Source organism: Leucoraja erinacea, chromosome 7 (assembly GCF_028641065.1).
Source record: "Leucoraja erinacea ecotype New England chromosome 7, Leri_hhj_1, whole genome shotgun sequence".
Taxonomy (NCBI): Eukaryota; Metazoa; Chordata; class Chondrichthyes; order Rajiformes; family Rajidae; genus Leucoraja; species Leucoraja erinaceus.
This window is the reverse complement of record NC_073383.1, coordinates 10064307-10208485: the sequence shown is the minus strand read 5'-3', so window position 1 is coordinate 10208485 and position 144179 is coordinate 10064307. Positions and strand designations below refer to the sequence as shown.

At 42.9% G+C, this 144179-nt stretch overlaps 3 protein-coding genes across 3 annotated transcripts in view; 1 reads left to right on the top strand and 2 right to left on the bottom strand.

The window, feature by feature from the left end:
- LOC129698641 (nuclear envelope integral membrane protein 1a-like) overlaps nucleotides 1-2404 on the top strand; it is a 35203-nt gene extending 32799 nt beyond the window's left edge. The window contains exon 9 of the mRNA XM_055637770.1: nucleotides 91-2404. Coding sequence (XP_055493745.1) covers nucleotides 91-286 — 196 coding nt within the window. The 3' untranslated portion in view covers nucleotides 287-2404. The remainder of the gene's footprint in view (nucleotides 1-90) is intronic.
- A 1902-nt stretch (nucleotides 2405-4306) lies between these two features.
- mfsd6b (major facilitator superfamily domain containing 6b) lies at nucleotides 4307-67544 on the bottom strand. The gene is made up of 7 exons (XM_055637769.1): nucleotides 66906-67544; nucleotides 43605-45154; nucleotides 27574-27671; nucleotides 25196-25357; nucleotides 18369-18467; nucleotides 14112-14392; nucleotides 4307-7521 (listed from the first exon to the last, which is right to left on the bottom strand). Exons 2-7 carry the CDS (start codon nucleotides 45116-45118, stop codon nucleotides 7246-7248), a joined length of 2430 nt encoding a protein of 809 aa, XP_055493744.1. The 5' UTR covers nucleotides 45119-45154; nucleotides 66906-67544; the 3' UTR covers nucleotides 4307-7245.
- Nucleotides 67545-88690: 21146 nt separating this feature from the next.
- On the bottom strand, nucleotides 88691-121916 carry LOC129698639 (inositol polyphosphate 1-phosphatase-like). The gene is made up of 5 exons (XM_055637768.1): nucleotides 121674-121916; nucleotides 115369-115429; nucleotides 111321-111521; nucleotides 95311-95485; nucleotides 88691-89381 (listed from the first exon to the last, which is right to left on the bottom strand). Exons 1-5 carry the CDS (start codon nucleotides 121875-121877, stop codon nucleotides 88832-88834), a joined length of 1191 nt encoding a protein of 396 aa, XP_055493743.1. The 5' UTR covers nucleotides 121878-121916; the 3' UTR covers nucleotides 88691-88831.
- Between the last annotated feature and the right edge of the window lie 22263 nt (nucleotides 121917-144179).

The following is a 144179-nucleotide window of genomic DNA, read 5'->3' as shown; positions in this document are numbered from 1 at the left end:
CTGGCCCACTGGTCGGGGAATTCTCTTTCCCTGGATCCACTGGGGCTGGTGCGGACTTCTCTTCATTTTCTCCTTTATTCTAATTTCTAGACTAGCAGACTTTATCCTGGGAGCATCACATCTCACACACGAGGAGGTGTGGATGCATGACCAACATTATGGAATTGGGGGCTCTTTCTTGGAAGCCCAACTGTTTGCAGCAGAAGAGGAGAACGGCTCAGTCGTGCAGAACGGTGAGGTGATGGCTGTAGGCGATGGTCACGAAGTGGATGAGATTGCATATTAATTCTTGCTTCACTTGCTTCTGAATGGATTTTCTGAGTCATTCCAAACAGAGATTGACTAATGCACCAAATAAGTCCACATGGAATTATCTGGTCTGGTTATTTCTTACACGCGGATGCACAAAAATAGACTGAGACTACGGAGATGAGATGATCAGTGAATCTGTACGTGGTATATGGGTTTGAGTTTTCTTTTTGGAAAAATAATTTGCACTAATGCATGTGGTTCTGGTTAGCGCTGACCCTATTATTGAAGTAGCATTTTCTTTTTGTCAACCAGTGATTTAAGGGGAAAAAAAAATCCCAGCCCTTAGCCAGGTTGCAGACATTAATTTGTATGCTCAGGTGCCTCTCATATTTCTTCTTATTACGGTATGATTTGTGAATGTGTAATTCACCCAGTGGATTTCTCTTCTGTCCTATTGAAAGATAACTGGTTTGTCGCAAGTATCTAATCGAATTCTGAGGTCTTGAAGGCCCTGATTCTGGTCGCCACAGATGATGCTTCTGTGTCCATTACTTGTAGTGAAGATTAGCACTTCCAAAAGATTTCTGGTTGAAGGAAGAGCAATGTAAACGTGGCAGTCAGCAAGTCCCAGTGCTTATAGTCGCTCCCATTACAACACCCATCAGGGCAGTGGCTCTGCTTTGTTGCAGCGAGAGCCTCTGCTTTGAGCACAGACTTTGACAAAACAAGACCAGTGTTCTGCTACTCCTTTCACCAGCCTCCAGCTAGTTAATTGTAGGGCAGCCTTAATCGATTGGGTGCTATCAGCATTTCCATCAACCCTGCCCTGAGTTGGTGGGATAAATGGATTCTTGTCATAAATAATGTGATTGATATGTGCAAGCCATTTCAGCAATCATGAAATATGATCCAAGGACAACATATAATTGCATTATGAATATTGTTTCCTTCTCTGATCTCCTTAATTTTTTAAAGAAGAGATTAGAATTTGCAGGTTCCTTTTGGTATTTAAACATGAGGATTAGTCATGTATTTGTGCAGATATCTCAGATGCCCAAGATTACGTGAAGCACATTGTATTCCTGCTCTTTTAGTTCAGGGTAAATCAAAAGAATTTCCCCTCGAGAGAGAGAGAGAGAGAGAGAGTTGCCGGTACTTAGTCTGAATGGATTGAATTTTAAACCTAACTTGGAGTATTAAATTTGAATATTTGATTAATATCTGTTCAAGAAATTTCCAGATGTTCACAATTTTAAGATTCATTTCATTTGGACACCATTTTTATCTTGCGTTCCATTCAGATAACAATTTTTTGTCTTATTTTTATTATTTTAATAACAATACAATCAGGGTTAGATCAAGTTCTAAATCCCAGTGATTAAAGCTGTGCTAAAAAGGAATTTATTAGATGAAATTAATTTTCGACTAAATTATTAGAAAATTAAGTAAAGATTATGTTGTTTAAAGGTATTTTTGAATCTAGAACGGAATCAGAATAAGTGGTCAGCCATTTCGGACTGAGTTGAGAAATGTCTTAATACATAGGTAGGACAATGAAAAATTGGTGGTCAGCCTGATCGAGTTTTATCTTTATTTTAGAATCAAAATGTGTGCATAAAATGAAGTGGAATATCATCTGAAAATGTCTTGCACAATTATAATTCGAAAATTCAAAGTTAAATTCAAATTCCAGTTTGAAATGGCAGTCATTTATGTGCCTTGCTGCCATTTTACCCTCTTACTCTCAGAGAAATTATTTTGCACACAACATTGCGAAGTAAATGAACAGGAATACAATGTGCATTACATAATCTTTGGATTTGAGACATATTTTGAAAATCCAACATACACAATAAATTAAAATGCTTTGTTATTTAGCTTCACTCATAGGCAAGGACATAAGAATTAGGAATGGTCTCTATCTGGCTCTGCAAGCTGGCTCCACCATTCATCAAAACCATGGGTGAACATCTATTTCAGTTCCATTTTTCTGCAGTCCCATATCCCCATATCTTCAGAAATCTACCATTCTCTGATTGAATTCAATAACTGATAACTTCAGGGGTTGATATCCAAAGATTTGCCAACCTCCGTGTGAAGTAAGTCATCGTCCCTGTCCTAATCCCTGATTCCAGAATCTTCCAATGGGGGGGGGGGGGGGGGGGGGGGGGGAGTCTTTCTCCCTGTATCCAACCTGTTGAACAATGCAAGAACTGTCCTTTAAGTTTTAATGAGATTCTCTCTCATATTTTCGGCAGTATAGAATACAGGCTCCTATCTCCTCATATGGCAAATCTGCCAGCCAAGGAACTAATCTGGTGAATCTTCCTTGTGTTCCCTCTCTGCCATTCATATACATTTTAAGCTTAGGGACCAACACTATAGATGATACCTTGAAACTGTTTAATTTCAGTAAGACAAATTTACTTAAATACTCAAATCCTCTTGGTAATGAAGGCCAACAAACGATTTGCTTTTCCAATTGCTTGCTGTATCTGCATGTGTTCTCTCAATTGCCTGTGTTCCCATATCCCCTCGTACATTTCTCAATATTACCATTTCGAAATATTCTGTTCTTTTGTGCACTGATGTTAAAGCCCTGTTTTCCACACTGTATTTTGTAGCCAAGATATTGCCAACTCATTTAGTTTGTCCATATATTCTTCTCCAAACTCGCAATCACAACTAGTTTTATAATATCAGGAATTTTGGAAATATTACTTTTGATCCCCTCAGTCAAGTTGTTGATATAAATTGTGAACAGCTGGGGTCCAGGCACATGTACATATTTATTCACACTGTGCTTTTTGTCCTTGAGTGATGGTTTTGAAACAGGCCTTTTGGCCCAACTCGCCCACATCGGCCAACATGTCCCAGCTACACTAGTCCCACCTGCCCGCATTTGGTCCATATCCCTCCGTACCTGTCCTATCCATGTACCTGTCTAACTGTTTCTTAAACGTTGGGATAGTCCCAGCCACAACTACTTCCTCTGGCAGCTTGTTCCATACACCCACCACCCTTTGTGTGAAACAGTTACCCCTCAGATTCCTATTCAATCTTTTCCCCATCACCTTAAACCTCTGTCCTCTAGTCCTCAGTTCCCCTACTCTGGGAGAGGGACTCTGCATCTACCTGATGTATTCCCCTCATGATTTTATACATCTCTGTAAGATCAATTGTCAAACCAATTCTCAGTCCAAACTAGCATCTTACCCCCCATTCCACCTGCTGTATTGTTATTGACTGAACCCCTTGTACAGGTTCTTGTGGAAAGCCTGCTGAAAGTTTAAATACGCCACATCACATAAAGTGAGTTTAGACCATGTTCTTTCTCCTTCAGCTAGCTTTAGTGAAATTCAACTAAAAATCTCAAATAGCAGACTACATTTAATACAAACACCAGATTACTTGTTTTAAACATTTTGTTTTATGCCAAAAATAAAGTTGTGAATTATTTGTTCATGAATCTAAAACCACTCTCATTTTTGAAAATGTATTGTTAATTATGTTATTCTTCATATGGATCTGACTTTCATGAAAGTTATGATTATTAATGTTTAATATGTAAGACCATTGGAGACTAATGAAGAATTGAGAATTATGTTTTTTTTTAAATGGCATTGTTAACATCAGCTGTTTCCATAGATAAAATCTATTATTCATGAGTCAAAATATGATCCATTAAGCTTGTGAAGATTTCTTTGCTGAATAATGAGGTGAAGTGGTTGTCTTGTCAGGATTCTTGTATTTAACTGGATCATCTTCCTACCTTTGGGAAGAGCACACATTTGTGTGAAACATTTGAGATGACAGCTCCCTCCAGTGGGTGGACTAAAAATTACTGTTACCAATACAGCATTGCTCGTTGATCGTAATGGCCTAAAGCTTACCAACTCAAGGAATTTTTTTAAAGTTACTTCCCAATGTAATCATCAAATAAATGTTAAGATCAATGCCCCATGATTTCAAAGCTTGTCTTGATACCAACACAAAGTGCTGGAGTAACTCAGCGAGTCAGACTTCACCCTTTGGCTGGATCCCGACCAGAAACGCCACCTATTCATGTCCCCTGGAGATGCTGCCTGACTCGCTAAGTTGCTGCAGCATTGTCTGTTCTACGCAAGATTACAGCATCTGCAGTTCTACACAGGATTACAGCATCTGCAGCTCCTTATGTCCACATCTTGCCTTAATATAACTCTGCAATTTTAGCTTGTTTCATCCAGATTACATGATTGGATTGGGTTTTCATTTAGGGTTTGTCTCAAAAACAATATTAACAAAACTTTTCATCATCAATGTTTTTCAGTTTTGTTAGAAATGGCAAATTAACTAATTTTTTAAATAAAACGCAATCTCATAATTTTATACAGCATTTTATTAATAAAATTATCAATTTAACAATTTTATTTTCTCAGCACTAACACAATTGCTGTACAATTTAATAAGTTTATAATTCTACAGAAACAATCACAAAATATCAACACGCAAAAAGCCACTACAAAATCAATTCGTTATTTTTTACATACTGTGTTAATTAAATAGACAGAAGGCACTAACTATTTTACAAATTGTACAAATGCAATACCCTATCTATATCTGTGCAATAATGAGTCAATCCACATTACTGCCCATTCAAACATTCAGATTGCAATTCGCTATGATTTGAAGCCCATTTATTGAAAGGAAGGAGGTTTCAAACCATGAGCATGAAATTGTTCAGTTTTTTAAAAATCCTTCTGGCGTAAAACATTCTTCAGATAGCCCTTGCATTAATTTCCTAGATGTGCGTGACTACCAGCTATCAATTATTACATTTGAGTTCCTTTGTCATCTAAGTCCCTCTCTTACATTCAAGTTGCCTTCATATTGAATCTCCCTGCAGCCCTCCCCACCACCAAGACTATACTGTTTGTATTTTGACTCATTGTTCCTTTTAAGAGTTATTTTCAAACTCAAATCTACTTCCCTTTAGCAATATGCAGAAAATACTGCTGAGATTTTATGATAAAGTTGTATTCCAAGATATTTGCCTATGAAATTTCCAATTCCTTTTAGGTAACATAAACAAAGAGATGCAAACTTTAGAAACGGAATCTTTGTGTTATGGAGTAACCTGTGCATAATTTGCAACTCAATGTTAATGGCCTAAATTTTGTGGCACGATTCAATTTGCCTTGCTTTGGAAAACTGACAGTGAAAAGATATGCGTGTCTGAATATTGTTAATGTAAAAATCACTAAATTTGTGTCATATTTCACTCCAGGTGCTGTGTAATCAAGCAAATTAACTGAATTGATGAAAGTTTTAAGTATTTAAAATTTAAAATGAGATCTTGCAGTAAAATAATCAAAAACTAGCCTGCATTGTTGCATGAGGTCTCATGGTCAGTAAGAGAACATTAAACCTCAGTTACTGCTTAGTGAACCCATCCATACAATATCTGATTTTGTAGATTATTTGTAATTGTAATTCTCTCATCAATATCATAAATAATTTTTATTTTATTTTTTCAATAAAGTTTATTTATGACATTTTAATGTCTGCCTCTTATGATGTTTCATTATTTAGTACTGTAAAATGTTAAATATTTCCTTTTTGTTCGTGAGAATTATTGTAATGTGATTGGGCTAGTCAGCCACTGGATTTCAAGGATCCCTTTTCTGAAGGCAACTAATGTCTGAAAAGTGTACAGCATATCTTTGTGGACAAATTCTCTCAATATCAGCAATGAGTCCTAGGTCTGAATGCTGTCAACTTCAAAATCCAGGCCGCTATTTTTTTTTCTTCTTTCTTTGCCTCAGAGATAAATGGATCTTTTGAAATGGTTAACTTGTAATTTAAGGTCATAAGGAATAGGAGTAGAATTAGGCCATTTGGCCCGTCAAGTCTACTCCGCCATTCAATCATGGTTGATCCATCTCTCCCTCCTAACCCCATTCTCCTGCCTCTCCCCATAACCTCTGACACTCGTACTAATCACAAATCTATCTATCTCCGTTAAAAATATCCACTGACTTGGCCTCCACAGCCTTCTGTGGCAAAGAATTCCACAATTTACTTTGTGTCCGAGTGTGAGAGAAGCAGGTGGCGTAGCCTGCTTTAGTTTTGGCAAACTTTTAAATTGAAATATCTAGCTTACACCTATTGTTGATTCTTCATTAAATACCAGAGAAAATTCTAAACCTAAGCTTGCCACTGAAACTGGAAGATGACTTTCCTCAGAACATTTAAACAGCAAATTGGATTCAGAGCACCCAGAACCGTACACTGGAAATTTTGAAATGATACATTAAATATTTTAAGTGAAAAACGGCACAGGTGTATTCCTAATCCATATTACCATCGTTCAGGTTGAAATATAAATATTACCTAGCTCGTTAAAAGGTGGCAGCTTCCTTTGATCAGCATCTCGGGCACATACTTAAGGGATAACCAAAATCATTTTGACAGATATACTCTGAACACCAAGCAGCATCCCTGCTCCAAAATGGCAAGACATTCACATAGGCTCCAGTTTGTTTTTTTTACATTTTCATTCAGAGCTGAATGAGATGTTTAAATAAAAACTTTCAGTGTGACAGTTTGTTTCCTGGTTGCACAGTTTTGTCTATTGTAATGACATCTTGGTTTGTAAGTGCAATGCTTGTTTCATCCTGAATTAATATATTGTGAGAGCTCAACACAGGTTTTTTTTTAAATTGAGGCAAACATTGAGCATTTTGGATAGACTTTCATATGTCCTTTGTATATGAACAGGCACTTGCGTCTGCTATTAATATTCCAAAAACATAAATAAATCATGGTAGTACCTTGTCATTTCTGAAATATACGTTATTAGCCATTAGTGGCGTATCGATAATGAGGGCATACTGTGAAAACAATGCATTCTTGAACATTTTTCCTCTGCCTTGTTTTCGTTTTAAAGTCCACCAGAGAAGGCCGAATACATTGCTGTTAAATGAAGTGCTTTGTGATCCTTAAGCTTAATCAAGAAACGTCTTTCTGACTTGGTTGGGCACTTGTTTGGTGAGGGGAAGTTGGGCTAATATTTGGGTTTCCATTTCCTGGTAAGGGGATAAAGTTCCTGGGCACCTCTGGCTGGATGACCCCTTTCTCTTGGTTTGTGCTGTCCATGTCATCCAGATTAGAGGTAGCGACGGGGACTTGTGTCTCTGTTTGCTTGCTGCCAGCAGATGACGTTTCAGACTGTGCTGAGACTCCTAATGGCCAAGGGTCCGGAGATACTGGGGTGTCGTTAGCCTCCTGCAATGAAAATATAAACATAAATTTATATTGTAGCTGGCAATTTCAAATTGCAGATAAACGGATAGATATATATTTACCAAGGTTCTCTCCCATTGAGTTAATATGTTTAGCTATTATAGTTTATGAAATGTTGACATGACTGGTACTTAAAGTAGTTAGATGAATCATAATTTCAATCGCAACCTCATGCAATATGAATGTACGGTTATTATATTTGAACAGCTTTCTTGTTAAATCTCCTACTGCCTACCAAACAGCAGATTTTAGAAGCTATGAACCAGTGCACCCACTGCATTGCCCTCTGCTGTGGGATTGAAGCTTTTACAGTGGTTATTTCGTCACAATGACTGAGTGCACATCCATTCTAATTCTCCTCTAAGGCTCTGCAAGGGAGTCACAAGTAAATTGCTTTTCTTGTTGGCTCTGTAATTAAATTTGAATTGTTCTGACTACTCCCATAAAATTATATCAACAAATCCATTTTGAGAGGAATTCTTAAAGGCACTCCCATTACATCTCAAAACAAAATTATATCAGTGTAAAAATCCCCACATTGTTTGTCAGGGCCCTCTTTTATTTTGCTTTCATTCACCAAAACATACAATAAAAAGGTTTGTAGATATGTTAGAACATTTAATGCATTTTCTCTGATGACCATTCATTATCATAGTTGATTAGTATGGAGAGAAGGCAGGAGAATGGGGTTGAGAGGGACTGATGGATCAGCCATGATTGAATGGCAGAGTAGACGATGGGCTGAATGGCCTAATTCTGCTCCTATCTGTTATGAACCTACCCATTGTTTCTGCAGACCAATATATTTTCTGCTAGAAATTTGTAGTGAGAACTCGAAATGAGCAAAATTTAAAGCTACATCCCCACAGGTGTGAAAAATGGTTTGGACATTGACAAATCTGGTCATTACGTATTATTGTATAAAAGTTGGTGGAGTTCTTCAATGAACTCCAGGCCACAGTGAAGTATTGTACATAATCCGCTGTGTAGCATCCTTCAACCAGTGACAGGAGCTGCTCTGCCTGATTGGCTTACCAAGAGGACAAGATGATTGTGACAGCACAATCCAGGAATGGGATGCCAAACCGCCGGGTGGGTTTTGTGCTGTTCTTTGTTCAAGTTATTCAGGAAGGGGAATTGAAACCTGCGAAGATAGCCTTGTAGGTAGAGCAGCCGTCGCGCCCTCAGCCGACTACCCGCGTGGTAAGTGGAACCTTGTCCCTTCTGCGTAAGCCCTGGGTGGCACAGTCACACAGCCAGTGAAGTTGCTACATTCTCTCCAGCAACCAGGATTGAAACCTGATCTCCGAGTGTGGTTCGTACTTTCTCCCTGCAGCTGCATAGGTTTGCGTGTGTTTCGATGACCTCCCACGTCTAAAAGTCATGCAGTTCTGGCCAGGTTAATTGGTCAATCAATTGCTGCTGGAGGGTAAATGAGTAGACAAAACCTGGGGGAGTTGATGGCAATGTGTGGGGTGAATTGATTACAGAAATAAATAGTGCGGGAGTGGGTGTTTTCTCTGTGAGCTGGCTTAGATCAAATGTGTGAAATGGCTATGTCGTAAAGTAACGTGAAAACAATGGTTGCCAATGATCTGGAAGTTGCCTTTATGTGAGGCATCCAGTTGCCTACTGACCACTCAGCAGATGTAGCAAAGTTTTTCCACTTCCCTCCCGTGTCACATTGTGAAGCAATGGCATCTCTTAGATAGGGTTGCTGTCAGTTTTCAATCAGATTTACAGCTGAACAACTCGAGGCTTGCCAAATAGAGAAGCAGCAGTACCAACATCTCCAACAAGGCTAAACTTTGCGATTTTAAACAACTCTATATTTTCAAAGTTAGTTTATTGTCACAGGCACCAATTAAGGTACAGTGAAATTCAAATATGTTGCCTCCGAGCCTTTAGGTTCTCTCCCAGGCTTAGGCAAGTCCTCTACTTTGTGCATTATGTTGTTGCTATAAAGCAGCTACCATACCTTCAGCTGACCAAAACAACTGCTGAAATACGGCAAGGAGATGTACATAGGGAGGGTCAGGCTGGGTTATTTCCCAGCACGTAATTCAGACCTATCAAAGTTGTGAAAGTTGTAGGTTAATTGGCCTCTGTAAATTACCTGGAGTGTGAAAGTGGGGTAATGTAGAACGCATGTGAATGGGTGATGGATTATGTCCGACTGTGACCCTGTGGGTCTAGGGGCCTGTTTTCATACTGTCTCTTTCAAACCATTCAATCAAATCTATTAGTGGCTAGGGTGTATGGCTGTATGAGAGAGCCGGGGTGGAATGATAAGGAACTGCACCATTCAGCTTCAGGATGAATTATTAAAACTTGTACTTGGAGTCATACAGCGTGGAAACAGCGTTTCAGACCAAACTGACCATCCTGTCCGATCTACACGAGTCCCATCTGCCTGTGTTTGGTTCATACAGTGCCCCCCCCCCCCCCCCCCCCCCATAATGTTTTGGGACAAAGACCCATCATTTATTTATTTGCCTCTGTACTCGACAATTTGAGATTTGTAATAGAAAAAAATTGGTTAAAGTGCACAATGTCATATTTTAATAAAGGCCAGTTTTATACATTTTGGTTTTCCCATGTAGAAATTACAGCAGTGTTTAAACATAGTCCCTCTCATTTCAGGGCACCGCAATGTTTCGGACACAACAATGCCATTTGAATGAAAGTAGTCATGTTTATTTATTTTTTTGCATATCCTTTGCTTGCAATGTCTGAAGTCTGCGATTCATGGACATCACCAGTTGCTGTGTGTCTTCTCTGGTGATGCTCTGCCAGGCCTGTATTGCGGGCATCTTTAGCTAATGCTTGTTTTGGGGGCTAGTCCCCACAGTTTACTATTCAGCATATAAAAGGCATGCTCAATTGGGTTCAGATCGGGTCACTCAAGAATTGACCATTTTTTAGCTTTGAAAAATTCCTTTGTTGCTTTAGCAGTATATTTGGGATCATTGTCTTGCTGTATTCTAAGCCTTATTACTAATCCCACATGGTCTCAAACTTTCCTCCTTCTATAATTTGCTCCAACCCTATAATATTTTTTAGTTATCTTCCTTTTCTGACCATTTGATTGCTGTTAAATTTAAGAATCGTTGAAATTTAAGAATCCATGCCTCAGGTCAAGGAATTCCCTTCCCAAATCTCTTTTTCATCTTATGACACATTGCTCAACGCCTCCTTCCTCAAATATACCTTTGATCATATGTGTTAGTAACCTTGCATTCATATGTGTCAGTAACTCTGCATTCATAATTGTTGAATAATGCATCCACAAGGCCCAGCAGGATATTTTGCAATTTTAAGACTGGAAAATATTTTGAAATTGTTAATAAATACAAAATGACAGATTATATTTTGAAGTTAAGATGTGACCTGCAGGGCAACTTACTCAGCTAAAAATCGGCTGCAGTTTATTTCCAGTGGAAGCACAAAGACTGCAAATGCGAGAGTCCATAGCAAAAATAAATGCTGGAGGACTCGGGCAAGCATCTGTGAAGGGATGTTTTGGGTCAAGTCCCTTCCTATGGATTGAAAGAGTGGAGGGGAGATAGCCAATATAAAGAGGTGATGGGGCGAAATTTGACACAAGAAGTGGATCCAGTTGAAGAAGGGTGGGTTTGTGGATGGAATCAGGCGGGGAAGGGATGGGTAGAGATAACAACAGAGGCGGGACATAATAGGTGTTGGAGGATCTGGGTGGACAAAGGGAATGAGGTTGCAGTTCAAGCAGGCAGCAATTTATTTCCCTTCCCAATCTGTAGGAGCATCATTATCAAGTACACCTTCAAATGCCTTTGCCATGTAGATATGGGCGAACTATGTTGAGAGTAAGCACCTGGTTCAGCTTATGACACCTGGCAGTTTCCAGCATTTTATTTTTTGTGTAGGCAATCACAGTTAACATATTACTTGCTGCTCAACAATAAATTAACAAGCACAATATTTTAGTCTTGGTAAAGGAAATTTGCATACGACTGTTCCCGATGTTGGCAGAGTCCAGAACCAGGGGCCGTAGATTACGAATAAGGGGTAAGCCATTTTGAACAGAGATGAGGAAAAATGTTTTCACCCAGAGAGTTGTGAATCTGTGGAATTCTCTGCTTCTGAAGGCGGTGGAGGCCAATTCTCTGGAGGCTTTCAAGAGAGAGTTTGATAGATCTCTTAAAGATAGAGGGGTGAAGGGATATGGGGAGAAGGTAGGAATGGGATACTGATTGTGGATCAGCCATGATCACAGTGAATGGCGGTGCTGGCTCAAAGGGCCGAATGGCCTACTCTTGCACCTATTGTCTATTATCTATTGCCTAAGTTCATTAATTGTTTTGAATCAAAATTAAGCAAAATGTAAACAATCCTACTGTTCGCCATGAAAGAACATTAGAAATGACGAAGGTCCAACAGACCCTGCAATCTTCTCCACTCAATAAAACCTCTGATGATATTCTACTTCAAATCGATTTTTCTTCACTGATCTCAGATACCCCTTGTGTTCGAAAACCTATCGACCTACATTTATGTATATTCAGTAACAGCAACGGCATGGAATACCAAGGTTGCACACATTTCTACTGAAGAAACTTCTTGTCTCATTTTGAGATGCCTAATCCCGTAATGCATGTGACATTGTAGAGTCACCACATGGGAGAAATCTATTTGAGCATTCAGCCTGTCAAGCTCCTTCAGAAGTGTTTAATACTTCAATTAGATCATCGTGCTTTCCTTAAAATTCAGGGGAATACAAGCCTAATTAAAGGCTTTGCAGAACTCCAAGTGCAGATCTACCTATTCTCCCATAACAAGCTTCTGGTACAACCTCCAATAACTCCCACAGATTTGCCAAATGATTTCCTATCATCATTAATCAGTGTAGATTCTATCAAATGGATTTTCTAAATGCAATGTTATCATGCCCCAATACCAACCTAGCCTCACTGCACACCACACCCCCTAAAAATACAGCTCCATTAAACAACCCTGGAAAATGAAGGCCATTTTCATATCTTAATAGTCATCACTCAAATAGAGGAAGACATAATGATGATAGGTTTACCTTCAGCTCCAGTGTAGCAACAGAGCCATTGACCGTCTGGGGAAAACATGGAAACATGGATGCAGGAGTAGGCCATTCGGCCCTTCGAGCCAGCACTGCCATTCAATATGCTCATGGCTGATCATCCATAATCAGTATCCCGTTCCTGCTTTTTTCCCCATATCCCTTGATTCCGTTAGCCCTAAGAGCTACATCTAACTCTATCTTGAAAATAACCAGTGAATTGGCCTCTACTGCCAACTGCGGCAGAGAATTCCACAGACTCACAACTCTCTGGGTGAAAAAGTTCTTCCTCATCTCGGTCCTAAATGGCCTACCCCTTATTCTGTTATAAACTGTTGCCCCTGGTTCTCGACTCCCCCAACATGGGGACCATTTTTCCTGCTTCTAACATGTCCAATCCCTTAAGCATTTCATAAATATGAAAAATATTATATATGTAAAGAGTGTTCGAAGATCACCCCTCAATCCCTGTCCAATGAGGCAATGGGAATCCCGGCCATCTTGTTTGATTCAGAGTCATGGACTACCTACAGCAGTCAGTGGAAACACATCATCAACCCTCTGCAAAATGCACCAAATCCACAGGCATGGTGTGAATCAATTAGTTTCCTCTCTTTGACTAACATACGCCAGCATCGAGGTGGCTCTGATGGGTGGCCAGTGTCATTTTCATATCCCATAGTTAAATCTCAAAACAGACACTGAACTCTGAGATCCATCACCAGGAGATCAGGAAAATTAAAAATTAAAAATAAAATAAAGGATGTTCCCATAGTCTTGAACGCTGCGGTGGTGCGCGGCTGCGACCCGACTCCGGTAGATGGTGACACCGGGAGCTCGCGGGTCCCCGGTGGGAGACCGCTTTGCGGGGCACCGACAATGGCTACTTCACCCGCCCGAATTGCGGGGTTGAAAGTGACCTGGAGCAGGGCCTTACATCGCCCCGGCGCGGCTTAAACAGCCGCGGGACTTGCTAGCGCCCGCCGGAGGCTCCAACATCAAGACCCGGAGTAGGGCCTCACATCGCCCGGCGCGGCTTTAAATGGCCGCGGACTTGCTAGCGCCCTCCGGGGACTTTGACATCGGGAGAAGAATGGAGAGCAGGGGAGAAACAAGACTTTGCCTTCCATCACAATGAGGATGAGATTCATGTGATGGATGTTTGTGTAAATTGTGTTGGTGTGTGTCTTGGTTCTTTTCTTGTATGACTGCAGAAACCAAATTTCGTTTGAACCTCATGTGAGGTTCAAATGACAAATAAATGGTATTGTATTATTGTATTGTAAATGTAACATTCTCACAAAACATGGAAATTATTGGCCTGTGACAGCTCAAAATGGTGATGGAGCATCCACAGAACAGGCTGAGAGAAGTTTGAGCTTTCTTAACAGGAGCATGTGGAAGCCAAGCTTCACTAGTGGGAGGAATACACTACCTCCCGACCTCCCCGGCTCCCCAGACCCACACCTCCCCGGCCCCCCACCTCCCTGGCAAAATTCACCTGTAGAATATGATGCTGAATAGCTGAATTTGACTTTGCGATCTTTGCCATCTCCACAACCTGATAAAGGGCGAAGACGACAGTGACCCAAGGTGATGAACTGATGGCCCAGGCTGGTTTTGTAACATCTTCCTGCTCCTCTTGGTACTTGGTCTTTTTTAGAGGGAGTTTAGTTTCAAGGTGGGGCATAATGCTATCCGAGTGGTGTTGTACGAGATCGATGGTCGCTATGGGAACAGGGCTAGATGGAACTGGAATCCGTTCTGCCAGCATCTTCTTTTCTATAAAAGTCAAAAAGAGACAAGATGAAAAGCCATCACAGACACACCCATTTTATGAATTACAACATTTAACATTCTGCAGCAGAAATCATTTGGCGGGTTGAACTAAATTGGCTCAATAGAAGCAGATAACTTCTACCATGTTACATGTTTAAGGGGCTGTCTCACTGAGGTGACCTAATTAGCGAGTTTAGGAGAGTTTGAAAAAGTGTCATGTTGAAGACCTCTTTCGACTATGTTGAAGACTAGCTTCGACTAGCTTCGGGAAAATTGGACACCGAATAGTGGAGAGTGAAGACGACCTCCTTCGACCTCCCTTTGACTATGTTGAAGACTATACGATTACCTTCGATTACCTATGAATAACATGCTGACCCACTACGACCTACTTTGTCTAAACCTACGAGTAAAAAAATATCGTTTTTTTTCCATGGGACCTTTTTTTAGTCGCGGGCATTTTTTCAGCATGTTGAAAAATACGTCGCGACCTAGCTGAGGCCTCGTTACGCTGGGACTACTCCCGAGCATGGAGGAAAGTTACAAAGACCTCCTAGGACCTTGTGTCGATCATGCTGCTAGTACGAGTCCAAGGCAAACTCTTCTAAATTCGCCAATTAGGTCGCCGCAGTGGGACAGCCCCTTTAGCACAAGAATCCCATGGCAAACCTCGGCCCCTTTATCAATTTATCAAGCACAATAAGGTGCAGGAAAAAAAAATCAAAAAATCTGCAGGTGAATCTCATATGGATAGGGTGGTAAAGAAAGCTTTTGGTATGCTAGCCTTTATAAACCAGAGCATTGAGTATAGAAGCTGGGATGTAATGTTAAAATTGTACAAGGCATTGGTGAGACCAAATCTGAAGTATGGTGTACAATTTTGGTCGCCCAATTATGGGAAGGATGTCAACAAAATAGAGAGAGTACAGAGGAGATTTACTAGAATGTTGCCTGGGTTTCAACAACTAAGTTACAGAGATAGGTTGAATAAGTTAGGTCTTTATTCTCTGGAGCGCAGAAGGTTAAGGGGGGACTTGATAGAGGTCTTTAAAATTATGAGAGGGATAGACAGAGTTGATGTGGACAAGATTTTCCCTTTGAGAATAGGGACGATTCAAACAAGAGGACATGACTTCAGAATTAAGGGACAGAAGTTTAGGGGTAATATGAGGGGGAACTTCTTTACTCAGAGAGTGGCGGCGGTGTGGAATGAGCTTCCAGTGGAAGTGGTGGAGGCAGGTTCATTGGTGTCATTTAAAAATAAATTGTATAGGCATATGGATGAGAAGGGAATGGAGGGTTATGGTATGAGTGCAGGCAGGTGGGACTAAGGGGAAAAAAAGTTGTTCGGCACGGACTTGTAGGGCCGAGATGGCCTGTTTCCGTGCTGTAATTGTTATATGGTTATATGGTTAGAAATCTGCATGATTACAGGAGAAAATGTTTAAAAAAAAACACTCAGCCTGACAGGTAGCATCTGTGGAAGGATAAACTTGTTTTTTGGGGTATGGGACCCTTCTCCAAAACTGGGAACTCTCATTGCCAGACTGAGCAAACATTGTTTTTATTTCTGAACAACATGGTATAGGAACATGTGGTTTAGGAAAATAATGAAATGTAATACAATTATCGTTTGTCATAAGACAGCAACCGGCAAATCAAATAAAGAGGTCAGGAGCGATTTCTTTAGAGCTAATTAGAGCTAGTAATGGCACAGTGACGCAGCTGGTAGATCTCCAGTCTCACAGCACCAGAGACCCAGATTTGATCCTGACCTCAGGTGCTGTCAGTTGGGAATTTGCATGTTCTCCCTGTGATTGCATGGGTTTCATCCGAGTCCTCTGGTTTCCTCCCACATCCCAAAGACGTGCAGGTTTGCAGAGAAATAGGCTTTGTAAATTCCCCCTAGTGTGTAGGGAAAAGCTGCGAAAGTGAGATAACATATAACCCGTATGGACGGGTAGTCGGTGCGGACTCGATGGGCCAAAAGGCCTGTTTTAATACTACATCTTTCAATCAATAAATCAATTTTTGCTGCCACTTGATAACCGTTTAGTCTGATGCAATGTTCCTCTGGGAACTCCAGGTAGCAGCTAGGACCAGTCCAGCAACATGAGAAATCAGCTGCATTGACAGGAGAGGATGTTTCCACTAGTGAGAGAGTCTAGGACTAGAGGTCATAGACTCGGAATTAAAGGGCGTTCTTTTAGGAAGGAGATGAGGATGAATTTCTTTAGTCAGAGGGTGGTGAATCTGTGGAATTCATTGCCGCAGAAGGCTGTGGAGACCAAGTCAATGGAAATATTTAAGGCAGAGATAGATAGATTCTTAATTAGTATGGGTGTCAGAGGTTATGAGGAGCAGGCAGGAGAATGAGGTTAGGAGTGAGAGAATGATCAGCCATGATAGAACGGCTGAATGATGGGCCAAATGTGGTAATTCTACACCTATCACTTATGATCTTGGGAAAACCAGCCTCACTGACGTCCTGTTCCCACTTTCACTTTGGTCGAATGAAAAAACAAAGGGACGGAATAACTGGTTCCTCCATTTTAAGATTCTATACAATGAACTTTCTGCCAGAGACCAGCTGAAAAGTTGGATGGAGAAGGGGCAGATGGATTTTAATCCTGCCAAATGTTAAATGATACATTTTGGGAAGGCAAATAAAGGAAGGAACTTAGTGTGTGAGGGAGGGGTCCTTGGGAGCATTGAGGAATCTGTCAGCATAAGTGGCAGTACAGGTGTTTAAGATGGTGAACAAGACAGTTAAGATGCTTGCCTTCACTGACTGTATGTAAAGGCTGGGATGTCACCTTACGGCTTTATAAAACATTGGTTAGGCTGCACCTGGATTTAGGAGTATTGCATGGAGTGAGTGGGGCAGGGTGGAAAGAGGTTGAGCAATTCAAATGCTCATTTAGAGAGGTGTGGGAGCAGGAGGAGGGCTGGATGTGGGAGAGGAATGAGGAATGGGAGAGGCGGGCGAGTGGGAGGGTTGTGGAATGACAGGAATCTAAGAGCTGAGGCGAGGAGTGTGGGAGCAGGAATCAACTCAAGCCATGTCAGGTTTATTGTCATAAGGTCATAAGCGATAGGAGCAGAATTAGGCCATTCGGCCCATCGTCTACTCCGCCATTCAATCATGGCTGATTTATCTCTTCCTCCTGACCCCATTCTCCTGCCTTATTCCCATAACCCCCAACACCCGTACTAACCAGGAATCTATCTCTGCCTTAAAGATATCCATTGACGGCCTCCACAGCCTTCTGTGGCAAGAACTCACCACCCACTGGCAAAATAAATTCTTTCTCAACCCCTTCCTAAAGGAACATCCTTTAATTCCGAGGCTATGACCTCTGGTCCTAGACTCTCCCACAAGTGGAAACATCCTCTCCACATCCACTCTATCCAGGCCTTTCACTATTTGTGTACGATGATGAGCAGGTACAATTAAAATGTGGCTTGCAGCAGCATCGTAGGCACGTGGACTCAAACAAGACATAAAAACACAACTTACACAAATTCTGTAAGGCAGGAAGAGAAAAACTGCAAGGAAATCAAGTCAGTGGTGTGAACCATAATTTAAAAAAAACAAGTCGATGGCAGTGAAATAGTTGACTCCGTTGCCAAGATAGGATTCAGATTATGGTGTCAGGTCGGTTCAAGAACCTGGTTGTAGGAAAGCAGCTGTTCCTTTAACCTGGTGGTGCAGGATTCAGGCTTCTATACCTCCTGCCCAATGACAGGAATGAGCAGGGGGCATGGCCTGTAAAGGCAAGACAGTGAGAGAGTGCAGAGGGGTAGAGAAAGAGATAAAAAGAAGGGGGAGATGGATGGATAGGACAAGAGCAACATATTTGTCGGACCTGGAACAATTGATTGAGGTGACACAGGAAAGCAATGGATAATACTGAATTGCAATTCTAACTCATTGAGCTTGTGATCTTACTAATAAAAGTGTGATATTGATAAGTACCTTCATCTTCATCAGGCACTGCCAGCCACTGAATTAAGGCAAAAAGTAGGAGAATCACCAAGGAGGCCATTCCAATGCCACGGAATGTTTGTTGAGCACCTGAAACCCAGAATCACACAATGTCATATCTACTTCACTCATCAATCCTAATACACAGGAGAAACACCCGGTAATGAGCATGGAAGTAAAATGTGGTAATCCTCCAGATCAAATCACACTGCACTGAACCCTTTGAATTCAATTGGTATTTTAGATTAGTTCATTATTTGCTGCCGCAATAAGAAATAATTAAATTGTATAACTTTTTACAGCACTTCTCAGATTGCTTTACATTGACATAAACTACATGTGTCGGTACTGAGAAATGCAACAAATAATCTGCATTTAAATCCACCATTTTGTACACCTCTGCAAACAGCGACATCATGACAACCATGATGGATAAATGATGATCAGAACATTAGATAGCTCTGAAGAATGGTCACGACCCGAAACGTCACCCATTCCTTCTCTCCGGAAATGCTGCCTGTCCCGCCGAGATACTCCAGCATTTTGTGTCTACCTACCATTAGATGGTTCCACTGTTCTAATTCAAAGTAGCAATAAAGGGTCTGAGAGAACTGCCAGGACTATGGTTTTATGCTTCATAATAAAAGCAGCATTCTTCCAATTGGAGTATCAGCCCTGGTCTCTGCATTTGTTAGCAAGAAGGGACTTGAACTGATAATAGAGTAATTGTGGTACTGAATGGAAACCGGTCCTTCGAACCAACTTGCCCACGCCGCCATGAAGCTCCATCTATACTAGTTCCATCTGCCTGCAGTTTGCACATGTACCTCTAAACCTTTTCTATCCATGTACATCTTCTAAATATCGTGATAGAACCTCCCTCAATTACGTCCTCTGGTAGCTTGCCTCATATACCCATCACCTTTTGTGTGGTTAAAGGTGCCCCTCAGGTTCATATTAAATCATTCCCCTCTCACTACCGTATGTCCTCTGGTTCTTGATTCACCTACTCTGTGCAAACATCCAACCGATTCCCCTTAATCTGAATAACTGGCAAGAACCCGGCCAAACAGCCCATGGCTGACCAAACACTATCCTGGCTATCAATTATAAAGATGGGCGGGGATAGTGCACGAGGATAGGGGCGGATGAGTCAGGGGTGGGGGAGATGTGTCAGTGCTGGAAGGGGAGAGAGAGCGATAGGAGGTGAGATAGAGAGGAGATGGCACAAAGCTGGGTGGCAGTGTGAACTGTGCGGAGGATGCTACGAGGATGAAGGGTGACTTGGACAGGTTGGGTGAGTGGGCAGATGCAGTTTAATGTGGATAAATGTGAGGTTATCCACTTTGGTGGCAAAAACAGGAAGACTGATGTGGATTAACATATATTTACTTCCATCCTGATCGCGGGCTGTGAACGGAGATGCTGGCGGTGGGTTCCACTGCCCAACAGGTGCAACGCCTCCTCAGTTACACCTCCTCAGCGGTGGTCCCTGTCCCTTTCTGTCCCGCCTTAGACAATCCCAGGGCAATCCCTCCGCTTGCGTCTACATTCAGGCCGGTTTAATGTCTAACTGACCCCTCCCTCAAGAGATTAGTTGGAAGTGGCCAGGACACTGAACACTGAACACTTGCAGGCAAATAACATTCATTCCCCGGGACGGCAGCACGTGCAGTGGGAAACACTTTGACCCAGGAAGTGCCGGAGATAAAATGGCTGCGAAAGTAATTTTCGAGAGTACCTACATCAGCTGATCTGGAACCAAATATCTATCCATTCCCGTCCATTTTGAGTTTCTTTCTGTTCATCTCTCCAGTTTAATTATTCTATTCCTGACAAAAACAACGCGCACTCTCTCTTTGCTACTGGAAATTTTGCGTTGTAATATTCTACTCCCTTGCAAGGAATTGCCCAAACGTTACTTGTCATCTCCCTGTGGTGAAGCCAAACGCCGGGAACTTCACATAAAGCAGCGAAACAATAACAAAAGTAAACGGAAATCAAACAAAATTGTAGGTGCTGTAAGTGCAAAAGAAGAGCAGAAAATGCTGGGACCACTCAGTGGCATCTGCTGAAGGGGAAAGACAGATAATATTTCCGGTCTGAGAACCTGCGTGAGAACCACTGGAAGAGGCGAGGTAGTTTTGAAAGCTATCTTCTATGCCACAAACCCCCTCCTTTTCTTGTTGATTTTTCCAAATGGAACCAATGATGAGGAAGTAGAATACTGCTCCCACGTGTCTATTTCGTTAATTAACCATATCTAAGCAAGCACCTTTGAGAAAGCATGGAAACGGAGGGCACAGAGTGGTATTGTAGGCAACAAAAAAGTGAGAGTCCGTGTTGGAGAATGCTTTGCAAAATCTACCTGGTGCTAATGTGCCATGATGTATTAATTATTTATAACCTACTTGCATCCAATGCACGAATTCCTGGTGCGACCTTCACAAAGCCATCAGCGATGCCGAGATACAATTACAGACCAAGCTAGAGATCCAGACTAACCGCACAGACACTGTTGATTGTGGCTACAAAGTGAAACCGAGTAGACTCACTGGCAACAATACCTCCCTCTCCGATGAGCTCAGTCCATTCTGTGCTTACTTGGCTCAGAAGGCAGTGAAATGATGTGAGCCGCTCTGACAGCCCGTACACTGCAGCAGTCACTGTTGTGGAGGTCAGATCCGCTTTTCCCGAGGGTGAAAAGCCATTGCGAAAAGCCATGTGCAAAGCCATTGGTCTGGATGGAGTCCCCAGCTGCATCCTTAGTACCTGCATGCAGCAGCTGGCAGGAGTATTCGTGGACATCTCTACCCTCTCACAATACAAGATTCCCACCTGCTTTAAGAAGGCAACCGTCATTGCAGTACCAAAGAAAATCAAAGTAGCGTGCCGTAATGACTACTGTCGGGTGGCTCTGACATCTACTGTTATGAAGTGCTTTGTGGTTTATTATGGCACACCTCCAACCACTATAGACAGATTCTTGATTAGTAGGGGTGTCAGAGATTATGAAAAGAATTAATGATAATTCTCTCATCATGCGGAGAAAAAGGTTAAGAGGGAAAGGTTAAGAGGCAAAGATTGATCAGCCATGATTGAATTGGACCGCAGTAGACATGACCGGCCAAATGGCCTAATTCTGCTCCGATCATTAAGAACTTATGAAGGCAAATTTGATTAATTGCAATTTGCCTACCGCCACAAATGGTTCATGACAGACGCCACTTCATTGACACTACACTCATTTCTGGAAAATCTGGATAATAAGGGCATCTACATCCTACTTATTGCCTATAAGCTCTGCCTTCAATACCATAATTCCAACCACACTCATATCCAAACTCCTGGACCTAGGACACGACATCACCTTCAGCAGCAGCTGGATCCTCGGCTTTCTGAGCTATAAATTGCAATCGGTCAGGACAGGTAACAGAATATCTGCAATAATTCTTAACACTGCTTCCTCGCAAAGCTTCAATCTCAGCCTCTTGCTACACCCCCTATACACTCATAGCTGTCTGGCCCTGTTCTGTTCCAACTCCATTTGCAAATGATATCACTGTGGCAGGCCTGATCTCAAACAATGGCGAGGCAGACCACTTTTAGATGCTGAGCAACATGTTAACAAGACAACAACCTCTTCCTCAATGTCAGCAAAATGAAGGGGCTGGTTATGGGCTTCTGGAAGCTGGGTAGAATGCATGCCCTGGCCTGAATTAATAGTACTGAAGTGGGGATGGCGGAGGGCTAGTGTCAACAACAATTGGTCCATTCAAAGGTACACAAAAAAGCTGGAGAAACTCAGCGGGTGCAGCAGCATCTATGGAGCGAAGGAAATAGGCGACGTTTCGGGCCGAAACCCTTCTTCAGACTACTTTCTCAGAAGACTAAGGAAGTTTGGCATGTCTCCCACAACTATTGTTAATATCTACAGGCACACCATAGAAAGCATCCTATCTAGACACATCACAGCTTGGTATGGACACTGGTCTGCTCAAGACCATATGAAATGGCATTGATTTGTGAAAGCAGTCCCATCTATCACACAAACCTTTACATCTCAACCTTTACATAAAGGTGCACCTGCCATCACCTGGTTATTTTAATCTCCCTGTCCACAACTATTTGATAGTAGAAAGATGAAAGTCCATTGTGAACCCAAATAATGCGCAAATAGATATAATTCCTTTAATCCTGAACTCTCAAATTTCTAAATGCACTACAAGTCAAAGAGGAAGGATTTGAATTCTTCGTAGAGGTTGCTTCACATTTTACTTCATCCCTGCAGTATTTATCAAAGCTACCTCTACAATAAATGCACATCTTAAATATTTTGGATTGCCTCATCGCCATAATACAATTGTTGAAATATTAAGAACATTGTGTATATTTTCATCTGAAATGCCATGACGTGCCTGGTTTTAGATTATGCAGAAACACACATTGCATTACACAGCGATCCCAAAATACTATTCAAAGTCTGAAAATCCTAGATTACATAAAATAATTCACAAACTAATCACGTTGCCCTTGGTTATAGATAACCACTCAGTGCTGTTTATTATCAACATTTAGTTTTGCATTGACAGCCTTTCTTCCAGCTCCTTTGTTAATTTAAGTAGTTTGTGGCTCTCTCAGCAATATGGAAATCTTAAACAAAACTTCACTTTGGCTTTAATGCTGAAGGTGCTCTGCAGACAATGACCGCACACCAGATGCATAAGCATGTCTTTTACAGACCTTGTAGAAGTGACTCGAGTCAAGAACCCAGGTCAAACTCATCTTGGTCAAGTCCCACTGAACTGTTTAAAAAACACTTTCCTTGGCCCACCAGGTTGTTCTTATCATCTTGTGCAGATTAGATTATTTCACAGATATGGAAATGTAAAATGGGGAAGGATGACATCATTTGTTATTGCAGCGTAATAAGTTGCAAAGGAGGACCTCAAATTGAATTAACTGGAACAGTTTTAATAGGAGAGAAAAAAACCCACAAATTATTCTGTTTAACTCTTATTAGTTTTTTTGTTGCCTGCCATTTCACAAGTCTTTCACCAAGATTTCAATGTTCACCTGGTATCATTCCTCAGTAAGCATTTCTAATGGGCAAGACTTGAAAGTAATTGCTAGACTCTGTGATTAGACTTTGCAGGGCTGCAGACTACAGACACAGCTGAGGGTGATGTCATTTTTGCTTGCGATTCCCCTGTACATGTATTCCTATAGGAATTGTGTAAGAAGGAACCGCAGATGCTGGATTAAACCGAAGATAGACACAAAAAGCTGGAGTAACTCAGCGGAACAGGCAGCATCTCTGGAAAGGGTAACGTTTCAGGTTGAAATCTTTTTCAACTCCAGCATTTTGTGTCCTTCTTCCTATAGGGATCGTTAGATAACGATCTGCAATGTAATTCCAATATGAAAACTTCCAAGAGAAAATTGGATGTATATTTTAAAAAGGTCAAGTTTGCGAGGGAAGGCAATCCTTAAGGGTGGAGATAAAGGGATAGTTTTACCAAAGGACTGCTACAGGCACAATAGAGTCAATGACTCAATGAACCCATATCTCACAGTCCAGCCTCTCCTCACAACCGTCTTGGATAGATCAACTAAATGAGCAGGAACTGACCAGTGACTTGGGGATTTTCCTAGTCAATCTGGCCCAGTAATGGCTTTGGCAACGCACTTACTTAGTGAACATGGTCATTTTAAGTTGATAAAAAATGTAATAAAAATGAACTGCAGATACTGGTTTTTACCAAAGATGGGCACAAAATGCTGGAGTAATTCAGTGGGTCAGGCAGCATCTGTGGGAAAAATGGATATGTGATGTTTTGGGTTGGGATCCTTTTTCAGACCGATTGTAAGGGGGGGAGCTAAAAAGCACAGGACAACTTCGGGCCAGCAATAGATGACATCAGACAGGGTGGTTCTGGTAGGTCGAATGTAGGCCAGGGATGGTGTGATCCCAAGAGGGATACATCGTTGTGAATGGTGGAGCCAACTCCCCTTTCCCCATCCCTCCATTAACAGTCAGTTAACCAGTTCCATAGCCCATAGTCAAAGTAATATTGGAATATTATATGAGCATTTACTCCTGCATTTTGTGTCCATCACTTTAAGTTGATATTTTGAAATAGATTGTCATCAGGCATCCATTAGTGATCTATTCTAAGAAACTCCTATTTCTATCATTATTCTAATTCAAAATTTTATTTTAACATTTGGAATATTATTGTACAATATTACCCTTTAATATTTCCAAACGCACCATATGTATATATTTTTTTTAAGAAGCATCAGAAAAGTTAATTTAGCAGAGGCAAGATGTCAATTAACAGCATGTAAAATAGAAAGATGTTTAATGTCAACAACACTCTGAATGTTAAATTAAGTAAATTCCCCAGTTGTGAGAGAATGTATCTGTACAAATTTATTACAGTACAAATGACACTCCAATTCCCAAATTAGTTGAAGCATGTCAATTTGATGAATATTTGAAGCTGCTTCACCAAATAAATAATGAAGAACTCTCCCAGCTATTGTGGCACAGCGATAGAATTGCTGCCTTACTGCACCAGATACCCAGGTTCGATCCTGACTACGGGTGTGGTCTGTACGGAGTTTGTACCTTCTCCCCATGTGACTTGCATGGGTACTCCCCGGGTGCTCCGGTTTCCTCCCACATCCCAAAGAGGTACAGATTTATAGGTTAATTGGCTTAATTGTAAATTATCCCTAGTGTGTGTAGGATAGTGTTAGTAGATCTATAAAAACTAAATATGTCTGTACGAGTTACACATGCTATGACTTACCAAAGGCGTTCACCATTACTCCTCCCATCATAGCACCACAGCCTCGGCCCAAACCCAAATGGAGCCCTTGTAGAATTCCTTGAGTAGATGTTCTTAACGCAGGAGGAACAGCTGCACTCAGATAGGAGATGCATGCAGCCCACACTGCTGCATGGGTAACACCTGCAAACAAACGCATCTTGTCAACATTTAACAGTTTCTAATTAGATGCTGTGGTGATTGCAGAAAATCATTCATGGTTCAGTTAATCAGACATGCAATACTTTGCACATTTCAAACAAAGAGGCATCAGAAACTCAAGTCACCGAGTCATTCAGAATGGAAACAGGCCCTTTGGCCCAACTGGCCCATGCTGACAAAGATACCCAACTACACTAGTCCAACACCTGCCTGTGTTTGGCCAATATCCTCTAAATCTTTCCTATCCACATACCTGTCCAATTTTTTTATGTCAAAGGATGTGATTCATAGAAATTGGATTTCACCCTTTGCTGTTGCGTGCACATCTCTAATTGGATTCTACATTTTTTTTTTTTTAAATCACAAAATAGACCAAATGTACATAATGCTACAATGGGTCAATCCTAGATTCTGTTTCAAAAGGAAATCTGCCGGCCTTTCACAGTCTGTCTATACTTGAAAACCCACCAATGTAGCTTCCCCTCAAATGCCTCTCCAGTTTAGATCAATAACGGATGGACAATAAATATTGGCAATGCCAAAGATGTCCAACCTCCATGAATAACTAATAAAACAAAAGGCCAGTGTAATTTGAAGGATTGAGGCTCAACTGGGTGCAGATTGCAAACCTTTGCTGCATAACTATCAGGCTGCGTGTAACTCCCAATACTCAAGATGCCACCTCATTGCGAGTGAAATTAAAGTTTGTGAACTCATCCCGGCTCCTCTGATGCTACTGTGCGCAGTAGACTGGGATGCATGCGGAAATCTGTCGCAGCTGCTTGTAAAGTTCCCATGGTGTGGAAGCTGAGAGAAACGTGACTTTGATCTCCATAGGGAGAGAGATCCAGTCACAAGAGACGGGCCAAGTGCCTTTCCATAATTTGGAATATTTCTGAGATGATACCATTGAAAAATCAGAAGGCTGCAAGTAATTGCTCATCACAGGTCCAGGTAGGATATGGTGTCTCTAAATACTCATCTCAATGTAACCACTTCATAGGTAGCAGGTATTTATTTCCTGCCTGGAGGTCCTTGAGCCACCCTATGTTGTAGCCACATCTTCAGCAATGAATTGTTACCAGTCTGTCACCATGGGTTGAGTATCTCAGCAGCTAAAAGCCAAGTAGCACTTATCAAAGTGCTGGAGTAACTCAGTGGTCAGACAGCATCTATGGAGGGAATGGATAGGCAAAGTTTCGGGTTAAGGGCTTTCTTCAGACTGGAGTCTCGTCCCAAAACATCACCTGTCCTCTCCCTCCAGAGATGCTGTCCGACCTACTGAATTACTCCACCACTTTGTGCTTATCTCAAGATTTGAGAATCTTGTGCTTCCTAAGCACAAAGTAGCACTAGTGTTGGTTTAAACACACTCTTGTAAACTTTGGAATGTAACCACGGAGCCTGCAGTCAATTTGGAAGCTGCCCTGTAACGTATCCTGATAAAATCCGTGTTGTTTTGATTGGACAAATGCAACAAAACAGCATGATGTACTGAGGGCATTGAATGAATGTTGGAAGTTGCACTCAAACGCTTCACTTTATCTCTGCAAGGGAGGAATTGTGCAGAACTAGTGATGTCGTTAGGACTAATATCGGAAAAACGTCACCGCACTATCTCAACTCAAGAAGTCTGGACCAGTGCGTGCTTGAAATGGTCACTAGAGTTAGATTGTTTTGAAGTGCAAGCTTTGCACAAAAATACAGGACTAATGAATCCAATTTCTATGCTTATGGCTTACTCCCATTTTTCTAATGCTAAAAGTTGATTCAAACTTTTGATTTTATACAGAGGATCATAATGACACCACAGGAAGCTGTTCAGTCAGCTGTGCCAATGGTAGCTCTTTCAAAGAGTTATCCAGTTAGTCCCATTCCCTGCTCTACCCCTGTGACCATATTAATATTTCTCCTGAACGGTTTATCCATTTTCATTTTGAATGTTATTATCACATTTGCTTCCACATTCCTTTCAGGTAATGCATTCCAGATAACTTACTATGCATGAAAATTTAAAGATATATGTTAAATCAACAAGAGATGACACGAGGATGACAAGAGATGAACCATTACCTTAATGGTTTAGTTTACCTCCTTGTGCTCATCTCATAGATTAAAATTATCTGATCATTTTTGTGCTGAAATGTCCAATAATAATGCTAACTTTTTTTTGCTACGTTCGGTTTGCACCATCTTACCTTGCAATACCTCCATGGGAAGAACATACCATGGGTTTTCCACATAGGAGATATACAAATAACGAGCTGTGTTACAGGCCAGGCCAATGTACAGTACCCTGGAACACAAACACAATCAGGCACAATTATGTCGGCTATTTGATAGTATGTGTTGCACATGAATACATGAACAAAAGGAATAGTAGCAAGGGGCGGCATGGTGGCGCAGTGGTGGAGTTGCTGCCTTACAGCGCCAGAGACCCAGGTTTGATCCTGACTACGGGTGCTGTCTGTACGGAGTTTGTACGTTCTCTCTGTGACCTGCGTGGGTTTTCTCCGAGACCTTCAGTTTCCCCCCCACACTTCAAAGACATACAGGTTTGTAGGTTGATTGGCTTGGTAACATTGTAAATTGTTCCTAGTGAGTGTAGGATAATGTTAATGTCCCCAACCATGGACTGTTTACCCTTACCATCCGGGAGGCGCTACAGGTCTCTCCGTTGCCGAACCAGCAGGTCGAGGAACAGCTTCTTTCCGGCGGCTGTCCCTCTACTCAACAACGTACCTCGGTGACTGCCAATCACCACCCCCCCCCCCCCCCCCACTTATTGTTATTTATTCAAATCGTTTGCTATGTCGCTCTTCAAGGGAGATGCTAAATGCATTTCGTTGTCTCTGTACTGTACACTGACAATGACAATTAAATTGAATCTGAATCTGATGTGCAAGGATTGCTGATCAGCGTGGACTCGGTGGGCTGAAGGGCCTGGTTCCACTCTGAAGCTCTAAACTAAAGTAGGCCATTCGACCCTATTCAATAAGACCATAGATGATCATACTTTACAGCTCAACTTTCCTGTACTAACTTCGATCTCTTCATTTACTTAATAATATGAATAATATGAGAGCAGTGCTGGACTACTAGCTACCTCTTTGATGTCTCTCTGACTATCCTTGATCGGGCTTTGCTGGTTTTACTTTGCACTAAACCTTATTCCCTTATCATGTATCTCTACACTGTAAATGGCTCGATTGTAATCATGTATTGTCTGTCTGCTGACTGGTTAGCATGCAACAAAAGCTTTTCACTGTACCTCGGTACACGTTACAATAAACAAAACTGAACTAATATCTAGAAGGCTATTGAACTCTTGAATATACACAAACTGGGGAAGATAACACTGGAGAGTGGCAACTCTGTGTGCAGGTCCCAGAAGAGAACTTGAATCTTTTAAATCTCTTTTCAACCTGTAAATCTAGCACCTAAAATGCACAGCTAGCACCTGACTGTACAGCCAACTTGGATTGGGAATTTCAAAGATCCATACAAACATCTTCCCATCTCTTTCTTTAAATGGCCAGGCCCTTATTTTGAGACTGCTACACCCTGGTTCTAGATGCAGAGCCTGGGGAAATATCATGCTCACATCAATCAAGTCAAAATCCCTCAAGACGTTTTATGCTCCGATGAGATCATCTCTCATTCGTTTAAACTCAAGAGAATAGGCTCAGTTTACTAAATGTGTTGGAAGGAACTGCAGATGCTGGTTTACACCGAAGATAGACACAAAATGCTGGAGTAACTCAGCGGGACGGGCAGCATCTCTGGAGAGAAGGAATGGGTGAAATTTCAGGTCGAGACCCTTGTACATGTGTCAAACCCATCATCTTAGCAATCAACCTGATTAATGTCGATGCCACTCCCTCCATCACAAGCCCAGACCTGTAATCAATATTCCAGATTAATAAAAAGTAAATACAGATGCTGGTCTGAATAAGGGTCCCGATCAGAAACGTCACCCACCTATTTTCTCCAGACATGCTGCCTGACCTGCTGAGTTACTCCAGCATTTTGTGTATATATTCAAATATTCCAGCCTTGGGCTCTCTGGAGTCCTACAGAACTACAGTAAAACAAGTTTACTCTTGTTCTCAAAACAAAATAAATGGCAACATGTCATTTGCTTACCTTGTTGTCCTAACTGCTTACTTTGTGTTGTGGAGTGGTGGCGCCATAGAGTGTGGCAGCCTCGCCTGCAGCTGTTTGTTTTTCACCCCTTTCTTAAATGTTTTAGTTTGTTAAAAGTTTTGTTTTGGAGGGAGGCCTTTTAGTCTTTTTTATGTGGGGGATGGGGGGGGGGGAACTGTTTTTTCAGTCTCTACCTGGACGAGGATGCGCCCTTCCTCTGAGCCGCATCTTCGCCCCCTCCTCGCGGCCTACCACCTGGATTGGCGCCGCCTTTCCTGCCGGAGACCGGCCAGAGTTTCGAGCTGCAGCTTCAGTGGCAGCGCAGCACTGAGGTACCATCGTGGAGCGGGCGATGCCTTACCCGGGTCGCCATGTGGAGCTCCAGAGTGCTGTGAATGCCGCCTTCAACATCGTGGAGCTGTGGAGCGTCCAGCAGCGGTGGTGCTGACTTTAAATACCGCAGAGCCTGGGATCTTTCGCAGAGATCGCCAGTGTTGGAGCTCCAACCAGCGCAGCCTGTGGAATTCGGAAGCCGTGGTCTCCGGTAGCAAGCGGCCGTTTCGGAACTCCAAGCCGCTGAAGAGTGTTCTTCCGGCGTTGGAGTTCCATCATTCTGGCGAGACGGTCTGAAACATCGGGACGCCGTAGCGGAGACCTCAATAGGCCCCGACCACGGGTGAACATAGAGGAAGTGGACTGGACTTTGCTGCCTTCCCTCACAGTGGGAAACATTGCGGGGGGATGTTTTTATGTTTAATGTTAAATTCTTTAAAGTTGTGTTTATTTTATTGGTGTGCTGCAATGGCAACTCCAATTTCACTGCACCAGTTGGTATATGTGACAATAAATGTCCTTTGTCCTTTATCCTTGTCCTTTACCTGAAAGTGAACTTTCAGTAGCTTGCATACAAGTCCCACAACAATTCTCAGTCTCTCTCCATTTAAAAAAAAACTTCAATTTTTGTTTTGCTACCAAACTATATGATCTCAGATTTTTCCACATATTCCATCTGCCAAGTACTAATTTATCCATTTAATCCTTCAGTGCTACACTAAATCCATTGTGTATCCTCCTCGCATTCTATATTACTACCCAGCTTTGTAATAGAAACATTCATGCATATACTGCACTAAATGACCGTTCCAAATTATTGATACAGATTGTGAACAGCTGATACCTCAGTACTGATCCCAGAGGCATCCATTAGTCAATGCTTCCCAACCTGAAACCATCGTTTGATGCCTACTCTATTAACCATTCCTTGAATTAACAACAAATACCGTGCATTATAATTTTGGTTAATAACATCTTGTGTAGCAATTTACTAAAGGCCTTCCCAAAATCCAAATACATCACCTCAATTCTTTCAATCTTATCTATTCCATTAGTTACAACCTCAAAAACCTACATACAGGTCAAGGTGATGTTCCTGTCATTAATCTAAATGAACTCGACTCAATCTTGCAAGGTCACTATTATCACTTCATCAATAATAAATGTCAGCACTTTTCCTGTGTCTAATGACAAACTAATGTATCTACATCGCTCCTTGTTATTTCTCTTCCTCCTCTCTTAAAGAGTAGAATGTGTCGTCTTGTAATTAATGGGAACCATTCCAGAATCTATGGGATTTTGGAAGATGACAACTTATCTATCTGCCCTCTTTGCCATCTCCAGCAAAAGCCCAACATTTGGTTATCGGGGCATTTTGGGGTTTGTTCACCTTTCTTTAGAACAATTATTTTTTTTCAACAAGACTCACATTGTATCCCAATGTTAATGATAATTTTGGAAGAGACCAGTCAGTTTCTCTTGGCATTACTACAGAATAAATTGAAGGAAATATTATTTTATAAATTAATGCTGACTTTAGATGCTGCTTTAATCTTGCCCTTACTTCTTTTTCTCTTGCTCATTCCCTTTGTTGACTTCCTTAACTAATATATCTTTTTTTTAATTCTTCCCCTTGTAAAACAGCCCAACCAATACTCCACCAGAATAAACTGGAAGAGAAAACAAACCAGGAAATGCTGTTAGTTTGATCACAACATTATTTTCTCATTACTTGTAGGGGAAAGTGCTTGAATGTATTATTCATGTGGTGGTAATGGTTGACCTTGGAGAATAATAACTCTGGGCTTGGGAAGAGCACAAGTACTTCAGATTAGAGGTTTGTTGCAGTATACGAAGAGGTGTTCTGTGTAACTGTTCTGTGTTCTGCAATGGACACAAACTGCTGCGGTAACTCAGCAGGTCAGGCAGCATCACAGATGCTGCCTGACCTGCTGAGTTATCGCAGCAGTTTGTGTCCATTGTACAGGTGAAGTTTTAGCTCGACTCAAAATGTCACCTATCCATGTTCTCCAGAGATGCTGTCTGACCAGTACTCCAGCACTTTGTGTTTTGCTTTAGATTCCAGCACCTGCAGTTCCTTGTATCTCCACTGATTAAATTGCTCTGCAAATAAATGACTATATTCTTTGAACTCATGCGGTAAACCACAGCAATAAAACTTTCCATTTGTTGAACTGGAATTCACTTTTTTTTTTAAACAGTTCAACTGATTCTAATTCATAAAGTTGTGTGAAATAGCAAGAAGAGGTGCATTATAAAGGAATTATTGAAGTCAGCAGCTACTTTCCAATAACCCCCAAGGCTAAATGCCTGTAGATCTGCTGACGGTGGCAAGGCCACCTTCACAAAAAGACTGATCTCAAGATTTTAAACAACAGCTTGAGAACATTTAGACCTGAACTACTCGTGCTTGCCTGCAAATGAGCATGCATACCATGCTTCACTGAATCCAAATACCAGCAGCTCTTGGGATTCTAGATGATAGCAGTTTTAAAAGAGCCTGGAACTTTTTGATTTATCTGAAGATGTAAAAGTGCACAAAGTGATGTTGCTAGAATTATGTTTTTTTTTATTTTAAAGCTGGCGTTGGAGGTTTGAAAGAATGAGCTCAATCGCTGAATTAAATGATCCAGAATGGGGAAATGGAGTTTCATCTATGATGCAAAAGATGTATTCAAGAACTAGTTTCCAAGCAGATTGCACAAATGATAACTTTCGGGTGAAAGAGCATCTTGGAAAACTGGCCTGTCCACTCCCATGGTTCACCCGAGCTCAGCTAATGTTTTCTGGCGACACAAGGAACTGCAGATGCCAGAATCTTAAAGCAAAACCCAAAGTGCTGTGCTGGAGTAATTCAGTGGGTGAGAGAGTATCTGTGGAGGGAATGGGTCCTTCTTCAGTTTCATGCTTTCTAGCTTCAGTTTAGATTAGCATGTAAACAGGTCCTTTGGCCCACCAAGTCCATACCATCCATCCTTCAACTGTTGTGTACAGAGTGGTGACATGGATAGCCGCGCACATTTCTTCCACTGCCGGCTAAAAATGTATCTTGAGGGAGGAGGGCAACTTACGACATTTGTTGTTCATGCACAGAAAAGATAGCACATAGAATATGGAGTTGAGGAATCAAACTAAGAGTATAGGCATTAGTGCTGACACATCCACGTGCTGCACACAGCATCTCTCAGTCTTATTCTTCAACGGTCAGCTTTATGGAGAACTAATTTGGTGCTCTCACCACTCATTGTGGCCACTTTGTATCAATCAGAGCCTGCTTAGACACCACTGATCAGCCAGCGTTTCCCAGTAGCTTGGGGCCTCCCACATCACATGAGTTGTGAATTTGTGGAATTCCCTGCCACAGAGGCCAGTGGGGGCCAAATCACTGGATGGATTTAAGAGAGAGTTAGATAGAGCTCTAGGGGCTAGTGGAATCAAGCGATATGGGGAGAAGGCAGGCACGGGTTATTGATTGGGGACGATCAGCCATGATCGCAATGAATGGCGGTACTGGCTCGAAGGGCCGAATGGCCACCTCCTGCACCTACATCGTCACATGCTGGGTTCCCAAATGCAGATGGCAACATTGGGTCTCTCCCCTTCCCCCTGTCTTCTTGCACATCCAGGCAGGCTTTCCTGCTGCTGTATTTGTACTGACAGAGAGTCCCTTTGATCGCTAACATGCTTCCCAGCAGTCAACAGTGCAAAGACACAAGGAACTGCAGATGCTGGAATCCTGAGCAAAACACCAAATGCTGGAGTAACTCGACAGATCAGACAGCATCTCTGGACATCTATAGGCGACATTTCGACTGGGCGGCATGGTAACACAGCGGTAGAGTTGCTGCCTTACAGCGCCAGAGACCCAGGTTCAATCCTGACTACGGGTCCCGCCTGTTGGGAGTTTGTACCCCCGTGACCTGCGTGGGTTTTCTCCGGGTGCTCTGGTTTCCTCCCACACTCCAAAGACATAGGGGTTTGTAGGTTAATTGTAAAAGATTGTAAATTGTCCGTTGTGTGGTGGATAGTGATCGTGTGGAGTGGGAGATTGCAACCTTCACATGGTCCACCTTGTTTCGACGAATGCAATCAACATGGCGTGCACAAACAGAAGATCAAACAGAACAATGTGTAAGAAGGAACTGGTGGCTTGCAACCAGTAACTCCAGTGTGAAGAAGGGTTTCGATCCGAAACGTTGCCTATTTCCTTCGCTCCATAGATGCTGCCACACCGGCTGAGTTTCTCCAGCATTTTTGTCTACCATGAAACAGAACAAGTTGTCTTACAACTTTAGGCTGTGCACGCCATACCCAAGAAGAAGAAGTGCTAGTGGATGGGGATCACTGGTCGGCATGGACTTGATGGGCTGAAGGGCTTATTTCCAATGTTGTATTTCTAAACCAAACTAAACTAAAGTTCGGATTGGGATCTGGAAGAGGATGACCCGAAACCCCTCCTATCCACGTCCAGAATTGCTGCTTGACCCGCTGAGTTACTCCAGCATTTTGTGTTTTGCTCAAGATACAGCACTTGCCGTCTCTGCAGATAACTACCGCTTGGCCCCATTCACAGCACCATCCTGTGTGTGTGCAAAACACTACACCTGCTAGCACATTTTTCTAGAGACCTGAATGTGCTCGCACTATCTGAGGGGGAAGGGTAGAAAACACAATTTCCCAACATAAGTGTGAATGATTTTTGTTTGTTTCTCTGTTCAATGTGTATCGTCAATGTCAAGCAGAAGACAAATCGCTGGGGGAACAGTGCGTCCGTCAACATTTGAGTCAGGACCTTTCTTTAAAACTGGAGCAAAGGGGAGCTCGCTGGTAAGGGGAGGGGAGAGCGAGGGCCAAGGAGTGACAAATGATTGGTGGATCCAGGTAAAAACTAGCAATGAGTCAGGTGCGGGAGAGAAGGATGGAGATGGTTGCTAAGGGTGGAGGCCATGTGGGGATGAGAAAAGGCTGCAGATGGCAGAATCTGCCAGGAAAGGAAGGTAACATGTAGGAACCAGAGGGATGAATGGTGGGTAGATTGGAACATGGGGAATGGGGGATTAGGAAAGAGGATTTGTAGAGGATATAGATGGTTGATGAGCTGAAAGAGGAGGAGTGAAAAAGACTGTGCATGAGAAGGCATGTGTACTTCAGAAGGTGGGAGAATGTTTAGGATGTTTACCTGAATTCAGTGTTCCTGCTGTTGGGTCGTGGGCTATCCACGAGGAATACGAGGTCTGTTCCTCCAGTTTGTGAGTGGCTTCACTCCAGCAGTGGAGGTGAGCGAGGGCAGATTAGATGGAGGGAGCGAGCATAGAGGCGAGGAGAGCGTGGAGGCAGGCAAGCAGCATGGAAATGCGAAGGAACTGGTGGTTTTCAACCAGTAACCCCAGCCTACTCTGCCAGACAAAGCATGTGTTGGGCAAAGTTGCTGCCTAGTCGACATTTGATCTCACTGATGTAGAGGAGGCCACATTGAGAGGATCAAATGCAATAGACAAAGGACAAAGTTGGAGGAGATGTGGGGTGTAAATTTGGAAGGCTTGATGAGATCCCTGAATGGAGGAGAGGGAGGAGGTGTAGGGTGAGGTGTTGCACTTCATGTGGTTACCGGGTAAATTACATGGTGTGTGGCTACAGATGAGTAAAACAGGCAATCAATGCAAGACCACTCGCAAACTGGAAGAATAACACCTCGCATTCCACTTGGGTCGCCTACAGTTGAATGACATTAACATTGAATTCTCCAATTTCACATTATATCCTTCCCCTCCTTCTCATCCACCCAGGTTCTCCTGTTCGAATCTTTCTCTGCACTCCCCCGTCACCCAGAAATGTTCCCATCCTCTGCCACCCTTACAACCCCTGGGTTCCCCATTTCTCCTCCTTCCCCCCCCCCAACCACTTCCACTCCCATTCCCATCCTCCCACCATCCCACCCACTGGGTTGACATTTCACTCCTCTCACTTCTTTCTCACCAACATCTACAACCCTTTGTTTTCTCCACCGATCAACTCCACTGTATGTTTCCAGCTCCCCCCTTCTCTCCCCCACCCGACTCATTTGCCATCCAAACCCTTCTCACCTTGAGTCACCGACCTCTTGCCCACCCCTTCCCCTCACCTCTTTCTACCATCTATCTCCCCTCTACTCCAGTCTTGAAGAAGGGTGCCAACCCAAAATGTCATCAGTCCATTTCCCTCCACAGAGTAGTTTGTTTTTTTGCTCTGCATTCCAGTATCTGCAGTTTCTTGTGTCGCCACTAAAGTCAAATGTGAACAATAGTTTCCAACACATAGATTTCATCCACCAACATTCACAGATGACACAAAGGTTAGGAGCGTAGCGAACAATAAGGATTCTAACAGGCATCAGGAAGGCACATTCTTGAAATGCGCAGACACTGGTACATATTGTGTGCGTGTACATTTAAGAACTATTTGTGCCATATAGTATGACCTTGGGTGCATTGTTGTACCACCACTGCTGGTAGCTGGATGTTGTTTCCCATCAACAAAGGATAGCAAATATCCACCCTATTTGCTTTCCCAGCAAAACAGCAATCTGCATACAGATATGAGGCTGAAGAAATGCTCTGAAGTGTGAAGCAAAACATTTTCCAAGGGAGTGCGAGAAGAGTCATCAGAAAACAAGTGATACAATTTTAAAGGTTACAGGAATAAAGAGCAAGAGAAAAAGGGGTAGATGTAGATACATTCTTATGTGGGAAGACAAGTGTCTTCACAGAGATGCAAAGCACCAAAGATTATTTGCTCAACTTTATTCATCAGATGCATTAGGTGCATTATCTTTCGCTCTGCGTAACACACTTACTTAGTACTTAGAGATACACTGTGTAAACAGGCCTTTCAGCCTGCTGAATCCACGCCGACCATCGATCAGCAGTTCACACTAGTTCTAATGTTACCCCACCTTCACAATACACTCGCTACACACACTCGGGGCAAACTACAGCCGGCAATTAAACGACAAGACCGCAAGTTTGGGATGCGGGGGGAAGGCAGAGTACCTGGAGGAAGCCCACAAGGTCACAGGGGGAACTAGCAACTTGTCGTGGACCAGCCATATTGAAAGCACGCCAGCACCTCGACTTCCTTAGAAAGCGTAGGAAATTTGTCACGCCCCCAAGAACTCTCACCAACCTCTGGAGAAAGCACTTTATCGGGATGCATCATAGCTTGATTCAGGAACAGCTCTGTCCACCACAAGAAATAGCAGAGAGTTGTGGACATAGTCTGAACCATCACGTAAATCCACCTTCTGTTGACTCCATCTACACTTCAGGCTGCCTTGGTAAGGCCCCCGGCATAATCAAGGACGGGTCTCACCCCAGTCACTCCCCCTTCTCCCCTCTCCCATCGGGCAATAGGCACAGAAATGTGAACACGCACACCTCCAGATTCAGGGATAGTTTCTCCCCAGCTATTATCTGGCAACTGAACCATCTGTTCACCAATTAGAGTACGGTCCTGGCCTCTCATCTATCTCATTTGAGACATTCTGATTATCTTTAATCAGACTTTACTGGATTTTATCTTGCACTAAACATTATTCCCTTTATCCAATATCTGTACACCACGGACAGCTTGATTGTACTTAATCATGTATAGTCTTTTCATTATAGCACATGACAAAAAAGACTTTTCACTGCAGCTCGTAACAATAATAAACTAGACACGAGACATCCCTGTACAAGTGGCAATAAACTAAACTAACCACACTGACAGCATTGAGGTCAGGATCAAAGCCCAGTCTCATCATCGTGAGGCAGCCGTCCCACCTGCTGCACCACTGTCCCACACTCATGAAGCATCAGAAAGATTTAGCATAGATGCAGCAAAGAGTTATTAAAATGGGAGTCGTAGATGAGGGATGTTAACAATGCGAAACGACTGGATGTGTAGGAATGAACTGCAGATGCTGGTTTAAACCAAAGATCGACACAAAAAACTGGAGTAACTCAGCGGGACAGGCGGCATCTCTGGAGAGATGGAATGGGTGACGTTTTGGGGCAAGAACCTTCACTGGAAATGCGAGAGGTGACTTGATGGCGATAATCAGAATAACTCAGGTTTTGATGGATTTAAAGGAGAAACGACACGCTAGAAAGATGGGTAGCACATTTTAAGGTGATTGATGAAAGAAGATGGGTAAAATGGGAAAATTACTTTTTAAAACAGTGAATTGTTCAATAGTTTAATAGTCCTTTATTGCCAAGTGTACTCTACGGTACAATTAAATGTTTTGCTATGGAATAACTAATGAATGGATGATTAAACAGTATATTTGAAAAGGGAGTTTTAACATTACTAGATTAGCAAATATTTGCTGAGCTATAGTACAGAGTGTGAGAGGGGGTGGGTGGAAGGTTAGGAATAATTGGATAACTTGCCAAGGATCAGGTACAGGTACATTTGGAAAGAAAGCATACATCAATGCTATTTCACATGTACAATTTAGAATGAAAAAAAATACCATTATGCTTCCTACTCAGTAAGATGTTTCCACTCAGGATGTTTCCACTAGTGAGAGAATCTAGGACTAGAGGTCAAAGCCTCAGAATTAAAGGACGTTCTTTTAGGAAGGAGATTAGGAGGAATTTCTTTAGTCAGAGGGTGGTGAATCTGTGGAATTCTTTGCCACAGAGAGCTGTAGAGGCCAAGTCAGTGGATATTTTTAAGGCAGAGATACAGTGTGGCAATAACTTGACTTGACAGAGTTTTGATTAGTACAGTTATGGGGAGAAGGCAGGAGAATAGCGTTGGGATGGAGAGATAGATCAGCCATGATTGAATGGCGGAGTAGACTTGATGGGCTGAATGGCCTAATTCTACTCCTATCACTTACGACCTTATGACTTAAGGTACAGCCCTGAAAATCTCAGGTTTTGTGGCATGTTCCACCATTAATTGGGCAGGCTGCAGTTGGACAATGTTCTTGTAAAGCGCTGAACACTGCACTTGAGTTTGCATAATGTCATGCGGTCTACATCGCAAACAAACATGGTCCTTTGTGTCTGAGAACACGTGTCCCGGGGAGGACTCCTGCCGTTCAGGATCTCCTGCAGCCTTGGCCAATATCCACATAGCATCCGGCACACACTTAAAAAAGGTGTCTGGTGTGTTGGAAGGAGAAAATAATGCCCACCTTGGACTCCAAGCAAAGCTCCGTGAAGGGCTCATAGCCTTCAGTTTAATTGGCAGCCCCATTGGAAAGTATCATTTTGACTCTGTTACCTGAAATGCAGATCTCTGCTGGTTCTCACAAACATGTACTGACTGGTATTGTAGAAAAGGTATCATTTGGATCAGGGAAGGCACTTTTGATCCAGGTATTAGAGTCATAGTGTGATACAGTGTGGCAACAGGCCCTTCTGCCCAACTTGCCCACACCGGCCAACATGTCCCAGCTCCACTTGTCCCACCAGCCTGCGCTTGGTCCATATCCCTCCAAACTTGTCCTATCCATGTACCTATCTAACTGTTTTTTAAACATTGGGATAGTCCCAGCCTCAACCACCTCCTCTGGCAGCTTGTTCCATACACCCATCACCCTTTGTGTGGAAACGTTACCCCTCAGATTCCTATTAAATCTTTTCCCCTTCACCTTGAACCTATGTCCTCAGGTCCTCGATTCCCCTACTCTGGGCAAGAGATTCTGTGCATCCACCCGATTTATTCCTCTCATGATCTTATAGACCTCTGTAAGATAATTCCTCATCCTCCTGCGCTCCAAGGAATAGAGACCCAGCCTACTCAACCTCTCCCTATAGCTCAGACCCTCTAGTCCAGGCAACATCCTCGCTAATCTTGTCGGAACCCTTTCAAGCTTGAGCAGTAGCGGACTGGGTCTAAAAATATTGGTTGCCAGGAGACAAATGGGGCCCACTTCATCAGGGGCCCACTTGATATAGGGGGCCCACTTGATATAGGGGCCCACTTGCCATCGGGCAAGCTGACACCCTGGCCAATCCGCCACTGAGCTTGACAATATCTTTCCCATAACATGGAAAGGATCTGAAGGATCAGGGAAGATTCTTCTGATCCAGGTATTCTGAAGGAGCACATATGATGGTTTAGATCAAAGACCACCTGACCTGTTCATGGACTCATGATCAAGCCTATCTGATAGATCATTTGGCAGGTTGGCAAGAAATAAAAGTTGTGCTAAGTACACTACCTTCTGGATTTTCAGTACTTAATTTCTTTTCTCAGTTAATGAGTATTTTGTGACAATTTTTTTAACAAAAAAATGTAATGGTATTAAGCAAGTCAATTTTGAGATTAACAGCAAATGCAGTCAACAAGATCTCAAGTTTTAAAAATAATTGTTCTCATACTTTTAACATTAAGATATTGATTAGGAAAATATCATGTTTAATTTCTTGTTTACAACATAATGTAATAAGATATATGTGAAGTATTAATGTAATTTACTGTACTGCTAATTTAAAAAAAAAATTAAAATTTTTTTTAAAATCTTGTTTATCTCGAGTTAGATGATCTGGGTTGAGTGCAAGAGGTAGAATTCACCTAATTTCTCCCAGTTTAGTGGAGCTTAAATCAGCCAGTGGAATACATATAATAAATCAGAATAAGAGTTGGTTTTGCTGTTGGTTGGTTTGAAGACTGGTTGACCAACTTGCTATTCAACAAAAACTTGACTGCTTTGCATTGAATCCATGTCAGGTTAACCCATGTCTTTGCATTACAGTTTTTGTGCCACTCATTTCTCTGTCTTCTGTGGCTGCTTCCCTGCTACCTATTTAAGCAGCTAGAAATATTCCCATGCCATTAGTCAAAAGAGATGTTGTGGAGGGCAAGGACAAGTTCCGCCAGGCGGTGGACAGTGTTGGTAGAGGAAAACCAATTAGCTGTTACCCATTTAAGCAGCTAGTAATATGCCCTTCTATCATTCAAGGGAGATTGCCAGCTGCTTAAGTAGGCAGCTGGGAACAACCACAGAAGAAGGAGAACAGTGGCAAACAATTTCCCAGCGCCCGCCAGGTGGGAACCCAGCGAACATTTCCTTGAAAGTGAAATACCTGAAGTGATGATATTCTAAGCCGAGAATAGCAAACTCATCCAAATGGATGTCAACTCGTTGCAACTCATCATAACAAACACATATTAACTAATCAGTCATAGTTACCATTTGGCCTTTCATGAAAAATGAATTACTTCAAATGGGGATGATAACTCAAAATAAAAGTGAAGGAAAATAATGGCAGAAATCAGTAGGTAGAGAGACTATAATACCCTTTAAAGACCAAAATGGACGTGTGCAACTGCAGGAAATGGGCGATGTCTTCAATGTATACTTTTCTTGTTTTTACCGTGGAGAAAGCCACGAAGATGAGGGAACATGGGAAGTTAATGGGGATATCTTGGGATAGTGCACTTTACTGTATAGGAGATGCTGGATGTCCTAAAACGTATGAAGGTGGATAAATCTCTGAGGTCTAATCAGGCATATCCAAAGAACACGGTGGGAAGATAGAGAATGCATTACAGGAGCCTGGCTGAAATATGTGCATTTTCATTAGCCCCAGGGTATACATTGGGAGATTAGTGGGTGGCTAATGTTATTCTCACTCTGACAATGGAGGAGGCCTTAAGGGACGACAGATGGCGCAATGGGCTAAGTGTTCGGCTGGCGACCGGAAGGTAGCCGGTTCGAATCCCGCTTGGAAGTGTATACTGTCGTTGTGTCCTTGGGGCAAGACACTCACCCATCTTTGCCTGTGCGTGAATGTAATGTAATTATGTGAAGCACTTTGGGGTCAATGCAAGTTGACTAAAAATGTGCTATATAAATATTATTATTATTATTATTATTATTAAGGCGGCATAGATAGGGCAAGGTTGGGCAGGCTGGGACTTCATTCTTTGTAGCTTAAGACTTTGAGATGTGCAAAATCATGAGGAGCACAAATAGGATGAATATACATTGTCTTTTTCTGCAGGTTTTCTGATAGTTGCTAGTTCTGACTATGGCAGAGGGGAGACACAGTTTATTTTAACAGAGGTGTAAGATCAGGAATGGGACGGATGGAGTCAGCTCAGAGTTTGACTGTGGGGAAAGGAGAAAGCTTGTGTCAGATTAACACCCAATTGTCAGGGGCAAAGAGGGTGGTTGAGGGTGTCCCACTGCAGGGGTAGGTACAGGAAGTATGTATCTCAGACTTTAGTGGAGGGATGAAGGTTGTGTTGTAGCGAGTGGATAGGGAGGAAACTCTTCTCTTCCTTCTGGAACGACAACCAGTACAATAAAGGCTGTAACCAGAAATACAAAATGGGGGCTCATACTCTCCTCCAAATAGATAAAATTATCTGCTCACTGCCTGATATCAGGTTGCTCAACAGCTTTCAGCAAATTTAGAAGGATGTAGTTTTGAAGTGGGTGAGTTCCTCTTTCAGATTTATACCTTGAATTATGATTGTCCTATAAAATGCTGAAGCTTCCAGGAAAATGGGATTAGACTGATCTAAAAGAACGTTAAAACTCAGACAGGTTCTATGCCCTACATTCTAAAAGATGTTTTATCTAACTTAAAGGAAAATCAAATTATAAATCAGATTCTCAAGCTTTTAGACCGGAATAAACAAATGATTTCCCCAATAGTTCCTTTATGAGAGTTTAGATAGTTTATGTATTTAGTTTGAAAAGCCATGCTCCCTTGCGGAATACCAGAGTTCTCAGCCCCAAAAGTCCATCCTGGGACTTTTCGCCATCTCCAACGGGATCCCACTACTGGCCACATCTTCCCATCTCCACCCCTTTCTGCTTTCAGCAGAGACCGTTCCTCCAAAACTCCCTGGTTAACTTGTCCTTTCACACCTAAATCCCCCCCCTCCCCAGGCACTTTCCTCTGCAACCGCAGGAGATGCAACACCTGTCCCTTTACCTCCCCCCTCGACTCCATTTCAGGATCTAAACAGTCTTTCCAGGTGAGGCAGAGGTTCACTTGCACCTCCTCCAACCTCATCTACTGTATCCGCTGTTCCAGGTGTCAACTTCTCTACATCAGCGAGACCCAAGCACAGGCTCGATGATCGTTTCGCTGAACACCTCCGCTCAGTCCGCCTTAACCTACCTGATCGCCCAGTGGCTCAACGCTTCAACTCCCCCTCCCATTCCCAATCTGACCTTTCTGTCCTGGGCCTCCTCCATTGTCAGAGTGAGGCCCAGCGTAAATTGGAGGAACAACACCTCATATTTCGCTTGGGTAGTTTACATCCTAGCGGTATAAACATTGACTTCTCTAACTTCAGATAGACCTTGCTTTCCCTCCCTCCATCCCCTCTCCCTTCCTAGTTCTCCCACTAGTCTTACTGTCTCTGACTACTTTCTTTCTTTGCCCCGCCCCCTCCTTTGACATCAGTCTGAAGAAGGGTCTCGACCCGAAATGTCACCTACGCCTTCTGCCTGCCTTCAGTGAGATGCTGCCTGACCCGCTGAGCTACTCCTGCATTTTGTGATTACCTGGGATTTACTTTTCTCTGGCATTCTTTTTGTGTAATGCAAAATTATGATCTATAAACATACGGCAAATTGTAGCCTCCTTCGCAATACCATTATAACATGAAGCATGCGCCACATGACTGAGTGGTGAGCACACAACAAAAGCTTTTCACTGTACCTCGGTACACGTGACAATAAACTAAACTCAAATACATCACGGACGTGGGAGGCAAGGTAGCAGCTTACCTAATGTGACCCACCAGTTCAATCAGCTTGTGGCTCAGGAAATAGGCAGTCAGTTCTGAGATGTGGCTGAGGACTGAGCAGATTCCAAAGAGTGTTATTGTTCCATTCAAGTCTTCCAAATGCCAGTAGAGGAATGTGAACACAAAGCCGTAACCAAAGCCCATGAACCAGGCTACAAATAGCACAGAGCCATACTGCACACTGCAAATCATTCTCAGCAGCCATTTATATTCAAATGTCTTTTTCCTTCTCTCCTTGGGGTGTTGTGCACAATTGTTAGCTTCAGAATTATCCAGCGAAGAACTCTGAGCCACTTGCTGAATTTCAATACTATCTTCTCTTTGGTTCTCTTCAGCTTTTAAATGACTGTAATCAAATCTGAATTGGGTTGACACAATCAACGCTATAGACATCAAGATGCCAAAAACAATAAATGTTATTCTGTAGTTCTTGTAATCCAAGATTTCGCAGCCCTCGCCTTGTATGAAAACGTTAATGTGAGTGTGATCAATTGAGATGCCTACTGCCAGCATGGTAATGCCCCATCCCAGGGAACCCCACATCCGCTGCAACCCATAGCGGTCTCTGTGTTTGCCAAGATATTGTAGGGTAACCGTGTCCACAATAGTGACTGCCGGGGCACTGAAGAACTCTCCTATGATAACAACCAACAAAATGAGCAGGAATATATTTTCAACTTCTCTCAAGTTATAAGTGATCTGCTTGTCCGCCTTCACTGTTGTGGCAGATGTGCTACTGGCTACAGTAGTGTGTAACGTGCCGTTTGGATTGGCTGTTGCTGTCAAATTGTCAGTATCTGGAACAGATCTTTCCTGCAAGTTCTGGGCAGGGTTTGCATTGAACAAGGGTAAAGAAAAACCGAGGTTCCCCAAATATCTGAAAGGCTGATTTGCTGAAATATCTCTCTTGTTGGAGTTGTTTTGAATGGACTGGTTTGTAGGTATAGCCGTGGATAATACCAAGGGAATCGTTGTATTTGGAGCCACTGTGGTCAGCACTGGCTTTCTCGATTCACATCTCATTGTGGCAGGTTTCACAAAACCAATTCCAAGGTTAAATACAATCCAACACATAACTGAAAAGAGAAGGACAATCTTCCCTTTCCTAAATCGATCCGCAATTACTCCCCAGAATGGCGCACTGCAGAATTCTATAAAATACCGTATTCCAACCAGGAGTCCATTTTGGCTGGCCAGCATGCCAAGCTGTTTGTAATATACTGGCAACAATGGGATTAATGATCCATAGCCAGAATAAAAGAAGAAGTAGAACACTTTGGAAACAAGAAGCTCATTACTAATTTTTACACAATGCTTCTCCAACCAATCTGGTTCATCTGCTTCTGTTGTCTCTGTTGCTAAGTGGGCAGGAGTAAGAGATGATTCATTTCTTGCTTCAGCCGATAGTGTGTTGAAAGGCTCGGCAAGAATATATTTCCTCTTCTGTTCCTCTTCATCGTCAGAAAGGATGGCAACTTTGTCTTCACTCGCCATTGTAAATGGGTGTGGTGCTCAGCTTCCTACACTGGCCTACAAGGAAGAAGAAAATATTGAGAATATGCTTGCATAAAAACAGTCCTAAATTTCACTTAACTTTCTTACTATTAGATTTAAGGAAAACCTGTTTTGTTCTCATAATGATGCAACTAAACAGAATAGAATAAATGACATAGGCGGCTCATTAAGTATCGAATTGACACAATGTAGGCCTTGCCTGGTGTTTTTTTCATTTTTATTTTCTATGTTATATAATTTTAGATGGAGCCAGCCTTATCTGTTGTCAAAGGGGAATATCATTCTTACCAAGACACAAAATGCTGGAGTAACTCAGCAGGACAGGCAGCATCTCTGGAGAGAAGGAATGGGTGATGTTTCGGGTTGAAACCCTTCTTCAAACTGTATGCTTCATGCTTCAGTCTGACAAAGGGTCTCGAACCGAAACGTCACCCAGCAACAGTTCCTTCCTACACATATAATTCATATCTAATATTTACCAGTAATTGTTGATGTTCCTCATTGAATGGTATTCTATCAAAGACTGTGCTTGGTATTTATTGAAATCCAGGAAATCAAAGTATTAATCTTAAATTGGAGGAGCGAATGATGTTGATTTTGCGAGGGGAGGGGGAGGAGAGGGGGGGGGGAGTGGGGGGGGAGGAGGGAGGGAAGGGGAGGGGGGAAGGAGGAGGGGGGGGAAGGGGGGAAGGAGGGGGGGGGAGAGTGGGGAAGGAGGGGGAAAAGGAGAGGGGGGAAAGGAGGAGGAGGGGGGGGAGGGGGGGGGATGAGGGGGGGGGAGGAGGGGGGGGGGGGGAGGGGGGGGGGGGGGGGGGGGGGGAGGGAGGGGGGGGGGGGGGGGGGGGGGGGGGGGGGGAGGGGGGGGGGGGGGGGGGGGGGAGGGGGGGGAGGGAGGGGGGGGGGGGAGGGGGGGGGGGGAGGGGGGGGGGGAAGGAGGGGGGGGGGGGGGGGGGGGGGGGGGGGGGGGGGGGGAGGGGGGGGAAGGGGAGGGGGAGGGAGGGGGGGGGGGGGAAGGGGGGGGGGGGGGAGGGGGAGTGGAGGGGGGGGGGAGGGGGGGGAGAGGGGAGGGGGGAAGGGGAGGGGGGGGAGGGGGGGGGGGGGGGGGGGGGGGGGGGGGGGGGGGGGAGGGGGGGGGGGGGGGGGGGGGAGGGGGGGGGGGAAGGGGGGGGAAGGGGAGAGGGAACAGGAGGGGAAAGAGAGAGAGAGGGCACAGACACACACACACACACACACACACACACACACACACACAGGGAGAGTGATATGCACATTAAAAATGTTGGATTTGTTTTAGATAAGGAGTGAAGGCAGGACAAGATTATTTTCAGTGAAGGAAACGTTCCTGATTACAGAGAGATCACTTGCTGTAACATGTCACCCAGCAGCATCCACCAGCAGCTAAACATACCCCGTTTAGTAGCGATGATGATTTGTGCCATGTCTGAGCAACAAGGGACACAAAGCATCAGTAGACTTGCTGAAGTGTGCCAGGCAAGAAGGTGTCTCCATAACCAATAGTACTTAGGAGTTGCTGCACTGTAAAGACTGAAAAGTAATTGTGGGCGAATTAAATTTCAACTCACATCCAGAAATAAATGGGGGAAAAAAGTACAGTAAAAGTGATATTTTTCAAATGGCCATTAGAACCTACAGGGAAAGAAATGCATAATTTTTTATTGATATCTCTCCGTCACAGAAGTTAATAGTTAATGTGATTAAAGGGGCACTGTGACAGAAATAGACATCACTTTCTGAGGGAGATTATGCAGAAAATTCACATTAAAGAGCCATATTATTTGGTTTAACAATTCCACGTCATTCTTTTGATGGAAGTTAGCAAAGAATGAAGGAATTCATTTTTTTTTAAATCCAAATGCCACAAATCTAAAATAAAAGTAGAAAATGCTTGAAATACTCAGCAGGTCAGGCCACATCTGTGGGAAAAGAGATTGGCTTTTCAGGTTTGAGAACTGGAAAGGAAACAAAAGATGCTTGGAATTCACATTCTGACCAGTTTCAGTCAAACATGAAAGAATGGATCAACTGGGCTTATATTCACTGGAATTTCGAAAGATGGGAGGGGATCTTATAGAAACATATAAAATTTGGGATTAGACAGGCTAGATGCAGGAAAAATGTTCCCGATGTTGGGGGAGCCCAGAGCTAGGGGTCACAGTTTAAGAATAAGGGATAGGCCATTTAGGACAAGATAAGGAAGAGTTGTGAATCTGTGGAATTCTCTGCTACAGAAGGCAGTGATTCACTGGATGTTTTCAAGAGAGAGTTAGATATAGTTCTTAGGGCTAATGGAATCAAGGGATATGGGGGGAAAACAGGAACGGGGTACTGATTGTGGATGATCAGCCATGATCATATTGAATGGTGGTGCTGGCTCGAAGGGCCGAATGGCCTACTCCTGCACCTATTTTCTATGTTTCTATTCAAAAATTTGAACTGGAATGTTTGGGAGGTTTGATTGTGAAATTGAAGTTAAGGTGTAGAAGGTACAGGATAAGAGATTGCTTCGCTTCTATGTCATGATATGGTTAACTTTAATAACTGAAATTGCTCTTTCATTTAAGAGGCTTTGGAATCATTGACCAAATTGATTGAACAGAATCAACAGAGCGACAATATTTATCAGGATTGGCAAGAGCAGTTGGGTTTAATTTTAGAAAGATGAGACTGTGAGGGAAGTCTCATAGAGGTATATAAAAGCATCTGTGGTAGGTAGGATGAGACCGAATAGTTTGAAATAAACTGTTTAGTTGGAAAAGCAGTCAAGAATAAATTGTTGATTTGTAAAAGACCAAAAGCAGCACAAGGAAAATGTGGTGTTAAAAATGTGAGTGGATAGGATTTGATGTGTTCCATAGAGAATCCTTCCCCCCTCACACTATGTCTTCTTGTTCTCGATTCCCCTACTCTGGACAAAAGACTGTGCATTTACCCGAGCTATTCCTCTCATGCCTTATTTTAAGGGATTGCTATGCACGATACGACTTTGAATTGAACCACTGGTGTAATAAGATTAATAGCTAAGTTGTGCTTGCTTCCAGAAGGCAAAAGTGAAGATGGAAGAGTAGATAAAGAATTGTGATTACAGATGTACATGCATGTACACCTCTATAAGATCACCCCTCATCTTCCTGCGCTCCAAGGAATAGAGTCCTAGCTTGCTCAACATCTCCCTATAGCTCAGGCCCTTGAGTCCTGGCATCATCCTCATAAATCTTCTCAGTACCCTTTCCAGCTTGACTACATCTTTCCTATAGCATGGTGACCAGAACTGAGCACAATACTCTAAATGTGGCCTCACCGATGTCTTAGACAACTGTAACATGACCTCCCAACTGCTATACTCAATACTCTGAATGATGAAGACCAATGTGGCAAAAGCCTTTTTGAACACCCTATCTACCTGTGACATCACCTTCAAGGAACTCTGTTCCCACACTCCTAAATCCCTCTGATCTACAACACTCCCAAGAGCCCTGATATTCACTCTGTAGGTCCAGCCCTTGGTAAACTGCCCAAAATGCAACACCTCGTACTTCTCTGTATTAAATTCCATCAACCATTCCTCAGTCCACCTGCCCACCGATCAAGATCCTGCTGCAATTTTTCACAACCATTTTCACTCACTACAATACCACCCACTTTTATGTCATCGGCCAATTTGCTAATCATGCCATGTACGTTCTCATCCAAATCATTGATGTGGATGACAGACAGCAATGGGCCCAGCACCAAACCTTGATGTACACCACAAGTCACAGGCATCCAGTCTGCAAAGCAAACTTCCACCATCATCCTCTGTTTCCTTCCATGAATCTAATTTTCTATCCAGTCAGCTATCTCTCCCTGGGTCCCATGTGATCTAACCTTCAAGAGTAGCCTACCATGCAGAGCCTTAACAAATGCCTTACTGAAATCCATATATAGGTCTACAAGCTCTGCCCTCATCGACCTTTCCAGTCACATCTTCAGAAAACTCAATCAGATTTGTGACACATGATCTCTCACAAACAGAATCATGCTGACTAATCAGTCTTGTCCACCAAAATACATGTATATATTATCCCTCAGAATACTCTCCAGTAACTTTCCAACACAGACGTTAGGCTTACTGGCCTGTAGTTCCCAGGCTTTTCCCTACAGCCCTTCTTAAATAGAGGCACAACATTTGCTAATCCCCAGTCTTCTGGCACCTCTCCCGTGTCTAATGATGACTCAATGATTCCTCATTGCCACATGTACCTAAGGTGCAGTGAAATTCTTTGTTTTTGCTGAATCCAGTAACAACATACAGCAAACTTTACCTAGGCAGTACACAAAGTTGCTCCAAGTTTCTGGCGCCGACAAAGATTCTAAAGTTCTTAGGACAGTCTTACCCTCTTGCAACAGCGAACATGGTCCCCCGGGATCCCTCTTCTTCTCGGCCCCCCCACCCCCGCCAAGTCCCTCTTTGTTCTAGACGGCCCACCCGTCCTTCAGCTCCCACAGCATATCCAGGGAGCCGTCTGCCGCCACGCGCCACATGTCTGGGAGGTTTGTCTACCTTCATACCCGTCAGGACCTTGAATAACTCCTGGACCATAACAGTGACTGCCCTAAAGACACTTCCATTTAACTGCCCCGCAAGATCCCCAGTCCTTGTCTTTCTCCACGGTAAAAACCGAGAAGAAATACTCATTTTGGGCCTTGCCCATTACCCGTGGCTCCACACAGAGTTGACCACGTTGATGCTTGAGGGGTCCCACTCTCTGATTCACGGTGGGTTCTATTCTCTCTCAGAGAATGCGATAATGTTCCATGGCTCCAATGTGCAAGAATATTTCATTCCCAGCACAATCAAACTCAATGTTTAATCCAGCAGAGAATGAACACAATTAATAAAAAGTTAACACATCTTAAAGGAAAGTATTAAAAGATGACCATTCATGCTATGTCATGGTCAGAGTTTCTCTTCGAGCAGGGCTGAGCTATTTACAGCGTAACTTTCTCAAGAATCTGACCCCATTTCCAATAAAAATGTGTGGCACGTAGACAGACAACACTATCTTGCCAGTTATTTTGATACATTTCCTCTGTGCTAAATAAATTTCCTGTGAGTGCTGAACTGTTAATCAAGAATGGCAAACCAATAATATGTTGAGCATTTGACATTAAACACCGATATCTTTGTGTCCAAATTCCTGTCTCTATATACAAGCCTTTTTCTCCTCGCTGAGTCATAGCACACATGATGAGAGATGAGAGAAAGAGTTTTGTGGCAAATGTGAATGTAAAATCTACACAGGCTATCGCTCTGGCCTGCCCTAGATACACTGAGCAAAGAATGTTGCGATCCCACACTTAACAGAACAATGGGAACAAGAGTACCAGTGTGTTGCAGACCAGAGCAACAAATCTAAGCCCCAACAATCCTATTCCAAAATAGATGCCCATGTTGCTGCAGAATCTGCATATCTTTGGACAATTAAATAATGGCAAGGAAACAGTCATGCACAACTATAAGGGAGATACAATGAACGAATAATAACATTTCATTGGGGTAATATTCAGCCCTCAAACATGGCTGCCGGGTCGTAATCAGCTTTTAGCTCACAATCTTTATTTCTGAAATTTATGTAAGAGCAGCTAATGCCAAAGTGTCCTGAATACAAGCGAATGAAACTGCGTAAGTGTTGACAGCAATCCCCAGTGAAAAAGGCTCTCATCCAGCAATGTCACCCATTCCTTCTTTCCAGAGATGCTGCCTGTCCTGCTGAGTTATGTCTATAGTCCGCAACGAAGGATGACCCAAAAGACAGTGAAGAATGACAGTAAGGTGTCTCAGTGTTCAGTAACATGGCACTGGAAAACGAGGTGCAGGAAATGTCATGCATGCGAGGGAACCACTACCAAGGCAGTGGAACAGATAGTTCGGAGTCAATGTCAGAGTCAAATTCTGAGGATCTGGGTTTCAAGGCATAAAATATTGAATGCGTCGGAAGGAACTGTGTAGATGCTGGTTTATACCGAAGAGAGACACAAAATGCTGGAGTAACTCAGCGGGACAGGCAGCATCTCTGGGTAGAAGGAATGGGTGACCCTTCTTCACACTGTCTAACTTTTAACGTCATCACTGTTGTGGTCGCGATTTGTGTAAACATCTTCCAAACTCCATAACCTATCGACCAATACTGCGCAATGCTCCCGCACTCCGGCACCCGTGACAACATCAGGACTGTTGCCCAGCGGGTTCACTTTGCCCCTGCACCTGCATCTAACCACAAACGCACATTGGGTCTAATAGGGTAGTTTATACCCCAGTAGTATGAACATTGACTTCTCTAACTTCAGATAGCCCTTGCTTTCTCTCCCCATCCCCTCCCGCTTCCCATTTCTCCCACTAGACTTACTGTCTCCGCCTACATTCTATCTTTGTCCCGCCCCCTCGCCTGACATCAGTCTGAAGAAGGGTCTCGACCCGAAACGTCGCCATTCCTTCTCTGCAGAGATGCTGCCTCACCCGCTGAGTTACTCCAGCATTTTGTGTCTACATTGGGTCTAATCATGTTGGTTATGGCTGGTGTTTCCGCAGGGAATTGAGGAAGGTCAACTTACTTCCCCACAAGTAAGTCCTGGACTTATGAGGGACCCACTGTAGAGCTGGGGCATGTTGACTGGCAGATGCCGGTACATCCTTGGAGCACACGAGGATGAGGGGCGATCTTATAGAGGTGTATAAGATCATGAGAGGAAGGGATCGGGTAGATGCACAGAGTCTTTTGCACAGAGTAGTTAATCAAGGACCAGAGGACATAGGTTTAAGGTGAAGGGGGAAGATTTAATAGGAATCTGAGTGGTATCTTTTTCATACAAAGGGCGGTAGCTGCTTGGAACAAGCTGCCAGAGGAGGTAGTTGTGGCAGGGACTATCCTAACATTTAAGAAGCAGTTAGACAGGTACATGGATGGGACATGTTTTGAGGGATATGGACCAAACACAGGCAGGTGGGACTAATGTTGCTGGGACATGTTGGCTGATGTGGGCAAGTTAGGCTGCAGGGCAAGTTCCCACACTGTATCACTGGATGACTCTCTGCCACCCTGGTCCACTGCTGAACTTCACGAGGTTCAACAGCAGTTGGACTTGTCACATTACAATGGAAAGTCCATTTTCCCCAATCCAGTGCTGCTCATACGCAGTACGGAATTGGAACCCAGCAAATATCTCCACATTTGGCCTGGAGATCTCATATTTCCTAGAAGGCAAAATGGCCTTTCTTAAAAAGAAAACTTTCAATGTGTTTTTAATTTGTTAATAGATTTTAAACTATTTAAAAAATGATTAATGGAAACATTAGTAGTTTATAAATGTCTCTGGATATCTGCCATCTATTGACTTACTAAAAATGAGGACACAGCACACAGGAGAATTGGTCAGTCCTACCTCATCTAGCTTCATTTAATGCAACGTATACATGTCTGAAATGTAAATGGACAGTGCAGCTTTGTATTCTCTACTGCCGCATCACTTCCTCCTCACATACAGCCTTTAACAATAGATTTGCCGATAATTGCTAGGGTCCCAAACAGATAAATATGCTTTTTCAAAATGTCACAAAGGCAAATCATCTGACCGTCAACTTAATAATTAAAAAAATTGTTTTTAAACGGATGTATTTCACATAATTGCAGCATTTCATATTGAATAGGCTTTTTGACATGCAATCCTATTTGTAATATCATTATATCTGGGAGAGCAATAGAACAGACAAACCTTAAGTGGATTAAACAATGCTATTGCAAATGAAATAGAATTGAAATAAAAGTCTTCTACCAAATAAGTACTTATCTTCTAAAATGACGGCAGTGGTGTACAGTAATCATTGAATTTAAAGTGTTTTGGTAGGCCAAGAAACAGGAGCACATATATTTACATAAATCATGACCTCACTGTGGCTGTTACTGTCAGTTCATATCAAACTTGTTTGTTCATGATCACTTCCTGCATTACCAGCCGCTTGCTCTCTCTTCACATGCTATGTAGGAAAGACATATGCTGCACAGGTACTTTAACCAGTAAAACATCAAAGTCATCGCAAAGCACGAGAGGCGTCTCTCTGCTTTGGCTGACCCTTGGTTACAAGGTTTTATGTACTTGACAGAAATAAAACCTGCTTCTAAACAAAAAAGGAATACGTCACCACAGACTTGCAATGGATTAAAAAAAAAACTCTGAGAATACTTTTTTCAGGAAAATTGAGTCTATTCCAGTCAATGTCATTAAGATTAAGATTTAAGAGTTAAAAAAAAAAACTGGAGCAGTTTAAAAAGCATAACAATGTTGGCACCTTCTTCCCACATAATCCTCATTTAAACAATGAAAAAAAAAGACACCTGCTAATTTCTAAATAGGAGGTCTTGTTTGCTTTAACGATTGTAAACCTAACACACAGACCAAGGAAAAGCTTAACAAGATGTGGAATGCACCACACCCTTGAATGACATCAGGCAGTTCTCTTATAGTGACATCATGAATGGAGAGCCCAGTCCACTTCTATAACGTTCTTCTAGAAACATGGAAACATAGAAAATAGGTGCAAGCGTAGGTCATTCGGACCTTTGAGCCAGCACCGCCATTCAATATGATCATGGCTTATCATCCAAAATCAGTACCCCGTTCCTGTTTTCTCCCCATATCCCTTGATCCCTTTAGCCCCAAGAGTTAATCTAACTCTCTCTGAAAACATCCAGTGAAGTCTGAAGAAGGGTTTCGGCCCGAAACGTTGCCTATTTCCTTCGCTCCATAGATGCTGCTGCACCCGCTGAGTTTCTCCAGCTTTTTTGTGTACCTTCGATTCTCCAGCATCTGCAGTTCCTTCTTAAACACAGTGAATTAGCTTTCTGTGGCAGAGAATTCCACCGATTCACAACTCTCTGGTTGAAGCAGTTTTTCCTCAGCTCAGTCCTAAATGGCCTACCCTTTATTCTTAAAATGTGACCCCTGGTTCTGAACTCCCCCAACATTGGGAACATTTTTCCTAGATCTAGCCTGTCCAATCCTTTAAGAATTTTACATGTTTCTATAAGATTCCCTCTCATCCTAAATTCCAGTGAATACAAGCCAGGTCGACCCATTCTTTCATCATATGTCAGTCCCGCCATCCCGGGAATTAACCTGGTGAACCTACGCTGCTATGTTTCTATGACCACGTGGGTTTCCCTGAGGGTCCTCCGTCTTCCTCCCATGTCCCAAAACATGTGGGTTTGTAAGCTAATTGGTCCCTGTAAATTACCTCTAGTGTGTAGGGAGTGGTTGCAAAAGCTGGATAACATAGAACTATTGTGAATACATAATCGATTGTCAGTGTGGACTCGGTGGGCTGAAGGACCTGTTTCCATGCTGTTTCTCTAAACTTTCAGTTAATAAAGGTTCTCCTTTTATTATTCTTAAGCCAGTTATTAAAGGTTCTTCGTTATAAATGAAACCAAGAATATATCTATCTGGCAAAATAACGTTGTCAAGTATGCACCTAAATTCCTGGAACTTAGATTTCCAAAAATACTGATTATACTGTACTCCTTTTTGCTCTAATTTGGAAATAGAAAAATACTATAAATGTCATAATCAAAAAATGGTATTTCCACTGAGACTTTGTCGAAGCTCTATGGAGGTCAACTTGATTTATGAGAGAGGTATTTCAGTCTTGGCAATTCTTAATGATGATGGTACGACAGTGGAACTTAAGAATACCTTGAAGGTAGACACAAAATGCTGGAGTAACTTCAGTCTGAAGAAGGGTCTCGACCCGAAACGTCACCCATTCCTTCCCTCCAGAGATGCTGCCTGTCCTGTTGGTTACTCCAGCATTTTGTGTCTACCTTTGATTTAAATCACAAAATGTGAAAGAAATCTATTTGATCCTATCTCCACATAAATCACCAGTAGCTTTGATGAAAGATTTCCTTGCAAAGTGGACAGAAACATTATTTAGTTTAGCCGTGCTGAACTTTCTACCTTCTTGTTGACCCTCGGACTATCCTCGATCGAACTTTGCTGGCTTTACCTTTATGAGATGATGATTCCAGGGACTTTAACTTGCACTAAACATTATTCCCTTATCATGTATCTAAAGACTCCGAGACCTAAAGGCTCAAACAAAACTGATTCCTGGGATGTCAGGACTGTCTTATGAAGAAAGACTGGATAGACTGTGTTTATACTCTCTAGAATTTAGGAGATTGAGAGGGGATCTTATAGAAACTTACAAAATTCTTAAGGGGTTGGACAGGCTAGATGCAGGAAGATTGTTCCCGATGTTAGGGAAGTCCAGGACAAGGGGTCACAGCTTAAGGATAAGGGGGAAATCCTTTAAAACCGAGATGAGAAGAACCTTTTTCACACAGAGAGTGGTGAATCTCTGGAACTCTGCCACAGAGGGTAGTTGAGGCCAGTTCATTGGCTATATTTAAGAGGGAGTTAGATGTGGCCCTTGTGGCTAAGGGGATCAGGGGTATAGAGAGAAGGATACTGAGTTGGATGATCAGCCATGATCATATTGAATGGCGGTGCAGGCTCGAAGGGCCGAATGGCCTACTCCTGCACCTAATTTCTATGTTTCTATGTTTCTAAAACTGCTGGTCTACAGAGCCATTGTCCTCTCCACCCTGTTGTATGGAGCCGAGTCATGGACCACCTACAGCAGGCACCTGAGAGCCCTGGAACAATACCATTAAAGATCCTTATGAAAGATTCTGAGGATCAGCATGGGAGGACAAACGCACCAACATCAGCGATTTGGAGGAAGCCAACATGATTGACTGGGCATTATAGACTGGGCACCCTGCATTAGTATAAGGAAAATGCTGGAAGCCAATACGGCACCAACTTCGATGGACTGGCCATGTCTTCCGCATGTCCAACACACGTCTCCCTGAACAAACCTTGTACTCTGAATTGAAGGAAGGTCGGCAATTCCCCGGCGGGCCAAAGAAACGCTTCAAGGACAACATCAAGAACAGTTTGAATAAATTCCACATCACATCGACCAGCTGGGAGCACATTGCACTGGACAGGCGCTCCTGGAGGAAATCCATGCAGGAAGGAGCTGCACTTCACAAAATGGAACAACGCCGTGTCGCAGAGTCTATGCGACAGCACCGTAAGGAGAGAGAGAAGGGAGCTCGACGACTACCAACCACCGCCAGACTCCACTGCCCACATTGCACCAAGGTGTGTGGATCACAGATCGGCCTCTACAGACATCTGCAGATCCACAAGTAGACAACCCTATGGAGAGGAGAGGACAGTCATACTCGTTTCGAGTGACCGCCGATGATGATGATGAATCTATACACTGTAAAATGGCTCAATTATAATCATGTATTGTCTTTCTGCTGACTGGATAGCATGCAACAAAAGCTTTTCACCATACCTCTGCACACATGACAATGAACTAAACTATTTGCTCAGGTAACGTGGAATGGTGAAATATGTGACACACCACAGAATCACAGACTCTGTACTGACTCAATGTATAAGCAATTCAATCAGTTCCACTCGCCTACCCACTCACTGCTGCCCAGCAAATTGATTCCTTTCAGATGCTAGTCCAGCTCCTTTTGAATGTTACAATTGAAATCTGGTTCCATTACTACCCCTGACAATCCATTCCAAAACCTAACCACTCACTGTGTCAGAAAAATCATTTCCCCCAAGTCATTCTTGGTGCCTTTGATAATCATCTTCACAGTCCCAGGGTTGCCAACTTTCTCACTCCCAAATAAGGGACAAAAGGTCAAAATAAGGGACAAATTCCCGACAGCAATTCGTTGACCAACTTGGCCGTGGCTGGGTGAATGATGAGTTGGCCCAGGTGCTGGGCTGCACACAAAGCCCAGCCGGTGGGCCAGCTGAGGGGCTTTGGCCCGCGCGACATCGCACGCAAAGTCCAGCACCCCATCCGACTCACGAACCGATGATCGGCCATGAGAAGAAGGGGTGGCGGAGTCGGCAGAAAGCGAAGGTCCGAAGTTCGACAGCTAGCCGGGTTGCCGACCGACGCTGCTGCGAGGCGCTGCTGCTGCACTCCTTGGGCTGCATTACGTCGGGACGGGTGAGGTGGGGCTGGACGCGGCGCTCCGACCCGACAGTCCACTTCGACCCAAGTAGTAGCATTCAAATACGGGACAAGGGCAGTCCCGTATGGGACAAACCAATTTAGCCCAATATACGGGAAGTATATTACGCTAATACGGGACAGTTGGCAACCTACTTTGCCCTTAGTTTGCAGTCCCACTGCCAATACATAGTGTTTCTTCAATCTATTTTGCCTATACTCTTCTTGATTTTAATTACATGTATTAGATCTTCACATAATCTGGTCAAATAATTAAAAAAAACTTGATCTTCTTCATTCTACCTAAATTTCCTTGTCGCTGAAATCATGTCAGCACATCTCATCAGCATCCTCTCTTAAGTCTTTACGTTTCCCAAATTATGGTAGCAAAAGCTGCACACAAATACTCCAGTTGTGACTGATCTAATGTTTCATAAAGGTTCATCATGACTTCCTTCACTTTTCATTCAATGTCTCTATTTATAAAGTTCATGATCCCGTTTCCATTTTTAATTGCTTTCTCAACATGGCCCGCAGCCACTTTCAGTAAACTATGCTCATATACTCCAATTTAGAATTATGTCACTGAACAAAAAATGATGAAAACACCCGGCAGGTTAGACATTAACCGTGCAAAGAAAAACAGAGGGAACATTAAAAGCTGCAGATTCTTGTCTGATCTCTTTCCCGATAGAAGCCGATGTTGAGCTTTTCAGCATTACAGCATGTGCGTATTTTAAATTACATTTAGAGTTGTGGCAGCTTCTTATTCTTTTTACCAAAACTCTCCTTGCCTATTGCATTCGGTTTAAAAGTTAATTGAACCTTCAAGTTTTGTGTCAACTATAAATTTGGAAGTTGTATCAAAATCCAGATTATTATGATATATGAAGAATCCTAATTCTGACCTATAGAGTTTTGTCCAGATCATTAATATGAAATAAGAAAAATTCTGATTATGACCTCCTGTACGGTTGCCTCTAGTCTACAACACAATTTTTCACTGCTATTCCTTTAAATGCTGCAGGTGATCCCTGCATTATGGAGTTATGTTCCCAGAAAACGGTGCCACTCATGAATTTCCTTAACACAACACTGCACCTGCATGTGAGTCATGAAGAGCGATTAAAAATAAAATCCATTTTGTATTTATTTACTTGTTTTCCAGGTAAATTTTGTGGGAGCAAATTACATTTGGTTTTAGGTTTTAGTTTCAGAGATACAGTGCAGGAACAGGTCCTTCGACCCACTGAGTCCACGCCAACCAGCGATCACCTGTAGTCCTAGTCCATAGACCAGGGACAATTTACAGAAGCCAAATAACCTACAAACTTGCACGGTCTTTGGATTGTGGGAGGAAACCGGAATTATTCGGAGAAAACCCACGCGATCACTGGAAGAACGTATTAACATTGTACACCCATGGTCAGGATCGAACACGGGTCTACGGCGCCGAAAGGCGACAGCCACTGTGCCGCACTTACCCATATCTCACATTTTTGGATAGTGATTTGTGAATTCTGCAAGGGTAAGTTTCAATTTATCAAATGACTATAACTTGGGGGTCACCAGTACTTGGTCAATATTTTTTCTATGCTTCGAGAGCACATTTTGTTTCTTGGCCTTTCCGATGACAAGTTTAACTGCTTGTTTTAAGAAAGTAGAGAGAAAAAACTGAGAATTATAGACTGGGCACCCTGCATCAGTATAAGGAAAATGCCGCCATTTATTACTAAACAAGCAATAACAGGACACTTGGAAAATAATAATTTAATAGGGTAGTGCCTAGCGCTGGCAACATCCTTGCATTGTATACACATGCATAACCAAAAGGCCTCTAATTTTTCACAACCACCTGCAAACTTGGAAAAATTGGGTTTTTGATGTCAGGGGAGTGGGCGGGACAAAAATAAAACATAGTCAGAGACAGTAAGACTAGTGGGGGAACGGGGAAGGAATAGAGAGGGAAAGCAGGGGATATCTGAAGTTAGAGATGTAAATGTTCATACCGCTGGGGTGTAAACTACCCAAGCGAAATATTAGGTGCTGTTCCTCCACTTTGTGCTGGAAGGTCAGATTGGGAATGGGAGGGGAGTTGAAGTGCTGAGCCACTGGGAGATCTGGTAGGTTAAGATGGACTGAGCGGAGGTGTTCAGCGAAACGATCACCAAGCCTGCGCTTGGTTTCACCGATGTAGAGAAGCTGACACCTGGAACAGCGGATACAGTAGATGATGTTGGAGGAGGTGCAAGTGAACCTCTGACTCACCTGGAAAAACTGATTGGGTCCTTGGATGGAGTCGAGGGGGGAGGTAAACGGGCAGGTGTTGCATCTCCTGTGGTTGCAGGGAAAAGTACCTGGGGAAGGAGTGGTTCGGGTGGGAAGGGACGAGTTGACCAGGGTGTTTTGAAGGCAACGGTCTCTGCGGAAAGCAGAAAGGAGTGGAGATGGGAGGATATGTCCGGTAGTGGGATCCTGTATGATAGAAATGATTTATTTTGTTATGGAGCAGACATTACTCAAACTGGTTTTACGGGTTCTATGGGTTACAGTATAGTTTGCCTTCACATTTAATTTGCTGCGCCATGAATACATCATGTTAAGTGGCTGTGACATGGTATGGTGCCTGGTAAACATAATCAAATCATTGGATCAGGTAACGTGATATAAATCTGTGATATTTGGAAATCTGGGAAAATAAATAAAATGAACAGGTCAAATAAGAACCAAATATACACAATAGAAATTTGTTTTATTCTCTTTCACATGCCTAATACCTGTTTGTGTTGTTTAGGTTTTGCATATTCTTCAGAATATATTTAAACCACTGGAACCCTCAATTAAGAAGGCAAAGATTCAGACATATGATTATGGGTCTGTGGAATCATGGGGAAAAGACCAGACTGTAAATCGGTATTAGTAGAGGCTGCGACCTCTTCAGAAATGTCAGCCGCTCCAGACATATTTATCTTAAAAAACTTTGGCATTTTGCGTGAATAAAAATGTATTCCAGATTGTGCCTATTTCAGAGGAGTGTTTCTAATAATTTAGTCTCTTGTAATTCCATATTCCATATGTAATTTAATATTGCTAGATATAATATACTTTATAATGTCTTTCATGACCTCCAAAAAAGTAAAAGTACTTTTAAATTGTAACGACTGTTTAATGTGGCAGCTGATTTGTTACAAAAGTGAATGAGACAACGACTTAATAAACTACCTTTGCGATTGACAAAGGATAAATACTTGCCACCAATGGTGAAGTGTGCGGCAGGAGGCAGAGAATGGTAGCACTCTGACCCAAAATGTAGGGGAGAGAGAAGAAAAAGAAAATAAACAGAGAATAAGAGATGGTGCGTTTCTTAAATGTGTATATTTTAATGCTAGGAGCATTGTAAGAAAGGTGGATGAACTTAGAGCCTGGATTGACACCTGGAAGTATGATGTTGTGGCGATCAGTGAAACATGGTTGCAGGGGGGCTGTGATTGGAAACTAAATATTCCAGGATTTCGTTGCTTCAGGTGTGATAGAATTGGAGGGGCAAGAGGAGGAGGTGTTGCATTGCTTATCAGGGAAGATATTACAGCAGTGCTTTGGCAGGATAGATTAGAGGGCTCGTCTAGGGAGGCTATTTGGGTGGAACTGAGAAATGGGAAAGGGGTAGAAACACTTATAGGGGTGTATTATAGACCGCCAAATGGGGAGCGAGAATTGGAAGAGCAAATATGTAAGGAGATTGCAGATATTAGTAGTAAGCACAAGGTAGTGATTGTGGGAGATTTCAATTTTCCACACAATAGACTGGGAAACACATTCTGTAAATGGGCTGGATGGGTTGGAGTTTGTAAAATGTGTGCAGGATAGTTTTTTTTGCAGCAATACATAGAAGTACCTACTAGAGAAGGGGCAGTGCTGGACCTCCTGTTAGGAAATGAGATGGGTCAGGTGGCAGAGGTATGCGTTGGGGAACAGTTCGGGACCAGTGATCACAATACCATTAGTTTCAATATAATTATGGAGAGGGACAGAACTGGACCTAGGGTTGAGATTTTTGATTGGAGAAAGGCTAACTTTGATGAGATGCGAAAGGATTTAAAAGGAGTAAATTGGGACAGTTTGTTTTATGGGAAAGATGTGGAAGAGAAATGGAGGACATTTAAAGGTGAAATTTTAAGAGTACATAATCTTTATGTCCCTGTTCGGTTGAAAGGAAATAGTAAAAATTGGAAAGAGCCATGGTTTTCAAGGGAAATTGGACACTTGGTTCAGAAAAAGAGAGAGATCTACAATAATTATAGGCAGCATGGAGTAAAGGAGGTGCTTGAGGAGTATAAAGAATGTAAAAAGAATCTCAAGAAAGAAATTAGAAAAGCTAAAAGAAGATATGAGGTTGCTTTGGCAAGTAAGGTGAAAGTGAATCCTAAGGGTTTCTACAGCTATATTAATAGCAAAAGGATAACGAGGGATAAAGTTGGTCCATTAGAGAGTCAGAGTGAACAGCTATCTGCAGAGCCAAAAGAGATGGGGGGATATTGAACAATTTATTTTCTTCAGTATTCACCAAGGAGAAGGATATTGAATTATGTGAGGTAAGGGAAACAAGTAGAGTAGCTATGGAAACTACGAGGATCAAAGAAGAGGAAGTACTGACACTTTTGAGAAATATAAAAGTGGATAAGTCTCCAGGTCCGGACAGGATATTCCCTAGGACATTGAGGGAAGTTAGTGTAGAAATAGCAGGGGCTATGACAGAAATATTTCAAATGTCATTAGAAACGGGAATAGTGCCGGAGGATTGGCGTACTGCGCATGTTGTTCCATTGTTTAAAAAGGGGTCTAAGAGTAAACCTAGCAATTATAGACCTGTTAGTTTGACGTCAGTGGTGGGCAAATTAATGGAAAGGATACTTAGAGATAATATATATAAGCATCTGGATAAACAGGGTCTGATTAGGAACAGTCAACATGGATTTGTGCCTGGAAGGTCGTGTTTGACTAATCTTCTTGAATTTTTTGAAGAGGTTACTCGGGAAATTGATGAGGGTAAAGCAGTGGATGTTGTATACATGGACTTCAGTAAGGCCTTTGACAAGGTTCCTCACGGAAGGTTGGTTAAGAAGGTTCAATGGTTGGGGATCAATGGAGGATTAGCAAGATGGATTCAACAGTGGCTGAATGGGAGATGCCAGAGAGTAATGGTGGATGGTTGTTTGTCAGGTTGGAGGCCAGTGACTAGTGGGGTGCCACAGGGATCTGTGTTGGGTCCACTGTTGTTTGTCATGTACTTCAATGATCTGGATGATGGTGTGGTAAATTGGATTAGTAAGTATCCAGATGATACTAAGATAGGTGGGGTTGTGGATAATGAAGTAGATTTTCAAAGTCCACAGAGAGATTTATGCCAGTTGGAAGAGTGGGCTGAAAGATGGCAGATGGAGTTTAATGCTGATAAGTGTGAGGTGCTACATCTTGGCAGGACAAATCAAAATAGGACGTACATGGTAAATAGTAGGGAATTGAAGAATGCAGGTGAACAGAGGGATCTGGGAATAACTGCACAGTTCCCTGAAAGTGGAATCTCATGTAGATAGGGTGGTAAAGAAAGCTTTTGGTGTGCTGGCCTTTATAAATCAGAGCATTGAGTATAGAAGTTGGGATGTAATGTTAAAATTGTACAAGGCATTGGTGAGGCCAATTTTGGAGTATGGTGTACAATTTTGGTCGCCTAATTATAGGAAGGATGTCAACAAAATAGAGAGAGTACAGAGGAGATTTACTAGAATGTTGCCTGGGTTTCAGCAACTAAGTTATAGAGAAAGGTTGAACAAGTTAGGGCTTTATTCTTTGGAGCGCAGAATGTTAATATTAGAGAGGTCAATATTCAGACCGCTGGGGTGTAAGCTGCCCAAGCAAAATATGAGATGCTGTTCCTCCAATTTGCACTGGGCCTATCAATGTTCACGCTGTTGGGCTGCAAGCTAGATCTGGTCCATGGGGCAACTGTTAAATGAAGTTCACCTGAGAATGAGAGGTGATTATATCCAGGTGTATAAGATCATGAGTGGAATAGATAGGGTGAACACACAGTCTTTTACCCAGAGAAAGGGAATCAAGAGCCATAGGCATAGGTTTAAGGTGAGGGGGGAAATTATTTAATAGGAACCTGAGGGGTAACATTTTTACACAAAGGGGGGGGTAGTTACATGGAATGAGCTGTCAGAAGAGGCAGTTGAGGCAGGTACCATTGGAACGTTTAAGAAACATTTAGACAGGCAATTGAATAGGATAGAATTAGAGGGATATGGGCTAAATGCAGGCTGGTGGGACTAGTGTAGATGGGGCATGTTGGTCGATGTGAGCCAGTTGGGCCAAAGGGTCTATTCCAATGCTGTATGACTCTATGGAATGTGCCATGGAATGTTATTGAAATGCTGAATAATCATGGTTTGGCTGAATCGAGGAAAATTGGTGTCCACTTCAACGCATAAAAGAGAAAAAGAGTGTTTTGTTTTATTAAGATGTTGACAGTGAGAAAAGTTGATGTTCAAAGGGACCCAAGTCGCTGAAATCGAATGTGCTAGTGCTCCAAGCAATTACGAAGGTAAATGGCATGCTGGTGATACAAGAGACGGCAAATGCTGGAATCTTGTGCAAAAAACAAGGTGCTGGAGTAACTCAACAGACCAGGCAGCATATGTGGAGGAAATGATCCGACAATGCTTTCGGTTCGGGCGTGGATAAGAGTCGTGACCTGCAACACTGTCTGTCCATTTACCCCAACTGATGCTGCCTGGCCTGCTGAGTTCCTCCACCAATCTTATTTTTGCCCAATGGCATATTATTCTTTATTATGAGTGGATTTCAGTTTTGAAGTACATGTTACTGCATTGATTTAGAGCATTGGTGACAATGCACTTGAAATGCTGCATACGGTTTTGTACTCGTTATCCAAAAAAAACATTCACTCAGCAAAGGGATTATATGCAGTGCAAGGAAGATTCATCTGATTGGTTCCTGGAATGGCATTTTGCTGTGTTAAAAGATAGCTTACTGTAAATATATAGGGGCATGGTAAGGCTGCACCTGGAGTGCTGTACGCAGTTTTAATCTACTTAACTAAACAAGAATGCTATAAAATTAGAATAAATATAAAATAAGATTCACCAGGCTAGTTCTAAAGATGGCATACAAGGAGAAACTGAATAGCCTAAGCCAAGTTTCTCTAGCCTTTTAGAAGAATGAAAAGTTATCTCATTGAAACAAAGACATTTCTTACAGAGCTCACGGATCTGGATGTCTTGTTTAGTTTAGAGATACAGCATGGAAACAGGCCCTTTGGCCGATTAAGTCTGTGCTGACCAACGATCAGCTGGACACTAGTTCTATCCCACACATTAGGGACATTTTACAGAAACCAATTAACCTACAACCCTGCATGTCTTTGGAATGTGGGAGGAAACCGGAGGAAACCAGAGCACCCGGAGAAACCCAGGCGGTCACAGGGAGATTGTACAAAGTCCGTACGGATGGCACCCATAGTCAGGATTGAACCTGGATTTCTGTCGCTGTTGGGCAGCAACTCTGTGACTGCACCACTGTACCACCCCCGGATGCAAGAAGGATATTTCCCCCTGCCTGAACTGTCCATAACTAGGCTCACAATCTCGGAATCTGATTGGGGTGAGCATGGAATTCTTCATTCAAAGGGAGCTGAATCTTTGGAATTCTCTACCTACAGAGCTGTGGAGGTTAAATCCTTTAGCTCATTCCAAAAAAAAAGTGACCCATAGATTTGAATGCAAAGGAAATTAAGGGATTTGGGAATAGTGCCAAAAAATGGTGCCGAGGTAAAAATTACAATGTGATATTATATTGTTTTACAGTGTACCATGTTTACATATTCAGTTGTGCTGCTGCAAGCAAGAATTTCATTGTTCTATCTGGGACATACGACAATAAAACACTCTTGACTCTTGATAAGTGGCAAAACCTGCTATAGTCTAACGTTGGCCTACTCCTGCATCCTTATACATAAGGCTTGTTCTTAAGCCGCATTTAAACATCCACGTTAAATCATTTGGGTACTTTGACCCGAGCCTGCAAAAAATAAATAGAGCTGGGTGAATCACCGACTCTTTCTGTCCCCTCCCCTGAGCGATGCAAAGACCGCTAAGTCTCCCCTCCCAAGACTCTCCCCTCCCATCCAACCGCTGTTACGTGTGCGAAACGTGTACTGTACACTGACAATGACCCAGTCATTTCTGAAGACATCTGACCGAAATTCTCTACCTACATTGTGGAGGTTAAATCTTCAGCTCATTCCAAAAAAAAAATGACCCATAGATTTGAATGCAAAGGAAATTAAGGGATTTGGGAATAGTGCCTGGTGCAGGTAAAAATTACAATGTGATATAGACAGTGTACCATATTTACATATTCAGTTGTGCTGCTGCAAGCAAGAATTTCATTGTTCTATCTGGGACATACGACAATAAAACACTCTTGACTCTTGATAAGTGGCAAAACCTGCTATAGTCTAACGTTGGCCTACTCCTGCATCCTTATACATAAGGCTTGTTCTTAAGCCTCATTTAAACATCCACGTTAAATCATTTGGGTACTTTGACCCGAGCCTGCAAAAAATAAATAGAGCTGGGTGAATCACCGACTCTTTCTGTCCCCTCCCCTGAGCGATGCAAAGACCGCTAAGTCTCCCCTCCCAAGACTCTCCCCTCCCATCCAACCGCTGTTACGTGTGCGAAACGTGTACTGTACACTGACAATGACAATTAAAATTGAATCTGAATGTCAATACCAGGTTTACATTCAGGTCTGAAGAAGGGTCTCGACCCGAAATGTCACACATTCCTTCTCTCCAGAGATGCTGCTTGTCCCGCTGAGAGTTACTCCAGCATTTTGTGTCTATTTATATTCAGTAAATGTACATTCAAGTCCATGTTAGTTAATCACAAATTAGTTACAAACCGCCCTCGCCAACCGGCAACACAAAGGGAAAAGTTATCACTATTTTACAAAAGCACCACAATTGCGACTTTAGGATTAAACTACCGCGCAAACGCTGATTTCAAGGCTAATATCCCTCAAAAATAGTATATTTGGGAAACGGGGAAGATGACATCGTTAGCAGGGAGCATCGCACCCGCCCACTGTTACACGGATTGTTCTCTTTCCGTGAGAAAGACCACTCAAGCAAGTGAGACATTACACTTGGTGATATCCCGGGATAACTAGACTGACTGACCCTCACGGGAAATAAAAGAGGGTTTCCAAAAGCAAGTCAAACATTCACATAACGCCAGGTTTGGAAGTAATTGAAATTAAAAAAAAAAAATACATCTCTTGTTAATTCCACTTTCATTTGCAAAGGAGCTTTGAGGTGACGGCTTCTCTCTCCCTCGCCGGCCGGCCGGCTCACGGGTCATGTTTCACCTCCGCGCACCATTCATTTGGGCGGATGGACCATTTGCTTCCCGTTTGAGTTATTGTTTTAAAGCAATCGACCTTCGTATTCTGCACTGGACCCGACCAACGTCCCCCGGGTCAGTCTCCACCGCAAAACCCGGTGTCATCCCCACCTGATTCCCGGTGTAGGCGCTCACCGGCTCGACACAGGGGGTTGACAGAACTCACCTCCAGCAGGAAGGTACAAGGAAGCCGATTCTTCCCAGGCTCTCGCTAAATGCCTCTGTCTACGGAGCAGCGCAGAGTGTGTCCATCGCGGCGCCTCGCAGAAAATGAACCTGTCTCGGTTGAAGCACTCGGCGGGTGACTGGTTCCAATGGCCACCTGAAGCCGGACACAAGCTGGGCCCTGATACCTGTCTCACTCAACTTCAACGTGAAGCTGCAGCGGCAGGAAGGTAGCACTGCACCCTTGGCCCTGCGATCGGCGAGGCAGGACACACCCGACACTCTGCCAAACAATGCATCACCCGCCGTGGCAGCACAGTGTGCAGCAGCAACAGCAGGACACACAATGTACACAGGACAACGAGCACAGTGGCCACCAATACACCGCCTGCAATGTCCCACCGTCTGCAACAACCCACCGCTCGCAATTCACTGCCCGCAAAAAAACCCATTACACTGCAAATCCCCACTGCCTGCAACAAACCCACTGTATGCAACAATCTATTGCCTGCAACTAGCCTGCACTAACTCACTAGCATGTAATGGTCCACTAATGCAACAGCCCACTAGCCTGTAACAACCCACTGCTCACAACAGCCTGCTAGCCTATAATAACCCACGAGCCTATAATAAATAACCCACTGGCCTGTAACAACCCGCCCGCCCGTAACAGCCCACTAGCCTGTAACAACCCCCTGCTTGCAACAACCCACTAGCCTGAAACAGCCCATTAGCCCACTAAACTGCAAAAACCCACTAGTGTGTAACAACCGATTAGCCTGCAACAACCCACAACCCACCGAGTGCAATTCAATGTCAACTGGCGGAGCCTCTTGCAGATGTCATCCCGTCATGGCTGCAATCATTTTCAGCAAGTATGAAGGCGTAACAAAAATGCTGGAAATACTCAGTAGGTTGAGCAGCATCTATACGGAGAGAGAGAGTTGGGGAGGCGTTCGGGTCGATGGTTTTCCTTCACAATTGGGAATGATTAAAGGCAGCGCCAGTTTTACAATGAAGGGGGAAGGGCGAGAAAGAACAAAGCCTGTGAGATTGTGTTCGGTGGAAGAAATTAACCTGTGTGAGTGGCGATGCAAGAGATACCAGTGATGTGAGCCGTGACGGGACTAAATTAAAAGCAGGGTTGGGTCAAGAAGCCGTGTAACAGGGACTAGGTGGTTTGTTCTCGGTTTATTAAATGGCGAAAAGTTGTAAAAATCTGGGCAACTTTTCTCTCATTGTAATATTTTGGCACAGGTTATCGGGGGCTATCGAAGTGTTAGAATACCGTGAAGGGATAAGTACAGTTATACGTTAAAAAATAAGGCAGTTCAAGCTTCGGGCCAACCCCGTTTCAGACAAGAACATTCATGCAATCTGAGGCTTTTCTTCTCACTGACAACCACACAACCAACTTTGTATCATCCATAAACTCCTTTAACAAGTCTTTTTTCTTTCAATAAGTTATTAATATATTTTGCAAAACGCAATGGACCAATACTGAGCCCCGTAAAAACCCCTTCTGACAATGTGCACATTTTAGATCCAATTTATCACTCCCTTTTGAATCCCTTGGGCTTTTAGTTTTCTGACCAGACTGGAATCTTGTTAAAAGACTTGTTAAAATTAATGCAGGTGACACCAAATATTTCTATCAACCCTTCTTGTAGTCTCCTTTAAAAAAATGAATCAAGTTAATAAAGTCAAGTTAATAATATGATGCTGACTGCCTTAGATAGATTTGTGCCTTTTAAAAATTTGCTCCAATATTCTGTTCACCACTGAAGTTAAATGAACTGACTTGTAATTACACATTTTATACCTCACCTTTTCAAATGACAGAATTACAGTATGTTGGCAGTCCTTCAAACCTCAGGGACTTCTTCCTTTGCCAGAGTAAGCGAGCTTTGCACTGTTGAAGGTACATCTTCCAAACGACACATTATACCAAGACCCCATTTGGGTTCTTAAGTACACGTAAGAGATTTTGAAGAAGAACAAATCCTATTTATTCCCCAATCACTATCACAAAACTAATTTTCTGGCCACTGTGATGTCTGCTGTGTGCAAATGGCCTTGCCATATAGTGCACGGGATGACTACACTTCCAAATGGACTGCACATCCACAGACTCCTCTGTCAAGCTTCTCAAGTTTGCGGAGGACACAACCCTGAATGAACTGATCCAGGGTGGGGAGGAATCTGCCTACAGCTGGCGTCCTGGTGCCATCGCAACAACCTCAAGACAGTGGAATTGATTGTAGACTTTAGGAGAGCTCCCCCTCCCCTCCCCTCCCCCCCACACCCCCACTCACCATCAACAACACCACAGTCACATCTGTGGAATATTTTAAGTTCCTGGGAACCATCATCTCCAAGGACTTTAAATGGGGGGCTACCATCGACTCCGCAGTCAAAAAGGCACAACAGAGGATGTACTTCCTGCGGAAGCGGAGGAAGCACAACCTGCCACAGGCAGTGATGGTCCAATTCTATACGGCCATCATAGATTCTGTCCTCACATTCTCCATCATGGTCTGGTTTGGCTCAGCCACCAAGCACGACACCCGGAGGCTACAGCGAATCGTCCGATTAATTCATTCATTAAAGTATTTAATATGAATGAATGATACTTTATTATCACATGTGGAATGTCACAGTGAGATTCTTTGTTTTGAATACTTGAGGTATGCAAAGAGTTGCCGCATGTTGGGTGCCAACAAAGTTACAACTTATTTCATTTGTTCTCCAAAGGTCCTCCTTTGTTCTCGGTAGCACGTCCAACCTCCGGTGACCTCAGCTGGCCTGTCATAGCAAAAGGATTTGAGTATAGGAGCAGAGAGGTTCTACTGCAGTTGTACAAGGTATTGGTGAGACCACACCTGGAGTATTGTGTACAGTTTTGGTCTCCAAATCTGAGGAAAGACATTCTTGCCATAGAGGGAGTACAGAGAAGGTTCATCAGACTGATTCCTGGGATGTCAGGACTTTCATACGAAGAAAGACTGGATAGACTCAGCTTGTACTCGCTAGAATTTAGAAGATTGAGGAGGGATCTTATAGAAACTTACAAAATTCTTAAGGGGTTGGACAGGCTAGATGCAGGAAGATTGTTCCCGATGTTGGGGAAGTCCAGGACAATGGGTCACAGTTTAAGGACAAAGGGGAAATCCTTTAGGACCGAGATGAGAAAAACCTTTTTCACACAGAGAGTGGTGAATCTCTGGAACTCTCTGCCACAGAAGCTAGTTGAGGCCAGTTCATTGGCTATATTTAAGAGGGAGTTAGATGTGGCCCTTGTGGCTAAAGGGATCAGGGGGTATGGAGAGAAGGCAGATACAGGATACTGAGTTGGATGATCAGCCATGATTATATTGAATGGAGGTGCAGGCTCGAAGGGCCGAATGGCCTACTCCTGCATCTATTTTCTATGTTTCTATGTTTCTATGTCCTCGCCCGCCGGCTGTGAAGTCATTTTGGATAATTAAACGTTGCTGAAAAATTGACAATCATTTCTCCTTATAATAGCAGAATGCTGCTGCTCATATGTGTGTGTTGTAACCAAATGGGAAATGGAAGCAATCAATGCTGAATAGATCTCCCTTTGGCATCCTGACAGTATTACAGAAAGGGATCCCAATGTAATGTACGTTGCTCGATTGTTAATTGTAATCCTAAAGGGCCTGTCCCACTTGGGCGTCATTTACGCGACAGGCCGGTAGTGACTGACACGCGACAGTCACGTAACTGCCCCGCATAAATTGTGTAGCAGTAGGACAGTCGCGCGCCAAGTGCACTTGAGGGCCCTGCTGCTTTTGAGAACCATTTGCGATGTCGTTCGCACTTAGTTCGACCTCCGTGGCAAGGATTTTCCCAGTGAAAATCAAAGATACTATGGTGAACATTTTTCAAGACTACGCGCACTTTATAACCGGGTGGTCACGTGGTGCAGCGCTCAAATGACGTGCAAATGGGGCGCCAACGGCATACGGGTGGCGCATGGTTACGGACGTTGACGCACGGTGATGCATAATAAATTAGCATTGGCAACGTTCATGCATCACCGTGTCTAACCATGCGTCACCACTATACATACGCCGTCAGTATGTCAGCGTGCGCAGGGGATACGTCATGCACGTGACGCGCATAGATTTTGAGCATCCCAATATCCTGAGGCGCCGCGGGTTATCGAGCGTCACTGCATAGGCCACCACGCACCATGCATGCGTCACAACGCGCCAACCAATTTTTAAGATGTCGCGTAAATGACGTGCAAATGACGCCCAATTGGGACAGGCCCTTAAGGAGTTAAATGTGGGGAAAAGCAAAATCTGAAAATATGAAGTAGGATGTGGATGAAGTCTGAATTGGAATGCTTTATTCAGTGCAAGGCAGTTGAGATAAATATGTTTCTTTCAGCATAGACAGGGTAAACAATGGCATAGCCGGGGTTGACAGAAAGAACATTTCTACTATGGTGGAAATGTCAAAGGCTAGAGGTCAAAAGGGAAAAATTTACAACAGATGTGCAGAGCAATTTCTTTACACAGAGGGTAGGTGGTCACGTGATACGCGATGCCAGGGGTAGTGGAGGCAGATACAATAGTAGTGTTTAAGAAGCTGTTAGATGGGAACACGGATGTGGTGGGATATGGATCATATACAAGCAGATGAGATGACTTTATTTTGGCATCATGTTCAGCAGAAACATTGTGGGCTGAAGGGCCTGCTTCTGTGCTGTGCTATGACCGTCAGTGGTGGCAGTGGGTATGCAGCATACTCCATGTATATTTCTCCATGTATATAGGTATGTTACAAAACCTACCTGAATCGTGGCTGAGCATCTGCCCTACCCCGTGTGCGCGATTTTGGCGCTGTTTAGAGGGGGCGGGTTTAAAACGCGATTTTTACTAGGCTGTTGCAATCGAAAATGTGCAGCCTAGTAAATCATTAACGGAAAATCGCTGAAAGACCCCGTCGCAAAAGGTATTATTAGTTTTTATGGCATTGTATAATAGTTATAGTAGTTTAAAAATCACTCTCTAAACTCGCAACCTCTCGCAGCCCCAGGGTTTTATAAAGCAAACAATTAAAGGTATGTACCTTATTTTTACATTAAATGGGGCTTCTTAAGAACCCTGTTAATAAAGTTTTCTATAGCGAGTAGTTCATTTTGGGCTCTTTATATCCCGCAGTATTTTTCTGGGCACTTGAGGGCACAAATCCAGCGCAATGTGAACGTTCTAAACCAGCACGTTCACAGGAAACCACTAGAAAGCCGATTTAAATTGACTTTAATTTACAGCAATTGAACACTAAATTCCTTCCATTTGGCCTATAAATTGATGTAAATGAGATTTAAAAATCATGTTTTATTGTGAATTATTTGTGAATATTATTTGGACACTTGGGCTATTTAAAAATGTTAATCATTTATTAAGAAATGGATAGATGTTTAGATCTAGTAATTGAAGTTTGAAATTAGCTACAATTGGGTAACTAACTAATTATATGCTTTAATTTCAGGTCATCCAAGTAAGATTATTTTATATTTGTTTCAGAATGCTTCAATCTATGATAACTGAACATTTCATTCAGTTCTCTTAATTTTTAAGAAGGTTATGGGCTTTTGACTGTCCATGATCACAGCTTTTTTGTTATGTCTATAGAAAATCAATAGGGAACAAGATGCTAATTTCCGAGTATGAAAATGGCCATAATTTTTTTATTACTTGAGATATGAAAGTGAATTAGGTGTCAAATTAAACTTATTGTTATGCTTTATCTGATGGGATAAATTGCAGACTTGATTTTTTAAATCTCAAAATTTTGTAACATTGCTAATGTATATTGTTCAGCCTTCTGAGTATTGCCGGCATTTTCTGTGTTTTTTTCAGATGTTCAGTATGTTCGGTCTATTGAAGATAGACGCAAAATGCTGGAGTAACACAGCAAAACAAGCAGCAGAAGGAATGGGTGACGTTTTAGGTTGAGACCCTTCTTCAGACTTCAATCCTGCCTGTCCCGCTGAATTACTCTATCATTTTGTGTCTATCTTCTGTGTAAACCAGCATCTGCAGTTCCTTCCTACACGTGTTCAGTATATTGTTTTAAATCTCTGGTCAGTTCTGATATAAATATTTTATGATCTGCACAGATGCTGTCTGATCTACTGTGCCTTCCTAGCATTTTCCTTTATTTCAGACTTCTGTGTATCCACAGTTCCAGCATTGTCATTTTTTTGTTTCTTTCTCCTCTAATTTCCTCATAATTACTACTCCTCCAGAGATATTAGCTGGCATTAGTGCAGCTTCACCGCCCTCTCTCAACGAACAACAATCTGTGTCATTAATTTTCTCTTGATCTCCAACCTATTATTATCTAAACGGTGGCCGATTGGGAAAGGGGGAGATGCAGCGAGACCTGGGTGTCATGGTACACCAGACATTGAAGGTAGGCATGCAGGTGCAGCAGGCAGTAAAGAAAGCGAATGGCATGTTGGCTTTCATAGCAAGAGGATTTGAGTATAGGAGAAGCAGGGAGGTTCTACTGCAGTTGTACAGGGTCTTGGTGAGACCACACCTGGAGTATTGCGTGCAGTTTTGGTCTCCAAATCTGAGGAAGGACATTATTGCCATAGAGGGAGTGCAGAGAAGGTTCACCAGACTGATTCCTGGGATGTCAGGACTGTCTTATGAAGAAAGACTGGATAGACTTGGTTTATACTCTTTAGAATTTAGGAGATTGAGAGGGGATCTTATAGAAACTTACAAAATTCTTAAGGGGTTGGACAGGCTAGATGCAGGAAGATTGTTCCCGATGTTGGGGAGGTCCAGGACAAGGGGTCACAGCTTAAGGATAAGGGGGAAATCCTTTAAAACCGAGATGAGGAGAACTTTTTTCACACAGAGAGTGGTGAATCTCTGGAACTCTCTGCCACAGAGGGTAGTTGAGGCCCGTTCGTTGGCTATATTTAAGAGGGAGTTAGATGTGGCCCTTGTGGCCAAGGGGATCAGAGGGTATGGAGAGAAGGCAGGTACGGGATACTGAGTTGGATGATCAGCCATGATCATAAATGGCGGTGCAGGCTCGAAGGGCCGAATGGCCTACTCCTGCACCTAATTTCTATGTTTCTATCATAGAGTTCCCTTCGTAATTTGTACCCTTCCCCCTTTCACTACTTCATCAATTTTATTAGTTCTGAAATGTTACTATGAGTCTCCCACCCATGATGTTGCCCGACCAGTAGGTTAACTCCAACGTTTTTGCCTTTTATTTTGGATTTGCAGCCTTTTCATTAGCTTCTCAGAAGACTCTCACTTTCAATGTTTCTGAGCAGCCCGTTGGCGCAGTGGTAGAGTTGCTGCCTCACAGCGGCAGAGACCCGGGTTCAATCCTGATGACGGTTGCTGTCCATACAGAGTTTGTCCATTCTCCCCGTAACCACGTGGCTTTTTGCCCAGGCACTCTTGCTTCCTCTCACAACCAAAGACATGCAGGTTTGTAGCTTCGATAAAAATTGTAAATTGTCCCTAATGTGTAAAATAGTCCTAGTGTACGGGATCGCTGGTCAGCTCACTCAGATGGCCTGACTCCACGCTGCATCGTTAAATTAAGCTAAATTTCAGGGATTTGCAATTAGGTATACGATAGAGAGCGTATTAACTGGTTGCATCACTTTCGATAACTGGAATACCCAGGAACAAAGGGGATTACAAATAGTGGTGAATACTGCCTGGTCCATCACAGTCGCTGACCTCCACACCATCTAAGGGATAGACTACAGGAGATGCTGGCTCAAAAAGGCAACCAGCATCATCGAAGACCTACATCTCCCTGGCCATGCTCTCATTTCACTCCTATCATTAAGAAGAAGGTATAGAGTCTGAAAAGCATGACTACGAGTTCAAGAATAACTTCTTCCCAACAATCTGCAGGCTCTTGAACACTGTACAACATTAACCAAACCAGGAACTATGGAATGTCTTTAGTTACACTGAGGACTTTGGGCTTTTTAGCATTAGTATTGGGGTTTTAATTTATTGATTGTTTATTTTTTGTTTATCATATGCAATCTATGAGTGCAGTGTTTAGGGGCCTGTTTTACCTTAGGGGAGGTTATGGGCAGAAGGCAGGAGAATGGGGTTAGGAGGGAGAGATAGATCTGCCATGATTGAATGGCGGAGTAGACTTGATGGGCCGAATGGTCCTATTTATGACATTATACTGCTGCAAGTAAGAATTTAATTGTTCCGTTCTCGGTACATATTACAATTAAACACTCTTGTCTCTTGATTAGAACTCCGAGGTACTAGAGACAAAATTTCTTCATCCAGTCTGCGAGTTATCATAAGTTCATACCAGAATCAGATCAGAAAAATAAATAATGATTCTATTAATAAAGGTAATGTGAATATTTTTCACGTTCTCGGGGTGAGTTCTATGGTTCAGTTAGCTCAAAGTGAAACTTGTTTCTGAATTCCAATTTGTGTGTTCAATTTGCTTTCTACAAAATAAATGAACTTATGAAATCTTAGCCGGCCTTGTTCCGTCAATGAGTTTGTTTTCAGACTGTCTGTGAGTGCGATTTTGTTCAGAAGGATATCCTGTTGCTCCACCCATTGGTTATGCTGCATGATTAGATAATGGGTAATATGAGCCTTCTCTTGCAATGGGCCCGCTCACTCCTACAAACAGGACTGAGCAATGTTATTCAAACGCACTTTTTAAAAAAGCATTATACTTGTAACAGCATCATTTGTATAAATTTCTGGAATAAATATTTGAATATCTCAGAATGTTACGATCACAATTTGTCACTGATTGTTAGACTTTGTACTTGCACGAAAGGAGACAATGACCATAGAATATACAGTGGGTGTATTGCAGGTGTCACTTCATTGTATTGTATTGTATTGCCTCATTAAGCTTTGTTTTTCTGACATATAAAATAGATGTTACATACAGTACAACATGCAAAAATTGGACATGCCCTCTGATAGTATATTCAAAAAATACTTTAAAGAGGATGTCAAAATGAAAGCAATTTAGCAAAGCAGATAAAATGTTTTGACACTTTTTATTGAACAGTTTGAAATGCATTTAAGCTTGCTCTTATTATTATGTGGATCTCACCATTAGGTGCCTTCCATGGAAAGACTCAGGTTTATGATGTTTCCAGGACACAAATTAAATATACTGGCATCACCAAGTATACATAATAGGTGATGTTGTTAGCATGGACATCAAAACAACTTGGGCATACAGCGTCCACAAAATAGATGCAGTGTTCTTACAACTCATGGATACAGTGAATGGTTGGCCTCTGGGGAGTGTTGTAGAGTAGAGGCATCTAGGAGTGCAGGTGCATGGTTTCTTGAAGGTTGAGTCACAGGTAGATAAAGTGGTCAAAAAAGCTTTTGGCACATTGGTCCCTCATCAGTCAGTGTATTGTATAGAGGTTGGGAGGTCATGTTGCAGTTGTATAAGACATTGGTGAGACCACATTTAGAGTATTGTGTTCTGTTCTGGGCACCATGTTATAGGAAAGATATTGCCAAGCTTGAAAGGGTTCAAAGAAGATTTACGAGGATGTTGCCAGGACTAGAGGGTCTGAGCTATAGGGAGAGGTTGAGTTGGCTGGTTCTCTATTCCTTGGAGCGCAGGAGGATATGGGGTGATCTTATAGATGTGTATAAGGTCATGAGAGGAATAAATTGGGTAGATGTACAGCATCTCGCCCAGAGTAGGTGTGTAAAGTACTGTTGACACTGGGTCATAGAATTTCATAATAAGTACTTTAATAAGAATACATACAGAGACCATAGCAACGGGTACTGTAGGCTCGAAGTTGTAGTTCAAACTGAAAGTATGGTTGTTTACATTCCACAGGATGGCATGGTGGAAACCCGACATGGATTAGGGATTGGGTCCTAAATAGCAAAACCAGACATGGATCAAATCAGCAATAGTGATTGATCAACAGTAGGGGAATCGAGTACCAGAGGACATAGGTTCAAAGTGAAGATATAATTGGAATCTGAGGGGTAACATTTTCACACAAAGGGTGGTGGGTGTATGGAAGAAACTGCCAGAGGAGGTAGTTGAGGCTGGAAATATCCCAACGTTTAAGAAATAGTTAGACAGGTACATGGATGGGACAGGTTTGGAGGGATATGGACCAAATGCAGGCATGTGGGAATAGTGTAGCTGGGACACGTTGGCCAGTGTGGGCAAGTTGGGCCGAAGGGCCTGTTTCCACATTGTATCACTCTATGATTCAATGACTCTATAACTTATTGACTGGTTGCATCAGGGCCTTGACCCAAGAGTGATGAAGACTACTGATAGCGGTAGACATTGACCTGGGGAAAACCCACGCTGTCACGGGGTGAATGTACAAACTCCATACAGACAGCACCCGCAGTCAGAATCGAACCTAAGTCTCTGGCGCTGTAAGGCAGCAACTCTACAGCTGCGCACTGAGCCGCCCAATGATTAATTAGTTAGGTGTCACAGGTTATAGGAGCACCAGGAGAATGGGGTTGTGAGGGAAAAATAGATCAGCCATGATCAATTGGTGGAGACTCAATTGGCCAAATTGCTTGTGTTTGGTCCAATGTCTTATGATCTTATGATCTAAAACTCTGCTACATATCGGCATCAACAAATTATTTGAATCAATCCCAAATAATTTAAAATGTATTGAAATGTTACGCTGGAAAGGTCTGTAGTTTAATTCCAGGCCTGTGGTTATTTTCATGGATCTTTGCCAAGATAGTGTCTATTGGTAAATGTAACTGTTTTTGCACAAATGTACTCAGTGCTTTGGTAATTGTATTGCCTGGGCACCATTCTGGTTTACAATGATACCTCTGCCAGGTTGCCAGGTGATATCAATGCAGGTGAGGTAAGGAGTGATTAAAGCAGGTGGTCCTTTAGGTCCTGGCATGGTTGACATTGGATGAAGATCAGAATTACATTTATATAAGGTGATCTTTACAGGGAGTTAAATGACTGCCTCTGCATAGCAGCAAGCAATCATGTTATTAACCTGAAATTGGAGAGCTCAAGCTGATGAAATAAAGAGCAGAAACGTGAAAATATGAGTGTAATGACAAGAGAGCGAACAGAATAGCCACGGGATAAAATGCAGAAAAGTTACAATATCATAATTTGTATCAATACGACCATGAGTATGTACAGTACACGTAGAATGGGTTGTATACTGCACCCTGTGTCGATGTAAATACAGTAAATCCTTGTTATAATAGAGCATTTATGGAGGGGGGGGGGTGGTGGATAGGGAGTCCACTATTACCGATTGTCCGCTATAACCGAGTAAGGGATCATCAAGTCGGAGAAACAAGGAACTTCAGATGCTGGTTAGTACACAAAAGGACACAAAGTGTTGGAGTAACTCAGCTGGTCAGGCAGCATCTCTGGAGAGTATGGGTAGGCGACGTTTCAGGTCGAGACCCTTCTTGGTATGGAACTGAGTCTGGGAACCAGGTGAGTTGACGGCCCCAGCTTGCTGGGGGAGAGGCAAGGATCGGTGGAGTCAATGGTCGCAGCCCACAGGCGGCCAGAGTGCAGGTAAAGGGTCGGCAGTGGCAGTGGCAGCGGCAAGCACAGCCTGGAAGCGGTGGAAGAAGTTGCTTGAGCCACCGGTGGCATCAGCAGCCCTGCCTGGCAGGGAAGGTTGGTAGGTCCGTCCACTGTAACCAAACTCCATTACCTGTATAAACAAGGGTGTACTGTAGTTATAGAGTTGTAGAGTCATGGAGTGATTCAGTGTGGAAACAGGCCCTTTGGCACAACTTGCCCGCATTGGCAAACATATCCCAGCTACACTATCACACCTGCTCATGTACAGATACATGGATACATGTACAGGTACATGGATAGGACAGGTTTGGAGGTCCATATCCCTCCTATCCATGTACCTGTATGAGTGTTTCTTAGACATTGGGATAGTCCCTGCCACAACTACCGCCACAGGTAGATTGTTCCATCCACCCACCACCCTTTGTATGAAAAAGTCACCCCTCAGTTAATTCACTGTAAATATTCTCATGAGAATTCAGTGTAAGATAGATAGATAGATAGCCTTTTTATTGTCATTCAGACCGAAGTCTGAACGAAATTGCAGCAGTCATACATATAATACAATACAATAAAACAACAATAAACACATATTAACATCCACCACAGTGAGTCCACCCAGCATCTCCTCACTGTGATGGAGGCAAAAGTCTTAGGTCTGCAGTCTCTTCCCTCCTCTTCTCCCTCTGCGCTGGGGTAAATACTTATTCATAAATTAGTGCAATTTTACACATATTACATTTCAATATTGATAACATCACAATTTAATCATAATCTGTCATTGTATGTGCACGTGTGTTTTAGCATAATGTTGTGAATGTCATATAAACTGCAGCAAACAATTGATGCTATTTCCTTTGTCATGCAACTGGGGAAAGAGCATTTTATAACTGCACTTCCTGTTTCCTTTCCCAATATACATCAAAACAATTATGATCACCGTCAGTAAAGATGACGAATAAGAAAACGGAGCTAATGGCCTGCAACAAATGCCACAGATGCTATGCGGTATCCAAAATTCTTGCAAATAGCATTACAAATTCTTGCATATAGCGTTCTAGGTTCACCAGGTTAATTCCCGGGATGGTGGGGACTGACATATGATAAAAGAATGGATCGACTGGGCTTATATTCACTGGAATTTAGAAGGACGAGAGGGGATCTTATAGACACATATAACATTCTTAAGGAATTGGACATTGTAGATGCAGGAAAAATGTTCCCGATGTTGGAGGAGTCCAGAACCAGGGGTCACAGTTTAAGAAAAAAGGGTAGGCCATTTAGGACTGAGATGAGGAAAAACCTTTTCACCCAGAGAGTTGTGAAGAAGTGGAATTCTCTGCCGCAGGCAGTGGAGGCCAATTCACTGAATGTTTTCAAGAGTTATATATTGCTCTTAGGGCTAACGGAATCAGAGGATATGGGGTTAAAGCAGGAATGGGGTACTAATTTTGGATGATCAGTCATGATCATATTGAATGGCAGTGCTGGCTCGAAGGGCCGAATGGCCTACTCCTGCACCTATTTTTTATGCTTTTATGTTTTTAAAATATATAATGTACATGCACACATTTCTGCAAATTGCAGGTGGAATTTAACCTGGACAAGAATTTGCTCTCTTTGGGAGATCAAATGTAGAAGAGAAGTACACAGTAAATGGCTAGACCTTTAGGAGGATTTATGTTCAGGGGGATCTTGGCATGCAAGCCCATAGCACCTTGAAAGTGACAACATCTGTAGATAGGGTGGTGAAGGAATTATACGGCATACTTGCCTTCATCGATTGGGTAGTTAAGTAATAAGAATCAGGAACTCATGTTGCAGCTATAAACAAAAATGTTGGTTAGGCCACATTCGTAGTTTTGTGTGCAGTTCTGGTCACAGGAAGGATGTGGAGGCTTTGTGATAGACGTTTTTACAGAAGTGGGTCACCAGGATGTAGCCCGGATTAGAGAGTAGTAGATAGAAGGAGAGTTCGGATAAACTTGTTTTTTTTTCTCCGGAGCATCAGAAGCCGAGGGGCAAATTGCTAGAAGCGTATAAAATTACAAGAAACATCAATAGTTAAGAGTCTTTTTCACAGGGTCAAAAGGTCAAATACTAAAGAGCATTGTTTTAATGTCAGGGGGAAGATTTAAAAGCGATTTACGAGACAAGTTACACGGAGAGTGGTAGCGGAGTGATGAGAATGCTTCAGGGACATTTAGATAGCCTGATGAACAGGCAGAGAATGGAGGAATATGCATCATGTGCAGACAGATGTGCAATTTAAATTGGCATCATGGTCGGCACAGATATTGTTCTCCGATATACTGTTCTGTGAATATCATATAGTGAAGGCATTATAGTGGGCAGGTAATGATAATAAATTTGCTGAGTAGCCAGATTATGATCCCAATCAACATGTATTCCTGACCTGACCCTGGTAATGCTATCGTGCTCCGTATCCCTGCTTGCACCCTTACTTAAATACACATGTTCATCATGTATTAAGCAGCACAAAGGACCACCACCAGAGCCATGAAAATAAATTATCAATGACATGCCTTTGACCCAGGCTGCGGACTGGGAACCCGCCCGGTAGGCCCAGCTCACCCGCCCAGAGTGGAAGGAGTCGGACGGAGTGCTGGTAAACAGACTGGTGGCGGGAGGGATGCACTACATCGATGGTGGAATGGGCTGCTGGAGGCCCTGCAACAGCCCGGTGCTTGGCTGGACTGGGCGCCGCTCCAGGAGGCCGAGCGTGTGGGCCGGACGGGGCCTGCAGTGGTGGAGCAGTGGTGGAGGACACCACTGCTACCCATGGCCAGGCCGACCCCGCAACGTCAGCAGGACAACGGGCCTTCATGGTCAGGTCAAGTACCCTGACTTACAAACTGGGACTTGGGCAGTACTATAATTGGGCAGTAAATATTAAAAATATGATTCACCTGCTGGACAACTCTGCCCAGCAGGTGGACTGGATTGTAATGGAGAGAGAGGACTGCTCTCCGTGTAATACAGGAGCGACTCTCCTCTCACCAATGAATCTGAATAACAAAAATTATAATAAAAATCCAATGATACATAGCACAATTAGAACTTGGAAACAAATAAAACAGAATCTAAAATTAAGAAATCTATCTCTTTTAATGCCAATAGTCAATAATCCGTCGTTTAAACCTTCAATTATAGATAAATCATTTACACAATGGGAAAGAATGGGAATCAAAATGCTCGGAGACTTGTATGAATTAGGAAAATTATTATCATTTCAACAATTACAACTGAAATATAATTTGAAAAATAATCAATATTTTAAATATCTTCAAATCCGTGACTATCTGAAAAAATACACAAAAGACTATCATAACATGTCCCCAGACTTATTGGATGAAGCCATGAAGACAAAGGCTGAATCAGCAAATCTAATATCATACTTATACAACATTATTTTAAATATAGAAATACCTACAACCGATGGTATTAGAAGAGACTGGGAACAAGAACTAGCTATAAAAATTTCAAAAGAGAGCTGGGATAAACACTTACTATATGTGCATAAATGCTCGATCAATGTACGGCATACTCTAATTCAATTTAAAACATTACATAGACTATATTATTCAAAACCTAAAATAAATAAACTTTTCCCCAATGTCTCACCCATTTGTGATAAATGTCAGTCACAAGAAGCTACCATAGCGCACTCTTTTGTTTTTTGTATAAAAATCCCAAAATTCTGGAACGAAATATTAGAAATCTTCACAAAATTAATTAAAATAAAACTTGTACCAAAAGCAGAATGGATCATTTTTGGAATATCGGAAGGTAACCCCGAACTAAACGTGTTTCAAAAGAACTTACTTAATTACGGGCTAATAATGGGAAAAAAGCTTGTACTCAAATTCTGGAAAAATGCTCCAATACCAACAATAAAAATGTGGATTTCAAACATGTTCGAAATGCTACACTTGGAAGAGATGAGACTCCTCCTAGCAGGCAAAGCAGACCACTTCCAAAAGACGTGGTCTGCATTTATGGAACTATTACAAGCATAAGGTGCAATAGTAATTTAAAATTTAAATGGTACGAATGAAAAATACGCAAAAAAGTAACGATGATAAAGGAAACAGGTCATTGTAAGCTGTTTAAATGTTTTTTTTATTTTTATTTTATACCCCCCGTTACCAGATCCTGATCTGGTAACGGGGGTATAAAATAAAAATAAAAAAAACAAGGTTGGTATATCCTTTTTTGCGGAGTTTTGTGTTATAATAGAGTGATTGTTTTTCCTTTTTTTCTTTTCTTTCTAGGGTCTATTTCCTTTCTTTACTTCCTTCTCTAACTTCCTCCCTAAGGGGCTTTCTTTTCCCAACACTTTCCTGCACTTTCACGATTCTTGCTCACTTTCCTTACTTCTTTTATTTCTACCTTTTTTAAAACTCGAAAAATGAAGTGGTACAAGAAATGTAATAAGATATATGTGATGTGTATTACTGTAATTTACTGTACTACTCTAAAAAAAAAATAAAGAAAAAAAAGAAAAAAAAAAAAAAAAAGAAAAAAAAAAGAAAAAAAAAGAAAATGGCACCAAAAACTGGCGGCTCTGTGTACTGACTCCGTATACTGCTATACAAACATGCATTTTTGTCTACCTTCAATTTTCCAGCATCTGCAGTTCCTTCTTGACCATACTACTGCTATATGTTTCTACTGTATCTGAGATGTGTATCTAAGATGTATCTAAGTGCTTATGTTTAGTGATATTTGTACTGAACTGTATACAAAAGTGAATTTCACGATACCTGGGTACAAGTGACAAATGAACTACGTTTGCCATTAATAGACACAAAATGCTGGAGTAGCGGGACAGGCAACATCTCTGGAGAGAAGGAATGGGTGACGTTTCGAGTCGAGATCTTTCTTCAGATTGATTAGGGATAAGGGAAACGAGAGATATAGACCATGATGTGGAGAGATAAAGATCAATGAATTCAGCTCGAAGGGCCGAAGGGCCGAATGGCCTACTCCTGCACCTATTTTCTGTGTTTCTATGTTCCTACGAATGAAAAATACGCAAAAAAGTAACAATGATAAAGGAAACAGGCCATTGTAAGCTGTTTGTAGGGTGAAAACGAGAAGTTATTGCAACTTGGGTGGGGGAGAGATAGAGAGAGGGAATGTGGGGCTATCTGAAGTGAGCGAAATCAATATTCATACCACTGGGCTGTAAGCTGCCCAAGCGAAATATGAGATGCTGTTTACGTTTAGCTTCACTCACTCTGACAATGGAAGGGACCGAGGACAGAAAGGTCGGTGTAGGAATGGGAAGGAGAATTAAAGTGTCCAGCAACCGGGAGATCAGGTTGGTTCAGGCGGGCTGAGCGAAGGTGTTCCTCGAAACGAACGTTGCGGAGGGAACGGTCTCTGCGGAAGGCAGAAAGGGGTGGAGATGGAAACATGGTTGGATTCCGTTGGAGGTGGTGGAAATTTTGGAGGATTATGTGTTGTATGCGACAGCTGATGGGGTGGAAGGTAAGGACTTGGGGGGCTCTGACTCTGCTGTGACTAGGGGAGGGGAAGCAAGGGCAGAGCTGTGGGGTACCGAGGAGACACAACTGAGGACCTCATCTATGATGGGAGAGGGGAATCCCCGTTCCCTAAAGAATGAGGACATATCATGACATGACAGGAGTATGGAGATGTGTTTGTTTAAATAATGATTTTGATGACAGATGTCAATAGCTAATAGATAAGAGATTGAGATGGGATGTCCTTGTTATCCAGATGTTCCAGGGATGAGTGTAGGAAAATGGTGATGGTATCTGCTGTGGATCTCCTGTGGCTGATGATAGTCAACTTCTTAAGCAGGTGGAAACCTCAGATGTGGTGGGTGTGGATAGAGATGTCCAGAATACTCCTGCCGGCTGATCCACGCTGGTTCTGCGGACATGGTTGAGGACTCCACCTGGGCCAGTTCATTTCCGTAGGTTCGTTTTTAGTCATACAGCATGGAAACAGGCCCTTCGGCACAACTTGGTCATGTCAACTAGGATGACCCCATCTACACTGGTGTCACCTCGCCGAGTTTGGGCCATATTCCCTCTAAACTTTTTCCATCCACGTACTTGTCCAAACGTCTTTTAAATGTCAGGAAGGCAGATTAGACGTTGTCTGCCACAGCGAGAGGAATTGCTTCACTCTGGGGCTGAGATGGTGGATGAAGTCCTTTCACTGACCTTCTCTTTAGACGAGCATGAAATGCATTAGGCACATTGGGGAGGGACGCGTTGCTGTCAGTGACTCTGGCCAGATTCACTTTATAGCCCCGTATAGCATGCAACCAATCCCTGATCCTTGCTTAGTTTTCTTATGTCCTCCAGGTTAGTTGAAGGGGAAGTACAATTGTCTAGTACATCTGTCTAAAGTACATGTAGAAAAAATAAATAGGTATTCCTTTTATGAGAACAATATTTGAATTTAACCATATAACCATATAACAATTACAGCACGGAAACAGGCCATCTCGGCCCTACAAGTCCGTGCCGAACAAATCTTTTTCCCCTTAGTCCCACCTGCCTGCACTCACACCATAACCCTCCATTCCCTTATTTGTACAGCAAGAATGCATCCCGAGATTGATTTTGTATGTCTTTTTTTTTAATGAGGACATTTCAAAATATAACTCCTGATGTGAACTGCTTTCAGATATTTAAACTATGACATTCTATATAAATATAATTATTCTGTTTGAATGAAAATGAATGGATTAATTGATAGGCATATTTGTATGTCTAGATCAAAGCATACATTAAAGGTTACCAGGGTGTTTTAGGCTGGAATGAGAATGAATGAGTCAGAGCTTCTAAGTAGAAAGGGCATTGGGATATTTTAATTGGTCTATTTATTATTAATCTGAAATTTTAGCAGACATTTCTACCCAACTCATAAAGAGCTTCCTGACATGACCATTAACCGAAAATCAAAATGTAAAACAAATTATAACAGATTCAGTTTATTAAACAGTGAATTGATGTGAAGGTCCTTATACTGCCCTGTGTCTGGTTTGGAGTTCATGTAATGGAACACATATTTATTCCAAGAACTGAAATACTGTGTTTACTGTGTTAATGGCTGCATGGCACATCAATATTATCAGCTTGGAGTTCTGTCTCCATCCTGGTACTCACCATTTCACTAAACCAACATTGTGAGCCTGTCTATTACATGATGCTTTGGACCCATTTTATTGCCGAGTCCCATGAAGTGCAAATTCAATGCACATGGCTTGGCTTAAGCACATATTAACAACTTAAGATATATGTTCTCTCTAAGGAATGTCAGTTGCAAATGGTCACTGTTATCGCGGGTTCATGCTGGAAATTATGTCCATAATGGTGACCAAATGTTTGCAACTACAATTTGTAAACTACCAACCAAGTCTTATGCTACTTTATTAACCCATCTGCCCACCCCTGTAACGCCATTTACTGGCATATCATGCAACCGTTAAGGAAGTTTGTCCAGAATACCATTGTTTCTTCTTTTCAACCATACTGCCCCCAAGTGACTTCACTACTGAACATAGCATCGTGGTCTCTTCAGACTGACAAAACCTTGAACAGCAGAGGAGCTCTTGTGCAGAGCACTTGCAGTATAGTACAGTCAAAACATCAACAATGCTGAGTCATTGCACTGATTTTCACTTGTATTAATGACTATCTTCATCTGATCTCTTCCAGGTCGGATGTAGGGTATTAGGGATTACTTGGGGTTTATAAAATTATGTGGAAGAAGCAGCAATGAATTCAAAACAAGAATCAGTCTCCAGAATAATTATTCTAGATATTCTGAAGAGTGCAGAAAGCAGTAATCAGTTCAAAATTAAAAGGAGTGCTTTGCAAATAGGCAGGCTGTTTAGCAGGGCAATTGAATGTGTAAATTGGCTGTACGTCAAACTAGAAATCTTCTTCTTAAGTTACTTCTCACCTGTGTGAGAGAGATGAAGCAAGCTTCCAGACCAGACATTGTCACAATATCTGAAGAAGGGTCCTGCCCCAAAACGGCACCTATCTGCTTTCTCAAAAGTGGCTACCTGACTAGCTGAGTTACTCCAGCACATTTTGTCCTTAAAAAAAAAATAGAAACCAGCATTCTGCAGTTCTTTGTTTCTAGACTTATTTTGTTACTTGATACATAAAGCATGGCTATAGGCACGTTTAGAGATAGACACAAAATGCTGGAGTAACTCAGCAGGACAGGTAGCATCTCTGGGGAGAAGGAATGGGTGATGTTTCGGGTCGAGACACTTCTTCAGACATTTGGCATATTTGTCTATGTGTAATTGCGGTATTTGTGTACTCCAGAGAGTTGGTTCTGACATTGTTGGCATCTGGTTTCACTGTCCTCAGATGCTTTTAGACCATCCATTCAAATCACTGCACCCAGCAAATGGGTGTGTGAATATACGGAGGTCTCCTGGCAGTTACAATATATCCCGATTATACATATGTCAGTCTGTAAAGTTTATTGTCCCCACTCAAAATGTTAAAGTTTAGTAGATATTATAGCTATTGAATGCACAATTAACTACAATATCTATATTATAGCTATTGACATTGTTGTTAATTGTGTATTGTTGGCTTTGTGTGCCGTGGAAACTGGCTAATTGTTAATTGCTGCCTTTGTGTTTAAAACATATAAATTTGATGTACTTTTGAGTTTGGAGATTCTACCAAGAGGGTTTTCAAGAGAATGTCTGTTTCTCTTGACGCATAAAGACTTTTATATCAACCAGCTTCAGCCTCCCAGCAAATCACTTCACAATGTCTTAACTACAGGGCTCTGCAAGTGACGAGTGCTCCTGACTAAAGCAAGGAAGAACAAGACAAATTACTTACTATTCCTGTGTTAGAATATTTGAATTTGTACAGCAGGACTCCAGCCCCAAGGTGTATTGTGTTTGCCTAGCATCATCGACAACAATTAACATGAACTACCTCCCTACTAGATAAACATAAGATTACGTTTAGTTATGAGTATTGTTATCTTATGCTTGAATTAAGGTGAGCGTGTCAATTGATCAAGATATTTGTATGTTTCTAATCTGAGCCAGACTCTTTCTATCACACAAACAAATCCGGAAGTGGCAACGTTGCGACCTTTTCCTTGTCGTATCTCCGTTCGGCCTGAGGCCTAACATCATGGAACTACCGGCCTCCAACTGGAATCGACCTTGAGGGCTGCGGTCGCAGAGCCTGTGGACTTACCATCGCGGAGCTGGCTGACTTCGGAGGCTGTGGTTGCGCTGCGGCTGTGACCCGACTTCGGAGCTTCGGAGGCTTCGGCCGCGGGTCCTGTGGACGGTAATATCGGGAGCTCGCAGGTCCCTGGCTGGTGACCGATTTTCGGGAGCTCCAGCAACAGCAGCTTCATCCACCCCGAATCGCGGGGTTTGAATCGGCCCGTTCACAGGGCCTTTCATCGCCCGGCACGGCTTAAAATCGGCCGCGTGATATGCCATCGCCCGCAGGGGGCTTCAACATCGAGAGCCTCAATCGCCTCGACGCAGCAGTTTGACTGCCTGACCGCGGGAGAAGAAGCAGGGAAGAGATAAGACTTTTTGCCTTCCATCACAGTGAGGAGGTGCCTGGAGACTCACTGTGATGGATGTTTGTGTTAAGTTGTGTTAATTGTGTGTTTTGTTGCTTTTTACTGTCATGATTGCATGGTACAAAATTTCGTTCAAACTTGTTTGAATGACAATAAAGGAAATTCAATTCAATTCAATCGATTATATTAAAGGTGAACAAGGAGTGTCAAGGCTGGAATTGGAATGAATCTGACAGCTTCTAACTGAGACATTTTAACCTGATCAATTCAGCTGTCATTTTTAATATTAATTTTTAATTTTTAATATTAATCTTTGGATACAAATTACACCCAACTCATAATGAGCATCATGACTTGACCATTTACTGAAAACCAAAATGTGAATTGTATAGCAGAGGCAGAGTCCTGTATACTGTTTAGTTTCTGGCTTGGAATTCATGTTATAGAATATATATTGACTCCACAAACTGAAATAGACCATTCGTAGTGTTAATGGCTACATGGTACTTGAGTATATCTTGTATATAAGATGTATCTCCATTGTCTAGCCCTTCACTTTTGTTTAAACAAACATTGTGAGCCTGACTATAACGTGATACTTCGGTTTTTGTTTTATTGCCGAGTCGTGTCAAGTCCAAACTTGATGCATAAGCCATAGTTTAAGTACATTTTACCAACTTAAGATATGCTTTCTTCATATGGAATGTCATTTACAAATGGTCACTGCTATCAGGGGTTCACATCGGAAAAGAGGTTCATAATGGTGTCCAAATGCTTGCGACACCTGTAAGCCACCAAGCCTCCCTTATTGGCCCATCTGTCCACTCCTGTTGCACCATTTACTGGCGTGTTATAGATCAGTTCAGGAAGTTCGTCCACATTACCGTTGCTTTTTCTTTTCAAGCATTCTCGAAAGTCTACCATGCCTCCTCCCATGGACTTCAGGATGGCATGTGGCGCACAGCAGTCCCATTTGAAGGTGGTATCCTCAGACAAGAGGTAGACACTGACAAAGCCTTGCACAGCACAGAGGCTCTTGTAGCCAGCACCGGCGGCATAGTACAATCGAACCACCGACAACGCTGACTTGATGGTGTCGCTTTCGTTTGTGCTAATGACCGCGGATAAGTTATTGTCTCCGTCTTGCATCTCCTCCTTCTGCCTTGAACTTTCTTCGCACAGATCCTCCGCTGCTGGAAATGCAGCGTTTACATCGTTTTGTAGTGAACATATGTTGATGTCATTGTACGAAAGGCCCCAGAAATACCGTCCACTCCACCTAGGAAGGAAGAAAGAAAACAAGAATATTGAATGATTTTGTTATAATCATTTGGCGAAAAAGGAAAAGCGCGTGGAAAAGTACGACTAAGGAACTCGTTTTCTGGAGCCTATACTATGAGATAATTGGAAATTAAAGTCAGAATAGGCTGAACACACTCTCAAGACTGCCGTGCCATTCAGTAACATCACGGTTGCTCTCAATGAATCATCAACCTCTTTTTCTAGCCAGTTCCCCCAAACACTTGATTTTCCTGTAATACAAAACAGGAATCAATTCTTCCTACCAATTAGATCATGGCTGATCTGTAACTTAAACCTCTTTTGTCCACCTTATTCATAATTATATTTGCCTAGCAACAAAAGTAACAAAATTATTCAGATGTGGGAGGTAGGTTTATAAGCTAATTGGCTACACTAAACTAATTTGAACATCTAATTGGCTTGGTGAAGTTGTACATTGTCCCCAGTGTGTTCGGCGATCGCGGACTCGTTGGGCCAAAGGGCCCGTTTCCGTGCTGTATCTCTACACTAAACTGAAAGACTACGCATCCACTTTTTCCACTGCAATAATATTCAGAGTTGATTTCACACCATCCACTGCCACAGCTCTTATAAAGTATATTGTGGCGCCTTCACGCCCACGTTGGTTTTGCATACAGCCTGTCACCGCTGGCGACTTGCCAACAGCCTCACGAGAAGGTCCAGCCACAAGAGTTCAATAACAACTCCAAGGTCGGATGCACTAATTGGCCTTATTTAAACACGGGTTATGATTGGTGAGAATGTAAGTAAAAGGGGCTTCTGGAATAAACGTGACACAAGGTGTCTGGCTCAGCTAAGTGTCATTTGTTCTTTGCTTTCTGTCATGGGGTTCAGTAGATCCTACAGTATCATCAATTCATACCATTTGAAAGGCATGAGTACTTAGTAATTTTTCTTTGGGTAGGTATTCCTATCCAAAATAATGCATATAAATATTCAATTGGACCCTCGATAACATCCCAGGTTGCTTTACAGAGGACAGAATCAGAAAGAAAATCAAATCGGAAGGAATGCCCAAAATATTAGTCCAGGACAGGGGGAACAAAGGTCGGAGAAGTAATTTTACAGCATTAGAATCATCCAGCTGTAGGCTCTGCCTCTTAAAGCAGTGATAATGAACAAGGTTGAGTGGGGTGTTGGGAGGCTGTGACATCGAAAGGGTTCACTTTGATTGTATCTTATCGCAACCTTGTTTAAAAAGTCTATTTATTAATGAAAGAGTTTACAATACAGCATATTGGCATGTATGTTGAAAACCATCTATGTTTTTAATCATTGCACATGCATTGGGATGATCCATGTTGACTATAACATCAAAGGGACTGCAATGGGTGGCACGGTTGTGTAACGGTAGAGGTGCTGCCTTACAGCACTAGGGACCCAGGTTCAATCCTGACTACGGGTGCTGTCTGTATGGGGTTTGTATCTTGTCCCCATGACCATGTGGGTTTTCTCGGGGTGCTCCGGTTTCCTCCCACACTCCAAAGACATCCAGGTTTGTAGGCTAATTGGCTTGGTATCATTGTAAATTTTCCCTGGTGTGTAGAATAGTGTTAGTGTATGGGGATCGCTGGTCGGCACAGACTTGGTGGGCCGATGGGCCTGTTTCCATGCTGTATCTCTAAAGTAAACTACACACAACTAATCTGAACATCTTTATGTGGTACAAAATCATCAGATTCTGGTAAATTTGTAGCTTTGTACAACATGGAGGAGTAATTTGAATAACACTCTCTTAATCTTGTGTAAGACTAACATTTTTATGTGGTAACAGGAAAATCAGCTTGCAACAGTACAGAAATTGAAACCAGCAATGATAAATCAAACTTTTAATATTTTTTCAAGAACAATGAGTTTTTGACTTTGTACATGCAGATATAAGATTTACAGTACAGTCTGTGCAGATAAACAATCAGGTGCTTATTACACATTATTTCAACTCGTCCTAGATTGTTGATAGCTGGGAATAATTTAATGCACTGTAGATTTATCTTCAGTGGTAAGACTATAAAAATACTCACCCGTTTCCTCCCACACTCCAAAGATGTACAGGTTTATAGGTTAATTGGATGTGGTATAATTGTAAATCATCCCTAGTGTGTGTAGGTTAGTGTTAGTGCGCAGGGATCGCTGGTCAGTGTGGACTCGGTGGGCTGGAGGGCCTGTTTCCGTGCTGTATCTCTAAACTACTGAACTAAAATATTCCTGGCATAGGTGATTTCTGATCCTGCCTCCCTACAGCTCTGAGGAACTCTTCAACTTTGAACATTATACATTTAAGGAAAGGACTGGTATTTTCTCTCATGTTAAACTTGGAGGAATATATATACAGTGGCATTAACGGAGTGCACTGGGTGAGGTTAGACAAGGCAATGGAATCTCATGTCCAACTTTCTAAAACGTGAAGGAAATCCAAATTGCTTCACCTCGTACTGACTTCCCTGCATTGGTGCCTGTGTTGTTGAAGGCAGATATTGTGAATGCCCAGCTCATAATATGAACATAATAATCAGTAAATGAACACAAATAATTTTACAACAGCACCATCTACTGGCCTTACGACATGCTCGCATTGAGTACTTGGATTTTTTCTGTTACTTTCAATTCTTAAGTATTTCAGATTTCACAATGTTCCTAACCTTCCTTGTGAGCCTTTCACTCTTGGCTTCACGCTTCCTGCTATATTCTGCAATGTCCCATTCTGAATGTTCGATTCTATTTCAGATGGTATTTAATTGAGCAGAGTATAAGGCCGAGGGAGGCACAGTGTATAGTCCAGGAGAAGGGAAGGGAAGATGTACAGAAGGACTGGAGGATTGTCAGAATAATGGAGTGGGTTGGGGGGGGGGGGGGCTGTAGGCAGCTGAGGCATCTGAACATATGGGGTGCAATCTCATGCAGTGTTGGATATGAGAGTAGAGTGCACAACAGGAATGCTGTGGGATGATGTTGCAGCGCGGTTCTTAAGCCCTACCCAATGAAATCTGTAAAAAGCTGATCATTTTCTGTTTGGCCTTTTGGTCCCATTCCTCATGCATTTGACACAGAGGCCCACAGACACTGCTGGATAAGTTTAGTGGCATCAAATGACATACAAACTTTGCTTTGATGTGGCTTGCGTGAAATTCTACAGCTCATACCAGACACGTGAAAGGCATGAGTCTTGAACGCTGGTGCGGATCTTACCAAGAGCTCTAAGCTATGTGTCAGCATCGATCACCAGGTTTCACCCACGCAGGCTGTTGCCAAAGAGTCAGAGGCAAACTTCTTCCTCAAAAGTCTATGCTTTCTTCAGTTTTTCACGCTTAGCGATCGTCATTATCCTGTCGACACTCTTTGTCGATGATCTCAGGCCTTGACTCTTGCCCACTCCTGATCATCTCCCCAACTCCTCCCAGCATCTCCTTAACCCACCTCTGTGCAGTTGATCCGATCAAACACCCGCTCCAATAGTTCTCCAACCAGTCCATCTCCCCAATCATCTCCACAACCCTTTTCCCCGCCTTTTTCCAATGGACATCTCTCCAACAGATTGACTCCTCCACTCTGATCCTCCCACCATCTTTCACCCACAATCCTCTCCGCCCATTCCATGTGTTCCCTCTCAACCGTTCCCATCCCACCACTTCCTCCGTCGGTTGCCAACACTTCCCATGTGATATCCAGTCTGTACAGCAATGGATAACATCAGTGGAACAGCCCTTGAGCACGTTTGCCTAGGGCCTCATTGATGGTAAGTATTGGGACCAGTGGGCATTGTGATAATCTATCGTGGGCTCTTTCTGTACATGTTAGTGTGCCCATTACAACTCATAGCGTCATACAGCAGGACTTTCAGTCCCACTATTAGACAAGTCGATTTTTATTACCTTCCAGATTAATGCAAAATGTAGTTATGGGGATAAAAACAAAGTAACAATGAGATAATCAACCTAGATTTGATAATTAAGAGTAAGATTTGTTAAGCAGATTGAAATGGAGAGACATCAAAGGCATTAGGCATTTGGACGTTCAAGACTGCTCCACCATTTAATACAATCAGGGACAATTCTCTCTTCCATTCTATATTCCTGTTTTGTCTCTATATGCATTGATGTATTTTGAATACAGATATTTATTTATCTCCTTTTTAAATATATTCAGTGACTTGGCCTCTGCTGCCTAAGTGGTGGAGAATTGAATCGGTTCACCATCTTGTGAGTGAACAAATTTCTCCTCATCTCAGTCCTAAATATCTTAACAGATGAACCAGGTTAATGCTGCAATCTACAGTAAGGGAGCAATATTAAATTTACTGCTTCCACATGTGACTATCAAGATCTGATCTACCATCTTCTTCCTCCTCCACACCCCACAATCCCACACCCTACAATGCAGTTCCCTTAATTTGCCATCAATGGCTGGCTGGTGAGCTCCCTGTCAATGGAACTGAGTTAGAATGACCCTCGTATCCCGAGCCAATATTCATATCCTCCTCAGGTTATGACATGGTTCCATTCCTCAGAAAAGTTTGTAACCAGAAGAGTTTGGAAGTCGGAAATGCAGCTGCTCAGCCATGTGTTAACATTTCTTGTCAGATTGGCAGGCAGACTAGTGGTGTGCCACAAAGCTCGTTGTGGGACCCCAGTTATTTACAATATATATTAACGATTTTGGTCTCCTAATTTGAGGAAGTACATTGTTGCTATTGAGGGAGTGCAGCGTAGGTTCACCAGGTTATTGTAATTCTTGGGATGGCGGGACTGACGTATGATGAAAGAATGGGTTGACTGGGCTTGTATTAGCTGGAGTTTAGAAGGATGAGAGGTGGGCTTATAGAAACATATAAAATTCTTAAGGGGTTGGACAGGCCAGATGCAGGAACAATGTTCCAGATGTTCGGGGAGTCCAGAACCAGGTGTCACAGTTTAAGAATAAGGGGTAGGCCATTTAGGACTGAGATGAGGAAAAACTTTTTCACCCAGAGAGTTGTGAATCTGTGGAATCCTCTCCCACAGAAGGCAGTGGAGGTCAATTTGTTGGAAGTTTTCAAGAGAGAGGTTGTTTAGCTCTTAGGGCTAAGTGAATCAAGGGATATAGGGAAAAAGCTGGAACGGGGTACTGATTTTGGATGATCAGCCATGATCATATTGAATGGCGGTGCTGGCTCGAAGGGTCAAATGGCCTACTCCTGCACCTATTTTCTATGTTTCTGAAAAATAGACCTGCCAAGGACACCATGGAGTTAAACCAGGACGTTGAACTCAACTATTCAGATATTACCACAAACCGAGTTCCTACATGGCTGAAAATGGCTGCAGCCACTCAACAGTCCACCCCACTGGTCTTACAATTGTTCGTTCATATGTGCGGGCTGTACATAAGTTGAGGTTCATAACCTGGTGAGAACTTGTACTGAGCAATTGAGAAAATCACACACAATCTTTCTTTCTCTCATCTGTTGATATCCAGCTTGATAGTTGTTTTCATCCATGTATATATGTCACAATTTAGTTTAATGATACAGTGCGGAAACAGGCCCTTCGGCCCACCGAGTCCGCGCCGACCAGTGATCCCCGTACAGGAACACCATCCTACACACTGGGGAGAATTTACAATCTTTGTTGAAGCCAGTTAACCTACAAACCTGTACATCTTTGGAGTGTGGAATGAAACTGGAGCACCCGGGGAAAACCCACATGGTCATGGGGAGAAGGTACAAATTGCATACGGACAGCATCCATAATCAGGATTGAATCCAGGTCCCTGGCGCCATAAGGCAGCAACTCGATCGCTGCGCCACCGTGCCGCCCCATTAATTAAAAAAACGTCATTGTAAAAACAGTGTTTGCTATCAGCCAGTGAACTGCAGGGTTAATATACAACAGCGGATTTCACCTGCTTACCTGAGACTGTGTGGGTCACGAGTTACAAATGGCTGGTTGATGACACCCATTATGGGCAGCCCAGAACTTCTGTCGTACACTCCGATTAGAATGGTCACACACTGAAGGCCTTTGGAGTATACTCCGTCTTTTGTCTTCTCATTAGCGTATCCTTTTATGTACTGAAATGTCGAGTCTGACGAGACAAGAAGAGACAAGAAAATGTTTGCATTGCATGCAAAAGAATTAGCTTTTAGCTTCAATTATGCAGAAGGTAAAGTGAACAATCAAGGATCTGCTAAAGCTGTCAGTTGGAAATAAAAATAGAAAACTGTTATGTGCATAGCAAAATGATTAATCACAAAAGGATTTGAGTATAAGAGCACGGAGGTTCTACTGCAGTTGTACAGGGTCTTGGTGAGACCACACCTGGAGTATTGCGTACAGTTTTGGTCTCCTAATCTGAGGAAATACATTCTTGCCATAGAGGGAGTACAGAGAAGATTCACCAGACTGATTCCTGGGATATCAGGACTTTCAAATGAAGAAAGACTGGATAGACTTGGCTTGTACTCGCTAGAATTTAGAAGATTGAGGAGGGATCTTATAGAAACTTACAAAATTCTTAAGGGGTTGGACAGGCTAGATGCAGGAAGATTATTCCCGATGTTGGGGAAGTCCAGAACTAGGGGTCACAGTTTAAGGATAAGAGGGAAGTCTTTTAGGACTGAGATAAGAAAATCATTTTTTACACAGAGAGTGGTGAATCTGTGGAATTCTCTGCCACAGAAGGTAGTTGAGGCCAGTTCATTGGCTATATTTAAGTGGGAGTTAAATGGGGCTCTTGTGGCTAAAGGGATCAGGGGGTATGGAGAGAAGGCAGGGATGGGATACTGAGTTGTATGTTCAGCCATGATCATGTCGAATGGCGGTGCAGGCTCGAAGGGCCGAATGGCCTACTCCTGCACCTACTTTCTACGTTTTTATGTTTCTATGTGCAGTAGGGATGGCAATTAAGACACTGGTCTGTTCCTCCTGCATGATGTGGGAAGTCAGGGAAGCCTCTAGTGCCCATGCGGACAATACCTGGGGGAAGTGCATCCAACTGCAGATCCTGACTGAGCACATGAGGGAAGCGGAGCTGCATCTGGCCAACCCCAGGATCATCTGGGGGAACGAGAGTATCACAGATAGGAGTTGAAATGAAGTAGTCACACCCGAGGTAGTTGCAGAAAGTAGGAAGGAAGATGATTTTTAATTTACTATAGTAAAAAGGAAAAAGGAAGATGAGGAGCCCGAAGGCTGAGGGAGAGCTGAGAAGGGGAGGAGACAGCAAGGGTTACCGGAAATTGGAGAATTCAATGTTTATGCCGCTAGGGTGCAGACTGCCCAAGCGAATATAGGGAGGGGCAAGAGGTTAAAAAGCAGGATGAGAAGGGTCGTGATCTCCAGATTACTCCTGGTGCCATGTGCTAGTGATGGTAAGAATAGGAAGAAAGGACAGATGAATGCGTAGGTGAGGATTCGTACAAGGTATAAGAATTCATATTCTCGGATTCTAGGGATCCATTCGGGGGCAAAGGTGACCTGAACAAGAAGGACAGGTTGCACCTGAACTGCGGGGGGGGGGGGGGGGGGGGACCAATATCCTGGCAGGCGGTTTGATGATGCTACTCGGGTGGGGTTAAACTAGATTAAGAGTGTGGTGGGATCCAAAGCAGAAATGAGACAGGTAGGAGGCTGTAAATCAGTACAGAAGGTAATGAAAGCTAGTTCAGTAAACATGATAGGCAGGAGCAGGACAGTGAACAGGGAAAGATGGTTGGATTAAATTGCATCAATTTAATGCTAGAGATCTGACAGTAAAGGTGGATGAATGGGAGTGGATAGGTATGTGAGACTGGTACATTGCAGCCATTACACAAACCTGGCGAAGGGAGGGACAGGACAGCCAGCTTAATGTTCAGGATAGAACTGATTCCTGGGATGGCAAGACTTTCATATGAAGAAAGACTGGATAGACTCGGCTTGTACACACTGGAATTCAGAAGATTGAGGGGGGATCTTATAGAAACTTACAAAATTCTTAAGGGGTTGGACAGGCTAGATGCAGGAAGATTATTCCCAATGTTGGGGAAGTCCAGAACAAGGGGTCACAGTTTAAGGATAAGAGGGAAGTCTTTTAGGACCCAGATGAGAAAATCATTTTTTACACAGAGAGTGGTGAATCTCTGGAGTTCTCTGCCACAGAAGGTAGTTGAGGCCAGTTCATTGGCTATATTTAAAAGGGAGTTAGATGTGGCCCTTGTGGCTAAAGGGATCAGGGGGTATGGAGACAAGGCAGGGATGGGATACTGAGTTGGATGATCAGCCATGATCATATCGAATGGTGGTGCAGGCTCGAAGGGCCGAATGGCCTACTCCTGCACCTATTTTCTATGTTTCTATGTTTCTAGAAGTGTTTCAGGGGAGATAGTGGTGGGGGTAAAATAGGAGGAGGAGTTCCTTCACTGAAGATGGGGGAGATCAAAGGTTGGTCCACAGTGGAAAGACAATCAAGGATTGTCAATCAAGGCGTCCAAGTGTACAGATACAAGTTATAGGACAGGCAGTGCAAGATAAAGTCCAGTAAAGTCCGATTTAAGATAGTCCAAGGGTGGCCAATGAGGTAGATGGTAGGTCAGGACCATTCTCTAGTTGGTGCTAGGATGGTTCAGTTGCTTGATAACAGCTGGGAAGAAACTGTCCCCGAGTCTGGTGGTGTGCATTTTCGCAGTTCCGTATCTCTTGCTGGATGGGAGAGGGGAGGAAAGGGAGTGTCCGGGGTGAGACTCGTCCTTGATTATGCTGGTCTCACCATTTGAAGACATTGCCTCTACTGCATTACGCATGATGCTATCACCCTGCTTTATCTCTGCATCAAGGTTCATCATGCTGTGTTTGCATTGCCTGAAATCTGATTCTGAATGAGTCAAAATTCCCATCAGTTAAACACTGGGAACACTAAATCTGTTGGCTCTGGTGCCCTTCCCTGTGTACGTCACCGATTCCTTCACCGTCCCCACCCACCCAAGTGTTTACAGTGTTATTATCCTACTTGACTTTGAGCTGACCTTTGATCCTACAACCACTCCCTGACACAGACTGCCTTCTCCTACCACTATAAGATTGCTCGTCTCCACCTCTGCTTCCACCATTGGCTGCAGAAACCCTCAAACAATCCTGTTTGATGCTTAAGTTGTTGGAAACTGAGAGAAGAGTTCCAAGCCTTCACCGCCCTCTCTCAGGCGGCATCAGTAGCATCACTCATTGTCTTTCAGTTTCTCTGCTACCGACCCATTGTGGACCTTTCCTTTATTCTCCACGCCACCTCTTTTCTAACCTTTCCTAGCACAGCTAACAAGTTATCAAGCCAAAACATTAATTCTGCTTCTCTCCCCACAGAGTTGAACCGCTGAGTACCCCCAGCCTTTTCTGTTTTCAGTCCTGAGTGTGCTTGGAACTGCAAAGTGCTGTGGTATTCTGAAGACTTTGTTTCCTCTGGAGACAATGTAATTGCTCGAGGAAGTAATTACAAAATTCTTGGCATCTTCCAAAGCAGTACATACAAATTGCATTTACTCACAAAACAATACCAACATTGAGAATTATCATACCCGAAGAATGTCTTCATATTACTTAAGCTAGACTTGGACCAAACTTCACCGTCAGAATCCTGTGTCACTATAATAAACCATCCCAGTTTGTTTCATTTAACTGATGGTGGGAGTACAATGCAGAGATGAGCATCTAGCCAGGAAAACAAACACCTTGCACACTACACTTACACGCTCAAGGGTTGCTATGTGGCTAAAGTACAGAGCTCCTTGTCTTAGAGACAAGAGACCTTCCACTAAAGATAGACTCAAAATGCTGGAGTAACTCAGCGGGACAAGCAGCATCTCTGGAGAGAAGGAATGGGTGATGAGAAGAAAGGTCTCGACCCAAAACATCATCCATTCCTTCTCTCCAGAGAAGCTGCCTGGCCCGCTGAGTTACTCCAGCATTTTGTGCCTATCTTCGGTGTAAACCAGCATCTGCAGTTCCTTCCTACACGGTCCTTCCACTAAGTCACACGGACAAGGGGAAGCAAAATATATAAACCAGACAGGTAGGAACGGCACAGTGACTCAGCGGTAGAGCTGCTGCCTTACAATGCCAGAGATCCCGGGTTCGATACTGACTACAAGTACTGTCTGTACAGAGCTTGTACGTTCTCCCTGTGACTGCATGGGTTTTCTAGCCTGGTCGTCTTATGTTAGGGTCTGTATCCATCTGCATTATACCTTTAAGGGATGTTCCATGGGAAAAGTGGGCAGTGCCCTTTGTATATAGTTGCATCATGTATGACAAGATACTGAAAGCAAAGTTATTTAAGACTGTGATTTTGGTGGGATGCCCCTATATAAGGAATGTCCATTGCTCTATTATAGTCAAAATTGCAGTCACAGCTAGGTCTGGATATTTTGAGAAGCAGTAATGATGAATGGGTGCGAGATGATTGCATTAGTTGTGCATAACAGCCACATTAGCTCAGAGGATTATTTTATTTTCGGCCCCTTCCGTTAATACTCTGCTGAAGTCTGGAATTTCTCCAGTCAGAGCACCGATGGGGACACGAGGCAATTTGAAATATGCTCCTACAGTGGCGTGGACATATTCAGGATGTGTGGATTAAAATTCCTCACTCATAGACCTCTCAGCATGTGGGATATCCATAGTATTTGAACACACGCCCTGGATATAGCGGCAAGGATTACACTACTGAGAAGCTTATCTCCTCTACAGTTGTTGAATGATTTATCTGTATTGATCTGATGGTACCATCTCCATCTGTTATTATATTGTATCTCAGAAATCAATCTGTCTTTGGGTTTGGTCCATATGGGCTGGTGCTCAAATCCTATCGAGGACCAGGATATTAGGTTTAGGGTTATTATTGTCACCTATACCGAGGTACAGTGAAAAGTTTAGTTTTGCATGCTATCAAATCAGATCAGATATAATACATAAATACAACCAAGTCAGATTCAAGTACAATATATAGAGCAAAGTGCAAGATACAGAGGGTAGAAAATAGTTTTGAGCATTGTAGCGCATCAGTTCCATAGACCAAGTCCAATATCTACAATGGGGTAGATATGAATCAGATAGTACCCTGACAGTGGAAGGACTGTTCAGAAGACTGATAACAAAGGGGAAGAAACTGTTCCTGAGTCCAGTGATGTGTGCTTTCAAACTTCTGCACATTCTGCCTAGTTTTTGTCCAATATTGTAGTCAGCATCTTGGAAAGGAGAGTTTCCCCCAAAATTCTGATTGGATTCTTCATAAAATTATGATTAATTGATTTTGCCAATGTTAAAGATAGATTTAGAGCTTTGTCCAATCCCATCAAATATTGTACTGATACAAATAACATCTGATGATAGGACTTCATAAAAACCAGCATATGGTGAACCATATGAACCCAATTTAATTGACCCCTTTTATATGCACCTGATGGAGATGCGTTAGATCTTAGCTTAAAACAAGAACATAGCATTTGCCTTCAATAGACGGAGGCTTTGAGTACATGAGTTGGGACATCATGCTACATCTCCACAAAGCATTGGTGAAACCACATTTGGAACATTATGCATAGTTCTGGTCACCACACGACAGGATGTGGTAACAGCATAGAATGTGCAGAAGTGATTTGTCAGGACCTTGACTGGAATGGAGGGCTGTAGTTATAAGGAGAGCTGCCAGAGGAGGTAGTTGAGGCAGGGACGATCCCAACATTTAAGATGCAGTTAGACAGGTACATGGATAGGACATGTTTGGAGGGATATGGTCCAAATGCTGGCAGGTGGGACTAGTGTAGCTGGGACATGTTGGTCAGTGAGGTCAGTTGGGCCAAAGGGCCTGTTTCCACGCTGTATCACTCTATGACTCTATGAAAGATTGGATAAGGGCTGGGATTATTCTCACGGGAATTTCGGAGGCTGAGTAGTGACTTTATATAGGTTAATAAGATTATGAAAGGCAAAGACAGGATAGATGGCCAGAGTCTGTTTTTCCCAGGGCAGGGAATGCTAATATGAGGGAGCAACGGATTAACATGAGAAGGGATTTTTTTTTAAAGGAAATTGTAGTGTCATGTTTTTCACACAAAGGAATGAGCTGTTAAACGAGGTGGTTGAGGCAGGTACAATTTAAAGACATTAGAACAGGTACTTAGAAAGGCAAGGTCTTGAGGGATATGGGCATAATACAGGCGGATAAGATTAGCATTGATAGGCATCGGAATCGGCATGGATGAAAGTGCTGGCTTTCATGCTGTATCATTCTCTGGGCTACAACTTCTGTGCTGATTTTTATTGTCCGAATGGAAGCTGAAAACACGTTTTTGTTCATTGCTTATGATCATTTCTCAATAAGACGTTTCAATTTGAGAGCTATTATTGGTTCATTGTTATGAACAGAGAACATAGAACAGTGCAGCACAGGAACGAGTTCTTCGGCCCTGACTGTCTGTGCCGAACATGATGCTGCGATAAACTGATTCCATCTGCTGACAGACAATCCATATATCCCTCCATTCCCTGCATATCCACATGCTGGTCTAAAAGCCTCTTAAATGCCACTATACTTGGTAAGAATCAGCTAACAGCAAAAAGTATAATGTTGGCCTCCAGAACAATGCTTTCAAAATTCCTACCACATTCTAATACGTCAAAGTATATCAGTCTCACTCTAACTTAAAAGTACATTGCTCCAGCGAAATAAATGCCAAAGAGAAACAATGATGGTGGTTTATATACAAAAAAGATACAAAGTGCTGGAGTAACTCAGCATGTCAGGCAGCATCTCTGTCGAACATGGATAGGTGGCATTTCGGGTCAGGACCCTTCTGCTGAATACTCAGCACTTTTGTGTTTTTTCAAAATAAATAACTATGCTGCCTTTATATCACACCTTCAATAGCAGTGGCATTACAGAGGAATATCGTCAAACAAAATGTGCCTATTTAATAATGTTCCGTTTAGTATTTAGGAAACATTAAAGTTAAACTTAAGATTTTTTTTCAGGATGGTGACAATGATCTTGAATGTTTTGAAATTTGCTGCCAAAAAAAATGACAGTATCAAAACGAAGAGAGTAAAAGCTGCCCCATACATATGAATAATTTTCTATATATGACACACTAACTAGGATTCTAAATTTGAACTGTGCTTTTCTGAGCCACACAGAACAGCCTATTTTCACTGCGATGCTCTGAGACAAAGGAGCAACTGTGTCTCATGACCATCATTGATAGCACAGTTACGCAGACTGCACCAAAGCTATCGCAGTTTAAATCAAATGAGAAGGCAAAGAGACAATTTAACAGTTCTGGTGGGCAGCCCAAAGCAATCATAATGTTTTTTCTATTGAAGCTATTTCAAGTCAGTATATGCAATACATTAGCGACCATAGATACAAAGACTTAGATACAAAGTGCTGGACTTTACTTAGCAAATATATTTAGGTTGTTTCCTCTCAGTGATTAAAACAAATGAGCAAAATAATTAAAATCTGCTTTAGATTCAGAATATCTACATTTAGATTACAATCTTGCCCTTGACAAATATTAGTTTTCCAAGGAGGCTTCAAATAAATTTAGATAACATTCTTTAAAATTGTGGCGTGATAGGCATCGTGTCATTTTACTGTGTTTATATTTACTCATTCTTCTATAGAAATAAATCGCTAACTAAAATAAAACTCACAATTTTAAGCAACAGAATCACCAAAGTTGGCTAATTGCTTGAATGAACAGAGTTCAAGGCATTTAATTTTTATTTAAAATGGAATTCTTAATAGGTTCCCAGTAAGATATGACAGTATGGCTGACATTATTTTGTAAGAAGTGCTTGGTGAGTTAATATAGATGCTGTTGACATTCACAGAAAGCTCACAGGAAGTGGCCCATAAATGCTTTTAAAAAAAATCATAGTACCTTTGCCCTAGATAAAATGGTGCGATTTCAAGTCTGAGCAGATTAGTACTGAAACAACAATCGCTTGTGACGTATACTTTACCTCAGTGCTGTTTATGTAATGTTAGGATAAAATTGGTGGTGCATCACAAAGTTGACAAAGTTAAGCTTTCAAAATATTTAGCTTTCAAAGTCATTGGAGCAGATGACCAGAAAAATGTCAGAACAATTTAATTCATGCATTGAAGATAGACACAGAATGCTGGAGTAACTCAGTGAGTCAGGCAGAATCTCTGGAGAAAAGGAATAGGTGACGTTTCGGGTTGGGACCCTTGTTCAGACCTGTCATTGCCAAGAGGCCAGAGTTGTAGCTGCACGGATATTTCAGGGGCTTGCAGAGATGAAAGAGGTTGCTGAGGTAGGGAGGGTGACACCATGGAGTGATTTGGAAACAGTGACGTATTTTTTAAACTTATGTCAATGTTTATTTAATGGGAGCCAAATGAGATCAGATGTGACAGATCAAAGGCATTTGCTATGAGTCTGGATAAGCCAGAGAGGTTTCAATGACCTCAAGTCTATGGAAAGGAGAATGAGGGAGCCGGGCTAGTAGATGAGAATAGTCAAGCCTTGAGATAATAAAGGTGTGGGTGTGGGTTAAGCAGTACATAGGCTGTGGCTGGAGGAGAAATACGCGATCTTTCAGAAGAAAATGTAGACTACACCCAGGGCTGCCAACATTGGGTGAGAGTTGGGAGTGAGAAATTGTGAGAGACCAAGCCCGAGGGAGCATAGCGACCGGGGGGGGGGGGGGGGGGGTGTCCCCCTCCCATTGGAATTGTGCAATATGGTGCATACTGCAGCGAGTCTTTTAACTTACACTTGAATACAATATATATGCTTTAAATTGGATTGGAGCGTTTTTGAAGGGGGGCAGGCTGTGCGATCACTGATCACTGGCCTTGGGGGTACCCGGTGAGGGAGTGGAGCAACCGAGTGGGGAGAGAGTGTGGAAGAAGGGTAGGAACATTTTGAAATTTGATGTATTAAAATCATGTTTTAGTGCACTGTAGAAGTATGATTTCAATGTTTTTTGTATGAGGTATTTTTAAGAGGTCATTTTTTAAGGGGTAACACAAAGGGTGATGGGTGTATGGAACAAGCTGCCAGAGGAGGTAGTTGAGGCAGGGACCATCCCAACATTTAAGAAAAAGTTAGACTGATACATGGATAGGACAGGTTTGGAGGTATTGACCAAAAGCAGGTGGCGTAGCTGGGACATGTTGGCGGGTGTGGGCAAGTTGCGCTGAAGGGCCTGTTTTCACACTGTATCACTCTATGACTACATTATACCTCCACCATGCATAAATGCTTCAAAATCAAGTGACCGAGTTTTATTGCCATATACTCAAGCATAGAAACATAGAAAATAGGTGCAGGAATAGGCCATCGGCCCTTCGAGCCAGCACTGCCATTCAATATGATCATGGCTATTCATCTAAAATCAGTACCTGTTTTTTCCCCATATCCCTTGATGTTGTTAGCCCCAAGAATTAAATCTAACTCTCTCTTGAAAACATCCAGTGAATTAGCCTGCACTGCCTTCTGTGGCAGAGAATTCCACAGATTCACAACTCTCTGTGTGAAGAAAGTTTGTTCTCCATCTCAGTCCTAACTGCCCCCCCCCCCTTTATTCTTAAACTGTGACCCATGGTTCTGAACGCCCCCAACATCGGGAACATTTTTCCTGCAGTTACAGTAAGTGAAATTCTAACAGGCAAGCAAGATGCTTTCTCCAACCACCCCCATTTGAAGTCCACTATCTTCCACCGTATCTACTCAGCAACCACTGGTTGTCCTCCAGGATGCACTCTCTCTCCTCTCAACCCCCATCTCTCTCTCCCCCTCTATCTCTCCCCTCCATCTCTCTTTCCCCTCTCTCTCTCCCTCTGTCTCTCCTCTCACCCCTCGCTCGCTCCCCTGTCTCCCCTCTCTCTTCTCTCTCCCCCTCTCTCTTCTCTCTCCCCTCTCTCTCTCTCCTCTCTTCCCCTCTCTCTCCTCCCCCTCTCTCCTCCTCTCTCTCGTCCCATCTCTCCTCTCTCTCCCCCTCCCCTCTCTCCCCTCTCTTTCCCCTAACTCCCTCCCCTCTTTCTCCCCTCTCTTTTCCCTAACTCTCTCTCCCCTCTCTCTTCCCCCCCTAACTCTCTCTCCCCTCCTCCCCCCCCTCACCCTCTCCCTCTCTCTCCCCTACCTCTTTCCCCCCTCTCCCTCTTCTCTCTCTCCATTCACCCCCCCCCTCTCTCTCTCCCCCCTGTCTCCCCCCTGTCTCCTCCCCTCTCTCTCTCTCCACCTCCCTTTGAGAGTCTGTCCCTTCGGCACAGAGACTCTCGCGGCAGCGGCGCTTCCGACGCTTCCGACGGCCCGGGACACTCGCACTGTCCGGAGTGCTCCATGGCCGAAGCTGCAGCGAGCGACTCGCTAGTCGCGCAAATACTCGTCAGCCCCGCATACTCACCAGCCCCGGCTCCCCGCATCTGTATCCGCCCGCTGCTTCCATCCCTCTCTCAGCCCCGACTCTCCAACACCCGCGGACCATGCAGTTTATCCGAGTTTTGACATTTTTGTTGATCACAGAATTTCTCACCACAGAGCGTGAGAAATATCTGATCAGCGTGAGGGCGTGAGAGTTTGCTTGAGGGCGTGATTCTCACGCTCAAAGCGTGAGAGTCGGCAGCCCTGCTACACATGACAATATGCCACAAAGGTTGTGACCAATGCTGCTTGGTTTCCGAATAAACTTCTCCGTGGATAAAAACCGGGAAGTGCATTGTAGTTAGCAACTTGCTAATGAAAACAAAGGGCCTGAATGGTAGGCCTAGAGATTTGAGTGTACAGTGTCAATGCTTTAACAATAACTGATCTTGAACCTGTTATGATGAGGAGGAAACACATGCTTACACTTCTGCCACACCGCCAAAGCATACATCTCATACTGAATCAGAATCAGAATCAGAATCAGAATCAATTTATTTGTCATTTGGACCCCTGGAGGTCCAAACGAAATGCCGTTTCTGCAGCCATACATAACACACAAATAGACCCCAGACACAACATAATTACATTTAACATAAACATCCATCACATAACTGTGATGGAGGCCAAATAAACGTATCTCTCCACTGCACTCTCCCCCCCCGATGTCAGAGTCAAAGTCATAGCCCCCGGCTGGCGATGGCGATTGTCCCGCGGCCATTAAAGCCACGCCGGGTGGTGCGAGGTCGCACACCGGGTCTTGGTGTTGGTGCCCCCGGTGTGCGCTCGCAGAGTCCGCGGCCATTCCAGCCGCGCGGGGCAGCGGTGTCAGGCCCCGCTCCAGGAGCTCTTCGACCCCGCAACTCGGGCGGGAGAAGTCGCCACCGCAGAAGCCCCGAAAAGCGGTCTCCCTCCAGGGAGCCGTGGGCCCCCGGTGCCGTCGTCCACAGACCCGTCGCCGGAGCCTCCGACTCTCCGGCAGCAGCAGCAGCAGCAGCAGCAGCAGCAGCAGCAACAGCAGCAGCAGCAGCAGCAGCAGCAGCAGCAGCAGCGCTCCTCCACCGCTCCGGACCCGGCCAGCTCCGCGACGGTGAGGTGAGTCGACACCTGAGTCCCCGGTCTCTTCCTGTTGGAGGCCGCTCCTCGTTACGGCCTCAACGACGACTGAGACCCGACGAGAAAAGGTCGGGTCTCAGTGCAGGGAGAGATTCAAAAAGTTCCCCCCCCCCCCTCCACCCCACCCCCACCCCCCCACACACACACCCCAACATAAAATAACAAACACTACATAAAAAACACAGACAAAAAATAATAAAAACGCGGACAGGCTGCAGAGGCCGCTGCTGGCCATGGATGATGATACTGGGACATGTAAATAAAGTGGGGGACACCAAGAATGGCTAAGATGAGGCAGTCAGTACCTTAAAAGAAAACTGGCTCCAACTTATTCCACTCTTCATGTAGAAAGGAACTGCTGATGCTGGTTTACAATGAAGATAGGCACAGAATGCTGGAGTAACTCGGCGGGACAGGCAGCATTTCTGGAGAGAAGGAATGGGTGACGATTTGGGTCGAGACCCTGAGTCTGAAGAAGGGTCTCGACCCGAAACGTCACCCATTCCTTCGATCCAGAGATGCTGCCTGTGCCGCTGAGTTACTCCAGCATTTTTGTGTCTATTGTATTCCATTCTTCCCCAAATCTTGATCTAGCTACCCATCGCCACCCAATCCAACCTCCAGACAAAAATGCTGGAGAAACTCAGCGGGTGAGGCAGCATCTATGGAGTGAAGGAAATAGGCAACGTTTTGGGTTGAGACCCTTCTTCAGAGTGATATGAGGGTGGGGGGGGGAAGAAGAAGGAAGAGGTCGAGACAGTGGGCTCAGGGGGAGCTGAGAAGGGGAGGAGAAAGCAGGGACTACCTGAAATTAGAGGTCAATGTTCATATCACTAGGGTATAAACTGCCCAAGCGAAATATGAGGTGCTGCTCCTCCAATTTACGGTGGGACTCACTCTGGCCATGGAGGAGGCCCAGGACAGAAAGGTCGGATTCGGAATGGGAGGGGGAGTTGAAGTGCTGAGCCACCGGGAGATCAGGTTGGTTATTGCGAACCGAGCGGAGGTGTTCGGCGAAACGATCGCCAAGCCTACGCTTGGTCTCTCCGATATAGATCAGCTGACACCTAGAGCAGCGGATGCAATAGATGAGGTTGGAGGAGGTGCAGGTTCTGCCGCACCCGGAAAGACTGCTTGGGTCCTTGAATGGAGTCAAGGGGAGCGGTAAAGCGCGCATGGGCCCTGCGCTACAAAGCCTGCCTCTTTGTAGGGTACGTCGAACAATCTTTGTTCGAGGCGTACCAGGGCCCCAACCCTGACCTCTACCTCTGCTACATCGACGATTGGTTTGGTGCTACCTCCAGCACCCACACACAACTCATTGACTTCATCCATTTCACCACAACTTCCACCCGGCACTCAAATACACCTCGACCATTTCCGACATTTCCCTACCATTTCTTGACCTCACTCTCTCCATCGCAGGTGATAGACTCCTGACCGACATCCACTATAAACCCTCTGACTCCCATGGCTATCCGGACTACACTTCTTCCCACCCTGCTTCCTGTAAGGACTCCATCCCCTACTCCCAATTCCTCCATCTACGCCGCATCTGCTCCCAGGATGAGGTGTTCCACACCAGGGCATCGGAGATGTCCTCATTCTTCAGGGAACGGGGGTTCTCCTTTTCTACTATAGATGAGGCTCTCACCAGGTTTCCTTCGCTCCATAGATGCTGCCTCACCCGCTGAGTTTCTCCAGCATTTTTGTCTACCTTAGGTCATAAGATCATAAGTTTAATGGAGTAGAATTAGGCCATTCAGCCCATCAAGTCTACTCCAATATTCAATTATGGCTGATCTATCTTCCCCTCTTAACCACATTCTCCTGCCTTCTCCCCATAACCTCTGACACCTGTACAGATAATCCAAAAGAATTATAAAGCCACTGTTAATAAAATCTCCAACTCCCCTAATGAGCCTGCCTTTAGTTGCCTCAAACCAAAACGTATGGATATAATTTTAAAAATATAAGCACAGGCAACAGCCCTTCATACTCTAGCACCAATGTGTATTAACGTTAAAAGGTCATTGAATTTATATGGAGCCTTTGATGTTGAAGAATGTTCGATAGTGCTTCTCAGAGATGTAATTAAACAAAAATAAATGCTGGAGCAAAGAAGAGGAAGTGAGTGAACAAAGAGAATTATTTGGAAGGCACATACTCTCTTTAAAAAATACAACTGAGTGACAAATTGCAAGAAGCTAATTTGCAAATCAAGCAAATAACCACATTGGTATAAATACAAATTCTACCAAACTGCGAATGTTTGACATTTAATGAGAGTGCAGGTTCCTGTTGTGGTTACAGATACGTGGAGGTTGTTTTTGAAGGGTTTCTTTTGGGTAATTTGTTCCAAATTAAAACCAAGCTTACTGTGAAAACTGCATCAATTGGTGTTCATTCGAGATTTTTCAATAAGTAACAGTTCAATAATATTTAACCATTCAAAACATTAAATAGACAAAAGATAGACACAAAATGCTGGAGTAACTCTGGAGAGAAGGAATGGGTGACGTTTCAGGTCGAGACCTTTCATCAGACAATGTACTGTACACTTTATGCAACATTTTGCAATCCTTTTGAATGGCTTAATGGTTTAGTTTGCTTATAGTATTTGCATATTCTTTAGTATTTGCACTTCAGCTTTCCTAACTTGTTAATCAACTAAACTCAGAAATACATATGTGTAGAAGGGAACTGTTTTTTTGCAAAGATAGACACAAAGTGCTGGAGTAACTCAGTGGGTCAGGCAGCATCTCTGTAGAAACAGGATGGGTGACATTTTGGGTCGGGAGAAGGGTCCTGACACAAAACTCCACCCATCCTTTTTCTCCAGAGATACTACCTGACCCGTTAAGTTACTTCAGCACTTTGTGTCTATCTTCAGAAATACATATTCTACTTATTTGAAATTATGGCACAACATTTCAGCAGTAACCAAATTTCAAAAACATGCCACATACTGTAATTAACTTTGAGGTCGTAATGAGGTATTGAATAATTGCAAGGTGCCTTTCTTTGTAAGGAACCGCTGTCATGATTCCACCGTGAAGTATTGTTACTTTTTAACATTAAAGTTGAGCTCGCTTTTTAAATGAAGCAACATTACTGTCAGGGCTTTCCAGTTCCCAGTTTTCTTTACTACGCCACAAATTATCTTGCAGGTTTGAGCAAATAGTTATCCATCTTTTGGATTCTTGACCAGTCAGTGAGTGTATTCAAAGGTTAATTCATAGAATGCTTAGGAAGGAACAGCAGAGGCTGGTTTAAACCAAAGATAGACACCAAAAAATCGGAGTAACTCAGTGGGTCAGCGTCACCTATTCCTTTTCTCCAGAGATGGTGTCTGACCTGCTGAGTTACTCTAGCATTTTGTGTCTATCTTTGATTCATATAATATTGAACGCTGAAGGATGCACACTATATGGGGATCGGGCAATGCCTTGTAAAATGGCAGTGAGGCATCCTCCTGCTTCTATTTTGTTTTAACTTAAATTCGTTTTTTTGCATGCAAAGCAACCTTCCTAATCTCAGTTCAGAAAGAACATTTTGACTGCATTGCTTTTATGTTGGCGCTGAGTTTAACGTATAAATCCAGTGCTTTTTTATAGACACTGTAGGTCCTGCAACAGTTGGTGATCCGTCTGGCAAGAATATTCAGTGAATTCACTTTTTACCATTTATAATTCTATTTGTGAAAATGAATGCTAAAGTTAGACAGTGAGAGTAACATCATATCATTCCTTGCTGTAGGTGTCTCTGGTAGTTCATCATCCTACAAGCTGCTCAAGGGCCTCACTTTCTAATTTAATTTTTTGGTATTCATAAAACTTTAGTAATCATTTTGTTATATTAAAAATTCCACCAAAAAAGTCAAAATTTTAACTTCTTGGATGTGCTGGCAAGCTGTAATGTCACAAAAAAAAAAACATTGCCTAAATCTGACAACTGGAATTCAGCTTTATGTACTCTTATTCCAAATCAGAATTTAGCTTATTTTAGTTTAGTTTACAGTGCGGGGCCCCTATGGCTCACCGAATCCACGCCAACCAGCGATCCCCGTGCAAGAACACTATCTCACACACACACTAGGGACAATTTACACTTATACCAAGCTATTTAGCCGACAGACCTGTACGTCATTGGCGTGTGGGAGGAAACCGGAGCTTCCTGGAGAAAACCCACGCAGGTCAAGGGGAGAACGTACAAACTCCTTACACATAGCACCCATAGTCAGGATCGAACCCGGGTCTCTGTAAGGTAGCAAATCTCCCGCTGCGCCACCGTGCCTCTATATTACTGAAGGCTCTTCTATTTTATTTATTGGCAGTTCACCATCACTTTTATTTGCATCTACATTTGTGTTCGTTGACATACCTATAGGATCAACCCAGAGGGCCATAGTATCCTGTGGGATTTCTGCTGCCAACTTTTCCAAATCGGGATCTTCAATCGATACACCACAATGTACAATTGAGGCCAACAGTTCAGCTGCTGTCATGTTACCATTTAGCACTTTGCTCAGTAACTCTGCTGTACCTTCCTCTGTCGTACAAACTTCAACTTTAATCTTTTCACCTAAAGAGGGAACAAAAAACAAACTGTTGGTGATCAGCATGACGAGAATTCTCAGCAAATTAATTTGTTTCTGTTTTTAATTCTGCTCACACTAATTTATGCTAAAGATGGGCAGGGTAAAGGTAACAGCTGTAAAGCAGAGGGTCATATCTTTGTGAGGCTTTGCTGTGTGTGAATTGACTGCCGTAAATGCCTAAAAAAGTATTGGTGCATTTGAATAATAAGATACAGTTAAGTGCTATAGGATCCATCGAAGTCATGAAAGGAGTAAAACAAACAAGTTATTTTTCCAGATCATCTTGATTTTGCATCAGGGTTTATAATACATTACATAGAAACATAGAAAATAGGTGCAGGAGGCGGCCATTCGGCCCTTCAAGCCAGCACCGCCATTCATTGTGATCATGGCTGATCGTCCCCAATCAATAACCCGTGCCTGCCTTCTCCCCATATCGCTTGACTCCACTAGCCCCTAGAGCTCTATCTAACTCTCTCTTAAATCCATCCAGTGATTTGGCCTCCACTAGCCCCTAGAGCTCTATTTAACTCTCTCTTAAATCCATCCAGTGACTTGGCCTCCACTGCCCTCTGTGGCAGGGAATTCCATAAATTCACATTAAGATTTATTGACAAAGGATTGGCACACACATTTATCCTAAAGTAAAAACAACCCATAAGCAACAACTCTCACAGAAGTCATTTAAATCATTTTGAAATGTAAATGATTTCATACGTAAAAGCAAGTACATGGAAAATATTCACATTGCAGAGCTTAGCCCCAGCAATTCTTATCTCCCAATTTTCCTACGTTCTAATAAAATGAACGCACAACTCCAGTCTATGTAAAAGGCAGCATTTTCCATGAATTTTTCCATAATTAAAATGCTGTAGAAATGCATTAAAGGAAGATTGGCAGTGAGGAAAACCTACAATTCATTTTGCAAAGACATTCAGACTGACAATCCAAATGAGGTTCACGGCACACCCATGACCAAGGAAGTTCTAAAGTCATTGAGTGATACTTGCCACCATGATTCCAGTATAGTGCCAATTTTCTGTGGGTTCCCAGCAGTTGCCAATGTACCTCAAACAGGTTGATCTGAAGGGGGATCAGTGACATTGTTCATTTGAATGGAGAGGACTGGGTCCAAGGAGACTGATAAATTTCAAGAAAAGTATATATTTTTGAATAAATCTACTCTGTTGAATGAGCTGTAGCTAAGTTTTAATCATGCATGAAGCCACAATTACTGCTTAACAACCTCTCTACCCCTGAAATAAATTGTATGTATTGATAAATTGATGTATTCAAGAGAGAGTTAAATATAGCTCTTAGGGCTAACGAAATCAAGGGATATGGGGAGAAAGCAGGAACGGGGTACTGATTTTGGATGATCAGCCATGACCATATTGAATGGCGGTGCTGGCTCGAAGGGCTGAATGGCCTACTCCTGCACCTATTTTCTATGTTTCTATGTATGTGTGAATTGTCATTCAATCCGTTGGATAATTCTTCTAATTTTACTTTTCAAAGTTTGCTTAAGATATGTAAGCTCATATCATAATGGCATTTGCATGTTCTGATATTTTGTTCTGTAAAATGTTTAGAAAGTTATGAAAAATCGGAAATTTTTAACTTCCTGATTTGTTGGCAGTAAGAATCCTTCACTCTTGGCCTACTCATGGCAATGTTTTTTGCGCACCAGGGGTCTGCTAAAGCAGACAGCTGACAGCAACTGATGTCAGGAGAGGGGGGGGGGGGGGGGGGGAAGAATCTTGCACAGAAAGAGCTGGACCATTGAGTGTGGCTTTCTTCCAGTTAGTGGCACAGTTGTGCAAAATCTGAGCCATACCACATTATTTCATATTTGGAAATTACTTTTCCAAATCTGTACATACATCGATTTCATGCTAATTTCTGTTGCTAACCTGTTCTGTGTTTATGTTGGTATTCATTTTTCAAGCGAGAGTTAGATTTAGCTCTTAGGGAATCAAGGGATATGGGGAAAAAGCAGGAACTGTGTACTGAAGAAGGATTTTGGCCCAAAACATTGCCTATTTCCTTCGCTCCATAGATGCTGCCTCACCCGCTGAGTTTCTCCAGCATTTTTGTCTACCTACTGATTTTGGATGATCAGCCATGAACCATAAAATCTCTAATGCATTTATGCCTGCATCCTGATCCTAGAGTAAGGCCACACAGTTTATAATCCTCCTTTATTAGCATCGTTGATTCTTGAGATTAATTAAAAATGTTGCAATTTAATTGTCAAAAGGGACAAGTATGGCATCACTGAACTTTGCAGTAAAATAGCAAATCTTGCTAAACATTTTGGGAAGAAATATCAATTTAGGATTTACTGGTAACATTAATTACTGAAAATATTACTTATTCTAACCTATATATTGGATAGTATTCATAATCTGACCTATATAGTATTCATAATCAGGTAACCACACTGTGAATTATTAGAGTTGATTCCTGAGTCATAGAGCCATACAACATGGCAACAAGCCTTTCGGACCACCAAGGCTGCGCTGGACATCATACACTAATCCAACCTTGTTTAATGCTCCCATTCTCATCAACTCTGCTATGATTTTACCACTCACCCATATACTGCGTGCGATTTACAATAGGGCTATTGTCCTACAAATCGGTCTGCCTATGAAACCTGGGAGCGAACTGGAGCACCACGAGAAAAGGCAGCCAGCCACAGAGACAACATGAAAACTCATTGCGGACGCAACCCAAGGTCAGGATCAAATCTGGGTCTTTGATACTGTGAGGTAACTGGCCTACCAGCTATCCCATCGTGGTACCCTTTCTGGAACACATTTATTGTTCAAGTACACATACCCACACGTAGAGGTTAAGAGCAAGGTAGTATTCCTGCTAAGTAAATGGCGAAGCTGGGGTAATTTGTAATGATTCACAATATTGGTATCTCTCCATCATCTCGAAAGACTGGCCAACTGATATATCAACATTTTTTATGTCTGAAGAAGGGTCTCGACTCAAAATGTCCCCTTTTCCTTCTCTCCAGAGATGCTGTCTGACCTGCTAGTTACTCCAGCTTTTTGAGTCTAACTTCCGATTAAACACGCATCTGCGGTTCCTTCCTACACATTTTTCATGGATTCCTTTTCGTAATTTTAAATGGGAAGAGGTCTAAAACTCTTGATGAATAAAAATAAGGATCATATGGATGATATTAGTCACACTGTGCATTGGCAAATTCACCAATTTACTAAGTAATCCATTACATCCAGAGCCTTCTTCAGACTTATCTTCCCAACCCAAAATGCCACCTATCCGTGTTCTCCAATGATGCTGCCTGGCCCGCTGAGTTACTCCAGCATTTTGTGTCTATCTTTAGTATAAGCCAGCATCTGCAGTTATTTTTTATTCCACCACATTCTAGATACTTTAGTTTAGTTTAGTTTAGAGGTACAGCACAGAAACAGGCCTTTCGGCCCACCGGGTCCACGCTGACCAGCGATCCCCGCATATTAACACTATCCTACACAAACTAGGGACAATTTTTACATTTACCAATCCAATTTACCTACAAACCTGTACGTCTTTGGAGTGTGGGAGGAAACTGAAGATCTCAGAGAAACCCACGCAGGTCACGGAGAGAGTGTACAAACTCTGTACAGACAGCACTCAGAGTCGTGATCGAACCCGTATCTCCGCTGCTGCAAACGCTGTACGGCAGCAACTCTATCGTGGTGCCACTTTGCCGCCCTGACTCCCTGTTACTGACACTACAGGTTGTTCACAGCAGAGAGATTTTGCTCCAAGGTTTTTGGGGAAATAATTCAGCTTGAGATTTTTACTTACCCAGACTGTTAGTGAATTCATTTGATTCTTCACCGAAGATGTGATCTTCCAGTCCTGGAAACTGAATAATTGACTGTTAAATATGATTACTTATGCCACATGCACATTGATATTATTAATTTACAAGTCAGAGCTGTACAGCATGAAAACAGGTCCTTCGGTATGCCTTGTCCATGCCGACCATGTTGGAATACAGGCCTAGTCATATTTGTCTGCATTTGGCCCATATCTCCTCTCAACCCTTCCTATACAAGTATCAAACCAAAATACAAAATTAACTTGTTCCTAATATAAACTGTTTTCATTACAATTGTGCATCAGATCTTTAAGATATAAGTACAGGTATTTAAAATAATATGTATGAGAGTTCGGGAGAATAGAAAAGGAGTTAATAAAGTAGACACAAAATGCTGGAGTAACTTGGCTTGTTGATCTCAACCTCGGTCTGCAAAAGGTTTCCGACCCGAAACGTCATCTATTTCCTTTCTGCAGAGATGTTACCTGACCCGCTGAGTTAGTCCAGCATTTTGTGTCAATCAACGGTATAATCCAGCATCTGCAGTTCCTTCCAACATGGGGGTTAATACAGGCAGTGGCGAATCTAAAAATATTGGTTGCCAGGAGACAAAGGGGGCCCACTTCATCAGGGGCCCACTTGCCATCGGGCAAGCTGACATCCTGGCCAGTCCGCCACAGAATACAGGGTCACTCTAAATGGATGATTGATGGTCAGCATGGAGTCAGGGGGACAAAGGACGTGTTTCCATGCTGTATCTCTCTATTGCTATGACAACGCTCTTTTTCTAACCTCAGGAAGCAGTGAGCCAATCAAGTTCAAGTTCAAGTGAGTTTATTGTCATGTGATTGTGTCTTCTGATTGTCCTCGAATTTTGCCGGTGGTAGCAATCAGAGCTTGAAAGGATGGAGGCACAATTCACACCAGCTTGTCTGGAGGGCCGAGTAATAATATCTCGTGTTAATAAGAATAATGAGTAAAAAACAAACTGCTGGGGGAACTCAGCAGGTCAGGCAGCACTTGTGGAGGGAAATGGACAGACAAGGTTTTGGGTGATGACTCTTCTTCCTCCACAGATGCTGCCTGATCTGCTGAGTTCCCCAGTAGTTTGCTTCTTTCATGTGTTCATAAGTTCATAAGAAATAGGCCATTCGGCTCATCAAGTCTATTCGGCCATTCAATCATGGCTGATCCATCTTTCCCTCTCAGCCCCATTCTCCTGCCTTCTCCCCATAATCCCTGACACCCTTAAGGGCCTGTCCCACTTGCCGATTTTCTCGGAGACTGCTGGCGTCATATCATGGGCGCCAAAAGATTTTGAACATTTCAAAATCTAGCGGTGACAAAAAAAATGTTGCAACACTTGAGGAAACACCGTGCGTAAATACATCATCACGCCGCGTCACGCCGCGACTTTTTCAGTGACCTGATACGTCAGTCAATGATGCCGGCAGTGGTCGAAAAAATTGCCAAGTGGGACAGGCCCTTTTCTAATCAAGAATCGGTTAATCTGCCTTTAAAAAATACCTCCACAGCCATCTGTGGCAATGAATTCCACAATTTGCTAAATTCCAGCATCTGCAGTCTCTTGCGTCTCCATTAAAGGTGTAACATTTAGCTGGGATGAAAATGGGTTCTATCATGTTTTCAGATGCAAATTAGTCTGCAGGTTATCAGTCAGCATCTGAGCCGGAAGGTTCAGGTTCAGCAGTGACAGTGGTGCAGAAACTGAATTTGAGAGATCAGAACAATTTGCCTAATGGTTGCGACAATTCTCTGAAGTGTAGTGATATCAGGAGGAGCAGGATGCTCCAGATGGCTCCATGGGAAGATAAAAAAAAAGAACCTGCTTCTCACCAATGTCCACTAATTAATTCCATTGAGACCCACACTGTGCTCACATTAAACAGACTTGGTTAAGAGATTTTTAAATGGAAGTTAGGCTCCTCATTAGCATCTACAGACAGCCTAATGCTTTTTTATGTTCGACTGACGCTGGAAATCCATAATGAAACATGATTTGCTGGCAATACTCAGTCAGAGTGTTGTGGAGAGAGAAAATTAGTTGTTTTTTGAAGCCAGAGCACTTTGGATGTCATCGGATGTCAAGGATGTGGTCACAGAGTCTCATGTCAATATGGGCACTGGAGACATTTCAGGTGACCATTTGGATCGAGACCCTGAAGAAGGGACATGAAACATCATCTATATTTGTTCTCCAGCGATGCTGCCTGACCTGCTGAGTTAGTCCAGCACTTTGTGTCCTTTTGTATATTAACCAGCATTTGCAGTCCCTTGTTTCTACGTAGCACTGAAATCAGTGTTTATGCGGTCACTTCTTGTACACAGGTGCAACAACTGAATCTCAGTGTGTATTCAGCATCAGAGATTCACTGCAAGCTCCAAAAATGTTCAATATGTGTATTTCTGAGTCACATTATGGAAACAAACAATAGTGCCTAAAAACTGGACCATCTGTTCATGGTTCGGCTGCAAAGATGAAACATGAAAGCTTTTCTACGCATTTTAGATCAATCTGGTCATCCTTTTCCTGTTAATTAATAACATCATGTCATAAGTGATAGAAACAGAATTAGGCCATTTGGCTCATCAAGTCTACTACGCCATTCAATCATGGCTGATCTATCTCTCCCTCCTAACCCCATCAGATCGACATAGACTACAAGACCTACACCAAACCAATTAGGAGCAGACGAGGGCATTCGATCCAATTTGTGATCCCAGCTACAAAGACAGATGTGTACAGCAATTCGTTCTTCCCCCGCACAATTAACGCATGGAATAATCTCCACCCAACTATAGTTACCCTACCCGACCAGATGCAACTAAATTTAAAGTAGCTATTTCTTCCCAATAACCCCTTCTGGCTTAAGCCCTCCCTTCACCACCTCCAATTTAAATTCCATTTGGAATATTTTGGAGGACCAAGAAACCAAGAACCAAGAACCATTCTCCTGTCTTCTCCCCATAATCCTGACACCCGTATTAATCAAGAATCTATCTTTCGTGAGAGTTAGATTTAGTTCTTAGGACTAATGGTATCAAGGGATATGGGGAAAAAGCCAGAACAAGGTACTGATTAAAGCAGATTCCCACCTGCTTTAAAAGGGCATCAATCATAGCGGTGCCCAAGAACAGTAAGGTGACGTGCCTCAATGACTATCGACCAGTGGCACTAACGTCAGTGGTGATGAAGTGCTTTGAGAGATTGATCATGGCGCAAATCAACTCCAACCTCAACAAAAACCTGGACCCACTGCAGTTCGCTTACCGCCACAACAGATCAATGGTGGATGCGATCTCGCTGGCCCTCCACTCCGCTCTGGACCACTTGGACAACAAAAACTCATATGTCAGGCTGTTATTCATTGATTACAGCTCGGCATTTAACACAATCATCCCCTCCAAGCTGGTTACCAAACTCGCAGAACTGGGTCTCTGCGCATCCCTCTGCAACTGGATCCTCAACTTCCACATTCACAGACCACAGTCTGTTTGTATTGGTGGAAATGTGTCAGCCTCCATAACAGTCAGCATGGGAGCACCTCAAGGTTGCGTGCTCAGCCCCCTGCTGTACTCACTCTATACTCATGACTGCGTAGCCGGTCATAGTGCGAACTCCATCATCAAGTTCGCTGACGACACCACTGTTGTGGGACGAATCACTGATAGGGATGAGTCAGAGTATAGAAGAGAGATCGAGCAACTGTCCATATGGTGCCAGCACAATAACCTGGCCCTCAACACCAGCAAAACCAAGAAACTGATTGTGGACTTTGGAAGGAGTAAGATGGGGACCCACAGTCCCATTTATATAAATGGGTCAATGGTTGAAAGGGTCAAGAGCTTCAAATTCCTGGGGATGCACATCTCTGAAGATCTTTCCTGGTCCGAGAACACTGATGCAATTATTAAGAAAGCTCATCAGCGCCTCTACTTCCTGAGAAGATTACGGAGAGTCGGTTTGTCAAGGAAGACTCTCTCTAACTTCTACAGGTGCACAGTAGAGAGCATGCTGAACGGTTGCATCGTGGCTTGGTTCGGCAACTTGTTGCCCTGGAGAGGAAAAGACTACAAAAAGTAGTAAACACTGCCCAGTCCATCATCGGCTCTGACCTCCCTTCCATCGAGGGGATTTATTGCAGTCGCTGCCTCAAAAAGGCTGGCAGTATCATCAAGGACCCACACCATCCTGGCCACACAGTCATCTCCCCGCTACCTTCAGGTAGAAGGTACAGGAGCCTGAAGACTGCAACAACCAGGTTCAGAAATAGCTACTTCCCCACAGCCATCAGGCTATTAAACTTGGCTCAGACAAAACTCTAAACATTAATAGCCCTTTATCTGTTATTTGCACTTCATCAGTTTATTTATTCATGTGTGTATATATTTATATAATGGTATATGAACACACTGATCTGTTCTGTAGTCATGCCTACTATGTTCCATTGTGCTGAAGCAAAGCACAAATTTTATTGTCCTATCTGGGACACATGACAATAAACTCTCTTGAATCTTGATTTTGAATGATCAGCCATGATCATATTGAATGGCAGTGCTGGCTTGAACTGCCCTATTTTCTATGTTTATATGTCTCGACTCCACTAGCCGTGGAACCAAACGGCCACTGGCCGTGGAACCAAATAGCACCTCCCGACTCCACACAGCAGCTTTCCCGACTCCACACAGCGGCTTTCCTGACTCCACACAGCGGCTTACCCGATTCCACGCAACGGCTTTCCCGACTCCACTTTTGCGGGCTCAATCACCACAGCTTGTTTACTCAGCCCCGCCTCCTGGACTTTATTCTCCAGCGGGTGCCAGAAGGGGCGTTACCTTCATGGTGACGGACAGGCGAGAAGACCAATCTGCTGATCTCACGATTTTTTAAACCCTCATAACATTTCTCATATTTCACTGATCGGAACAAAACTTGGTGGCTTGGAGCAGAGGTGAACGCTGAGTAAGATGGCGAAAAATCCTAGCGATATAGGGTTGCATTTTTGCTCAAGTTTAATTACAATGCAGACCAGAAGTGGCCAAAATGAGAGTTTTGGTAAAAGTATAGATGAATAAGTTTATTTGCCAAGTATGTTCACACACAAGGAATTTGCCTTTGTGTTCCGCACGCAAGTGACAACATGACATACAGTGACAATTAAGAATGACCCATAAAACATTAAACATTAATAATAAAAGCCTGACATTACAGTTTCTGCCAACTTCGACTGCAGTAATTGTTGCTGACCCAAGTGTTAAGATATGCCCTCCCCGAATACTAAAACACGTGTTTGCTTCAGCACAAAACCTATTCTTAAACTTAAAATAGTGAATTTGCTCTTTTCATTTCACTGCAGAAGCACAAAATCACAGGTCAATGTCAAACATTACCCCATTCGGTACATCTCGCTAACTTTTAATGCGTCAGAGTTCAGCTAAGCACTTGGAACACTATTTGCTACTTTCTGTTTGCTGACTCAGGCAGCTCAACCAAGAATAAAATCCAGTTAGGCTCAGACATTTCAGCCATTTGACTGGAGGTGGCCCCAGGTTATTTTTCAAATCTTTGAATTGCCTCGTGTAGGTGAACCAATCCATTCAGAAGATATCATTACGAACGGTAAACGCTCTGAAAGCTACTTTAGGTTAGTTTAGAGATACAGCGTGGAAACAAGCCCTTCGGCCCACCGAGTCCACCCCGACCAGCGATCCCTGCACGTTAGCACTATCCTACACACACATTAGGTACAGCTGGTGACTAAGTACATATACCTGCCACATGTGCACATGGCGAACTGAGACAAGGAGGGCTGATCAGGATGTTAATGCAGGTTCTCCTCATTAAAGGAGCTGATAGAGGTAAAAATCAGAACATTTTGCTGGTGGCCAGGTGATTCATTATTCTTCCCTATTTCACCTGAGACAATGGGCCTGCTCCTCAGCAGGTCAGGCAGCGGCTGTAGAAAAATAAATTGCTGTTACTGTTTGAAGTGCAAAGCAAAATATCAGCTCGGTTTCTCTCTCCACAGATTTGCCTGACCTGCAGAATGTTTCCAAGAAATAAAACAGCAGTTGGCGTCAACACATTGCCTTTTGTTAAAAATATAACACCAAATACATATAGTCAGTATGCAGCCAAGCACCACATACCAGAATAGCTACAGCACCAGAACAGATCAGATTCAAGCTAATTGTTTGCAGGCAGAGAGAAAGCAACATAACCATTCCTTTTCCATTAACTTTTCCATTGTTATTTTGTGGTACTCACCTTTTTCCCCATGTCATGCTTGATCACCTCTTGAATCAACACATCTGCCAGTGTTTTGAAATCGCAAACAAATCGTTTATTTTTCTCAATGCTCTTTTTCTCCTGCACCAAAAGCTGAAAGAGCGCCTCCTCCTGTTTGCACGCACGAGCAATGTTTGCAGATTTTTCTGAGGCATGGACCAGTGCAGTCAAAACTTCTGACATCTTGAGATCCAGATGTCTACGTCGGGGAAATCACCTGGAAGAAAAAGGAAATTGAGGCCTATTGATTTTAGTTTTAGTTTTCTAGCTTTAGAGATACAGCGTGGAAACGGGCACTTCGGCCCACCCCCCGCGTCCGCTCCAACCAGCGATCCCCGCACATGAACACTATCCTATACGCACTAGGGGCAATTTACACTTATACAAGCCAATTTACCTACAAACCTGTGCATCTTTGGAGTGTGGGAGGTAACCGAGGATCTCAGAGAAAACCCACGCGGTCACGGGGAGAACATACAAACTATGTTCAGACATCACCAATAGTCGGGATCGAACCCGGGTCTCCGGCGCTGCAAGCAGCAACTCTACCGCTTGCGTCACAATGTCGCTCTATTGCTGCATGTTAAATCATTATTTGCCCTTAAACTGCTGTAAAATCATATTCATCTATATCGTTTCGCAGCAAGCACATACATTTTTCCATATTGAAGCAGTACCATTGGCTGAAGAAGTAGTTTGCAATGCTAGGCTGTTCCCTTTGTGGGAATTGAATACTTTGGTATGAATTATCAAAGTTAGAATGTCTTTAATATTGATAAATAGCATCACTATTATTTAGACACAAGGAACTGCAGTTGCTGGTTTACAAAGAAAGACACAAAGTCCTGGAGTAACTCAGGCAGCATCTCTGGAGAACATGGATAAGTGCGTTTCGAGGCAGAACCCTTTTTCAGTCTCTCTGGAGACAAAAGGTTATTATTGACACTTCCTTTAACATGGTACATGCACATTTCAAGAGACTAATTAATCCAAAGCACTGTGATTTCTTGCTGTTGGGTGCTATGAAATTGCTGTGGAAATGGATATTGCCCTTAAATCTGCAAAATGACTACAAAAGATACTTAAATACCAAAATGAGCTTTGCTCAGCAAACAAAATGATAATGTCTGTGAAAAACAAATAAATTATAAATCATATTGACTTCTCACCTATTGTGCAAGAATTGCCAGTTTCACTTGGAAGGGTGATACAGTGGCGGCAGTGTTGCTGATTGACAGAGCCAGACACCCGGGTTCAATCCTGACTATGGGTACTGTCAGAATGGAGTTTGTACGTTTTCCCTGTGACTGCGTGGGTTTTTTCCTGAGTGCACTGGTTTCCTCCCACACTCCAAGGACGTACAGGTTTGGAGGTTAATTGTCTGGTCAGCGTGGACTTGGTGGGCTGTGGGGCCGTTTCCACATTGTATCTCTAAAGTCTAAAGTCTAAAGACTTGGTGTTCATCCCCAGTCATTCTCTTGTGCAAAACTCTGGCTAAGTTTAAAAATACAGCTCAGAGATTTGTAGATCCCTTCAGAAAGGAGTAATGCAGCACAGAAGATGCCAGCTGCGAGTGGTAACAACTTTCTACGTTAAAATTAGAATATCTCTTTAAATCAAGGTTGTCTAAATTAATTATACCCTGAGCAAAAGTGAAAGTCTCTGGAAACATAGCTACTGCTGTAATACTAACATGGTTGTTTATGCTATTGGGTGAACAACTTAAACATCCCTGGTTGCTGGATTTCAGTGAGGAATGAGCTTGTTTAACATGAAGTCCTTATGTATCCAATTTGGTCATTCTACACAAAGGAGACCGGTCTAAAAATCGTAATACTCAACAAGTCAGGTGATACCCACCAAGACAACCACAGAGTTACTGTTTCAGGCCCATAACCATTCATTTTCTTCAATTGTCCCAAATTGTACTCATATGCATAGTACTCATGTGCAGAGATAATGAACCTTATTTTGTGCTTGTTCGTTGCTTTCCGTGCAGAGTATGTTTGTTGAAATTGTACACACAGAAATAATTAATGCTCTGCTCAACTTGGCAGCAATTCGGTGATTTTATTTGACAAGCCCAATGTTAATTTGCAAATAAACTAACCAATGTGTTTACCTTCCATGGTAAGCCAAAAATGCTTTAATTAAGATAAACTACCAATGTTGAAATTACTTTTAATTATCTATATCCTAATAAATAGCACGTTGTAGCAGTGCCTACTGGCGCATGCAGGTATCGAACCCGGCGTTCGGAAGCCGCGGTCACGTGACTCGGGAGGGGCTGCTTGTTTCCGCGCGGTTTTGCTTTCGCACGTTCAGCGCTGACCACAGATGTGGCCAGACGTGTCTAGAGAACCTGTGTTCTGAAAACCGAACTTTCGATTAAAGATCCGTTTAAAACTTCAGTTGTCGTTCTTGAGGCCGCCAAAACGTCACATTATCCAGAGCAACCCTGTTTCCTAAGGAAGGCCTCGCTCATTTCCATCTTAATCCCTGACTTTGCACATTGACCAACAAACTAACTGCAGTATCATGAATTACAATTTCAAAATGTAACAGGGCTCCCCTCCAGCAGACAAAGTACGTTTTGCAGCATGAACCTACGACAGAGGTCCAGGAAGCCTGAACGATGTCACTTTCCCAAATGCAGTATCATTATCAGCTGCAGCCAGAGAAATATTCCTGTACTTCCTTGCAATGCAGACCTGTCAGTGAATCGGGAAAGCTTCGTATCCCCAAATGTGCACCAAATTGCATTCATCAGAAGGCAGTCCAATATGACGATTATTTGGTGGTGAGGATCGCATTGAAGATGTCTTCCTGACAGGCAAGGCAAGTACATTTACTGTAACCTGTCTCGGATCGAACCCCTTACCAAACTTCAGCAAACATAGCATTATGCACAATCATTTGGAGAAAGTAGTGATTAGCATCAGACTGCCCATTGGGAGAAGTTCCTACCTGCCTGCTCCATACCTTTTTGTTGAAAGAAAGATAGATACAGCATGGAGACTGGCCCCTCAGCCCACCGAGTCCACGCTGACCATCTGCACTCGTTCTATGTTGTTTCACTTTTGCATCCACACCCTACACACTTGGGGCAAGTTACAGAGGCCAAAGCCGCACGTCTTTGGGATGTGGGAGAAAACCGCAGCACCCGGAGGAAACCCATGCGGTCACAGGGAGAATGTGCAAACTCCATGCAGACAGCACCCAAAGTCAGGATTGAACCAGAGTCTCTGGCGCTGTGAAGTACCAGCTCTCTCAGGTGCTCCACACTTTTTAAGATCTGAACAGCTGAGGGCTTGAAGTTGCAAGATGTCAGACTCCTTATTTTTATGCGCAAGGGCCTGGAAGAGAAGGGCAGCCTATACTAGATGAACACATGACCAAGAGGTTGCCATAGCTGCTCTGTACTGCTGCACTGGATGTCAACGTTCCCAATTTAAGGTCGTCAATCCTACATGCATGCCAACAGTTTCTCAGGCAAACATAACATCCCTTGGCAGCTCATTCCACATAAGGAATACCTTCCAAGTGAACAGCTGCCCCTGAGGTCCCTCTTAAATCTCTCCCCCTCACCTTCAGCCTAAGTCGCCTAATTTTAGAATCCTCAATGGTGGAAAAATCTCTGAGAGTTCACTTTATCCATCCTTGTACAATGAGCTCACCCCTCAGCTTTCTGAACTCCAATGAGAAAGACCCCAACCTCTCCAACATCTCCCTATAACTGAAGCCCAAAGCCCAGGTTACATCCTGGTGAATCTCTCTTCAACATAAGATAGATAGATAGATAGCCTTTATTGTTATAATGACCTCCTTCCAGTAGCTGGGTAACCAACAATGCACACAATACTCCAAGTGTGGCCTCACCAAAAACTTCTACAACTGCATCATGATGTCCCAACTTTCATACTCAATACCATTCCCAATGAAGGCAAGTGTGCCAAATGCTTTCTGCACCATCCTGCCCAAACTAACTTGGCGCTCTTAAGGAATTGTGCACCTGTATGCCCAGATCTCTCTGTTCTGCAACACTCTCCAGGGCTCCACCATTTAATGTGTAAGTGCTGCCCTGGTTTGACAGTAAAGTGTAATCATTCACACTTGTCAGAGTTAAATTCCATTTGCCATTCCTTGGCCCACTTCCCAATTGATCTAGCCGGCAGCCTCACCAGCAGCGTGTTCATCCATTTGACTTTTTTTTTTAAGTATGTCTAAATGTATGTTTTAGTGGGGGGGGGGGGGGGGGGGGGGGGGGGAAATCGGGGGGGGGAAAACCGTTTTTCAGTCTCTTACCTCGACGGAGATGCGACTTTTCTCTTTGTTGCATCTTCACCCCCCTCACGGCCTGACAACTGGTCTGATGCGGCTTTTCTTGAAGATTGGCCTAGAGCTTCAGTAGTAGGTGCGGCGGACTTACCATCCGTGGAGCGGGGCGATCCCTTGCCGGGGATCACCAGAAGAAGTGCTCCGACTGCTGGCCTGCAGATTATAACATTATGAAGCCGTGGTCTTCGGTATGAAAGTGGCTGATTCAGGAACTGTGGAGTGTGTGTTCCAATCCGTCCCGACGACGGAGTTTTGATCATCCCGACGAGAGGACTTCTACATCGGGCCGTCCGTAGCAGCGACTACAGAGGGTTCATGGCCCCGACAACGGGTGAGCAAAGGAGGAAGATTGACTGAACGTTATTGCCTTCCATCACAGTGAAGAATGTTGATTCCACTGTGGTAGATGTTTAGGTTAAATTCTATTGTGTATTGTGCTCTTTTTGATTGTATGGCTGCATGGGAATTCATTTCACTGCACCTTAATTGATGCATGTGAGAAATAAATGTGAACTTGAACTTGAACTAGATCTTTAGTGGTTCAGCGAACACATCCTTGAATGTGGCTGGAAACCTGAGCACCCAGAATTAACCCATGCGATGACAGGGAGAATGTACAAACTTCATACAGGCAGCACCTGCAGTCAGCATCAAACTCGGGTCTCTGGAGCTGTGACAATAGACAATCGACAATAGACAACAGGTGCAGGAGTAGGCCATTCGGCCCTTCGAGTCAGCACCGCCATTCAATGTGATCATGGCTGATCATCCCCAATCAGTACCCTGTACCTGCCTTCTCCCCATATCCCCTGACTCTGCTATCTTTAAGAGCCCTCTTGAAAGTGTCCAGAGAACCTGCCTCCACCGCCCTCTGAGGCAGAGAATGTGAGACAGCAGCTCTACCGCTGTGCAGCCACGTGTTAGAAACTTGGATATCCTTCCTCAATGCCTACTAGACCACCTATTTTTATGTCATCTGCAAATTTGCGAATGACGTTAACCACCGTCATCCAAATAGTTAACGTACATAACCAACAGCCGGGATCCAGCACCAACCCCTGTGACTCAACACTGGTCACAGACCTCCACACAGAAAAGTAACCCTCCACTGTTACCTTTTGACTTCTTCCTCCGAGAAAATGCTGAATCTAATGGTCTAGCTCACCTTGGCTTATTGTTATAATTAGCCTTCTCCCAATATAGCATTGCAGCATGTTTAGCCTAGTTTAGTTTAGAGATACAGCGTGGAAATAGGCTCTTTGGCCCTGCGAGTCTGCACCCATCAGCAATCCCAGTACACTTACACTATCCTGCACACTCGAGGAACATTGATACCAATTAACCTACAAATGTCTTTGGAGTGTGTGAGGAATCTGAAGATCTTGGAGAAAACCCACGTGGTCACGGGGAGAATGTACAAACTCCATACAGACAGCACCTGCAATTGGGATCGAACCCGGGTTTCTGGCGCAGAAAACGCTGTAAGGCGGCAACTCCACCTCTGTACTGCCGTGCCACCCCTGCCGTGCCGTATTCCCATTAATACAAGAAACCCAATCTGAAGAAGGATCTCGACCCATAACGCCACCTATCCATGTTTTTCACAGATGGTGTCTGACCCACTGAGTTACTCCAGCACTTTGTGTCTTTTTTTTTTAAGTTTCTCACTTCATTTTATGCAAATTGCAACTTCAATCCTCTTCCTGACTCAGGGACCAATTGTCCTATTTAATTATACCCTTCCTCCAGATGATTATATACAATTGTCACTTAATTCACCTTTGAAGCACGCAACAGTCTTTCTTCGCCTTCTGCAACGCATTGATTTATGAACTACATAATTGAATATCAATTAAAACGCTTAATCTTAATTTATCATATTAACCTTCCACTGAATATCTTCTCCTGAAAACATATTGTAACTTCAGTCTCCAACATTGCCAGTATATTGATCTTGCTAAAATAATCTCTTTTGGCACGTATCTTTCATTTAATTTCATTTATTTTCAAGGAAATAAATAAGAGGATCTACATCGTTTGACTCACAAAATCATTTGAAAGTCATTTGGGTTTGACATAAATCATGTCTTAATAAAGATATGAATCAATGCTTCACAAACATTTTGAAAGTGGAGACATTACGCTCTGAACATAATCAAAGCTATGCAGGATAATGGCAAAATAAGTGCTTCAAATTAATATTTAACTTAGTCCAGCATGCTCATGATACTTGTAAAATAGGTTCATTATGGACTGAAGGTCAACAATGCTTTACACTGATAACTATCAATCTACTATTGATTAGTTTGCTTCAGTCTGCAGTTAATGTCGGCCAATCAAGGAATGTTTTAAGTCTTGAGAACAATATTTAACAGAAGTGCTTTGCCTCAATGCATTTTAGTATTTGATCTGTCAATAAGTACTGAGTGCTGCGTTCAAAATATATTAAAATAAGCGAATCTAAGGATAATCTAAAAGGATACTGGTTCATAGGTTACTGTCTAATTATTCCAGCCTCAGAGATTTTCATTCTGATTTACTGTTCCCTTTAGAATATCTGACTATATAAAAGATGACCAGGCTTCAAACGTAAGTGCAGAACTATTCCAAGGCAAGCAGATTTTAAGTCCAATTTCCAAATGAAAATGTTGCCATGAAAGATAATTAATAGAAGACAGCAAGGAGATTTGTGCCTAATTTCCCTAAGAATCCATGGTATGAGGAATTTTCTTTCAATTATAATCAGCACTTTTGCCTTCCCCTTACTGTTCCATTCCACTTTCACAAGCCTTTTCTCCAGCAATGTGATAATGAAAAAAAGACATTGATGTACCTTATGACTACAATGCTATGCTGCTGTCCTGCACCAAGAGATAGAGTCATAGACACAGAGACTCATACAGCACAGAAACAGGCCCATCAGCTCAACTTGCCCTTGCCAAACAAGATGCCCCATCTACATGCATGGTGGAGGCAGGTTCTCTGGATGCTTTCAAGAGAGAGCTCGATAAGGCTCTTAAAAATAACGGAGTCAGGGGATATGGGGAGAAGGCAGGAACGGGATACTGATTGGGGATGATCAGTCATGATCACATTGAATGGCGGTGATGATCGAAGGGCCGAATGGACTACTCCTGCACCTATTGTCTATTGTCTACACTAGTTCCACCTGCCCACATTTGGCCCCAATTCCTCTCAATCTTTCCTGTCCATGTATCTATCCAAATATCTTTACAATGTTGTTATTGTATCTGCCTCAACTACATCGTTTGGCACTCTCTGTGTGAAAAAGTTGCCCCTCAGATTTCCTCTCACCTTAAATCTATGCTTCTTGATTTCCCTACTATGAGTAAAAGACTCTACATTTTGTGCATCTACTCTTTCTATCCCCCTCATGTTCTTCTACATCTCTATAAATCACCCCTCATCCTCCTGTGCTCCAAGAACTAATGTCATAGCCTGCCCAACTTCCTATAACTCAGTCACTCAAGTCCTGGTAACATCCTCATAAATTTTCTCTGCACTCTTTCTAGCTTAACTGTATATTTCCTATTGCCGGGCGACCACAACTGAACACAATATTCCAAATCTGGCCTCACCAAAGTCTTGTATAACTGTAATGTAACATCCCAACTTTATTTTACTTTTGTTACTTTAGAGAAACAGTGTGGCAACAGACCCTCTGGCCCACCAAGTCTGCACCGACCAGCGATCAGCCATACAGTAGCATTATCCTACACCACTAGGGACAAGTTACAATTTACAGAAGCCTATTAACCACACACCTGTACATCTTTGGAGTGTGGGAGGAAACCAGAGCACCTGGAAAAAACCCTATGGTCACAGGGTGAACGTACAAACTCCGTACAGACAGCACCCATAGTCAGGATTGAACCCGGGTCCCTGGCACTGTAACGCAGCAACTCTACCACTGTGCCACTTTGCTGCCCCATCTTTTATACTCAATACCCTGACTGATGAAGACCAATGTGCCAAAAGCCTTCTTGCCACCCTATCTACCTGTGATGCTACTTTCAAGGAACTATGTACCTGAACTCCTAGGCCCCTTTGCTGTGCAACACTCCCCAGAGCCCTGTTCACTGTGAAGGACCTGCCCTGGTTTGACTTCCAAAAAGGCAAACATCTTGCACTTTTCTGCATTAAACTCCATTAAACATTCATCCACTTGCCCAACTTCTTAAAATAGAGGCACATTTGCCACCCTTCAGTCTTCCGGCATCTCGCCCAAATTTAATGATGATTTATATATTATCAACCAGAGCTCTTCACCAACTTCCCAGAGTGTTCTCAGATATATCTGGGTGATTGTCTACCTTCATACGCCTCAGGATATTTAGCACCTCCTTTAATGTAATATTGACTGTCCTCCATTGACTGTCCCACGCTCCCCAGTCTTCATGCCTTTCTCCACAGCAAAAACAGGGGAGAAATACTTGTTGAGGACCTTGCCCACCTCTTGCGGTTCCACACAGAGATGATCGCTTTGGTTTCTCAATTCTCTGTGTAGTTACCCTCTTTGAAAATCTCTGGATTTTCCATAATATTATCTACCAGAGTTATCTCCTGCCCCCTTTTGCCCTTCTGATTTCCATCTTAAATATACTCCTCAGTTCACAAAACTCCTTCTGGGATACACTTGATCCCAGCAACTTATACCTGTCCCATACCTCCTTTGTTTTCCTGTCTGGCACCTTAATTTCTCTCGTCACCCAAGCTTCCTTATAACCACCTGCCTTGCTCTTCAGTCTAACAGGAACATGCATGCCCATGTCTCCAGTCATCACACTTTTAATAGCATCCCACATTCTAGACGTTCCTTTGCCACAAACAACCTACTCTAATCAACTTAAGTGAGTTTGTGTCTGATACCATCAAAGTTGGGCCTCGTCCCAATTCAGAATTTTAACATGTGGGTCTGCCCTGTCTTTATCCATAACTATATTAAAGCTTATCGAACAATGGTTACTGGTCACAGAATATATTTATTATGTACAGTCAGATTTACAATATTGACTGACGTGGTAACCGATCGAAATGTGCCTTGTAATGACTGAAGCTGAAATAATTGTTGAGGCAAATGCATCTAATTTTACACTACAAGAACTGTCACAAGGGTGTTACAGTGTATATGCCCTTTGGGCATTTTAATGAGATTGAAACTAAGATCTGAAATTTTCTACAACATCAAAACAAACTCGGCTCCACCGTTTTAGCAAGAAGCCTTTGATTTATTCATATCAGAAGTGTCTTATTGCACATGGATATAAATATACAATGAAGTAATAAATCAAAGATTGACTAAATTGTATCCTTACCTTCTCTCAAAAGTTGTTCTTACCTTTACATTATAAAATACGCAGAAAATAATATTGTCAAACTGACATAAAGTCGATAAATAACTGGAGGATCAAATAACACTGGTTTAAAATTTGCACTTTTGAAAACGTTTGGATAAAGAGCCCATGCAAAGCAAGTGAGGAAGATGGAAGGGAGAATGAAAAATAAAGAGACTTCACATTAATGCTGGAATATGGAAATGGGAGAGGCCAGATTGTATGTAAAACGGTTCTACTGTACAGTTGAACATTCTTCTGGAATTCTTGGCAAAGTTCAAAGTTTCTAGACTAATGGAATGTTCTTTTATCTCAATAGGCACTTACTAACTCTGGTTTCTTTTAGCACATGCCAATTAAAAAAAAAAATCAGAACATTGGTGTTGTTTCCAAGATCGGTTTCTTCCAAGTTGCCCTTGAAACGGTGAAGGGGACACCGTACTAAAGGCTCCACCATCTAAAACCTTCAAACTAAATACCCAACTGACATTTCACAGAATCACAGATTGGTTACAGCAAAAAAAGTGGCTCCTAGATCCTTCAAACCCATACCGGTGACCTGTAAAAGATTTCCAGCCAGTTCCGTTGCCCTGCCCTAATTCTAGAAATTCTTTCTTTTCAGAGACTTAACCTACTCCCTTTTGGATGCTACAACTGAAACATTGTCTCCATTGTTAGTCATAGCAGTGTATTTCAGGCCTTAAACAATACACTGGGTAATAAATGTTTTTCCTCATGGCATCTTTGGTTCTTGCTATTCATCGTCATTTGTTGTTTCAGGGTTCTACATCCTTCCACCAATTGAACCAGTTTCTCTTCAAGTACTCTTTCTATACCTTTCATGATTTTCAGTACCTCCATCAGATCTCCTCACAACCTCCTCTATTCCATGGTGAACAACCCAGCTTGGAGACTAAAGAAACAGCAGATGCTACGGAGGAACTGAGAGCAGAGTTTATAGAAGATTCTGACCCAAAGCATCCTTCTACAATATTCCTGGGCATTTTAACAGATTTGTTCCCATAAGCTTTAAATGGCCATTTCCTTGTTCTTAATGAGAAAACATGCCAATCTGGTTTTAATTAGCACAAAACCTCCCCCACCCCCTCCCCCCCATTTACCCCATACCCCACTTTCTTCCCCACCCCCCCCCCCTTCCCATTTGAACTTGCACCTACCTATTCCTTCCCTCCCCCTCCACCTCCACAAATATCCTTTCATAGGCCTTGCGATTTGTAACTCTTCAATCCTTTTGTTCACACCTGTTTTATTTTAGTCCAAGTATCTGCCAACCATCTGCCTATCAAAACCCCCACTGGCAGTGGTCACCTGTTACCTGTCAAACTTTATCCAGCCTCTTCTCTCTTCCAGCTTTCTCCCCCCTGAATCAGTCTGAAAAATGGTCCTGATCCGAAACATACCTATCCATGTTCTCCGGGAATGCTGCCTGGCTCGCTAAGTTACCCCAGCACCTTGTGTCTCTTTTCACATGGGATTTTGTTTTAAAGACCTATGAATGCAAATTCTTATCTTTCTATCAAGCACTAATGCCACTGCTTACCATGTGATTTTTTTTAACGACAATATTCTGGTTTAAAAAAAATCTGCACAATGAATCATTTGTGACCATCTTCACTGCAGAAGGGAATGAAGCGATATTTGCATTAAGGCAGTAGAATGTGATACATAGCAAATTATAAACAAAGAGCAAGAAGACAGAGTAAAGTGTCCAGCAACTTTGAAAGTGGATAAATCACTGTGCCTGGATTGGATATATTCCAAGTTCTTAAAAAAGGCAAGGGAGGAAATAACATAAGCTCTGACTATCACTTTCTAATTCTCTGGTTTCAGGCTGATTGCCAGACCCTATAAGGCAGCGAATGTGGTACTGTAGGTTTAAAAGGACAGAATGACTACATGTTTGACAGACCTTTTGGTAGTGGGTAAATTATTGAATATATATCTGCCGATTGCATAGGTTCAGCAGTTAGAGAGGCAAATAGAGATCTGCATGAATTTAATTTGGCTTAGTTTAGAGATACAGCGCGGAAACAGGCCCTTCGGCCCACCTTGTCCGCACCAGAGCCAGTGCACCCAGAGGAATGTGGCAAATTGGATTACTGGGCTAAAGATAGACACAAAAAGCTGAAGTAACTCAGTGGGACAGGCAGCATCTCTTGAGAGAAGGAATGGGTGACGTTTCGGTTCGAGACCCTTCTTCAGTTTGGCTACATGGGAGAAAGCAAAGTGTATTGATCAATGGGGAGTTTAGTGATTTGATATTCCATAGGGCTCTTCTCAAGATCCTTTCATATCTGTGATACATGCAATGATTTGAACTCAAATTTAGGTACCATGGTTGAGAAAATGGTTAATTACACCAAAATTGGCAGATTGGTTGATAGTGATAATGAAGGTTGCAAACTATAGGGAAATGTTAGCAAGCTGGTTAGGTGGGCACAAAACAGCAAGTGGAAATCAGTACAGAGAAAGGCAAGGTTTGAGCAGGTTGAAAATGGTTAACAAGGCAGAACAAGTGAGAGAAAACTGAGAACTGCAGAGAAAGAGAAGGGTCTGTGGACACCATGTGGAATGGATGGATAAGATGTTTGAGATAGGATCTTTGGCTTTATCAGCTGAGGCATGAATATAAGATGTTGTAGTCTTGATTGAAATGTACACGATCTTAAATAGCAGCAGGAGGATGTGCAGTTTAGGGAGGATGTGATTATGCTACAGGATGCGAAAGAACAACAAAGCTACAGAAGAGATTTATAAGAATGTGGACAGGACTGGAGAATTGGAGCAAAGGGGATAGACTGACAGTTGGATTTGTTTTCTTGGGAAGTAGGAAACTACAGTAGGACTTACGTTTATGATCAGCCATGATCATATTGAATGGCGGTTCAGGCTCGAAGGGCCGAATGGCCTACTCCTGCACCTAATTTCTATGTTTCTATGTTTTAGTTAAGAGAAGGAGCACGGAAACAGACCCTGCGGTCCATCATGTCCTCGCCGCCCAGTGATTCCTGTAGACTTGTACTACCCTACACACGAGAAACAATCTTACAATTTTACCAAAATCAATTAACCTACAAACCTGCACATCTTTGGAGTGTGACAAGAAACCGGAGCACCCGGAGAAAGCCCACTAGGTCATGGGGTGAATGTACAAATTCTGTACAGACAGCACCCGTAGTCAGGATCGAACCCGGGTCTCTGGCACTGTAAGGCAGCAACTCTACCACTGCGCCACAGTGCCATGCTGTGGAGTGTAAAATAATCATGAGGAGTTTAAGCTGGGGCAATAATTTCCCTTTGCAGAGTGGCTGAGATGGGAATTTGTTATTTATTAGAAGTTTTAGCAGGGAATCGAGGAAAAAACATATTCACCCACTGTTGATGCTGATGAAGTCTGAATAAGGGTCTTGACCAGATTATCCATGTCCTCCATATTTGCTGCCTGACCTGCTAAGTAACTCTAGCACTTTGTGTTCGTAAAATTCAAATTTGACGGACCCAGTGGCCGTACTGGAAGCAGAAACCCCATGTTTAAAAGGAGCTATAAACAGCATGGCCGTAAACTGAAATTTGGGAGGTGCGTTTAAATGAATGGTTTCATTTTTGGCCCCTGTAGCCCCCTTTTGTGTTCTTAATTTGTATATGATTCTTCACTAAAAATCCATCACACGAGAACACAAAATATCACTGAATTTTGAGTCCTAATCAATCAATCAATCAATCAACCTTTATTGTCATCTTGCAAAGCAACAGTTGTACAGTGCAAAATGAGAAGACGTTTCCCAGGGAATACCGGAGCATCGCACATGAAACTCAAACCATTTCACATTTACATTATATCCATTACGTAGCTTCCCATTGTCTTTTTGCACTCATTATAGTAAAAACAACATTATCCTGGAGTAACAGAGGGTCAGACAGCGGCTCTGGAGATCATGGGTAGCTAACGTTTTGGGTCGGGACCTTTCTCGTAGTGGTGTTAGATGCTGACATGAAAACAAATTCATCCCCCAAGATCATTTTGCAGGTGTTTCAGGATGCTGTTAACATTGTTTTCTCAAAGGCAATGTCACAAATTTGCAATGAAACTGACAACCACTAAATAACTAATAATTAGCAACTTTTAAAATATTTTTTTGCAATTTAATATGATATTAAAGGGGTTGATGGGCTAAAGAAGGCACCCAGCCCAAAACCTCACCTATCCATATTCTTCAAAGATGCTGTCTGACCCGCTGGGTTATTCCAGTATTTTGAGTCTTTTTTAGTATAGCAGCATTTGCAGTTCTTTCAGTTAATGTCATCAGTGTCATCAATTAATAATATCTATTTTTAGATATTTGAATGAAAGCACTCAAGTTATGTTAAAACAAATAAAGGAGTTTAGATTAAAGAAAATACATTAAGTTTTGGAGTAACTCAGGTGGCATCTCTTGGGGGACAATAAATTAAACAAACTAAATTCCAGCATATTCAGTGCCATGTGTCTCCATGTATCAATGCAACACTATTTTGAAAGGGAGTAGATTCTAAAATGTCTCCTAATTATGCTGTCTTAGGCTGGATTTTATTCATGGCTGTTTGCAGACGAAATTGAGCAGAGAATTGCAGAAAAAAAGAACATTTCCCAAATCCAGCACAACTTGCACAAAGGATGAAAGCACTGGGTCAGTTTCCTTCACATCAACTTATACAATGTTGAAAATACAGGATCCGGACCAGGAAAACCTAGGGCGGATTTCTTGCTGGAGAGCTTTATCATCTTTCCAGATAGTGGTGATGGGAAATTGCAGTCAGATATCACAATGATATTTCAAAATCCAAGTAAAGAAATGTAGTTTAAGTTTCACTGCAGCAGAATTAATTAAAATCAGAGTTTGAATCAACTTGAGCCGATTGAATCAAACCTATTGCTCTAACATGGGTATAATTTCCACACCAGGCAACAATGTTTAAAACGAAAATTCATTCTGCAAGCTCATTATTTTGAATAAAAACAGGATGCGTTTTGAATGTGAAGTCAATGAGTCAAAGATTGTCATGATGCAGATGTAAATATGCACAAGATGACATGGTTTGTTGGAAGTTCAGATTTTTGGCAATTCATTGCAATTGGCCTGTCTCGTACAACTTATGCATTTCATTTAGATCAAAGAATTAAAATAGCACTAATCTTACAAACTATCAATGCAGCGTTTAGTCTTTCAACTTTATGCAAACATCTCAAGCAAATCTTTATTTGCTGTGAAATAATATGCTTAATGTTAATCTTTAATTCACTTGTGGGATGTGGAGGTCACTGGAAAACCCGGCCCTTACTGTTTCTGGGCCATGATTGCCCTTGAGACAGCGCATGTTGATCGAGCATACGCTGTCCATTGAAAAAGCTCAGACACTCATGTTAAAGGAATAAGTTAGAAGCTATTGACTAATCAACAGAGAAATATCACAATATGTTTCTGACATGCTGGTGTGTCTTGAAAGGGAATGTGGGGATGATGGCCTTCTCTTGCATCTGATATAGATCGCAGGTGTGGGGAATAATGCCAAAGGCTGCTCTCATGCACATTTTATGTATGGAATATGCAACCACCACATGGAGAGTGCAGAGGTCTGCCCAATCAACATCATCAAGAATTAGTATTATGTAGATTGATAAGAACATCTTCAGACAGGTTATACCCATGTATTTGTTCTCCGACCACGTTCTCTAATCTAGCTTTGAAATTCAGGACTCAATCATCTTGGTCAGTGATGGGATTACAAGGCAACATAAGTGAAGGGCACAGAGATTCTCCATGCGGAGTCCAATACAGAGGAATACCAATTCATGGGCAAAAGGCTTAATGCCCACGTTGGTCTGGATTTAAGACCATCACTCAGACAATAAAGTCCTCACTGTTAATGGAGAAGAGTGAAGCCAGGGGTAGCGATGGGGACTGTCTTACATTTGGTAGATGGATATGACCATGTGCCGATAATCAAGTCTAGTGATGGCCTGGCAAATCTTCTAATGCTGACAATGCTCCCCAGCTGACAGTGAGAAGGTTTTGCACAACCGACTGGGCATTACCATGGACACACAAGACACTACAGATGCTGGAATCTTGAGCAAAACTCAAAGTGTTGTAGAAGCTCAGTGGGTCCGGCAGTATCTGGGGAGGGAATGGACAGGTGATGCTTTGGGTCAAGATCCTTTATCAGACTCAACCAGAAATGTCATCTGTCCATTCCTTCCATGGATGCCGTCTGACCTGCTGAGTTACTCCAGCACTTCAAGATTTACTCAGGACTGCAGTTTCTCATTTCTCCATGTATTAAAACAATACTGTTTTTAGAACGATTAGATTCTAAAATGCCTCCTAATTATGCTGGTTTATTGGGGACGGAAATCCACAGCCTGAAGGAGGGCCTGTCCATTCCCTTCCTGGATGCTGACTGGTAAGCTGTTAAAATGTTAACTGCATAGGTTTTGGAACGGATTCCTAATCTGAATCTGAAGTTTTCTTCTCCATCGGCTGGTAAAGCTTAAACTATGAAAGAAATGATCCCAGGAATGAATAGGTTAACCAATGATTAACGTGTGTCAGCACTGGGCCTGTACTCGCTGGGATTTAGAGGAATGAGGGGGGATCTCATTGAAACATACAGAATAGTGAAAGGTTTGGATAGAGTGGATGTGGAGAAGATGTTTCCACTTGTGGGAAAGTCCAGAACGAGAGGTCATAGCCTCAGAATTAAAGGACGTTCTTTTAGGATGGAGATGAGGAGAAATTTCTTTAATCAGAAGGTGGAGAATCTGTGGAATTCTTTGCCACAGAAGGCTGTAGAGACCAAGTCAGTGGATATTTTTAAGGCAGAGATTGATAGACTCTTGATCAGTACAAGTCAGAGGTTAGCGGGAGAAGGCAGGAGAATGATATTAGGAGGGAGAGATAGATCAGCCATGATTGAATGACGGAGTAGACTTGATGGGCCGAATGGCCTAATTCTACTCCGATCACTTATGACATGGCCTTATGAAAGGATAAGTTGAGTTTTTATGAGAAACTAACAAATAATGTGTTGTATTATTTATAACCATCCCTGTGGTTTTAAGTTCAAAATCATACTCTGCCCTGGTGTCATTTCAGTTCACATTCTCTGGATAAGTAATGTTGATCTACGGGTTAAGAGTCAATAACATTTAAAATTATTCTATTGTAGCCCATAAAATAAGTAATAAAACATGACAGAGCAGCAAATAATAAAATAATGCCAACAGCCAACAGACTGTGAAAAGATAACTCACGCTGGTGAAATTAGTTAGTAAATGGCTGCACATTAGAGAGAGAGAGAGCAGGAAGAGCATAGGTTCACCGATGGGGCATGTAAAACAGGCTGCGGTGTTTGCTTACCAACAGCAAAGACTACTATTCCTGTAGTGTATTTCCTGTCAAATGCTTTGGAAAGTCTCCAGGATGTGGAAGCCACAGTTCAAGTACAATCAGCAGGCTTCAGTTTCAAATCGCATTTCAGAGTTGTGTCTGGTTAATCTTGTAAAAACTCCAGTTAGCAGCGTGCACCATTGAGAATGTGCTGCAGTCATTTCTGATGAGGTATTAAACTGTGGACACAGATGTAGCTATAATGCAGGTAAACATGTGACCAGCTCAGATGGGCATTTTGGTCGGCATGGATGAGGGGCCAAAGGTCCCGTTTCCATGCTGTCATACTCTATAAGAAGATAGTGCAGGATTTTGAAGAAAAGCAAAGGAGTATATTCTAATCCTGAACTGTAGGGTAAAATGCAGTGGGCAGTGGGTACTGGGACCTCTATCAACTAAGACAATTGCTTAGGAAGGAACTGCAGATGCTGGTTTGCACTGAAGATAGACACAAAAGGCTGGAGTCTTCTTCAGTCTGGTCGATTCCCTGTCTATTGATGTGTCGGGTGAAATTGCCTCTTAAACATCACTATTGTATCTGTTTCTACCACCTCCAGACACCCACTACTATGTGTCATAATGTTTAAGAAAGAACTGCAGATGCTGGAAAAATAGGTAGACAAAAGTGCTGGAGAAATTCAGCGGGTGAGGCAGCATCTATGGATTGAAGGAATCTTCCCCCCCCCCCCACACCCCCCACCACATCAGTTTGAAGAAGGGTCTCGACCCGAAATGTCACCTATTCCTTCGCTCCATAGATGCTGTCTCACCCGCTGAGTTCCTCCAGCATTTTTGTCTACTCTGTGTCATAAGGTCATGATGTAATAGGAGCAGAATGAGGCCATTCAGCCCATCCAGCCCACTCCAACATTCAATGGTGGCTGATCTATCTCTCCCTCCTAACCCAATTCTCTTGCCTTCTCTCCATAACCCCCGACACCCACACAAATCAATAATCTACCTATCTCTGCTTTAAAAATACCCAATGACTTGACCTCCGCAGCCTTCTGCGGCAAAGAATTCCACAGATTCACCAGTGGTATGACTGTGGTATGAAAGTCATACCACATGATGGTAAGGGTGTAAACCAACTCACCACCACACATCTCTGTTAATGTTCACCCCCACTCACCTTAAACCTATGCCCTCCCGTCTTTGGCATTTCCATCATGGGAAAAGAAAGCAGCCTTAAAATAAAATGCTGTGAATGTGAATGGCTGTGTTTCTTTCTTCCTCATTATTTTACTAGCCTCCTCGTAGATGCAGCTGTGCTATTCACCTCAACCAGAGTCTGTGACATTGAATTTCACATTCTAGAGCACAGCCGTCCTTTCCTGGGTTTTCATCTTGGATTCAACCACGACTGAAGGGCTATTTTAAATATTCCCCATGTGTGGATACCTTATTTTCAATGTCCATTCTTTCAAATTCTTTCTTGATTATGAAAAAATAGATATACTTTTTGATATAATTTCTTTGGGCCTTTTACAAGGTATACACTGATTAGCAAGCAGTTCAGAACGGTGCTCTGTAACAGAACGATCATTTGTTCTCTGGATGCGTGGTCAGACACCACAGCCTCGGATGCACCTGGTACAAGACAATGAAGGGGAGAACATCCGAAATTGTTTTGTTTTAAACGTGCTGATTCTCTGACCTGTGATGACCTTGGACATGATCCAGCTATTACAAATAATTCTAGTCGCACAGTGTTAGAGGTTCACCAGGGTTCACTATTTCTGATCACCTGCGATTTATTGCAGGACAGTCGCTTGCGACAACTCTTGGAAGTTGAATCTCTTGCTAACACCGAGTGCCAGGGACATCACCATGCCCCAAGAACCGCAGCCGAGGGAATGGAGGGCCACAGAGAGACTAGCTGTGGAAATAACATAGAAACATAGAAATTAGGTGCAGGAGTAGGCCATTCGGCCCTTCGAGCCTGCACCGCCATTCAATATGATCATGGCTGATCATCCAACTCAGTATCCCGTACCTGCCTTCTCTCCATACCCCCTGACCCCCTTAGCCACAAGGGCCACATCTAACTCCCTCTTAAATATAGCCAATGAACTGGCCTCAACTACCCTCTGTGGCAGAGAGTTCCAGAGATTCACCACTCTCTGTGTGAAAAAAGTTCTTCTCATTTCGGTTTTAAAGGATTTCCCCCTTATCCTTAAGCTGTGGCCCCTTGTCCTGGACTTCCCTAACATCGGGAACAATCTTCCTGCATCTAGCCTGTCCAACCCCTTGAGAATTTTGTAAGTTTCTATAAGATCCCCTCTCAATCTCCTAAATTCTAGAGAGTATAAACCAAGTCTATCCAGTCTTTCTTCATAAGACAGTCCTGACATCCCAGGAATCAGTCTGCTGAACAGTCTCTGCACTCCCTCTATGGCAATAAAGATTTGGAGACCAAAACTGTACGCAATACTCCAGGTGTGGTCTCACCAAGACCCTGTACAACTGCAGTAGAACCTCCCTGCTCCTATACTCAAATCCTTTTGGAATGAAAGCTAACATACCATTCGCTTTCTTTACTGCCTGCTGCACCTGCATGCCTACCTTCAATGACTGGTGTACCATGACACCCAGGTCTCGCTGCATCTCCCCCTTTCCCAATCGGCCTCCATTTAGATAATAACGTGACTGGTGTGCCAATTTAGAGGGAAACTATTGCGAAAAATATAACGTCTTTTCGCACGGTTGACTCACAATGAACGTTTAACGCGTGCAGCAAATAAAGCTGCATATTGACCGCAGCGTGTAAAAGGTAAGGTGTCCTTTTAGTAAACGGCGCCGCTTCGCCGAGCCCCTTCTAGCACTGCAGTGCAGCAGGGTATTTGCGCTGGGGGGAGCGAGCGAGAGAGAGGGAGGTCAGCTGACAATGTCCATTAGAAACAGCTCGGGTGGAAAAATCTCCTGAATGAGACAGGAGTGGCCACTGGAGTGTCTCCACCCACAGCAATGACTAACCCGGAATACCATGAGCATTGTACAATGGACACAGTAGCTGGTTTGAACAATAGCCTCCCAATGTATCTGTTTGATCGCCCAACACAACGGTGGATTGCTGTTAGGTCTGAATCTCAAAAATATCCATTCGACCTTATTAGACCAACCCAAGCGTATCTCCCCGCTGGGATCTCCGCACTCACACTGCGAACAGTAACATGACCTACATGCTGGCGTTAGGATGGCGTTATTACCTTGAGTGCTAGTTGCTAGTCCGCACCGCTCCACGACGCTGGGCTTGGAGTCGCCACTGAGATGTGACCTGGCGATTGCTTGCGCTGTCAGTGGGAGCATCCAAATGACCAGCGACTGAAATCCCCTCCTCTGCGGACAGTCCGACGGCAGACCTCACTGGCTGGCAGACTTATTACACTCACGTCTCAGGGGTTTGCGATGGATGATGGCAACTGGAGTTGTGCGAAAGCGAGAGGGTCGCTCTGGTGCAAGGAAGCAGCATTGCAAAGCTGCCACCCAGAGGCTGCTCTTTGAACATCACTCTCGTTACACTGCGCAGATCAGCCCGAATAACAGCACTTAAAAATAGCATCTCACAATGCTTGGGAAGGAACTGCAGGTGCTGGTTTACACCGAAGATAGACACAGAATGCTGGCAGCATCTCAGGAGAGAAGGAATGGGTGACATTTCGGTTCGAGACCCTTCTTCAGACTTCTCGACCCGAAACATCAACTATTCCTTCTCTCCAGAGATGCTGCCTGTCCTGCTGAGTTTCTCCAGTATTTTGTGTCTACCTTACAATGCTTATTCGTTTTAACAGCAACAATTATCTTAGAAATGCAATTGGTAACATATCGACAATAACAGAGATTAAATAAAATGTTTCATTTCATTTCAAAAATAAATTCTATTCATGACAAAAATTTATGCAGAAGAACATTGCAATAAACAGTCTGGAGGGTCCCGACCCCGAAACGACGCCTGTCCATATCCCTCCACATATGCTGACTGATCCGCTGGTTTCCTCCAGCACACGTTTTGCTCAAGTTTTGCTCAATTTGCTCAGCATCTGCATTTCCTCGTATCTCTAATGCAAACTCTTTACATTCTTTGTGTGGTTTGGTACATTTGGTACTGCTGGCTTTATGCAAGCAGTGTTAGCTCATCTCAGTTTTGTACCATCAGTTTATTGTATTTGGTTTATTATTGTCACATGTACAGTGAAAAAAAGGTTTTTTTATTGGTGCTATCCAGTCAGCGAAAAGACTATACATAATTACAATCAAAGCATCCACAGTATGCAGATACAGGATAATGGGAATAACATTTAGTGCAAGGGAAAGTCTAGTAAAGTCCAATTAAAGATAGTTTGAATGTCTCCAATGAGCTAGAGGGGAGGGCAGGACCACTCTCTGGTCTGTGGCAGGGTGGTTCAGTTGCCTGATAACAGCTGGGAAGAAACTATCCCTGAATCTGGAACACATCTGTTCCTTTTGCCTGAAGGGAGAGGGGAGTAGATGGAATGACTGGTCCTTGATTATGCTTGACTATTTACAACAAAAAAGATACAAAGTACTGGAGTAACTCAGAGGGTCGGGCAGCTTCTCTGGAGAACATGGATAGGTGATGTTTCAGGTCGAGATCCTTCTTCAGAGAGTCCTGTGTTTTATTTAATAGCCAATAGACAATAAGTGACGGAGTAGGCCATTTGCCCTTCGAACCAGCATGGCCATTTAATGTGATCATGGCTGATCATCCATAATCAGTACCCCGTTCCTGCCTTCTCCCCATATCCCTTGACTCCTCTATCTTTAAGAGCTCCATCTAACTCATTCACAGGATATAGATACTGTATATAGCTTAATTTCTTAAACACTGCACACCCTGCCACGATGTACCCATTCCCATGTTGGGCAAGGGCTATAAGGACTTTCTGCCAGGAACAATGAAGGTGGTATATGTCCCAGTTTAGAAGCTGTGATACTTGGAGGTGGCGATGTTCCTCTGCACCTTTGGCATTTGTACTGACAGGTTTTTGATTCTGGAGAAATCTGGTGCAGGAACTGTGGCAAAATGTTTCACTGCTTGCTCCACCTGTCCCGCTGAGCATTTTCTTTTATTTTGTACGGGCAACTGGGGTACTCAAAAAGACGCAGACAATGCTTGCCTTCATGGACCGAGGCATAGAGCGGAAGCGGAGGAGGTTTGTGTCAGAACAGTATGAAACTTTGGTAAACGCTATGATATATGAAGCCCTGCTCACATCAGAGGAAGGATGTAACGGCTTTTGCGGTTCTGGTGGGGATTTGACGATGTCAGAACTAGAGAGCCTTAGCTATCAGCACTGGGCTAAGAAGGGTTTGTCATCTGAGAA

What these genes read in the sequence shown, in the direction of transcription:
- mfsd6b (XM_055637769.1), bottom strand. Translation starts at nt 45,118, where the DNA reads ATGGCGAGTGAAGACAAAGTTGCCATCCTTTCTGACGATGAAGAGGAA. An exon ending in GAACTGGTGGGTCACATTAG is followed by an intron (nt 27,672 to 43,604) that starts GTAAGCTGCTAC and finishes TTTGTGTTCCAG; the next exon opens with GGTACTGTACATTGGCCTGG. An exon ending in AGTAATGGTGAACGCCTTTG is followed by an intron (nt 18,468 to 25,195) that starts GTAAGTCATAGC and finishes TCTGGGTTTCAG; the next exon opens with GTGCTCAACAAACATTCCGT.
- LOC129698639 (XM_055637768.1), bottom strand. Translation starts at nt 121,877, where the DNA reads ATGTCAGAAGTTTTGACTGCACTGGTCCATGCCTCAGAAAAATCTGCA. An exon ending in CCTCTGGGTTGATCCTATAG is followed by an intron (nt 95,486 to 111,320) that starts GTATGTCAACGA and finishes TTGTCTCGTCAG; the next exon opens with ACTCGACATTTCAGTACATA. An exon ending in CGTGACCCACACAGTCTCAG is followed by an intron (nt 89,382 to 95,310) that starts GTAAGCAGGTGA and finishes CTTCCTTCCTAG; the next exon opens with GTGGAGTGGACGGTATTTCT.